The sequence below is a fragment of the Cebidichthys violaceus genome, unplaced genomic scaffold, assembly GCF_023349555.1.
Source record: "Cebidichthys violaceus isolate CVI_PGR_0920_01 unplaced genomic scaffold, fCebVio1.0.p SCAF_3, whole genome shotgun sequence".
NCBI classification, from domain to species: domain Eukaryota; kingdom Metazoa; phylum Chordata; class Actinopteri; order Perciformes; family Stichaeidae; genus Cebidichthys; species Cebidichthys violaceus.
This window is the reverse complement of record NW_027176483.1, coordinates 10646876-10791054: the sequence shown is the minus strand read 5'-3', so window position 1 is coordinate 10791054 and position 144179 is coordinate 10646876. Positions and strand designations below refer to the sequence as shown.

At 38.8% G+C, this 144179-nt stretch overlaps 1 long non-coding RNA gene across 1 annotated transcript; it reads left to right on the top strand.

The window, feature by feature from the left end:
* Nucleotides 1–47362: 47362 nt before the first annotated feature.
* Nucleotides 47363–111045, top strand: LOC137881107 (uncharacterized). Its single transcript, XR_011103848.1, has 4 exons — nucleotides 47363–47412; nucleotides 48631–48711; nucleotides 63741–63831; nucleotides 110964–111045. It is a non-coding gene; the product is annotated as an uncharacterized lncRNA (long non-coding RNA).
* The last annotated feature ends 33134 nt before the right edge of the window (nucleotides 111046–144179 follow it).

The window sequence follows — 144179 nt, the reverse complement described above, 5'->3', positions numbered from 1 at the left end:
TCGCTGACACAGGAGTTCAGCCTGCGGTCAAGGGAAGCAGTTGAAGATGAAGCAGACACACAGGCAAGGCTCTGTGTGCAGGTGCCCCCTCGCTGCCCCGCTCGCTTTCATCCCCCATCCACTCCCACATTGCCCCGCCAGCCCCGCCTGCTATCCACCAATCAGGGCACAGGGGGGCGGCGGCACAGTGGGGACACATCAAAGCGTTCTCTCGGTGAGAGGCTCAGGGCTGATGCTGGCACAACACAGAGGAGCACAGAAGAAAGCAGGGACGGCCAGTTAAAAAAAAGGAGTCCAAATGGAATGGAAAAAAGGAGTCTAACCAGAACAAAACATTTCATTCTCTTCACAAACCAGCATTATGCCAGCCGTGCATCCAAAAACCCAGACACATTTTTCTCACTGCCTTGAGCCAATGGCCCCCTTGAGTATGTGAACAAGGGGGATAATTTAATTAAGAAAATCCAATCTTCCAGTTTGAGGGAACAAAGTTAGATTTGAATGAGTGCAATATGTTCCCTCCTTTCTTTTTTCAAATTAAAATTTCATAGCTGAAATCAAAGCGTTGCTGAGGTGCCCCCATCTCTATGCTTTCAGAACAGGCATGATGATGAGAAAAACTGCTTGTTTTTCTGTTTCCTCAAATCTAATTAAAAATATTTATCACATTTTGCGTCTTCAAAAAGAATTCAATGGTCTGTAGGTGAATAAAATACCAAAAACATGTTTCCAGTACTAGAAAGAAGAAATGCAAGGTTATTCCTTCCATCTTTGAACTAAAAAAATGGATAAACACTGAATATAAGTCAAATTAATACTGTCCAGTTTCCCATATTGTCAGTAAAATCATACCAAGGCATGTTAATGTCTTCTCTCTGATGTATGACCCTTCATGTTCAATCACAACTTACAATGACTTTCTTTGTGAAAGCCCTCAGAACGAGGAGAGCTTTCTAAATGAGAAGTACCCCTACAATAATGCTGAGCAGCTCGCACACAAGTACGGGCCTCATAATACGAGTGTGTCAAGTCCCTAAGTGAGTATGATGCACAATCCAGCAAGCTTTTGCATATGTTAAGAAGGATAATAGGTTCCTATGGGAGAAGAGGCTAAGGCCCAAAAGTGAGCATGACTGTAAAAGTGCTGTGGAGGGAATGCACACTACATGGAAAAGTGTAGGAGTTACGCTGAACAAACACCATTTTAAATTATGAAGTACATCGAGGAAATAAAGCAGCACTTGTATGTACAATGATAAAAGTTAAAAGGCTCGGCATCACCTTCCCTAAGGCACTGTCAGCAATTTGAACAAAATGTCACTCAAAATACAAAGAAAGGAAAAAAGAGAAGAAAGCATACGGTACCCTTGTTTAAAAGAAGATTTTTTTGATTTACTAAATGCTCTCTTTACTCATCTTTTCCCCAATGGAGGCTGAACATGAAGTGCAACATTAAGATCAATACTTAACAAAAACAACAGCAACAAAACAACACCCCGGTGACTCTGTTGGATCGAGCTGCAAGGGAGCACTACTGCTGCTGCTATCCCCACGTCCCCCGTGTTCTTAGGCCCGTCAATAAAACGAGCAATGCCTCAAATTCCAAATGTTTGAATTCAACGTTTCTCTGGTTAAAAAAAACAAAACACATTACAGAAAAAACATCAGGTCGTTGGACACGTTACAGCACCTTGATGACTGGAGGCGCGGGATGAAGATGCTTTCATCATCTCCTGCCCTGGGAAGAAACTATCATACTGTATTGACTGAGAGCAACCCCTTGTTGATCATTACAGGAGTGAGGACATACAGGTGTGGAAACATGAAGTCTTATTGATGGAAATATCAAAGCCACAGACAGGCGCTGTTGACCCTTTCATGATGTCAATGCTCAACCCTGGCTGCTGGGCACTGTTTAAGTGATAATATAGACATGGCATCTCAACATAATGAAAACTTATCGATGCCCTGTGCAGCTGTAATGACGAAATTGACTGAATGCACCAAGCTATTATTTGTGTTATTCAGGGCGTTTGACATGTGTCAATGTCCCAGAATAAAAGGGAACGTTTTATCTGACTGATCTCAGTCACTTTAAAGCATGTTGTATGTAGTTTGAAGACAGCAGCGGCATACATGTCTGAACAATGAAAAATGTGGCAGTTGGGACAAATCTCAGGATTTATCACTGAACAATAAAACAGAGCTGCTCAGCAGGAAATAGGACACATTGAACACATGTTCCATGGTGTGTGCAATCTCATGTAAAGACCCAGCTGACATTCTGGCAGCGTCCTCCTTTCTGTTTTCACTTGCCGTTCTCTGCTCTTGTGCCAGCTTATCCTGTGTGTGGTCTTTGCTGTGACTTGGCACTGTACCCCCGCAGCTCAGATTACCACATTCACATTCGTTCCATCCAACGAGCTCCACAGTAGCTTTTTGGGTGGAGAAAGGGCAAACGTAGCGACATGAACGACATGGGCAAGGTCGGATCTAAAAGTGCAGATTTTAGTAAAGTGAAAGGTTTCACTGTGGCGCTGCGGCCACGTGGCTCGCCAGCATGTATTTGGGATGACCTTCCAATTGTTCATGAGCAGAGGCTGGCCTGCCCCTGGTTCGGGCTGGGTCTGTGCCCGCGGCCAACCTCATCAGACACTCAGCTACTACCTATCCATCTTCCCTCATTGTGCACAGAGGTGACAGCTGGCATTCAGCTGTTTGTAAAAGGCCTTTAAAAAACAAGCAGGGCCTCTATACTCGGCTACATTAAAGTAATTAGCTGCCAAGCTAGTAGAAAGCACCCCCACCAAGTGCCAGCAAGACTGCGGATTGAAGTCGGCATCCTGTTTGACACATCTGGGCAAGGGAGAGTAATGAAAACAGCTGCTTCTGCCCATATGGCATCCAAAGGCTGGCAGCGTGGCGGTGTGCTGTGCCAACCTTAGGCAAATTATCCATCATTAATCCCGGGATCTGACCAGCATACGAGTTGCTGCTAATCAAAACATCTGGGGATGGTGGCAGAAGAGGGGGGGAGGTCTCACTTGAAAGGGACGTATCTTGTGAGTGGAGTCAATGCAAGGCAACTGTTCAACAAAGAGCCCTGGGTAGATTACAGGTGTGATGATTGCCAACAAATAGTGCTCAAATAAAGCAACAAGGATCTGAATAATTTTATAATCTCAAAGAAAAGATGCAGCATTATAGGTCCAATGTTTCTCTTCATGTTTCTGCCACATTTTCCTTATAAAGTGTGACCATCAACATTTGGGATTTAACAAGAAACCAACATGACTTTTAAAATGATGTTGTTTTATGAAATCCTTGCAGTACAAACACCCAGAAAAAAATAATCGATTCCCAGCTATTCTTTGATTAGGTGCAAATTGCCCTCACATTTGTTTCTGCGTTTGTCTATTGTGTGTCCTTTCCGTTCATAGGCTGGCCTGTTCAAAACCAGGCTTCAAATTCCCTCAGAAAGTCAGTGACATTAAAATGTCCTTTGATGTGCCTTCCCCAAGCAGGGAGCACAAACAGTAATAGTGATTCTGTCACTTAATGCTTTTCCGGGGATCAATAGCTCTTAAATGCTAAAGTGGGACAATTAAAAATAAATAGGAGGTTGCTCTAGTCTAAATCAGATTATACATTGCTGCCCCTAGCAGGTCCTCAAAAGCACAGTATGCCTCCTCAGTGAGTCATCTGCACAGCACCCTGGTTTGTGACTGATGCATATGTAAGTGAGGATGAATTGGAAACACACAGCTCGTTTTTTTTCTTATCCTGCCCTCGGATCCTTCTGTCAGTCAATACAATACTTTCAGAGGAATCTAAAATAGTATGTGTTAAAAAGGCCACACTACTTATAGGCTGTATACAAAGTGCAACCGGTATCTAATGAAGATTAATAAAATGCAATCAAAATCAGAGAAACCCCCCAAATGGCACAATAATGACATGACTGAGATTTATATTGGCTTTTGAGGATCCATCAGCCTGAGCCACGCAGTGAGGTCGCAGGTTGGGCTCCAACTCCCCTGTGGCTGCTGCTGTAATGTCAACTCTGGCAGTAATACAGCTGTAACTGGAGGCAGAGCGTGATGGGAACCCGCTCCTGACAGACATGACCAAACCCAACACAATTAGCTAGTGACAGCAGGTGCTGCCTAACTCTGTTGCGTTAACACGTCTCAGGTTTCCTTGTAATGGCCACAAAGTGATCCTAACTTTCAATTAACACATCCCCTGCCTCCACTGCCCCGGCCAGCCACTCATTTCCACATCCCCGCCATTAGCTGCGTGGGAAGCACTGCTTTGGCACAGGCGAGCTCTGTGCATGCTGACTGTGAGAGGCAACAGTTCTCACAAACAAAGACCATCATGTACTCACTGTTTCTTCCCTTTCTCCTCTGTCTTTCTCTGTCTCTGTCTCACACAAATGCACACACAATGCAAAAAAATACCACTCCATTCTTCAGAGTTTTAAACAAACACCATTCTTCAGAGTTTTACGCCACAGATTTTGCAGCAAAAGCCACTAAGGCCATAAGAGGCTGAATATCAGTCTCTGTCCAGCACAAAGGGGAAGTACTGATGTTACCACTCCAGACTAAATCAGGATAAATGGCCGGACTCTCCAAGAGAAGACAAGGAGGAGGCAGCACTGCTGAGTGCACAAACACACATAGTGCAGACACCTTCTCATGCACAGGAAGAGGTTCATCTTCATTCAATGGTGCACTATCCATCACATCATGTGACTCCACAACAAAGGCTCTAAAAACCACACAGCTGTCTGGGAAATATCTCTGTGACACAGTGCCAGGGGAATTATATGGCACAAATGATTGCTCAGGCAGGGAGCGAGTTGCTGTCGAACAACAGTCTTGTCTTTAACTTGCTCTCCGCTTTCCATCAGAGCAGAATGAAGAAGTGTTCAGCGCTGTCATTTGAGTCTATTGACCTCTGGCGATTCACCGGTAGGCTGTACCTGAAACAACAGACAAGAGGTGAAGGGTTTGGGCCTAACCTACGCACCAGCATACATCACGCAGCCTGATGAGTGACACAGCTCTATAAAGTGTCATTTACCTTGTCAAATGGCAGATACACCATCCATATGGATGGACATGCATCCTCTCTAGGTCACACATGCTCTGCCTGCAGACGGACTAGCAAATGACCGTTTGGGACGCAAGTTCACTCTCTGTGATGGATATCTCTTGTCCATCATCATCGATAGCAACAGCTTTACACAGTACATGACCTGTGCAAATGGATTCAATGAGGAAATTATGCATGCGATACTTCAAACTGACTTTACCATGTGATGGGTTGGTGTTAAAATCAAGTTAAATCATGTACAGAGACGTGTATAAGATAAACCACTATGCTCATATATTAGAGAAAGCATTTTAACTTGCACTTTAATTGATACACATTGCCATACACAACAGTGGATGAGCCAAGCCTGGTCTCAGAGGTACAGTACCCAGAAGCCTAGCACTTGTCATGCTGGCTCTATCACAGTTTTGACCTTGTTTGAGGGGCAATGAGAGTCGTCAGGAGCTCCCTTAACTTCCCAGGGACTCAGTAAAAATGACAGGTCCCCGTGGAGTCTGAATAAACATGTGCTTTAGTGAAAGTTGTGTGTAATTTGCTCTTTGCCATCTTAACTGTAGTTATTACTATTTTAAATGGATACATCTGTCTATGTGAAGTCTTTCATTACCTCCACTCATTACCAGCACATCACAGTGCTCCCCAAGGACACGCCTTTTACGTGCTCATCCGCTGAAATCCACTTTAATGTTCTGAATTTGATGCTTGTCTCAAAACAAATTTGTCTGAAGCAATTAAAAAGTATCACCTCACAAACAGCCCCTCCTAAATGGTATGTTTTACATCAGCTTTTCTCTTACTGTCAGGTAAACATGTGCAGCGCTACATGTTTGACCTTACTTTAAACTGCATATCTGAAATAAATAGATTAAAAGTAAAGGCTTATTGATTTCATATAGAAAACATGTGAAGCTCAAAAACGTGTTATGATACATTCATTATTTGTGTATTGCCTTGTCATTTACAGGAGTAATATTGGCTCTGTGGGTTTTAACTCTTCATGGAACAAACATATTTTACAATATAGAACTAGATTCCTAACTTGCAACTTGCCAATTTAAAATCCATACTGTTCAAAAACACAAAAGTAAAGATTCCAGAAAAATCTGTGTGCATGCAGAAGGGCTTAAAAGCTGGAACAATAATAATAGTATCTGTACTTGTGTAGCACCTTTAAAAACACAAAAAAGCAAAGCAAAAGCAACATACAAGGCAATATAACAACAGGAAGCCCAACAGTGAGGCCAAACTAAATCAAGACAAATGAAGGTAAAGTTTAAACACTGATAAAACAATACAATAGATGACAAAATATAAATAGTTAACAATAATATGAAAGTCAGAGATACACAGATTGATCCTTTAGTTTCAGGTATCGTGTTTGATTGGTTGTTGTAGGTTTCAGTCAGTGCCACCTGTGGTTATTGGTCATAGGTCAGGAAGAGGCCGGGTGAAAGAGAAGTAAACACGGAGAAGAGATGCGAGGGAAGGTAGATTAGCGACCGCTAAGTAAACAAAAGAAATACGTAACGTACACGTGTGATTTGATCTCAGCAGATACAAGTGAAGAGTCTTGTGGGCAAGAGTCTTTGCCAACTGCTAAGCTAACGTGGGGGAGTCGCTTGATCGAAGGACGCCATCGCTGCCCTGGAGAGGACAGTTTCTCCAGCACTGACGCGGAACTGTGAGTTAGCCTGTCTGTGTTTTTGTTTTCCTGAGGAGCAACACCCAGGCCTGCAATCCCTTGTGTTTGTGGGCCCACTGTGGGCTTTAGGGTAAGGTCAAGTATTTGAGCTCAGTTTACAAAAGGCAAGTAGAGGTTAAAGGGGTGACAAACAGAGCTTTTTGCTAAAGAAACTTGAGAGATTACAATAATAGGCCATGATATTTTGGTATAAACCAATTCCATTTTGCTTATTGTTTTCAGGTGCTCAATTGATCTGCTGATTTCAGTAGAGGTATTTTTGTTTATTATTATTTTAAAGATTACTATTTGTAATTTGAACACAGTTTAATTTGTGTTACTTGTGTTTTTGTTTTCTGACAACCTAAGGTATAAATATTAGGCTATTTCTACATTTCAAAAAGCAGTCATTAAACAGTTATTCCTTTTCATTCAAAATATTTCTCTGGGGTCATTTCTATAAAATAGAGCATAGTCAACTTGATTAGATCCGCTGCCAAGTTTGACAATTTCTTTGTTCAGTTTTATAGTTTTCATTTAATCTCAACTTTATAGTTAGTTACATCAACTTGGGCATTATATTGAGTGTCGCTACACTACATGTCTAAGTTACAGTGGCCATATATATAATATACATACATACATAAAGCAAGAACTATTATTGGTCAGTATGTATCTTCTACAAGTTTTTGATGCTGGTAGGGATATTAGAGAGTGTATATGAAATCAAGGCTATATATTCAACTGTTAGGGTAATAACTTTTATGTTCACTTTTGTTTTCACCTCCAAATAAATGTTTTAAATGAAAAAAATGAATTGGGGGTATTGTTTGTAGAATGTTGAGCTACATGCCTTTACCCCAGTTTTAGGGTATATTTTTGCATTTCTTGATGTTGGAAAGCCGTATACTCTCAATTTGTGTCGTGTTTTAGACTCACAGAAGCGATTAAGGTCTGTGTGACTAACCTTTTTTCAATAAATGTATTATGTAGTTTTTTGTCTTATCTCTATATTAGTTACCAGAACCAAAGTCCAACTTGTGCTGGATGTGCACACCAGTGACCACTCTGTCAAAGTGCTGGGATGTTATATTGGTGAAGATCAAAGGATTTAGAAAAACAGACTCATGAGAACCCAATCTCTGAATGTCGGTGGGCCACATTTAATAGGTGACATTCGCAGACACTGTGTAGGTGCAGATCTTTTGTGGAGATATTCATACTTTTTGCAATCCCAGCTGAAAGTCTTCTAACCTGAACGCTTTACCTCACCATGACATCAGACGTCTAAACAGCGCGCCGCGGACACACTGTCATACTCAATAAAATCCAGGTCAACATAATACCAGTTGAAACTAAAAGTAGCGAGAAAGGTCTTCACTGGTGCAAGTGGACAGAAATATGAGCCTCTTAGGAATGTGAGCATTTTAGAAGTCATGAAAAAGTGCAGCTGTTGCTGATGAAATCAGTTGGTTCCAGACCTCATTTAAAGGTCAGAGTTGGCCAAAATGACAATGCATAGCATAGGCCTGTGATTCAACATATGCCTGCACTTAACATAATTACATTTTGAATGCGGCTTTTAGTTCATATTTACTTTTGAAAGCGTTACTTGAGTACAGTCCAAAGTACCAAATGGCTGAGTTTTGGTGCTATGAGAGCATGTTGGAAATGATTTAGGTCACAGGCTGGAGGTTCAGTTGCAAGCAATTCCCTCCTTGTTTCATCCCCACCTTGCCCTTGATTTCTGGGTGAATTACTGGCTTCCTTTTGAAAATAGCTCCCCAGTTTGTTTAATAATGTTTATATAGCTGTAATACTGAGCTGCACATACCTGCTGGCGAACTGGTTTCCTGTCTCCTCTAATTCAGTATCTCATGGAAGTCATTGGCTGTGACACAGCTTTGATCCAAAAAGTAGGACTGATTGTGCACCATTTTGAGGGTAGAATGGGGTTTGTGTGGTGGATGAAGGCTGAGTATACACAGGAGCCACGCAGTGGTCAACGTGATGGTTGATATAGTAGAATTTGTTACATCATTTGGTAAGAATAAAGTCACTTAAGGGCATTCTTACGACCTGATGTCTAATAACTGCAATATATAACCTGTTAGAATGGCAATTTACTACAATTGGTCTAATTAGTTCAATTCTGGAAAACAAATTGTGTCCAGACTTCAGTATCAATTTCTTATTCTCTTACTTGCACTTTACTCGTTGAAAAAGTAATTACATTAAGGCTGCACAACATCACTAAACATCATTAAAAAATGAACTCAAACATGCTACATGCATTGTGCTACAACTTTTGTGGACCCTGGACGTTCTGAGACAGGGCTCCTGGTGAAACACGGAAACATCTTGTTTACCATGCTTTGTGGGTGTCAATTTTTTGCTGTGTTATTATGATTCATATCTCTACAATGTGTTTTTGTTTAAATTGTTTTATAGAGCACGATATTGTATATCAAACCTTTTTAATTTTACTCTGAAAGTACACCAGATTAATGCATTTAACTTCTGAATGGAGCCTACAACTACATTTTTTTTATATTGCAATATTTATCGCAATATCGTGAGCAGCGTGGCTTGGCTGCGGGCAGCTCATCTAGAGATTCGGTGTGTTGCGCCTATTTTTTCCGCAGCACAATAGATAGTGAAAATGATCTGTTTAGGACGTGCAGTAGCAGCGCTGACCTCAGCAGCAATGCTGTCTGTTTGGACACCACAGCCGTGCTGCGTGTCTGTGGTAACCATAGACAGTGTACTGTCTGTGTGGGAGATGTCAACAATACAGCTTACTTTACTGTTCACTCTGTGAGGATTTAACCTTTTAGAAGCAGCAGTGTGACGTGGAGAAATGTGAATTTGTAGCTGATCTTAATTAAGAGTTTTTCCAGTCCTGGTTGGTTGTGTAATGTGTGAACACACTATGGTACAATAATTCCCTTTTTTATGGCTTCTTTTCACTTCCTCCACCTTGCATTGATGCTTTGTCATCAATTATTCCATTACTTTATGCCATGGTATTGGTTTTGAGATACTTTAAGAAGGTATTGTATCAAAGTCATAATTTTTCTATTGTGAAACTAGTATCCTTTAGACAACATCACCACTTGCACGTAGATTTTACCTCAAAGTATTGGCTTATTGCCCTGCCATTCCTTTGTCTTTCTGGAATACACATTTTCATTAGAAACATATTCATGCAGAATGGGTTTGTGGGTGTTATGACATATCCACCAATAACCTCATGCTGTCAGGCAATTGCACCTCATTGGAAAAAGCCTGATGAAATAAATGCTGGCTGCTGACTCCTCCAATTTTACGGCACTCCTCATTGTCACCCCGAGAGCCTTTCCCAGATTGAGATATTTGCAAACTGTCATCTCCCATAAATAGCTGTCTGGTCTTATCCTGCCGGTGCTGCTCTGACTCTGATTCTGAGAAGCTTTGGTGCATCATTTCCACATTCTTGACGTTTACTCTATTAAAAGTCAGAACTGCTCCTGCAAAACAATACTGTGACAGTGGCTGACGAGTGATGGAGCAAAAAACCCTTTTAAACAATACACAAGCACTCGCATAGCTATGTACATACTCTTCCCTACTTCATACCTAGTGCTGTCACTCACTTTCCATGACTCCTTATCTGACATGCTGCAATCTTTGAACTCCATTAGTGGAGGCAAATCCCTCTCCCTGTCTTCGGGATAAAATGGGCTTTGGCATAGTTCCATGCTGAGATTAAAAGTTGTCATGTCTTGTGTGGCCACAGAGGTTTTCATGGCTTTTTAGGATGTTATCTGGCAGCTCATTATTTCATGCACATTCCCATTGGTATCAGATATAAAAGAGATAAGAATTAACTAATTTTATATATTTTTTTCTGGATTACAATGTCATAAAAACTTAAACATGATACATTTTTAAATCGATTTTCTCCAATCTTCCATTCCTTATTGTCAGGTAGTTTTTGCTTCCACTCTTCAAATGACAAATGGTAATATTTTTGATAAGGCCAATGCTGGGATTTTATTACTCTATGAAAGAGAACGTAGACATAGTACTGCCGCAATGAGGCTTAGTTTGTACTCGGCGTAGTGAAGACGGCACGAAGCACGTGTGCCAGAAAATGATGTGCTCACGGTTGGTGCGCTTGTTCGCCCACCTCTGAATTTTTGTAACTTGCCGCGTGTGACGCGATCACGTGACTGTCACAAATAGATCACTGACAAAAGCACTGTTTACATGTCTAGGGATTATGAAAAGAAGGCCAATTCATTTTTTCAATGCTTTAGAAACAGGAGGTCTTTAAAATTTTAATTTTAATATATATTCTGCAGCTAAAACAAATTGTTTACTGGATATTTTGTTTCTTTATAATGAATGTAATACTTGACTTGTTTCTTTACAAGGCTTGCACAAAGGCAATAAAGAATCCCATGAATATGAGATATGGAATTGCAATCCCTCCTTGGCATTGTGGTTTGCGGCTTTTTGCCGGTTACACCGGGTTACACTTGCTGTCTTTTTGATTCTTCTTTGTTAATTTTGTTTGTATGCCCTCTGCCGTTTCAAGGAAAAATGCAACAAACAGCGTATAGAGCATAAACGTCAGAGCTCGCACGCCATCTGCGGATGCAAGTGCGAGTATAAACAAAGCTTCAGTTGACAACATCAATGACGTTGATGTTGAAAATGCAATGTTCAATATTCTATTTTCTCACATTTTTTTTTATTTTAGCTGTTAAATACACTCAGAAAACCATAAAGTAATCTACTTGCTACATTATAAATTACATTGAAACTGTGTTTGAAGGGAATTCAAACCAATTTCAACTGACTCTAGAAATTCTTTTCATGTGCAGAACCTAGTAGTAGCTCATCTCGATAGCATATGTAACCTAAAAGATTGCACTTTAATATGAAAACCTTTGTTTTATATTTTTTCTTGTGCTGCATTATACAATGGCAGTTTGCCAAAATAACTGAAATGTTTTTTTGACCTTTAGGGGGATAGATTAATCATATGAAAACTAGTCGTTAGTGGCAGCCCTATAGACCACATATGTTAAACAGCTTGATTTGTTGTCATATGCCTGAGTAAATGATATATTGTACTGTTTATCCTCTGATAGTAACACCTCAGCTTTTTAACAACTGTTCTGGAACATAAAAGCCCATATGCAACTAGTGAGAAGACATGGCAAGGTACATATACTGCTAATAACAAATAGACTCAATTTGCCAAAGGAATCCATACGTGCAAACAGTGTGAGGCTAATTGAACATTACAAAAGGCTGGAAGAGTGTGAACCCTAAAACACATTTATTTTGGCATACGCTATTTTTCTGAGGGCCTCATTAGTAATGGCACTATTGAAGCTGAGCAGAAATACAATACTGTTTCAAATATGGCAGAGGAAGTTAAAACAAGGTTAATGAGAGGTTTAACAAAGCACCATAGAGCCATTAAAAATAAACTGTAAAAAGCTGCTTTTGCAACCATTAAAATGGTTGTGCTTTCCTGCTTTTCCAGCCAGTATCTCACTGTTACAACAGGAAATGCAGACAGGCTGTTAGGCAGCAACACAGTCCTTTATGAGCTTAGTTATTACCACTGCTGGCCCACTCTTAATAGCCATACGATCCACCCAGCACACAATGGGCTGTGCCTGATAATATCATAACCAAGTATTTACCATGGAGCCGTTTAAGATTTCCAGATAAAGCTGAAACACTAGAGCTGCAAATTTGTTAATATCATTAAAAGATGTTACCAGTAACTGAAGCTGAGAGAATATGATCCCTCAAGGCCTCAGTCTGTGGAAATAATTTATAATGTAACAGCTATAAAACATGTACAAGTTATCAGGTTCAAGACCTGTCCCAGTATCTGAAGACTCCTGTTACACATGGCACTGCCTTTGATACAAGTGGTAAAACAATTAAGGGAAATGGATTTTCCACTGTCTGCATGTCAAATAGCAGCCTAGCAAGTCTGTCATAAAAGCTCCAAGTTCCAGTTTTAGAGTTATGGTACTGGTGTCATAACAAATCCTAATTAATACATTTTTTACCAACAATGTCATGCTAGCTTATTTGGAAGGAGGCTAAATAACGCTCTGATGTTAGGCTACATTTTTGTGAGTGAAAAATGGGCATGGTCATATTCACAGAATCCGTTGACCTCTCATCTCAAGATGTCAGAATGAAAATGGGTTCTGTGGGTATCTGCAAGTCTCCCCTTTAAAGACATACCCACCATTCAGTTTGGGGAAAAAACAATGCAGTTTTTTTAAATGTAGTATAAATGTGCTAATTTCACCTATTTTAATTAATATTCAAAATGTATTTGAATATTAATGCATACTGGTGTCCCTAAACAGTGTTGGAATCGCATAACTTGGGTATGACTTGAAAGCTGAGATGCTTGAGCCAAATTGTATCCAAGTGGGACGATGTCAGTCCTCATAGTAGCCATTTCACATAGTGAGACCATTGTTTTTTAAACTTGACCTCAGTGTGTAGCATGACCTGTTGTGACCTCTAGGTTAATTGCAGCCTCATGCAACTTTACAACCACAAACTAGAGTTAAAGGAACTTCAAATCAATGAGAGGGTTTCTTAGCAGTTTCTAGAACAGAAGTGCTTACCAGCTAATTGCCAAAAAAATGCCCTTCTTGCTGAAATAGTAAAATGTTGAAAGGTTTTGATACCAAATCACTTCATGATTTTTTTCTGTGGTGTTCCTCAAGGGCTTAATGTCTTAATGTGGTATTTTGGAGGGATTTCTGATTATTTTTTATTAATTCTCGAGTGGTAAAAAATGCTTAAATTTAGCGCCTGTGAAACAAATGGTATTAACCCCAAAACTGCTGCAACAATTTATGAGACATAAGTGATCATATACTGCTGATCACATAATCTTCATATCCCTATACGTTTTCACAAAGTTTTTTAACCAATTCATTGATAATTTTTTACTAGTACACCACCTCTATGTGGCATCTATTGTTGACCTGCTATCTACCCCTGAAGATCCCCTGTCCCCCCTAAAAAGACAAAAATGGTCAAAAGTAAAGGGGGGTGGAATGGAAAAGGGTTCAACCCTGCCATAATTGAACTGCATATCTCCACTGTCACCATGCTGTATGTATCATATCCATGTACTTTGTCTAAGGTGTCAGTTTTGTGCAACAAATTATAGGGCATAATGGCACCATGGAAGAAAGAAGAAATGGATGGTCATTGAAGCTGCCATAGTGTTTAGTATCCCCTTTATTGTATTCACAGTGGTAATGTGATATGTCACACTGCTGCTAATACACTTCTGTATGCTGTCATCTGGCTGTAATGCTTATCAGGCCTGTGTTGATGATTCGCCCTCTTGTCAGGGCCAATTATGCTTGGATGTGTCATGGTAGCAGGCTGTGTGACTGCTATTACTGGTCCAGTGGGATGACGTGAGGCAGTCACAAACTGCCCCCCCCCACCCACCCACCACCAAACCCCAGGTTTAGCAGGTGCTGCACTCAGTCTTCCTCACTGGAGGTCGATGTAGGGCGACAACCCATCTTCAGGTTACACTTAGCATGGATTGTTGAATGAGTAAAAATTCCACCTATTTTTCACGCGATTGGTTGAGTTCTTGTGTTTGATCCATCTATCTATCCATCTGTTTATTTTTCTTTCATGTCTTTACCTTTGAGGCAAGGCCATGTGGACAAAGAACAGGCATTCTTGACAAGATAAATAAGCCGATTTGGTTATTTAAAGCTTGTGAATAATTGTTTGTAAAAGCATACGTTTCCATTAAGCTCTGAATGGAATTACACAGCTCATATCCAGACCTTGAAAAGCTCAATAATAACATGAATTAAACCATATTTGACACGACTGAAATGTTCTCTTTTATTCCATGTTTTATTGAAGTTACCGGTATGCGTTTGCTCTGGATTTAAATACCTAAATACATCCAGTGCAATGCATGCATTTCATAAAGTAAAAAAATCTGTTACTAAATTCTATTGCTGACTGTAATAAATCTTGCCATCAGGACAAGGATATAGAATATAAGCTGTCAAGTCGTAGGAACTTTCGAAGGTGTTGAGTTGCTGCCTTTAGACTATGATAGTCAATCCCTGGACTAGGACTTTGTAGTGTTTCCCTTTAAGCTTTGTTTGGTTCAGAAACAAGACAGTTTCCCAAAATAAAACTCCTCTCAGTGACCTTCCCTTTCCACTGAGTAGTGCAAATCCCCATTCTCTCTGCCAACAAGGACTCATTACTCCCTGTTTTAAAGAGAGCTTTCTGGTCCAGGAGGCCTCATTACAGCTGAGAAAGACACCCATGGGACATGCAAGGAAAACAGTGAAGACCCCCCCTTGAGTAATAAGCCTGCAAACTTCTCAGTGAAGAACTTACAAACTGTAAAGCGAGCAGCCCCCTGCTGTTCCATAGGAAAGGTGTCTTTGAGGTGTGCAGATTGTATGGCTCAGTAGTCAGGAGAAGTTCCAAATGCTCACAAACTGATTAGCGCTGCACAACGGTTCAAGACAGCAAAGCAGATACTTTGACACAACTGATACCTTCACTGTCAAACACCGCTAAGGAGAACATACTTTGAAGCTTCCCTTTTAGTCAAATGTCACAGCTAATATGCTGTTTCTGTCCCGTGCAATTGTCAGAATAGATTAAGAATCCACTCATTAAATTAGATTAATTAGTCAAAGTGAAAACAAAGACTGATTTCTTTGATAACAAATAACTATACGTGAAACGAGCACCGTCCCTGCATCTGAATCTACAACAATTGTTGAAACAAGGAATTTTAGAAGCGGTTATTTTTAGTTGGTGTCTATTGAGTGACCTTGTGGGGAGGACTGAAAACACAGCTGCTCATTTCTTTGGACAAAAATGTTATCTGAACTAATAAACTTTGGACGGTAGTTTACTTTAAGAGAAACATTAAGGGACCAAAAAACTCACAATTGAATTTTCCCACAAAGTCTTGCAGACGTTTTTGTTTCAGCATTGCTGCAAGCTGTGATTCCCACGTGAAAGGCATCAGCAGGCTGCCTCCTCCTGTCACTCACTGCTCAGGACAGAGAGCCTGGTACGTCAATGTCATGACCCCACGCTCCAGGCAAGTGTATCCACCCACAACCAACTCCACAGTGTCAGTTACACAGTCTGGACTTGATCACCATGCTCAATCCAACTCTTCTACTTTGGGCCACTGAACAAAATAAACATGTAAAATGTACTTGCAGCGTAAGGAAGGAAGTTGCTAATTTTTTTCCCCATGTTTCTTACAGATAACTTCAGCTGCAGAAAGAAAAACGCTACATGCGTACACAGAGACATGCTGTCATATAGTAGTACTATGTTTTATACCTGGCATTTTTTCCATTTGTGTCCAGAGAAAAATTAAGATTTCCAAAATTTCCAAAAAGAAGGGACCGTCAACCTGTTTAGAACCGTAAGTCTGTGAGTCTGCCTCTCAGGATCTGATCAGTTTTGGATGACTTCAGTGTCTGCAGAGGTCAGCATTTCCCAACAGTTAGCTCAGTGGCAGATGGCATCTCCATAAGATTTAGTAACACATGTCAACCGAGGCTCCCTTAAGGGAGTTAACCGGCCCATTTATAACATCAACTTCAATCTCATCTGTAACAACGGAGAGGTGACTACAGCTCGTGCTCCTCATGCAAATCCAAGGTTTCTTTTTGTTTTTTCTCTTAACTTTAATTACACCTGGTATTTCTATACTTTCCATAATTTAATCTATTCATTTAGTGATGAGTCTTTTGTACCATATATAAGTATGGAAATAAAGGAGGGATGGATGTCTTGTTCTGTTTTCCCACCAATACACGTTTTAGCTTCTGTCCTTAATAAAAGAGGACAAATTAGTACAGAAGGGTAGAAGGAGATGAACTAATGACTCAGGATTGATGCTGGTGTACAGAGGGTAAATACAACAACAGCGATGGAAAGCACAGTCCTCTACATGCCGATCTATAGTAGACCATCCTCCGAGAACAACATGGCAGTTTATTTAGATTTTAGGTTGTTATCTGCATTATTGGATAATCTACAACATATTCCAACAACAGCTAAATGGCTACAAACTTTGAAATAATTAATTATTCTTGGTTGGTACTTTTCTAATGATTTCAATTGAAATGATCTCAGTATAATTTCTAACAAATATACATATGCAATTAATTTAACCACTGTTTTACATTTTTACACTTAAACTGATCTGACAGTAAATCTGGTTTATTTACGCTGGCTAATAATTAGTTGTGTTTATGACATTGAGGTGCAATGACTGGAAGAAGTAACTCTGCACATGATCCAAATGCACACACTTCAACAGGTAGTGTTGATTCATAGGGGACTGTTTATTGACGGGCCTTTAAATGTTCAAGTCGTTTTAATTGATCAGCCCCGGAGCTTGCAGGCTGCTAGTCAGAGGGTGCAGAGGAGTTGTAGGGCGGGGGAACTTAAGAACCATTAGGCACAAGTGAGTGCACAATCGTTGATGTGAACAGATTATTGTGGCTGGTCAAGCCTTAAAGAACACTGATCGCAGTGATTATCTTTTCACCGGGAGCACTCAAAGTGCACTGACACTACCAAAACATTTAAGAGATGTCCAGGATGAAGTGCGACTGGAGAGGGTTCCTTTCACCACTAGATCAATATGCCACGGCCTACCAAGATAAGTGGCTTGTTGTTGACAGAAGGTCATCTTAATTTTTCTAAACTTATTAACCCCTGGGTTGTGATGCCTACTGATGGCATTATATAAACAATATTGAACTGCTTTTATTTCTGAAACCAGGTAATCTTCAAATGCTCCAATAACCCATCTTGTATAAGAAGGTTCATCAGATAGATTCCTGCAGCATATAGTACTTCCTATCTGTAATCACACTTCTGATACGTTGTATATTTTATTATGATGCCAAACTCCTATCTACTCACTCAGTGTAAGGCAGTAAAGATAAGAATGCTACTTAAAGGCAAAAAGTAAAGTAAGAATTTCTGCAGCCGGCCATCCTTTAAGCGAGAACTTTTCTTTTTTTTTTAACAGCGTAGGATATTAACACGGTCAAATGCACACTATTGCAAGGTGAATCTAAAATACTATATGTTGATTCATGTAATGCATTGCTTTTTACTGCACCTATCAAGTTTAAGTCCAGATGCTGTGATGGAAGGCACTGAGAGTTATTTCTGTAATAAAAAAACAGCTCTTTGTTTGCTGTGCTGTCAGACTTTTTGTTTATCGATACCCATAGCAAATACTGTTTGAGTGACAGAACATTGCAAAATGCCAAAGTTGGAGAGAGCTTTCAAGTGGAGGGAAATTGAGTATGCAAGACTGATGCTGACTGATTTAGCAAATGTCAAGCAGTTATCTTGAGCAACAAGAGCCACAATCATAATCGGAGAGGCTCACTTTCAAGTAGCTGTTGAAAGAGGAGATATTTAAAAAAAAAAAAGAAAAAAAAAAGAAAGATGTTTCATCTACTCTCCTGTTCTGCTCGAGTCCATAATTCTGAAGATTTCTGCACCTCTGTTTTTTATAATGATAGATATAACCTTGATATTCGAGATTCCTTGAATCACATGACTGGGAAAAATATCTGCACTAACTTTGGATGCAGCTGAGAAAAATGTGCACAACACCATTCTCGGTGTATTCGAGCTGTCACGGAGTTGTCAGAGTACAGTGATGCTGACAATTGATTCATGTGCAAATGTCTCTGCTCCCTGGATGGCAGTCAGAGTATATAAAACTCACTTTTCCCTCTCTGAGAATGACAGGATGCAGTGAGTCAAGACAACAAAGCTGTCACAAACAGCTGTCTGCACTGACAATTATCAGATTTATTTATTGACAACGATCGGGCAGAACCACTTCATGAAAAGCATCGTCTGAAGACAGGGACATCCTCTGCTGTTAGACAGGATGGACAACTATGATAATACACTGCACACTTACACTGATGGGATGTTGTCAATCACCTCCTCTTTGAAAGGCTGCAGACTGATGGATGAAAAATTCTTTGAGGCACTCGTTCATTACCTTTCACCATCCTCTAAGAGGAAAGAGCTCCCAGTCAAGTTAGCGTGAAGTACCAGATATTGAACTGGGTCATGGAAAAATAATGTTCAACTAAGTGAATTCAGTGAAAAATAGCCCCGATAATGAAGATCTACCGTGTTAAGCACATAATGATCAAAAGGCTAACCCTATTAAAGACCTAGGCTCACCTCAGTGTCATACCGGCTCTCTGAGGACAGCTATACGTGCATCTCAAGCAACACGGGGTGCAGGCCACCACCCTCGAGTGGCTTATGTACTTCTGGTCACAAATGCAGTGCCCTGCGGTTAATTTAATGATCTCTCTATCCAAAACCCCCTCTGAAAGGTGAGAGTAATAACACTTGTAACCCTACTTGTTTGGTGGAGAGCAGGGCAGGCATGTGACTCGGCTGTGGGGGACATATTTTAATCCTTGCAGCCCGATAGCACCAGAGGCAATGGCCCTTCATGTCTCATCATTTCTTTGCTGTGCCCCACTGCTACCCATTACATAAAGAGGCTGTACTGTTTGTTCACTGCTGTAAGTGTCAGACCTATCTGAAGAAGTTCATTTGTATTAGTGGATGCACACAGCATGCTCTGGCACTCACTCCTTATGGGATGGATGTATACTGAGGGCCTCCAGCTGATTTGGGTAACAAGGTTTTCCAAAGAGCAAATATTTGGATTGAGGTAGCTTCCAAGTGGTGCTGAATAAAAAGTATGTAATGAGTAGTATGGTATTAGATTTTTGGCTTTGTGTCATGCTACTCCTGGTGGCAAATCCTACTTGTCCAGATGTCAAACATTGTAATATATCCAATAATTCCCTGAATATTTGCAGCTTCAGACAGAACTTACCATCGCTCATTATTCTTTTTTTAATAATAATATTTTAATCATGTTTTTGCTGTTCAAAGTACCACTCCCTTCATAATTTACTCTCATTTGCCAATTGTTCCTTGGTAATGTAGTACAAATACCTTCTAAAATTAGAGGTCAAATTATTCAAATTATTGTCATCATATCCTGTCCCAGACTAAATGCTAGTCAAACAAATGGGGAAAAGAGATATAGATGTGGGATTTAATTTCATTATTCAAACCAGAAGACTGCAGTGTAGTCGACATGACTGTTCTTTCCCTGAAAACACTCTTCTTTCAAAAGGAGTAATTATTACTCAGAATACTAGGAACACCCTCACATGGACATGAACTCTTTTCTAAAAATAATATTTCTTCATAACTGAGGGAATTAAGGCATTGGCAGATAGCCCAACATGTTTTATCCTACTGTCTTACAGAGAGAAGAGTGAATTGCTTGAGTAAATGTCAGGAATTATGTGTGCAATAATTTAGAACACCAGCCACAGATATGATGTCTGCCCCCTGGATGTCATTTGTCCATAGAGTATCTACTAGGTTACATTTTCACTTGTGTCTTAAGGCTGTTATTCTCACATAGAGGGGCAGATAACTTCCCACCAAGCTGATACTGCTTGCTGGCAAACTTTTGAATGTTTTGCTGCATCTCTTGCTCAGCTGAAGTGCACCAATGAGGTCTAAATGGCCTGTGAGGATGCATTAACACTTTGAAGCCCACACAGCGGGCATTATGCCTGTGGTCTGTACAGTATATGGGGCATTCTGTGTCGGAAAAATCTTGGGTGCTCTGAATGCTAATTTATAGTGTTGAAAATTGAACTGACATTCCGAATGCATATTACTACAAGCAACTAATCCATCCTTACTGTCAACCACATATTCATCTCAACACAACTGTTTTGAAACTCTCTGTTCCAACATTCATAGTCTGAGAGCAAAAGAGCTTTTCTTCAATCTCACATGTGCATGCTGTCAAGGCAGGCATTTTTGTTCTTCATTAACCAATGTAAGAAATAAAAAAAGAAGTAAATGTCACTTTTTTCTTTTAAATCACTTGATGTGATGTAAGAGTTGCAGCCATGGATGGCCCCATTTCTGTTTAGTTAAGTTTAGTTTTGCTTAATTGGTCTCAAACGACCAGTGGAAAGGGAAAGACATGTAACTGAATTACATGAGTTAGTCTTCTCTACTTGTTCTTCTGTGCTAGACTATATGTTAGCACGTCACAAATACAATTGATAATAACAATTACATTTTTATGGTAGATTGTGGTTTGATTCCCGGCTCCTCATATTGAAATGTCCTTGGGCAAGATACTGAACCTGAAATTGCACCTGAAGGCTGTGTTATCAGTGTGTGAATGTGTCACAATGAATGTTTAGATTAGATCCTGATGGGCAAGTTGGTGTTTTTGCCATCAGTGTATGAATGTGTGTGAACGGGTGAATGTTGACGTGTAGTGTTCAGCTCTTTCAGTGGTCGGAAGACTAGAATAGCAATATACAAAATCAAGTTTTATTCCATTTAAGGGGCCACAATGTACAGGCAGTAAGCGCTATTTCACACAAGGGAATGCTGAGATCAATGCATCAGATCAATCAACTGGTAGTACCTGCCCTTTTACTGTTGACAGTCACGTTTGTATTTTGTTAACTTTGCAAAAGCCCTCAATGATTGACGGTTGATTGCTCACTGTGATAGAAGTTTTGGTCCGGCTGCTCTATGTGGATGGAGTCGGTAGCAGACTTGCGTATTGTGTTGGTTCGTTTTAAAATGGGAGTGGAGATTTGTGGGGTGTCCATCTTTAGTCCTGACTTGTTTATTACACAGCTTACAAATCACTGTACAGAATCCCTGGCTCTCCTTTTTCATTTGGTGTAAAACCAAATAGGTGCATTTGCATTCTTTCTGCTAACAAGAGCAGACGTCTTACTGGAGTTAGAGCTACATGGTATTTACTATTGAAGCTTCATTCATAATGTTGACATTCAAATCATTATTATTAACCACCTTCCCCTCTCTTTATCACTTTATCTCAGTCTCTTTATCTCTCTATCTCAGCCCTTAGTCCAAAAGTACATAATTATTGATGAAAAGATCAATGTAATAATTTCTAGAATTCACAACGTGTTAGTATCTAAAAAGAAATCTGCTTCATTCACTTCGGTCAAAAACTGTTTACTCTCATGCATCCTCTGTATTAACGGGGCAGTCTAGCAACTTTTTTGTTACAACAATCTGTTGAAGCAAGAGGACAAAGAGAAAGAAAGAGACTGAATTCATAACTGGCTTTGCATAATTGAATATAGTTCTGTTATCGTGGACACTTGAGGACCGTTATTGTGGACATGTGAGGACCATTATCGAGGCCAACCAATATTGTGTTGAATGATCATCTCGTCGCATCGCACCCACTTAGCCAGCATACACAATACCAGGACCCTGAAACTAAAGCAGCTGAACGGAATTCAGCCATTATTCATTTTATTATTTACATCTGTGCTTTTTTCACTGTGACATATCAAAATGTCTTTCGTGGAGAAAGGCATATTCTGAAGAGTAGCATCTCTGCTGTTCAACACATTATTTTTCCTTTCAACATCATTGCATGATGATTTTCAGTGTTCTCTGACAGCTTTGCATTTGAGGGTGACATAGTCAGGATAAAGGATGCTTGGTTAAGTCTGAGACTACAATTCTCTCCCTTGGTTGATGACTTTCACATAATGTGGATGGAAAGTACTAAAGATATACACCTCCAGGCCATACAGTACCTACAGTGTCCAACTGCACAGTAGTCCATACACTACTTAAGAAAGTTTGTCGTGACAAAGAAAAGGACTTAGTACATTTAATACAATGCACTTCAGTGACTTTCGTCTACAGCTATATGGATTGGTAAACAAATCATTCTCAAATTATGCCGGGATGGCTCATTTTCTTATTGAGTCCCAGGTGCCGCTATTTTAATCATTACCTAATTGTCTGGCTGCTCAATCGACAGCATAGAGACCTCCCACTCTGATTCTGCTGACTCTGGCAGGGCCTCCAAGATCTGGGTTAACCTTTCGATGTCCATTGACGCTCCACAGGCTGATGATGATTGATCGAGGTGGCCCTTTCTGTTAGATAATACCTAATCAGCGTTCAGAGTAATTTGTGTAAATGAGACCTCATTATTGATGGTAGGCAACTTTAGGAGCTTTCATGCACGTTGAATCTAAACAGGGATTGGATCAGCAATAAAACTTTGTTTTGCGCCTCCTGCATCTCCTGCTTGAGATTGAGGGCAGGCAGGCTGGTTGAACTGTTGAATGGCAAGTAAGTGGGAGAAGATGAGTTGACAGAGTGCACATAGAGAAAGAGAATACCTGCACACAATACCGTGGACCTACTAAAAGGTTATTAGCCTAAATGTTGAATGGCTTGACTATCCTCACTATTTAATTTTGTCAAAAAGAGTACCAATGCAAAACAAAAATAACAATATCCTAATTAGGCCAATATTGCTACTCCGTGCTGCCTCAAGCTTTCTTACCATTTACATAGTCCTCATAATGTGACTTAAATGTGTTCCTTCTTATCTTAATTGAGCTATCTGTGATGAACCAGGCGGAAATAATTTTCCTCCTCCATAAGACGACTTACTCTCAAACCATTCTGTCAGCACCCTGGTGAAATAAGTCCAAGCAGGGTATTTAAATGATAATAGAGCGTGTGGGTGCTTGACAAGCCGTCCATGGATTATTATGAAAAGTAACTATTATATTCAGCTCTTTACAAATTTCAACTCTAGTGGAAATGACTGCCAAAAGACAGACAAAAGTCAGCATCTGGATAGCAGTGCCCATGGAAAATAAGCCTGCATTGGACATACACCATTATAATCATATACAGTACTTTAACAGTACAATTACCTTCCTGTCATCTGGTTGATGTAGCTCTAAGTTTATCATTAGGTGTTGGTCATAGCAATATTTTACTGTAAAATCAAAGTGAACGCTTCAGGTGCTGCTGTTTCCGAGATGTTGATGTTGGAGGATGGATGGATGCCCCAAGGACATGGCCCAGTCCTGGCCCCTGTAGATGACGCTCTGCCCCACCAGTAACAGCACAAGGCCCGAGCTCTGACATGACGACATCAAGCCTTGATGATGATTGATCATGTTGTTTTCTTCATTACTTTAAACCCAATCAGTGCTTGCTGTAATTTGAGTGATGATGGCTCATTATTGGCAATTGCAGAGTTTAAGGGCTTCTTTATTTTACCCCACCACTGGACCCTTTGGGACAGCATTAAAGGATCAATAATTTTCCTCTTTTTTAGCATACACAGTGCTGGCTTTGAAATCCTATCTGAACAGTGAAGTTCAAATGAATGGCCTGTAACGTGTACTAAGGGTGGTTTGTCATTGCAAAACACTTGTGAAACACACTGGTGTTATTTTGAAACTTGAAAATCCTGTGATTCCTGAAAATAAAACATAATTTACTGCAGTCAAATGAGAGACCAGAGGACCACTTTGATAATCTTCTATTTGGTTTGATCAATACATTATAAATTAAATAAAATGGTGCAAACATACCAGTAGATAATATGCATATGTCTAATCTCATTGCAATATAATTAAGGTAAATGGACACTAACTAAATATAAAAAATACAAAATTGGAAGTGGTGTGGGGCACTTTATATCAGACCCCTTAGTGAGCAACTCATTAAGCATACAACACTTCAATTATACTGATTACTGCAGCAGATGTACTTACTTTTGATAATTCAATTAATTAAAGACTTGTGTACGATCATGGTTGAAACCTAATTTCATAATTTTCTTCAAACCTGAGGCAGGTGTTTTACCTTTACTGCATATTTGAACATGAATGATACAACATTAAACTGAACTAAACTCGTGCATGCCTTGTTTAATGTGGATTAGTGTTTTATATGCACACTTTCATTTGCGGCAGACCTTAACTTCTTCAGGTAGTTTACGTATTGTGTATATTGTAATGCTTGCAATCAATACTGAAATTGAAAATTTGACAGCTTCAGTAAATCACTAAACTACTGTACGATACTGCCTATCATTCTACTATAATAGACTATGAGTCTATAATTGTGTGTATTAACTCTATACTTTGATTCAAGTCAAAAATATTTTGAGAACATAAATGTATTTATAAAACCACTCTGAACAAATAGGATAAATGTAGGATAAAGGTCAGGCATATTATGTTACATTTTGATAATCAAATATTCCAAATCATTACATTACTATATACAGTAAATTAATATAGAAGTTTCTGATTGAAGACACTAGTCACACTCATGTTGTAAATCTGTGTGTTCTAGTACACAACTTTGTCATTAACTGTTTGCCTGCAGGTCTGACTGTGGAAATGAAAACATAATTCGTTCACTGAGCTCCATGTCTTTTAAGCTCCAGCTGGATGCTTATAAGCTTTGACACACATTTTGCGTCGCTGATAATCAGCTATTGATCTCAACCATACAGATGTGGCTGTAAAAGACAAATAATCAAATAGCGCAGCTATTAAAAAGAATATGCAAAATATGACAGCTTAATTAAAACAAGTGTGCTGATCACAAAGCAAAATGACATTGAGCTATGATAGAGACAGACATCTGAATATCACCACTGTTAATATCTGCAGAAAATAAAAAGATGCATTACCATTTCTAAAGCTGAATGCTGCAGTGGAACACTCCATCTATAGAAGCAGTGAAGTATAAAGGTATATCTAAATGAAACTGTTTTGTGAGGTAGATTGGGATCATATGTTCTTAGATTAGGGAACCAATGCGATCTGACCTTTGTAATAAATACTGTGCCGGTGTTTAACAAAACAATCACAGCAAAGAGCATTTCCAATTTCACTCGATGCCAACAATCAATCATAGGTCCAAAGATGGGACATAGTAATAAAGGCACCTGCAAAAGCATTAATGAGCCTTTCTAGTGCTGAGAGACACAGATGCTGAGAGAGACCCAAGCAGGGGAATTGTAAAGAAAGGTCATGCCACAACTTTACACAGTCTGATCAGAATCAATACAAAATTTGGAGATAGAATATCAGCAGTCCTCAAAGATTCAGTGGCAGATGGGGTGATTAATCATGCTAACACTTTATTATTACTCATTTTACTCTTAAGGTCACAGCATATGTGCACAGGACACATTCTCAGTGTTGTGTGTACAACAGGGACGTGTGGTCAGGGGAGGCAGGTGAGCATCATGAAAAGTAAAAAACAAATAATGATAAAATACAATTTAAATTAATATTTCTCTACTGATCTGTGCTATAAATGTAATTTCTGTATGATTCCAATTATTTCAATAATTTTTATAATCAAAATCACTGAATTAGCGCATGTCCTGTTCAAACAGAGGAGACACGTGAGGTGAGGCAGCGACGAGCTGTTCTTCACCTCAGACTGTGAATCCCTCACTAACTGGGTTGAGCGCGTGTCTTTTGCTTTCTCATTGTTTGTCACCGCTGTAATATTTGTAGACACTTTTATTATATGTACTTTCTCTACATAGAATAGATAATGTATTTCACGTCTGTGTAGAACATATTTATTCCTGCTGATCTGACAGAAACCAAAGTGAAAAAGCACAGAGAGGCAAACACTACTCTGCCTCAAAGAAGAGGGCGTGCGAGAGCCCACGGGTCGGGTTTCTGCTTGTTCTGTCGTTGCTCTTCTTCTACACTTTTCTTCTTCTTATATTTTGCTTTGACCACAAAAATGTAAGATTCTATATCCAAGCTTAAAAATGTCTCAAAAAACAAGGAAATATGACCAAATCAACAGCAATTCAACGTCGAACAGTAAAGTAACCTTTTATGTGTTTGTTGTTCTCTTTATACATCCGTGTTGTTACACAGATTATCGCGGGATCTCACGATTTTCGCGGGTGGAGAGCGCTCCGCATCTGAAACGCTCCCGGTGGAATCAAATATGTACCTTACCTATGTGTGTGTAAATAATGCTGATATGAAATATGAAAAACAACCAGTAGTCAATGTGCAAGCTGCCAATTGAATGGTGATTTAAGCTACTCTGTTGGGTTCATATATTTGTAAATCTAACTCGAGTCAGTGCCTTAACAGCCACGAACCTCACCGCACGTCACTGGTGTACTAAACTATTTTCATGTTGTGTTTCTTTAAAGTGTTGCACTTCACATTGATGCCACCGTAATGACCCTACTATCAGACACTTATGAAATCTACTGCATAAAAGAATGCCGCGAGACACATGAAAGAATCGACACCAGTGAAGTCTATAACAATTCTTGTTTGTAGCCTTGACAATGTTGATCCTGTGAGGCACTAATGCCCTGAAATAGAGCAGATGAATGGGCCACTCTGCTGGTCATGACAGGGTTTCACTAGCCATCTAGTCTTTCCCTTTTCATCTTATTCCCTTTGGTGAATCCCTGGTCCAAATGCTGTCGCCTTTCTTCTGGTCTCAATTTCTGTTCATCAAAAGAAAGGTGAACATATGTTGAAATCCTGTGGCCTCAGCCACAACATACTGTGTCATTAGAGCTGAAATGGGGGGGGGGGGGTTGCTGCACAAATACACACGTAAAAACACACATACACGTATCAAACATATCATAATGGCGGATAAAACACAAAAATGCACAGCAAGCATGTTCACACACACACACACACACACACACACACACACCTACATGCAATAAAACGCACACACACACACCGTGGACATTGGCACACACACACACACCGAGATATTTGATGTTCTCTCTGTTTGAAGCCAAATTCTTGTTATCACTGCTAGCTATATACCCTGCTCCATTTCCAAGGTTTTTGAGGAGAGTCCAAGGCTTTCATCTGAGAGCCATCGTCTATACAGAAGCCAACAGTCTCAGAACCATTGACATACTGACTGATGGTTAACATTCCAAAACCCTTCCCTTATATTAATACATGAAGACACACTCCCTCTCACAGACAATTTAAGACCTATGCAAATCTGACTTCCCCTGTCTTCCATCATTCGCTATATTTAACTTTTAGATGCCATATCATCACTTTATTAAGTCTCTCTGCCCCCTACAGCGCACCTCAACCAACAGCACCCCTCTCCTCTCTGCACTAACATTCAGTCCTTGTAGCTCTTTAGAGAACCACTTTACAGACAAAGTAGGTAGACATTAGCCATTAAGCCTTGTTGCAGCCATTTCCTGTCTCACATTAGCAGAAGCTTGGACATTGAGCAGCAGGAACTTGAGGAGGGCGACGGTTCCACTTGTATAAAACATCTGGGATGTGGGAGTGGGCTTCAAACATGTTCCAGCCGCTGAATGTTTTTCATTTTTCACTTCAGTGAGGGGCCCTTTTCGAAGTCCTACATTTAGACAACCTAAAAAAAAGGAACCACAAAATGACTAACCATACTTACGGTAATGATCTAGTCAGTGAGAAAATCAATACAATCTCAAATACGATGATGTAATCAACAAATGTTATAAATTGGCCATCTGTTTCCTCTGGAAGAAGTAAAGAAATATACAGTAGTTACTATAAGGGATGGAACACAACGTTATTTTTTAAACTTAAAATTAAAGTGCATTTTTTACCATTATTTTTGTGGTGGATCAACTTTGAACACTATTTAAAAAGGCAAAACAGTCTGTAATACAGCTGAAATATATTTTGCTGATAACCAACTTCAGAATGACACTGAATTTGAGCTTCAATATTTTTCTAATGCTTGAATTAAATATGTCTTCTGGTGAATAATGCCAATCAGAATACTTGTTAACATCCACCCCTAGCAACTGCAAACTATGCCATTTATTTTTCTTCTTGCAGAGGAGGTTTATGTAAAAAAAAACGGATGATGACACACAGCTATTTTTCTCCATTATGGACTCTGGCTCTCCATTCCTTCAAACAAGTGCTGTCAAGATGCTGTGTGATTAGTAAACAGTGTGAATTTGTGTTAAAGTTGAACCCTATGCAAATTGACTTCATCTTGGCAAGCAAATCCACTGATTGCGACAATTCCATTGAAATTAATTTATTGTGGTGCGAAATTTTGCAGGTCTCTGAAGCTAAAGCCAGCAGTTTACACCTCTCTATGACAAGTTAGTTTCAAATATTTGGAAGTTCACAAGATGGCAAATCAATTTTTCTGCTGTTTGTATTTAGAGAGGCCTGTATTTCTCTTGAAATAAATCTAAACATGATGAATATAGACTCCAATGCGGTTTGCATCCTACAGAGGACAGAAGAAGTAGGGTCAGATATATGCCACCATTATATGGATGGGCAAAGGGTTGCTTTGAAACCCACTGCTGACCCCTAAACATTACGTAATCATACAAGCGGAAGAGGTAGCAAGACCCATAAATGTTTTTTAACATTCCTTTAGACACCAGCCAAAATTGTGCAATAACAGCTATTAATATCCTAAATTTGCATCTTGTCTTCAACACACAAATGACTAATAACTTACCTTTTATATGCAGCCTATTAATGTGTGAATGATTGAAGGAGAAAAAGGTTGAGACAGAAAAATGGAGCGCTAAAAGCAAATAGAGAGAGAGAGAGAGAGAGAGAGAGAGAGAGAGAGAGAGAGAGAGAGAGAGAGAGAGAGAGAGAGAGAGGACAGGGTGGGGGTTGAGGGTGTACTTAACTCTATTGTTCTAAAAATGTTCACTTCCTTTTTGAACACATATTTGATTTACTATTTGGCAGGATTTCAATGCACTTTTACCCTCCATTTTCAGCAGAGGAGGAGTTAGTTGACACTCTCGATTCAGAACTCCACCAAAAGCGGAGGGGATCCCAGGAGAATCACTCATTCATTCAGCATTTCCATCAGCCCATTAGACTGGCCATCAGCCAACATAACTGCTTCCTGGTTCTCTAAGACACCTTTTTCATCCTCAGTATAATTCAGTTGTTTGAGAAACTTCCAACGGGTAGATTTAGTAGATTACTTTAGCCCGAGGAGTCTTATACATTTAACAAACTGAAACTGAACCAAATATCAGGAGAATGGTGGTGCATTCATTCCTGCAATTCATCGCCTACTCAAAAGCACGAGGATTGGATTTAGATTTGAATCTATCACAAGAGATGTACTGAGTTGTTGTAGAAGTGCCTCAATGTGGATCATAAGGGAAAAAGTAAAGGGTCAACACGTGTAATTGGATTTCACAGATGCAACCATTTCCACTGACTTTCTCTTTGAAAGCTGAATACAGTGTGAGTGCATCACTGACTGAAAGTAGACACCTTCTTTATTATATACAGAAATAATAGTTATGCTCATAGTAATGCAAATGCTGGACTATTCCTAGTGACTGTGAGTAAAATATCACACATATAAGTCCTGTTAATAGGAAAAAGTCTGAATCATTTGCCTTTAGTCATATTTTACACTTAAAATAATTTGCATGAATGGAACATTTAGAAAAATAATTTTGGAAAGTTCTGTCAGAATGTGTATTAAATTGATTTTGCAGTAGTAGTGTTATTACTTCATGATACTACATCACATACAGTATGTGCTGTTAATGGAAACCAATAGATGATTGCTATTACATGTATACATGCTGCACATTAGCCAAATTGAAGTATAGAGGGTGAAAACAGAAAAACAGAATAGTGTTTTTTTATACATGTAGGGCATAAATTATGTCCGCTCGTGCAAGCTTGATGCCACCGTCGAACAGCTAGTCAATGGAGAGGGCAGGGAGAAGCAATGGAGCGAAGTAATGTGTAATCTTACTACTCAATGGGCTGTGCCCAGCAACGGGCCTCTGAATGCTGGAAGTGTCAGAGAGATAAATAGCAGAGTGTCCCCCTCGAAAAACATGATTAATACCCCGCCTGGTGACGCTGCTGAAGATGAAGTGGGAGCAGCTGGCTCAGGCAGCGTAGGCACGCAGGGAGAGGTGGGAGGGGGGACGGGAGCGGGCGCAGCGGAGCAGAGAGGGCAAAGAGTAGGACACACTGGCAGCTAGGGGAAAGAAGGCAAGGCAAGGGCAATCCAGGCCACCATAGGCACAGGGAACCCTACCTCCCCTTATCTCCCTGTGTATGCAGCTTTATTCATTTCCCCCGCCTTTTCACCGTCATGGTTTAGCACTTAAATAATCTGCAGCTACTCAATTACCTTCGGTTGTGTGCTGTTTGTGAACAAACACATGCAGGACTTCAGTGACATCACTTTGTTTCCGCATGGAGGCATGAAAGTTGAAGGCTGTGTCCTTTAATTATAGAAATGTTAAACAAATCCAACATGAAATCAAGGCTACCAGGAAATTCATCTCAAGGCATTCCAACAGTTCATACCCTTGCCATTTATGCCATCCAGAATATTACGAAATGTCCCACTAATATATTGCATTTAACCATTTTCATGAGCGTTATCATCATAAGTGTGCAGAGGTTAGAGCTACACGTGGTGATGTACTGCAGAGCCTTCTGCACTTTCCCCCCTAAAAGTGCATTTTGCATTGTTTAACACCATTTGTCGATATGTTTTTTATAGCTTTGTAACCACTCATTTATCAGCCTACACCTCTCAATTGTTACTCAACAGACAAAGTTTTGTCTGTCAGTAAAAAAGACAGTTACTCTACAGTGTCCCCTGCTGAATGCGACCTGTTTTAGTGGAAACAGTTAAAACTCAAAATACAGTACCCAACACATAGACTTATTGTGTCTGTTCTGTTGTGTAAGTAAACATGTCGAGGGGTGGGCTACTTTTTCATGGTTCAGGGGCCCCAACCCTCCCCTCACACAATTAACTTTTCCAGTGTAATGAGATGATTGATATGCTGGAAGTGTGTGCTTTAAGGAGATATTAATCATTCCCTCTGGTAATTTTAATCATGCGTTCCATCATCCCCAGCTGCTGAGGATCACCTTCCTAGCAAACAAAGGGCGGCCACGCCACTTGCATAGTCATTCTGTTCTAGTTTAACTTTATTTTATGCTGGTTCCTCCCATCTGTTCGCACAAGCCTCCACAGCCCACGTTGCACGTTGACAAGCTGGGGAAGCAGTGTGTGGGTGGGTGATTGTATATGTGTGTGTGTGTGTGTGCATGTATGTGTGTAAACTTTAGAAACACAGGCATCTTTGAAATGGTAAATCTAATCCTCCAGGTCCGTGACTAGCTGGTACACAGCCACCAGCCACCTCCACCAACACGTACAGTAATGCATACAAACAGCGGGCACACACACACACACAAACACACACACATACACACACAGTCATTATGACACACATACTGTACTAATGCACATACACAGAGATGTATACACAAGCACATATACAAACACACACATGCACCACATGGTGTGGGCAATATGTCAGAGCAAAGCATAATTTGGCATTTGAACCAGTCACTATTATTGGAAGTATGAAGAAATGCTGCAGGGAAGATTTGTTTAAATGACAAACAACTTGGAAACTCTTTCTCTCCCATGACTGCTTTGAAAGTCAAAGAGACTTCTATATTCCCAAAACACTGATTAGTTCATGTTGAGTGCCTCCATTGTGCTGTACTGTACCTCTGCGTTGTTGTTCCATGTTTTTACCCAAGGCTATGTAAGATTTGGAAGGGTATTCCACAATCAAAGGCATTTCTCCTATGACTTTTATTCAGCTGCTGTGCTGTCACAGTCAAGGCCACGGGGAAGCTAGTGGTGACCCAGCAGTGCTTTAAAACACAAAACAGTACAACTCTTACTATGTAAAAGCAGAAAGTGTGCATCTCTCTGTGGGACATACGGAATCTGAGCCGGGAGGCAGGAATCTGTAATATAAACCATACAGAGAATAAGCTGATCTAGTAACAGAAATGTTAAACAATAATACAAAAAATGTATAATGTAAGGACTGTCAGTGAAAAATCATGCTGAGTCAGTCAAGGATTTATTCTTTTTGACTTACCAAAAAGTAAATCTCCTCGTGGAGCGCATGTCTGAAAAGGGGCTTCATAATAAATTAAAAGCCTCACCAGCCTCAGTTTGGTACAAGAAATAGACGCTCCAAAAAGTTGTAACAAAAATGCTGCTCAAACCAGCGACGGCTCAAAACTTCCTCCTGACAAGTGTCGTAAATGCACGCTTAATCATGTACAAAATTAATGACAACCAGCTGACAGATATTCCATCATCAATGCAGAAGTTTTTGAAAGTTATTGAAGGGGGCTTGTCTGGTTGTGCACAGATTAGCATTGCTTGCATGCGCTCAGAGGCCAATGCAAAGTAGATAGGTTAATCCCCAGGACGAGTTGATAGGACACATCCCTAAATGCTCTGAGCTTCGTTGCTTCTAAAACCCATTAATTGTGCCCAATATGAAAAAAGTAATTTAATTTTACACGAAGTCCAGCCTCATCTGTTATCTGTGGCACACTTCTGCAGAGTACATAAAGGTAATAGAGGGGCTATTCCCCACTTATCATCTAATAATGATGAATGAATAGGCCGGGAAGTGACAGGTGTTTAGACGTTTTGTCGCTAGAACGGCATCTATTTGCAACTTTCCTGGAAAACAGTTTTTGCTTACTCTGAGGATGTATAGCAAACTTTAGTGTGCTGTCTGTGTCAGTAAGAAATATTGTACAGTAGCTTTATACCTCAAGTCTAAAGAAAACACCAAGATATCCAAAGGAGATGGGAGAGAAAGCTAAACATGAAAAAGTATGTTTGTCTGTACTCTTAGATTTTTTTATTTTTTATTATTTGACCAAAGTCTTTCTCTACTTATAAGCACTTTGGAAGGCCTTTTTGGGGTCTAAAATACTTCAGGTGCTTTGACGGAGGCTTAAACAAATGTGTGATAAATGTTTGATGAAAAATAAGTTCAAACATGTTTTTAGTTTAACTTGGTAACAACAAGGTCATTGGTAGAGTCACCATGTGTGAAGATCAATACTAGGGATTTATGAGGCCAAAATTAATTCTAATTATCTAAGACACCTTGAAACCTTGCAGGCGTGTTTTCACAGGCCACACTACACCAGTGTTATTTTCAGTGCAGTATTTAATTTTAAACCAGTAAAAATGTAACAAAAAAAAAAATTTAACAAATCTCCTTTCAAAATGTTACATGTTATTATGACTTCCTTCTTATCACCAATGTGAATTGCGTTGATAGAGCGAAGCACCTTATAGAAATGGTTTTGTAAAGGGTGCGTGTAAAGAAAACATGATGACTGCTGGCTGGCCCTCATTATTTCCACCTTGCTTTATCCTGGCACTCCTGCTCCACTGCATGACTAAAAGACAATTAATCCTAATAATCAGGGCCTCAACCATCATTCCTCATTCTGGCAGGCCTCTTTTTCCATAGGGGCACAGAGGGAGTGCTCGAGCCATGGATCTCTGCTGCACAGATGAACCTCTTACAGATGTTGAGTGAGCAGCACGGTTAATCGCTTAGCCATCTTATGGCCCTCAAACACGTACACAAATGAAAAACTGAAGGTGGCATTTCATCATGTCATGTCTACTGCTGAATACATGACTGGCTGGACGTGGTATATATTTGGTTTGGTGTTCTAAGCAATGTCATGCTAATTGCAAAAAAAGAAACTTAATAATAGAAAGATAGGAATGTGGGCGCCTGTTAAAGCTTGTTGTAAGGCATCGGTCCAACATGTTTGCAATGGTTGTTTTAGCCTCAGTAAACAAGATATATGTTTAAATATATTTCATTGAACCCTCTCTGCTGAGGCAACAACTCTTAAAATAAGCAGGATTGCATGCTGGCACTCATGCCGCAAATGTGCACATCCTTTTGTCAGCAGTGCCAGAGCATAGTGACACCCTTTCATATCACAGCAGAAAGGCTGTGATGCAATGTTTGACTTATCAGCATGGGGACCTAATCTTCTCAAATTAGAGCCCAAATGTTTGGTGAGTGATACAGGCCCAGTGTGTGGAAGCAGAGGGAGTGCTATGACCGCCACAGACAGGAGGCCCAGGCAAACAAGCAGATGCTAAGGGGCTGCTTTAGATGCGGAAGAGCAAAAATCACCATCACAATGCAGCAATTATGGCTGTCTCAAATTCACTAAGCTGGAGCACAGTATGTTCTCACAGAGTCTCAGCAGCACTCACAGCATCCCACACAACAAGCTCATTAGGACAGCACATCCTCCCTCTGATTTAGGATGGAGGAATTAATGCAACAGCACCTGGTCTCTTAGAGCCATCCATCCTGCCATATACAGCCGGCCACGCTCAGGTTATGCATTATCTTCTTTAAAAGCGTGAAATGTGGCCACCCCTGTTCAGTTTTAAGCTACACCTCTCTTTTTCCAGAGTGCAATGTGAGGGGCAGGCATATTAATCACACTCACAGCCACTAATGCTAACAATCAGTCAACACAGTTGGCCAGGCTCTCCATCTCTGGTGACAGGGAGGTTTGTCCTGAGGCCTGCTGATTCGTCCTGCTATGTCTGCCTTTAGGACAAAATACACAACACAGGCAGACATTTCTTCCTGCAATACCCCAACATCATATAATTTAGTAAATTAGGGAAATGCTGAAAATGTACATAAACTGTGGTTTGCTAGAATAGTTGTATCTGGAAAGAGAACATTCATTCTAATAATAATAATAATGACACCTTTTAATGCTTAAAAAATATCCATTAATGTACAAATGAAAGACAGCACATTCCAAGGACAGATACAGTTTGGGAAAACCAATTTTTTACTGATTTTCTACTACATGGATATAACATATGTCAAACAGTCAAGTTTTGATAAACTAACAGCTGGCTAGTTCAACTGAGAGGAAACTTCCTACTGAGCAAGAATGATCTCTCCCTGAGTGTCATCCGCCAGCAGCATGAGGCAGAACCAGCATGTTTGGATTCCTACTGTACAAGAATGTGGCTCGTCTTGTCAACTTCAAGCTGACAAGTGTAACATTGACACAAATTAATACAAAACCTGCACAATTAATTTCATCCTGTGCTGCAGCTTACAAAAAACAAATAAATTAACACTAAATTCTATGAATGTGCTGAGTGCAGTAATTGTGTGCGTGGTGCGTCTGTTTGTGTGGATGTACATGTGTGTGCGCAGTTGCTTATGCAAGTCTGGGGGTGCATGTTCTATTTGTTATTTTTTTTCCATTGCTCAAAAAGAAATGCTAATTATTGGGCTTCAGGTAGCGTAAAATGTACAGCTGTGGTGACTGTCAGTGCTCGATGGACTATTGAGCTGGTGTACAATTTGACAGTGGGTGGTGTCTCTCGCGCTCATCCCAGGAATCACCCAGTGGCATTGCCATCTTCTGCCAACGTCAATCACCAGGTTGCTTTTAAAGCACAAGGGAATAAAGCTAAACCTGCCTTTCTGTACTTAAACCCTTTCCCCCATCTTTGCTGTCTGTAAAACAAAGCTAAAACGTCACTGCAAGTTGACCTGAACTGAATTCAAGGTTTCTGTGTCCTAAAAAATGCCTCACGGTGTCAAGGATAGGTTAGTTGGTAGCTAGAATCAGTTTGATCCTTAACTTGTTTAAACACTAAGGGTGAGCCTTAATGTTTGAATTTTAGATCACCTCACCTTCACTGGTAATAGCCAGATGGCAGCGACAGTCCGTGCACAACACTTATAAGTGGGGTCTGCTAGCAACAGCTGCCTGCTATGTTCCACTGCTCTACATGACTGTATACTACAAGTCACTGCTATTTGTTAATAAGAATGTTTACTCTCAATACCGATGTTGAGCCAGATTGTTGGATCTTGGAAACAAACTTTATAGACCAGCTTGATGTCAACTTTGATTACTTCATTTCTGAAGAATTCCAGATGTTTGAGTCTTCACTCGAGGGGATTGCCAGTACCTGCAATGACAGAATTTGGACCCATGTGCTGTCGCAAGGTAGAGTAAATATGCACTCAGGGTAACATTAGAAAGATGATTGAAGATGTGCATTTTATCAATTAATTATTATAATATTTCATAATAATCACTTGTATGTTTTTCCAGAGAAAAGAAATGGCCACTTGGCTACTTTTTGATGATATACGTTTGATGCTGTTTGATAGAACTGAAGTCAAGCTGTTTCCTTGACTGCTGAGAAAGTGTCTTTCCGGCCTCTACTTTTGATGAGAAAAGACTTCCATTTTTTAGACATTTTCAGAGGGAAAGAATGATGTGGTGAACATTCCCCAAGTTAAGGATCCATTGGCTCCCCAATTTGGCCCAGACTCTGCTAACTATTAAGGAATAGTAGCAGGGTGGATCAACAAACTGCCATGGGTCTAGGTACAGTACGAGGCAGTCATTGTCTGTGATGCATGACCACCTCCAAGCTCAGGGACAAGGAATATCTCCTGCGTGATTCACTGTTTCCATAGAGAATCATCAACGTTAGACAATGACCCATGTGACTCCAGAGTCTAGAGTCTTTGCTAGCTTTACGCGTGGTCAACCCTCAGCTTGACCACTGAGGTTTGAAGAGACCAGTCACACAGCCATACGAAACTCTATAATATCAGGTGTGATATTATACTGTGACTTGAGGTGGTGAGGATTGCTATCTTGCTAACCTTTGTGGCTTATGTGTGAGGTAGCAAGTCATACTGCTCGCCATCTCATTATGTAGCCACCCTGCCATTACTTTAGTAATTTACCCTTTTGCTAAGGCAGCATGTGTCTACATTCATCATATCTTCAGCAGTGAATGATGTGCCTAAGCACTCTGCTAATGTTGGCTCCACAGGATTTTATGTTGAAACGTAAAGTTTTAGAAACGTAAATCTCCTCCTAACCTCTCCAGGTAACGGGTTTTACTGTTACATAACCTTTAAACATGTCTAGCTCAAAATCAACAAAACTGGCCTGAAAATAAATAAAATCTAAAATGATTGCATGAGTTTAAGGAGCAGAGCCAATTAGTTGTCAGACCCTGGTCAAAGCTGGTTGATCCTTTGCTATGATTGGCCAGTCTCTGCTCGAGCGCCATGGCGAAGGGTCAATCTGCTCGTTAAGTTTGGACTATTGCACATGAGACGTTACAGAGAAGACCATCCTGTGATTTTGGGATGCCAAAATTCTACTTGTTACCATTTTAAGTTAGCAGTGATGAACCTGAACCCTCACGTCCTGTTTTTGTAGATGATAACCTACCAACTTCCCAACTATGTGATCACAGCCTCCTTATGCATTGCCCTGTCTTTCCAACCACTGCTGAATACTTACTGAATAAAGAGTTGAACAGGGTTGAAAAGGTTCATCCTGATAGCATGACAATTGTATTGGGCAGTGATGCACATAGGAGTAAGTCTATTGAGCCCCATTAGTGGTTTCAGCCAATAGTCATAAAACTACAGTTACAATAGACAACTGTTCTCAACATTAGAATACATTTGGCCATCACGTAATGTCTGTGAATCATCTTATAGATACAGTGATCTCTTCAGTCCTTTCTGTGGTGGTGAGGTTGTAAAGCTCATTCTCTGAACGCTCTCAACATTATGTCATGGTATTACTGTAAATGCATTAAGTATGTGTTGCACAGTTCTTTGTTTGTACAGTTCACAGTTCACTGCAGACATGCATGCCATCGATCATGTACAGTTGAGTTACACTGAGTCACACTTGCCGAGTCAAAGTGCACAACAGGGAGATGTTAAAAATAAGCTGAAAAAAGGGAAAATGTAAAACATAGCATATGTAGTGGAGCAGGATTGAAACTCACTTGGCTGATTCCGTCGCCCGAGGGAGAGCTAACACTAAAATGCTCTTTGACCATGAAATGGCCCTGCCTGGTAATGGTGGTTAATGGCTGTACGGTGCAGTGGTGCCGCGACTAGGCAGGAGGGAGACCTAACAGGGACATCCTGCCTGCTCCAGTAGGCCCCATCCAATGAAGGAAAAGGGGAAGGTTGGGATAGTAGTGATGTTTTGCTTGAAATTATAAATGTCAGTGTGCCGTAGTCATGAGACTCTATGTGTGATGGGTAAATTTAGAACATCAATAAAAATAAGGGACATTTATTGGGTCAATAAGCAAGAAACAACAAATAGTACAGTCTCCTTTTACACAAAGAAGCATTAATGAAGACAATGTGAAACCAAGCTGCATAATGGAAATATATGACTTATTTAGAAAAGAAGATATGCAATACATACTTTGCATCCTGAAGCACTGCTACAGAATAAATTTCATGGTTTGCTAAAGAAGCCTTCCCATGTAAAAGTTCAGAACATTACCATTACCAAATTCACTATCATAATTCAGTCTCTGAACCCATCAGCTATAGATCTGAATAAGCCTCAGGGGCGATAATTCTGGGGTTCTGGAGTAGCCAGCAGCTATCCGGGCAAAGACTTATTTTTTCATGTGCTGCTCATTGTTTACAGTGCGATTAGCAACTAGACTAGAATTGGAGTTGAGAAAAGACATGTTTGACCGATTGTTTCACAAGTATCCAGTTTAAATCTACATTTAATCCAATACATATCTAAATCATCATCAGACAATAGCTGGTGGGTTCTGAGCTTGCCAATGCGGTTTGCCTCTTTTGCTCTCCACACAGACTGTTAACATGCATTAAACCAAAACCTGCTTGAATGTGATTGGTCAATACTAATCAGACCAATAAATCTTCTGATACCAAAATCTTGTCCCATTGAGTACACATTTTTTCATATAGAGATCAATCATTATTGGTAATTTTCTAAATTCATTTGACTCTTAAAGGAAACACAAAGCCAAGCAAACAGTACTAACATTATGTGATCATGATTGATATCGATACAGATATTATGGAGAAATTTAAGTTCAGAATACTTTTATTTAAGTTCATTTAAAAACAAGGGTTCTACATAGACAGTATTTATAGTTACTTATTTTTCCAGAAACTACATTATTATAAATGACTAATACTGACCCCAAACTTCTGTGCACACTTGTATCAGATTAAGTTTGATTCAGTTGACCTTTTCAGATTAGACCATATGTTTTACCCTTTGTCCTTTGACTCATTGACTAGTGAACTACAGTTTATGCAACTGATTACTTGTGTCCAGCTTTGCCATGACTTGAAGGCCCTCTGACTGCTGACATATTCCCCTTATCACTGCAAGGTTTCACCAATGTGTCCTCCAGCTGAAATCCTGAAAGAGCAAAACCCAGGGGCAAGACATGGGTGTCAAGACCTCAACAAAGCAACGGCATATTATGGGCCTACCACGGGCAGATGAGGTTAGTATTTGAAAGCCATCTGGTAATATAGCATGTGACAGTACAGAGGTAATGCATGCATTGTAGCCTCAAAGTGTCTTTCTCTATAGGTCATTATTAAGAGACAAGACATTACACCAACAGATGTTGCAAATAGCATTGCCTTTAAAAGGTGGATGTTTTTTTCAGGTGCTTTATAGTATATTTGTTAATTATTTTCAAAGCAAATAACATTTAGATTTGAGGAAAAAGAAAATACATGAAACCCACATGGGTTGGTTAAAGTCTTGAATTCAAACTGAAGGACAGTCCAATACCTTGTTTTGAAACATCTAATGATTCAACTAATTATGATATAATTTTTCAGCAATGATATCGATGACTGGGCAATACAAAACCTGCAATATTATCACCTTTTTTATTGATTTGGCAAACTAATTAGCAAATGATTGCCTACATTTAGCAGATACAGAGCAACATAAGCATTCAAGCATGGGGTTGTGTTTCTGGCCACCAAATGAATGTGTAATATTCACTCTACTATTAGCTCTTTGTTAGGTCTCCACAGGTGGGAAATACCCATTTAGCAAATAGCTGCTAAATGCTGAAATATGTTTACCAGTTAGTCGCTTAGCTAACAGCTAAACAGCCGTTTGGTGCTTGTCAGAAAAACAATAATCTGAAAGACACTATAGAGCATCATGTGTATGAAGGAAAGAGCAGTTAATTAATAGGCTCAGCGCTACAGACGGACCCTTTACATACAAACCATCAATTGTATTAGTAAAAGTATTGGTTATAACAGCTTGAAAGAACCAATATGCATTTGCATTTTTGCCTGATGAAATAAAAATGGTTTAAACATGTAGGCTTGAGTACTGTTTGTTGACACTTTACAGTTTCTTTACACATTTAAACAGTTAAACAGTCCTGTATTTGCATAAGCTGGTAATTATATGTGGCCAAAAAAAATTCTTTCAATAACTCTTCTGTAGTATGTGAAAAGTGTCCTCAAAATGGAAGATAGAGTAGTTGGATGAATGTTAATGCTTTTTAGGTTTTTTACTTACATTTAATCTTGCTGCAAATCTTTACAAAATAAAGAGAGAAGCATTAGAATACCTTGATAATGGTAATTTATGGCCACCAATTTTGATCTTGCAATTCAGTATTCGCCTAATTTTTGAGTTACCAAACATGCACTTACAGTATGTACATGTACAAAGACATATCTTATGTTCTAAACAGACACATTTATAGAAATCTAAGTGCACAGACATACACTTACATATGTCATAAATTAAGACACATTAAGACTGTAGAGCAAAACCAGTTTTAATCTGATTTGACGATGAGTCGTGATGAGGGACTGAATCATCAGCTGTGGTGCAGACAGTGAGGGGAGACGGAGACAACTGAGGGTTAAGCTGCAAACCTCTTCTGACAAACCTTGTCTGAGAAAGCTTTAGTGGACAAAATGACAAGTGAAATATGGGGTCAACTATCAGTCATTCATCAATGAACCCATCCTGTCATCATTTGAATTTGGAGCACTAGGCAATATTAACCTTCTTAACCCCGAGTCGCATAGGACAGCTTGGCGATGCCTAAGACTGACAGGCACAGTATCAAAGTAACTGTTGGGTGTCACTGTTATAAATGCTTTCAGTCACATAAAGCCATGGATGAAATGGTACCAGCATGATGATAGGCACTTGAAGAGCTCTTCATAAAAGTCTTATCCTAAATGCTTTACACTGAGGCTTTTGGCAACCCTATGTGGACTCCTTAGACTTAAAAAGTAGGTGCTATTCTTTGTGAAGATATTCTAAAACAAATATTAACTTTTGTCTCATACAGTACTTGTCCTTTGTGCTCTAATAGATAGTTTTGCCAAGTAAAGCTGCCAAGTGCCATGCCAAGGCTCAAGGGTATTTAATTTAATCGTTGTGATCTACATGAGTGGACAGAGCAATGTGGCCTCAATGTAAAGAGGGTACTTCTGTGACCTCTGCTGACCTAAAGGTTCACTGGCCTTAAGTTAGCCTGAGATAAAGTTACATCCAGTGGGAGCTGGGTGATATCCACTTACTGCCATCGCCTTGTGGGAAATGTGGTTGACACAAGGAACCGTGACTTCTAACACTATACAATATTAACCATGATACATGATCAGCAGGCTCCAAATGTAAGCGATAGTTTTATCACGTTTGCTATCTTTGTAAAATAATAACTGGAGATAAGTCTTGCCACGCTGAAGATGCATTTTGCTTCCTGTCCTGCATTTAGCTGGATTATATTCTCTGTTGGTAAATTACTCCCTTTGTTGAGAGAAATTAACCTCAGATTTCCATATCAAAGCATTATGAATTGAGCCATTTTCTCTGCCCTCCCGTTCTGGTGAAAAGAGAGCGTGGAAGGAGTCTGTAGAAGTAGCCTGCAGTGATATGCAGGCCATACAGGGCTCCTTTCTTACAGGAGTAACACTCTAACAGAGAGAATCAGCAGCTTTCTACTGAAGCGAAGAATGAGATCACTGGGCTTTTTGTGCAAGGTCAACTTCGAGGCAAGACACATCGTGTTTAAAATTCAGTCCTATCCTCACCGAGCACTTGAAACACACTGTGCCAGCCGGGGAACCTGCTTGCCATTATGCAAAGAGGCGGCGGGCTTAAAGTAAATACGTAATCTTAATGAATGCCGAGATCTGTGGAGGTGGGAGTGGGGGGGAGACCAAGTCAAGTAGAGAAGGGTCAGAAACACAGAGTGAATAATCCTGTGTGTCAACAAGACACAACTAGCTCTCTATCCCAATATGTAGCCATGTTTACAGTAAACAGAATTCAAAAGTTTTCTGACATATGACATTGTTTGTGTATCACAACATATGCAAGAGACTTCAGAAAGAATCTGACTTTTTTAATGTAAGAAAGTGTTGTTGAATACATGGTATTATGTGGAGGTCGGACAAAAAGAAAAACTAAGTAATTACTGATGGAGATAAGAGAGATTTATGATAAATGAACAGATGCTAATGGATACTAATAGGCAAAGGCAATTATGTTTGTAGCTGCTCACAAAATGTTACTACTGCTAAACATTAAAACAAATACTGTAAACTGAATGTTCATTTCTTGCTTACATTTGCCTATTTGTCTTATATATTGTGACCTATGTCATTGGCCCCAACTTGTCTCAGATGTATAAATTTAAAACAAAAGGACATCCATTAGATGACATGTCACACAATATAGGGGTCTTGTTCTGGCCCCGTGCCTGCTGGCTGTGTCCTTTGCTTTGCCCACTTTGCTCTGCGAGACTGCCAGGACATTGAGCCTGACACATCAGAACTGCTGCTCTCTTGGTGCCCTCTTTCATTCGCACTATCACAGAGTCAAACCCTGCAGAGACGAAGCTGTCCAGAGACTGAGCCCTGCTGGGTTTGACTGGGCCAAGATCCGATCAAGCCTCGAGGAGAGGGTCATCCTCTTCCCTGACTTCTACTTGCTATGATCTCTGAACCGATTCTAAAAGGCCTCTGACTTGATTTGAGCAGACAGTCCCCCTTGAAAGCAGCCTTTGGTTTGGCTTCTGTAGCCTGGAACGGGAAGAGCAGGGTCAGGCTACACACAGGCAGGAGAAAGCTCAAGCAAAGGCAGTGTGTGATGGGGGAGTGGGGGGAAATAGAGCTGATAGCCATGCTCCAGGTGCAGATGGCACACTGTTTTATGTGTGGCCTCAATGGATTATGTCAGCCAAGCTACTGGAGGCATATAATATGGAGAGATCACACAAAAACATTGTCAACCAAAATTCAAAGATTCATTAACAAAGGTCATCTCCATGACAGCAAATGCCTAATAGATGGCCAAGACTCTTGAAGTCACTGTGAGGATAAAAGCAGGCTGGATAAAGGAGCCTTGAAATGAGGACAGGAATTGTAATTTTACAATATCACAAAAGGTTTGTATAGTAAATTGTATTGCATTCATACAGGATTTTGTTGATAGCGTCTCATGTCATTTTAAATAACAATTTTTAAATTAAATGCTTTACCCGAAGCTTCACATCACAACAAAATTTAGGATTTTTTTTTATACATGTACACATTCTAAACAAAAGGAATAAGACTGTGCAAACTGAGTGAGGATAGTTTATTCAAGGGTCCAATTATTAGCTAAGTAATGCTACTTCTACACATTGTGATGGCACTGCCCCTAAGGAGCCAGGGCTGCAGCAACCCTGAAAACCAATAATGGTCAGAGGTCAGAAAAGGGGAAGCAAAGATCCAAGTCCCATCCTATTGTGTGACATGTTTCCTTCGCCTGCTCGCCCCAAAGGCTTAGTGTCAGTGTTAACACTTCAAACACTCAATATCTTCACAAAACACAAAGGACACCACTGCTTGCCATCCACATCATTTCTTGCAGGAACAGAGATATGGATCCTTCCCAAAGGTCACTGCCAGCTGAAGTTTCAATGATTAAGCAAAGCTTTGTTGTTTGACTTTTTTCTGGTAGCAAAATCTACTTTTAGGTGCAAATTGAGTAGTTTGTTCAATATTATAAAATAAAATTGGACCACATTTTATATGTCAACTTTAGATTGTAATGGGTGGTTAGTTTTGTTGGATAACACTTATATAATTTAAGGTTGGATAATCAAAATGAAATGTCAATGAGGGGAAAAAAGTTAGATAAAGGAATCCGAATTGCCTTTTTTACCATAATGCATATCTTTGAAGTTGTATTATTGTTGCTTGCCATATAGAATAATGCTGCAACAATGATTCAAACAGTGATAATGTATAAATATGCAGAGGGCAGTTTGAGTGGGTGACTATAACACACCTACATATGTTCTTTACTATAAATATTTTTTTTCTAGCACAAGGGTGATATCTTTCTTGGTAACTTTCCTTGTAGTGCCACTCTGAACCCATGAATACTGTGCCTGTGAGCTGTGCTGCCGCTGAAGCTCCTGCAACAGCACGCTCCTGAATCAGTCAAAAGACAGCATTGTTACCAGACAACTGAGTCCACCGTCTACTCTGTTACACATTTATGGAATCATGCACCAGAACACAGACAATGTCGTTGGCTAATCTCACAAGACCGGGATCCAATTTCAAGCAGGCACGGGTGATTCAAGAATCAATCTGGTTAGCTTCCTGTTTTTAGCCTGCTGCTGTTATACTCTGGGTGTAACTCAAAGGGATCTCCAGTTACCCTGGAATGTGTTCCTGCACCTAAGGTGGTGATAAAACACCTTATTTTATGGGTCGCTGATTACTCACTGTACCCTGATGTGTGTGCTGAAACCAATCTTAGCAAGCACAAAACTAGTGGACTCTCCATATTTACAGTATCCTCCAATTTTGTGTTTCTTTTCCATTTTTCCTGTACAACTACACACATAAAAAAAGAAAAATCTGTGGCAGTTAAATATATAATTGTTTGTTCAAGTGTGTTTTGCACAGTATGAGACCTTCCGATTGCTGCACCAAGTAGAATGCACTGCAGGCAGTCTCTTGAGGGAAGGTCTCATTTTCTGCCTCCCGCCGTGAAATATTCAGTCCGGCCTGAAATAATATGGGACTAGTTTCAAGGCTTAGCACTTTTCAAATATGCTGGCAATAATGGACAGGGCATCAAATGAAGCACAGCCTCTCAAAGCAAGGGGAGCAGAGGTTTTGAATCCACAGCCAGGGTTTCACATAACACCACAGACAGTTGAAGTGCTGTCTACATTTATAGTGTAGTGATTAGTTATTGGAGGGATGAGCCTGTGAATTCTTGCCAACATTGATTCAGTCATACTGTACAAGGTCTATTTGGTTTGGGCATGTTTAATACAAATTCATATCCCAGTATTATATCTAAATACCTAAGTTGGATACTGTAGAGTGCCAAATTATATTTCCATATTTCACTGTTTTTTGCATATCATCAGGGAATCTGAATTTCATTCAGTCTTAAAAAGAAAAGAGAGGAAAATCAAGGGTGCACCATAAATGCACAGAGGAGTGCAGAAGAATGTTATAGATGGGGCTTTGGTGAAAGGATTCAAGGATTTAACAATCCCACATCCTCTCAGCCTGTCCTTCATCTCTAATAATCAAGCTTGGCCACAGAATATCCCTCTGGATGGGAAAAAAACATGTTGCCTGTCCGCCTCTCACTCATCTTTAGACTGCCAGTCTTGGGTCTTCCTCTTGAAGTCTTCTGTCACATTTATGGCTTCAAACACTAAGCACAGCCTTTTTTAACTGACTGCCATGTCTTTAAAGCTAGATATCTTTTTTGTACTACATTAGCATGAGATGAAGGGCAGCGCGTCTGATGCAAAGGAAGCCCTGAGAAGGCTGGACCACAGACACTATGAACTTGTTTGTTGCTGTACACCAAAGGCCAGAAAAACAAGCCAACGGTTTCAGCTCAGGTAAAGTAAAATTGTGTAAGTCCATAGTATTCCTGCATATTCATTGGTACTCTTGAGACAAAACTAAAGTTATTGAATTGGATGTATATTTGGTTCACAGACCGAAGTCAAATTTAAATTGGATTTTCCAGAAATGGTGCGTGCAGGGAGATCCAATTTACATCACATAATATTCACCAGCAATACAGCACACTGTATAGACCAAGTTTTGTTCTGGAGTGCAAAGGTATGTCAAACCATTCTTCTCATTTACAAGTGAGGAGGAAACCCATGACATCTCAGCATATGCTTGATTATCAATTATCTATTAATCTAACAAAGCTAATAAACCTACATATCTTACCATCATATTTACACAGTAATAGATTATATCTATCTATCTATCTATCTATCTATCTATCTATCTATCTATCTATCTATCTATCTATCTATAAAATGATACTCACCTAAAGCAGTGTGGATGAAAAATGACTCTACTCTATTGTGCCTACTGCACAATCAGAAACATTAATATAAATACGATGTTTTATTTAGTAATATGTCGTAGAGGAAAAGTTTTTTTCTTCACTCTCAAACACAATCAACCCTCAAAACAACTAATGCGAATAATTATAATAATAGTAATAGTAATGATAATAACCAACCAGATATATTGTAAAAAAGTTTAGGATTTGAAAAGTAAAAAAAAAAAAAGAGTTTATGTATTTCTTGCATGCCCGGAAGGCTGCCGTGACTGAAAGCTAGACGAAGGAGCGCCTGAAACCGGAGCGTCCACTGAGCGGCGCCGCAGCCCGCAACTTCCACACGACAGCCAGCCGGCGTTTCCTCCCTGCAACACGCTGCAGGCCAATCCGCTCACTCACTCCGTGTTGGGTTACAATGACAAGGGCCCTGTCTGAACCACGACTTTTAGAAAGATAATATTACAGGTAGGTGCAAGCCACGGACCGTGTCACTATCGATAGACAAATTAAGCATTGAAAAACAAGACCGTGACCCAGAATTTCTCGCTTTAATCGGGTCACCGTGCTTGTTTTCAGCTCTGAGTGATAATGGCACCTCTCACTGTCCTTAGCATTTGAAGTCCCCTTACTGCAACCTGTAGCTTTTGGGGCAGTGAAAATTGTCCAGCTGGACGCCTTGTATTTTCCAATATTGATGCCTTTGTATGGTTTGAGCCATGTACACCTGCCTGCTGATAGCTTTCAACGTTTTTTTTTTTTTTTTAGCTAGTTGAAGGTCAGTTCTCCTCTAATGAGCTGCTGTGAGGATTTGTATCAGCAGGGCTAAAACCAAGGATGTAGATAATGTATAGGCTACAGCTTTAATTCACTTGTAACTCTACTGTTAGTAAGATGAAAGTGTAGGATACATTTAAAAGAAACAAGAATGGAGTTATTTTCTGCATATTTAATCACTTGTGTTTTTATTGGTGTGTGTTTTCCTTAGCAGTCTCACTATATGGCGGTCATGGCTTACCTTTTTAAACACTTACCGTTTAATACAGAATTGACCACAACCTTCTAACCATTTAGTGCACCCTACAACATGCGGGAGGACTGAACTGATTCAAGTCAAGTGAAAAGCTGCAGTAAAAGAAGGGTAAATCTCTTTTCCTTTTGTTGCACATGGGAGAAACAGCCTGAAAAGTCCAAGTAGGCTTGTCGGTTGTCGAAAGTAATGCAGAGATGCAAGCTGAAATTTCTCTGAAATAGGCCGAACAGAGAGTCTTTTGCTCCTACAGGGTTTTGTTCAGGGTTCCACTGAGAAAGCCCAATGCAAAGTGGGCCTACAGCCAACTGGGATGGATTCTAGGGTGGAACCTTAACAGATGGGAAATAGGATGAAGGTGAACACAAGGTCAATCTGAGCTTCAGTGATAAAGCTGTGGGCACCGCTCATAGCAGTGTTTTAAAAGTTGACTTAAGAAAACAGATTGTGTGGTCAGAATAAACTCTTAAGACCATATTGGGCCTTTCTTTTGTCTAGATTGCCACAGGCGGAAGCAGCAGACACCAAATGGTCAAAAAAATGTTATCATTATGTTTGTCTGGAAATCAGCAGAATGGGGGTGTTGATTTCCAGCGGGTGGGTTTTCCTTTGTCCCTATCTTTTTTTGTTCTAACCCAGATTTTCATGTTTAACAGGTCCACAGCTGATCCATCTCCCTGTACACAATTGAGACGGAGGAGGTTAAAGCACTCTGAACGCAAGGGACAATATTGCAGGTAATTAATATGTCAGCTCAATGATGAACTTCGTCAATACATCTATCACCACACTTACTTGTAACTGGAGTAGCTCGTGGGATGCTGTAGAGAGCGCAGACGGAGAGTACATTTGTCCATTAGTAAACACTTCATAGTGTGTGTTGTGATTGGGGAGGTAGCAGGGCTCCTCTCTGTCCAGTTGCAGTCATTTTCGCCCGTCACCTCCTCATCGCTGTAAAAACACTTGCTGTGGTTTGGTAGATTAACAGAGAACCCCCTAATGGAGTAATTACACCGAGCCAAACATCTATTTTTCACCTGTGCTCTGCCATTATTCTCTGTCCCCTATCCACTCCATTGGAAGTCACTTACTCTCCTTACAATGAGTTATCATTGACTGCCATTTAGACGTTCTGGAGCAATTTGTCTTACTGCAGCCACGCGCTGGCCTCATTGCAAAGAACAATCATTCTCCCTCCAATATATAAAACATTCATGGGGAAAAGGAAGAGAAAATGCCCCACAAACAGATAGTAGAGAGTGGCTAATAGATACTATAGAGGTGACAGACAAGGAAAATAATGTAGGAGATTACTGGAGCAGGAACAAGCCTGCACAACCAGTACAAAAGCTTCAGGGACTGTACCGCTGAAAAAAAATCCTTCACAAGACAAATGTGTTAAATGGGTAGTATGGCAGCAATTGGTGGTGGTAATTGCTGTTGTTGCAAACATACTATAAGTCTCAATTTAAATTTAAAATCAAAATATTTATTTTGTCATTGTAATTTATTATATCTTTCTGTTATTTATTGTCATGTTTAGCTACCAGTTAGGTCCAATTTGTTTCCTCATTTTGGTTCGATATTCTACGACTCCATACCTGTTATTGATTGGCTTTAGGTCCTTGATTAGTCTGTTTTTAATTTTTAGTAGTAGTAGTAGTATAGCTTTCGAAAGATTATTCAACTATGAATCAGTTTAGCACACTTTATTTGAAGACCAGCATTCATTTTAGACAGTGGCTTGACTGCTGTGCACAGTCCAGCACACATTCCATTCAGTCTCCCCAGACAGGGTTAATCACATTCGTAACTGAGTGTTGTGTTAGATTAGTCTCTCTCACTGCTTAACACAATGACAAACAACCATTATTCTTTTTTCTTGCACTGATAATCGGGACAACTTAAACATTTCTTACTAGCACAAGTGGAACCATTAATCCTCAGTGATACTGCTGATAAGTGGTGACTTTGGAGTAATGGCCCTGTCACCTTAAAAAGAGAGAGACAATTTTAACAATTAAAACAAGATGGCCATTATATTTTGTGCATCCCATCTCTGTGTGTCATCAGGAGGGATCCATCAGTGGTAATAGACTAAATAATGGAATGGGTTTTTGTTGATTATGGATTTTAAGGAAGGATGTCTTCCATACAAAGATGATCAGTTTAAACACTTTATGGCAAACTTGCTTATGTAATATCTCAGTGTTATGAATATTAATATCGAATAAAAGTTGATTTTGCCTCTAGAGCAGCAGCGATAGTCAAATAATCAATCAACAGATATCAATCAACACAATTTTGATAGTCAAAGTCTATTCCATGCTGAACAAATGTATGGTTTCACCTTCTCAAATCTGAGAATTTGCTGCCTTTTCTTGTCTTTACTAAATGAATCCCTTTAGGTTTTTGACTGTTTGTCGGACAGGCATTTTATGACATCACCTTGAGTACCAATTCAATGAATGAAAATAATCATCGGCAACAAACTATATTGTATTGCATTTTGGCCCCATGAATTGTCTTGTGATGAGTTGTTTTTCTACAGCTGGTTGATGGTTTTATAGTCAAAGAGGCAGTAAACATGAACAGCCAGAGAAAGCATTAATGGTTAGTGTTCAAATGAATGAACCACATCTGAAAATCTTTATAGAATTCTAGTGCTGCATGCAGGTACATACCAAGTAGTACCATGTCTCATACCAAACTAATCTTAATGGCAATATAAGAAGGCAAAGATTAATTTTTATTCAGACTGTAGTATTATCTTTAACAAAAGAATGACACTCATGGAATTACAACTAAGCACGTTATTCTGCGTTCCAGTTGTGCCATATACAACACTTGTATGTTCTTCAGTTGTACTTGCAGACAGTCCAACTTGACTACAGTGTGTGTTCTTGTAGTTGTTGTTGTGATGCACCAGTCACACTGTTTGGCTCGCCCTCCACCATTTGAACACTTTTAATGTGACCTGGAAACATGATAATGGTTTAAGAATGAGCTTACCACCATTACCACAAGGAGATGTTCAAGATTTCACATAGGCTAATTGAAATTCTCTCAATTTAATCATTTTCTCCATCATATGTTCTACCTGTCATTATGGCTGTCTCCAGCACTAATCAGTTGTTGATGTAGCTCCTAGAGGTGTGGCACTATAACTGACAGGATAATAATAAACATGCATAATTGAGTTTTAGATTGATTATGATTTTAGATTATTTTCCCATTTTCATTGAAAGACTTCAGCTATCTTGACATTAAGGAAAAAGATGTATAAATCACACCATACATTTGGTTTAGGTTATATTGTTAGCCTTATTGCCAATTTGGTAATAATAACTTTGAACACAGCTGAGTTATTATAGAGAATTATTAGAATAAGACGAAAACATGTCCACATAATTGCTCATGGCTGTTCGAGATGGGAAAATTTGTTCATGTTTGAATCATTTTTGTTCTTGTTTGTTTCATCAAGCACACTGACTCTCAGCGACTGTCCTGTTTTAGTCAAAGTAGAACTAACTAGCCAGTTGAATATGAGTTAGCATATATCATCCTTTAAAGGAGATGTTGAAGAAAAACACTTTTACCACCTCGTTTAGTCTTACATTTTGATTGGAAATTGAAACATCTAAATAACTAAAGGTTCCGCTCACATACTTGTGTGTCTTTAGGCTGTGCTGCTCAAAATGGTATAGAATGTCAACATATGTTATGGTTTAGGAATGTTAAGGTTGTTGTAGGCGTCCATAATTGCTGAGGGCCATTTGGCTCCATCGGAAGAATCAGTTTTGAAAAGTATTATAATAAGATAGTGTTTTCATACCTCATAGATTCCTGCTATACTACACTATTATTTGTTAGTGTCTCATCCTACATGCCAAACTCGCCATTCCTTGGCAGCGACACCCAGGCACTTGATACTTAGTATTTCTATGGCCGTAGCTCTGTTTTGATCAAAGGGGTTCAGGGGCCTAAGTTTCAAATCCCCCAAAGCCCATTTTGGCTGCTCTTTGTTTAGCCCATTGGCATTCTGACCCCATGCTTCTCAGACTTTGAACTCTAAGCTTGGAAAAGCCGTATCGCTTCTTTAAACACATTATCAGTGGGCTAGGTTTTAAGAATATCACTAATCATCTTAAGGTTTTAGTGCACTGTGGCAGTATATTTCAGCCTCAAGGCCTATTTACTGGCAAGGGCTCTGTAAAAAAATTTCTGTGAATTATATGATAACGTAATGGCAGCAGTATTGGTGCTTTGTAAGTATATGCATTTCATATTAGAACAACTGCTACAGTAATTCAAATTCTTTAAATTTAACATTACTTTTGAGTTATACCAGGGATGGTACAGTTTTGTGGAACATATGGCACTTCAGAGAAGTGTGATGTTTTTCAGTTGGGGTTCGGCATGACTGCTTGTAGCATCATCTATGTCCATCCAAATACAGTATTTTTTAAAATTTTCATTTCACTTATTTAGCTCTGACGACCATAGTTTTCTTTGTCAGGTTATAACTTGTGCCTACATATCAGAGAACTTGACTTGAAGTTTAATTTGAAATGTTAATGCTGCAGTTTAATAAAATATTTATGTATTACTGTCAAGAAATTGGCATGGCCTGCATGATTTTTAAAAGGATGATACAGCTCATGCATATTATTCAACGATAAAAAGTGGCATTATAAAGGAACGTGTGCAAAACCTGATTGGTACATAAGTTTTGCTTCCAAACATGTTCAGCTATGTTGGTGCTACGTGATTTGTTTTTTTAATTTTGAAGAATAATTTTCTAAAATGTATAGTTTGTTAGTCTGAATAGAAACAGTAGATTATGTTTTTGTCTCAGTACTAGTAATTGTTGGCACTTTTTCTTTTGCAGTATCACTCCATAGCAGTGGCGTTGAATGTAAAAAGACACCCTACCACACATTTTACATTGAAATAGAGAGTTTAAAGTAATTAGTTAGTTTATTCAAATAGCCATATGTTGTGTTGTTGATCATGCTCTTTGTCGAAACTAAATAGTTGTAAATTGCATAGAGAGTGTTTAGTTAGTCGTTAAAAAGACGGACCAATCAGGTATATTTGTGAACACATTGAACACTACCTGGATGAACAATTATCCATATGTCAGCCACATCTGCTTCGTCTTATTGAACACTTTTCATTACCTGCAGCACAACATCTAATAGTTGTTGATGATGCAGATGAATTTAAACTTATAGCATTCTAGACTGGTTTAAATACAAGTGTGTGTGTGTGTGTGTGTGTGTGTGTGTGTGTGTGTGTGTGTGTGTGTGTGTGTGTGTGTGTGTGTGTGTGTGTGGTTGCATCCAAGTCTGTTTGTGCCCATCTCACACCTCCTCAATCTCATCAGCCCCCATGCATAAGAGTTGGCACCTTGAATCACATTGTCTTCATCTGGAAATATTTCAGCTGCATTTGTGCCACTCTAAAGGGAGATGAAGATAAAGGAGAAGAAGGTAAAAACACACCCTGTTGTGTGAATCCTAGAGAAGGCCTTGAACCCTGCCATTCATCCCTTTCACTTCATCAGCTGAGTCTAATTGCCAGAGAGGACAGGATACCCAGGGCCCAATTGTTCCTTATCCTCTTTGGAGCCTCTGAGGCATGAAAAGCGAAAGGCCTGCTTTTGATCTTTTTTTTTTTCTTTTTTTTTAGGTTTTTTTTCTTTTTTTCTGTCGTCCCCTACTATCCTTTCCCTTAGAGTGAGACACTCCTTTCACACTGTGCCCCCTTCTTCAACCACGCAAAATAATTATCAAGCTCTGCTTCATCAAATAATGGTAGATATTGGAGGTCATGATGGGGAGGGCCAGAGGTCTGCAGGGGTGGCCCCAGGACGTGGTGGAGCTCCCAACTCATCTTAGAGGCATGCTCCTTAGCTGTGGCTACCTTTATATACCTTGACCCCGGTTTTCGTTTGTCTGTCCTAATGAGACCCTCTCATGCAGCCAATGCAATAGAGGTCTTGCAATGGCAGGGTTGGGAGGCCAAAGTACAATGAGACACAGGGCTGTGCTCAGACAAGGGCGCATCTGTGCTATCTTATTAGGCCTTGGAAAAGAGCTCATGCGTCTCAACGTCCTATAGGGGCTGAGAGCAGATCTATTGACACTTACTTGTCCTTTGCGGTCAACACCTTTTCTGTGAAGAAGCAGGCACACCCAAGTTCTTGTTAGAAGTAATTCTTGGCAGAGTATTTAGCGAGGCAAAGTGCTTAACTCGGTTTGGGTGGCCATGTGGCGTAAGGATAAAGAATGCAGCTTTGTAATGATGAAAAATTCCTTGGAACTAGAGACATGACAAGGGATGTCAAAGACTAATTTGTCAAAAGCAAACAGTGCTCATAGTTAAAGAACCAAGGGCACTAAAATCTCTCTTAATGCTCAATTCCACACTCGATTTGTTTTTGTTTTTTTATATAGGTTCAAAAGCATGCTTTAGGTTATTGTTAATCATCATTTTTTAGAACGTGTTTATTTAGAACATTTAGCTTTGTAGCCCTTAGTTATGGTCTTTGCCATTATCCATGCCCAGAAATTTGTCAGAATTTGAAAGTGTAAAATTCAAGTTAAAACCCCTACTGATTTAAAAAATGAATAATATTAAATCCCTGTGTTAGAAACAATGAGACCAAAGATAACCAAGCTAACCACGTATCTAACTTGACAAAAGGGACAGCAGGATATAATATAAGTAGAGCAAAATGAAAAACAAAAACACAAGTAGTCAAACAAAAACCTTTAAGCAATCATGTTAAGCACGCCTAACATCTGAGCACTGTGCAAGAACAAAGCAGGACTCCTGTCAGTGCATCGATCCACTCCTGAAGGCACACACATCCATAGCTCTCTGATTGCTCCCTGCCTCTCGCGCCTTCTCTCCCCCGCGCCTCTTACTCTCTCTGCTCTGGCTCCTTTCTGAGAATGTGCTTATCGATCTGGCCTACTTCGTTGGAGTTAACTCGTTGATAAACCTGACCAAGGGCTTCCAATGGCCTGAAAGAGTTTGGAGAGCTGGTGAGAAGGCAAAGGTGATGAGGGAAAAAACGTAGTCGCGAAAATCACAAAATTATTTTGTTGTAATATAACAACTGTCAAGTTGATTAAATGTGAAGACATATAATGAGTTGTTTTCTGGACATGGAATGAGTTGGGGTTTTTTGTTTTTGTTTTTTTACTGCAGGCAACTTGGCGAGAAGATTAAATGAGATAAGATAGTTGCTCAACTTAAAGTATTAACCCTTTTCTGATTTGAGTCACAGTATCCAACAGCTTTATAGTTTTTAAAGTGCTAATAACCTGCTGATTAGGAGACTGTTGTAAGACCAACTAGACTGGTTACAACCTTAAAAATATTGAATGACTGTGGGACTCTTATATTTAATAAATAGATGAATTAATACATTTGAAAACATGTTTTATCTTTTGTTCAAGCCCTTGGTATTTATATTTTTCCACATGGTTGTGTTGGTTTTTGATGTTTTTAAATTGCATCTAGTTGTGAGCGTGGCATCTCAAGTCAAGTGCTTAAAGCCACTTTTGTTTTGTATGTTTTGGTAGAGCTTCACAGAGGCTCCAACATAGATCAGGCTTGTATATTCAGCAAAACTGGGATGGCAGGGATGTATAAAGTAGCCTTAGTCCTTCACTCATGTGAAATTGCAGTTGAGATAGATGCACTTTATCTACTGTGTTACGATCCTGCAGCGTTTGATATCAAACTAGTGGAATGTTGTGATTAAAGACTGTCCATTGACTTGACTAAATGGGTTAAAATTCCAGTTGCATCTGAATTAGTGAGGATTATCATTTATTTTATTATGTTATAGACCATCTGTGATAAAAATAACAGCCCTGTCGTCAATGAAGCAGTAAGACATAGTAACTGTTGTAATACTATTGGTGTGCAGTGTATTCTAGATCTCAAACAACCAATAGTTCAATGCACAAAGATATGAAAAAAGCAATGTTTCTTTAAAAAAAAAAGTGACTCATGTTTTGTGTGACAGTGTGTGTAATCGCGTCTCCAGAGTGTGATTACATTGTATGTCGGTTTGTGTATATTTTTGCAAGTGTGTTGTGCTGTCATGGTTGTAACATTCCATGTGGGAGGGTCTGTTGATAAGTAAGCCATCTGTAGTGTTCTGCCGAACGACATGTTGTAAAGCGAGATTTGAGAGTGTGGAGAGACTTGACTTGACAAATCTTGGCACATAATGAGACAGAAGGGAGTAAAGGCAGAAGTCTGTCCAGAGATAAACAATTAGATTTGTCCCTGAGGTAAAGGCCAGGCAATGCAAGGACTCCCAGACTAACAAAATCAATATAGCTTCCAGTAAGAACACTCAGGGGGTAGAGTGATGAAGAGGTTATCATTCATTTCTCAGATTAGGACACACATACACAATGAGGAACAGTAACGCTTTAAAAATCAATATGATCACCAACATGAACACTGCTTGTCAGTGATGCATACATTTGAAAGTATGCATCTGATATTCAGCTATCCATCACACATCATCGGTCTAATAAGACATGATGACAGATCAACAGGGACGCTGAACTGAGCCGATCGCGCCAGTTTTCTTCAGCAGCCAATTGTGTGAGCGGATCTTAAAGGAGACGGCATTTGGGAATGATTCTTTCACACCCTCAGATAAAACCATAATGGAGCATGAGCCATAGATGGAGTGGGCAGTCCCTTTGCGTTGCATCCCCTCTTAGGTCCTGCCCAGACATGAACGTCTAATATAACATCTCACCACAGTTCCCAGCAGGCCTCACAAGGGTACCACTGCCAGGGCAAGGAGGGTTGGACTGTTAGGGGGCGGGGGCCCGTCCTGCACTGTGCTTGTACTTGCTGTAAAGCAGACAACAAAAAGAGAGCGTGAATGGTTTTGGGGTGGGAGTGGGGAGCGATCACAACTTCTGTTAGGCAGGGAAGTCTCCTCAGAGACACCGAGTCGCTGACCATAAAGGTGTGAGCCTGTGCCGGGGCCAGCCTGTCACCTCATGTCTCCATGGAGACGCCGACGTGGCACCCCAGTGGGCTTGTCTCTGCTGTGGCCTGGAGCAGCAAGAGCACTTGGGGATGTGGCCCCGGCCATCACATGGACTCCAGGGGACCAGGAGCCACTGCTCTGGTGACCTTCAACAACCTGCCAGTCTGTCATCTCGGTTTGGGGAATAACAAGAAAAAAATCAGCTAGGGATTTGTGAGGAGACATTGTTTACTGGGCCATTGTATCTTTTGAGGAGGCTCTTTGTTCCAGTGGGAAGGAACTATAGAGAGACTTACCCCACTTGACATTCAAACATTTGCCTGTTTTACCCTTTCATTTCAAGACAATATAGGGGATATTAGACTATACTGTAATTTTTCTTATTTTGTTATTCTCTGATTAGGTACTCATCTGGCTGCGGAGCAAGTGATTATACAGGGAAAACATTCTTTGGACATGCTCCGATTCACCACTTTAGTCTGGATAATTTTCATTCTTTAAGAAATGTGTTGAACTTAAACATGTTGAACCTGTTTTGATTACAGACAATAAAGCTTCACAAAATAAAATGTTAAAAAGTAACATCTGAAATGGTCAAAATAAATTAGTGTTTCCTGAGCTACAACTATTGATGATTTTAATTATTGATTCATCTGTCTTTGGTCTAAAAGTTGTAAAAAAAAAAAAAAAAAAAAGCTCATTGCCAGTTTCTAAAGCCCAAATTTACAAATTTGAATTCCTCGTTTTTTGCGCCCAACACTCCACAACCCAATAATATTGGGGAAAAGGGAAAATATCCACATCCTTACATTGGAAATGTTTGAAGTTTTTTACCTGGAAAAAATACTTTAACTATTAAGCAATTATAAAAACAGTTCCTGATTCATTTTCTTGTCAATGGACTATTTGAATAGATTTAAATTTAATTTCAGCTCTTGTGGACACCATCATCTCACATTGCTAACCACATCAAGCATATGCTACTTTAAATATCAGTGTTATTTCACAAACAATGTTTTAATACTTAAGTCACCATCATTTGAAATGTGTGCATTGTTATGCATTGATTGTGCTTCTACAACTCATTTTAGGTCTCAGTCTCAGCTCTACTATAAGCCAAAAATATATTTTCTGTTGAAAGCTTGTGATATTCTAAAGTAAAAAAACAATCAGCAAACTTCAGTATTTAGCTTATTTTGATGTCTTATGTTTCAGGGGTGTCAACACCACATTAGCAGAAAACCCAACATGATTAGATACATAATCAGGCACATCAGAGTAATTTTCTATAATGCTACGGACTGTTGTTGGTATCTCTGGGATAAATTATTGCCAAATGGGATCTCAAATCTTCAGGTTTGAGTGTAAAGCAGCACCATCCAAACCATTCCCTGGAGACACTTGTGTTGCATTATCTGACAAACCAATACAGAAGATTGTGTGGAAAAATCTGTGCTTTCTTCCTTTCAGCCAAAAAGAAAGAGGATTTTGAATGGAGTGGTGATTCTTTATGCAGAGCTGAGACGCGACACCTTCCAGACAGTGAGAGATGGCGAGCCCCAATAATACAGAGCTGTACAATGGTTCTGACAGGCGAGCAATAAAGCAATCAGGGTCCCAGGCATCCAAATCTCTTTACCGCCCACCCTCTAACAGACTGAGAGATGGGCGGCTGACCTGTGAGCTGTCAATCATGGGGGATACCTGCTGGAGCCTGATCAGGGAGAGCTGAGGGCACTAGTCCATCAGATCTGTTTTCACACTCCAGACACTAACATTGCAAGCATAACCACAGACACAAAAAGCCCCACCGCCTCACTCTTAATTAGGAGATGTGGGTGCTTTGTTTGGGGGGGGGGGGGTTGGACTTGTTTGGTTTAAATGGGTATGGGAGTGTCTTAGATATAGGGGGATAGTAAGTGGAATCCCAGTGAGACAGAGAATAACCTTTCCCTTGATTTAGGAATCAGGCATTGATCTGTCACGCTGTTTTGTACAAGCAAGAGCTCTTTCAGCATTGCTTATCTGTGTGTGTGTGTGTGTGTGTGTGTGTGTGTGTGTGTGTGTGTGTGTGTGTGTGTGTGTGCGTGTGCGTGTGCGCAAAATACGTGTGTGATGGGTGGTGGGTTGAGAGGGAGGGGGTAAGGCTTGTTCATTAGCTGTCTGTAGCCCATTCCAGCAAATAGATCACCATAATACTGTGGTTAGTTAATGGCTTTCTGGTGTTTCCTCTAGAGTCTTCCTGTCTGAGGGCTGACTGCTAAAACTCCTCCACTGTTTTCTCCTCCTCTTTCCAAGTGGGGAGTCTCATGTTCTGCTGCCTAATTCAGACAATTGGCTTCAGCCAGCGGTCAAGTCTGGGAGCAGTCTGGCCGCATGGACTCGCATTAGAGAACTAAAAGCAACATCAACAAAAACATGACTCGACTGGAATCGCATGACTGGAATCGTACTGGTTCTCCACAATTAAAACGCCCAGTCTGTGACAGCCGGAAAGGTCGGCACAATAAGGAGTTATGTTATGTTTTTTGTGTTGCTTTTCTCATATATTAGACCTAATTTATGAAATGTGACATATGTAATGTTTAAATAAATACAAGACACAGTAAGGTGGACATAAATGGATGATGCTGTTCAGTAGATAATTAAATAATTCCCTAAGATATCACACATGCAATAAAAATGACCTTTAAGTGCAGCATATGAAACACATTAGACAACATCATTACTAAATGGTCTGTAAAATACTCATCAGAAGAAATATCAGGATAGTGTCTGTTTAAAGTTCCATCCAGCACTGTGGTCCAGAGAAGATATCTCAACAATATGTGGGATTGCCATGAAATTTGGTATGTTTTATTCATAAATCAGTACATTTTAATGTTTTTGCGACAATTGGGCTCCCCATAGGAGAAGAATCTTTTCATTTTGGACAGTGTAAGCCAAGTTCAAGTCAAAATGTCATGTCAAATCATATATTGTGCCCAAAATACAGTATCATGTAGTCTACAGAATGTTGTGCACATTCATACTCTTAAGGTGATTTGAATGACTGACTCGATTGAGACTGTCTTCAGTAAATCAGCGTGTATTTTGGTAGCTAGCTTTCCTATTTGTTTTTTTGTGTTTTCCAAACAAAGTGAAGCTCAAATATCTTTATATTAAATCAACTCTACATGTAATGTGAACGAGTTGCTATTACTAAACCCACTGAGAATCATCACCTAACTTTATAGATCCCTGCATTATGAGGCGTTTTAGGTCTGTATTTACTCTATCGTTGCTTATCACCAACTCTCCCATACGAAACCATTCTGGCAAAGGCAACTGCAAATTACCTGCCCAAAGTGAAACATCATAGGGCTTTTTCCTCATCCGAATCAAGGCTTAAGGATGGAGGGTGTCGTATGTGGTGTAGATTGTATGAAGCAAATGTGTGATTTGTGATATAGGCTATATAAATAATGACTTGACATTCACTCTTTGCCTATGGTCCAATGAACACATTTGGCTTTGCATTATTCAGAAGCATAAGGACGAATGCCTAATTTGTAGATTTACTGTATATAATTTGCTGTATCATTTCTGAGGAATTAAATAAAAAATAAAAATTGAATGTGAAATATCTAATATCAAATGGCAAAATATCAGTATTAAAATCTCGAGTAACACCTGTATTGGGACCATAATCACTTTCCTATAGTAAGTTTGTTAGTGGAACTTCACTTCACTCTTGCACACAATAAGTTATTTAAAGTGTGTGTCTAGCCGATGAATATCGAGATTTAACTGTTGATGTGTTTTTCTTGTGTTGTTCATCATATATATATATATATTTTTCCTAATGCATCCCCCCATAATTGTTTCTTATTGAGCAGTTTGCCTCAGACATTTAGCAAATGGAGAACACTCAGAAGGGTGTTTTTCCAGACGTTGCATGATGCTGTTTTGAGCTTTACAGGAAGCAAACGTGTAAACCTCATCACTCAGTTGCTGTCATGTGATAGAATTTTTTTATAAATGTAATTTCTATCTGAGGGTTAGGGTCTTTGCTGTGTGAAATAGTGCATCTTCTCAAAAGAAGGGAGTTTATCTCATGGTTAATACTGAATGTGTGTCTTGGGAGCTATGTATAGAAATGATTAAATCTGATTCCATCATGAAATTCGGGATGTAGCTATGACATTTGTGAGTTATTTTGTTTTTGTTGCTAGGCAACTGATAACAAAAAAAATGTATTTTGTTTGCTTTGTGTTTTGGAAGAAGGTGATATTAGTGCTACTGGGCGTGCAACGGAATGCTCTGAGTGTAAAGATGCATATAAATAAATGTGTATGTATGTATAGATCCCTGGCTAACTGAGTGAAGAGTAAGAGGCGACTGATGCTTGTAAAGAAGGAGGTTCTCCATTGACACAACAGTCATTAAATTGAACTGCAGTCATAAGTGATTGTTGATGCGTTATTGAATGCAAATTGAACGAGGCTGATGTTTGTGCAAGTTGGACGGGGTAACAGTTAAGTTGTGATGTGTTTGCGGGGGGGCTTTTAAAAAGCCTTGGAAAAAGTCATAGCCCTTTTTATTCTTTAAAAATATGAATTTTTAAACAATGCATTTTTTATATTTTCTATTGGGTTTTATAATTGTTTATTCAGTGGGATTAATATCAGCATTTTCTCAACTCATAAAGGAAATCTTGGAAATGCATAATTTTTACTGTATTGTACTAGGTGACTACTGTGTACTTTGTGAAAGGCTTATTCTTTGAGCCACTGCTTTAGAAGTTGTTTGCTCTGAGTTCATATTTTTTTAAATGTTGAATTTTCTATCTTTATTTGTTTGAGACCTTCTTCCGAAGAGCATCTGTGTAATTGTATCTGACTATATTCAAGGATGGTTGTGTGTGTGTATGTGTGTGTGAGGAGGTGACTCCTTCTGACCGGTTTTAACAAGAACCCTGAAATGTTGGAATTTTGCCCCTTTTTTTGCAAGCTCATGGGATAGCTGTCTTATGCGCGGAAAAGGAAAAGTTCAATGATGAAAAAAAAGATGAAAGGGGTGGATGTTTGAGGGTGGATTTTCACCTCAACCATATTTGACAATGAGTGATGAGTTTTGCAGCAGTCTTGACTTAAACTGTCCCTCAGTGGTACTCTGTAGATCTCCCCCCCACATCTGGGAAAGTAGCTCTCTTCTGGGGTCTGCAGCATGAAGTCTCCAGTCCAAAGAAAGGCTTGTTTTGTTCCTTCCAGATCTCTGATGTCATTGATTGCTGAGGACATGTATGTGATCTTCTGCAGCTGAAAGAGCAGCCCTTATGCATTTTACATCACCCTTAGATATTTTTGGGTCAAAGAGAAGCAGGGTTTACTGGACCATTCCGAATCTGACATCACACTGAAGTCTGGTTGAGACTGGATTTTTCTTCCCATGCTCCTGTTCACTGACCGCAATATCCCCAAAACGCATCATGCTTTTACATTTTTTTTATAGCATGCTGTTCAACCAAACTTAGATGTCTGACTCTGCATTTAATGTGTTAACCTGCTGTCAAAACTCTTGGTTTGGTTTTCTGCCATGGTATATAGTTCATTACATGAACACATTGATCACTACTTGTATAGTTAAGTAATTCAGCAAATAACTAAACAGTGTTCCTAGTTCATGTACACCCTGTAGTTGCATTGGAATAGTTTCAGTAATTATTGGATATAGCGATCAGCACTGTTCCTGTGGAATGAGCTATACTCAACAACTTTGACTGAAGCATCAAGTAAGCATGTAAAGAGGATTTCTCAATAGTCAAATGAGACCCCATGTTCAAAAATGAGTCTTGTTTGAGAGTGGAAAGGAAGTATGTATAAATGTAAATAATACTGGCTGCCACCTTGGTAAAGTCTTTATGGAAGTTTTGTTAATTTTCCCATTTCTCAACTTCAACAGGAACACACACACAGCAAAACAAACAAACCTGAAAGCCTGCCCCGACAACTTCTTCCCTTTATTGGCAGCTGAAAAAAGCAACTGTTAAGGCGTTGCTGGACCAGACCTTTGTGACCAATGGCGTGTCATCCCTCACTTTGTCATGGTTAACTAAAACCAATCCCCATTCAAAGCAGCATCCATCAGTGTTAGTTGAGAACAATGACAGATTGCCTTTCTGCAGCACTCAAAGCATCTGGATCCTTTCTCTAGTCCCTGTCTTTTATTTATGGTAAACAGCCTGAATAACAGCTGGGCAATGGGAATTTACAAGTTAATCAATTGTTTGTAAGGAGCCACAGCAATGCCCCATACCCAACCATCTGCGAGTTAATGATCATTTACCATGCTAATTTTCCCATAAGCAACAGCATATCTATTTTTTTTTCTCCTAAAAGATTCATCCACACATAGAATTATGAAATGTTTAATGTATAAAATGCCATCTATATTGACGATGTGGGAGTCAATTTAGTCTGTGAGCAATAAAATGTTACGCCTGTGCTATATTTTACTGAAATTGAAACAAATAAATAAATAGGCTGGTGCTGATAAACTTGTGCCAAACAAGCACAAACCTATAGGAGCAGTAACACTGTGGTCCCATGGACTTTTATTTTTCCAGGGGGATGTCCTGGAAGTCATATTAAGTTTCACACACTGTTGATGCACCTTGGTGAGCACTGTTTATCCTGGCCACTGTGTTTCCTGTTAAAGTGAAGTTGCCTTTGTCTCTCCTCCCAGGTGTTTGTGCCTGTGGCAGAGTCTGAATCTTTTGTTCCTCCTGCACCTCCTCTGTACCGCAAGATGACCGGCGCACACACAAGCATCACAGGTCAGTCACAAGTATCCCTCAACACGCAGTCAGCAGTCCACATGGTTGACTCTTGTACAATATCAGAACATTCACAAATTAAAAAGACTAATATTACATCTGGAGATATATATATATATATATATATATATATATATATATATATATATATATATATATATATATATATATATATATATATATTAAAATATGTATCTGTTTTTTATTAGTTTTTTTTAAATGTGCTTTTTCTAAATCTAATAAAGAAACAGACACAAACAAAAGAACACAAACAGCAAAAAATCAAGCATGTACTTCCTTTCGCTCATGACTCAATAAACCCCAGAAATATGGAACATTATTTAATGAGATGGCAGAAATTTATAATAGCAATCATTAATCCAACAATAGAATATTTAGAAAACTCACAAATACAGAATGGAACAGAAAAAATTCAGAACATGCAGAAATTGGGATTTTTTTTCTTTTGTTAAATCTGCTTTATTTGTGCTATTGTGGCAGCCTTGAACCAGTGTTAGTATAGGGCACCATTTACAGCTGCGCTGTGAGCACTGGCATTCACCTTTTCCTATTTCCCGGCTGCAGCACAGAAACCGCACGCTACTTTATTTATAATCCAACCAACCTCAGTGTGTAACTCTTACCCCGTACTCTTGCTCGCATCACACAGTGAGGTCACTTCCCTCTGCACCTCCACCACTGCTCTTGCATTCCAACATGGCTCTAGGACAGCAGCCCAGCAAAGCTCTATACTCCTCAAATCACAAAGAGGCCCAGATCAGTGCCGAGCTGGACGTGAGCCAGGATCCAGGCCCTCACAGCCCAGGCAGCTGAGGGCAGCCTATAATAAGTGGGAGACAATGAGAACTAGCACACCTCCCACGCTTTGCATGTGGATGTCGATTCAGAATTGAAATTAAATGGTTTCATAGGTTTCAATAGACCACCCTAATTATACAAAGATGTAACCACTGGTGGGTTTAAATTATATATACATTAAGGGTATATGTTTAACATAACGGACCTCAAAGTAAGACAATCTGTATTATTCAGTTCACTATAGTGAGTTTTGAAAGTCCAAAGATGTAAAGGACAAAGATTAATACAATCCACATGAAGGTATAAAAAGAGGCTTTCTAGAGCTTTTGATTTTGCTGAAACTTTTAAAAGTGCTGAACTATTTATTCTTTTCTTATGAATTCATAGGCCAGCTTACTTTTTTATGTGATGCATACACTTTTTAAAATCCAAATTTAATTGCACCAGACTGTAAAAACTGGGCAACAAAGCAGTTTTTCCAACAGTCATCAAAAACATGTATGTACATTTTTTTTTTTCACACGGGGGAAACTAGACATATTAAAGGCATTCTATTTTAATGAATAATAATGAACAGTTCACTGTGATGTAGACAGCGGTGGTGCTTTAATGGTCCCTTGTAGCCTCTTAAGCCTCTGGTGATAAATCTCACACAGGCTCACTCGTATAACTAAAACCCAAACCTCATTCAACTTCACATCCATCAGTGTTTGGCTGAAAGCGATGACAAAGCACTTTCAATTACACCAGTAACTGACTCTGGAAACAGTTCATAGCAGGGTCCAGGCTCTAAGACTAGGGGAAACGCACAAGGGGGAGGGCCGAATGGCTTGTGGGGCATCCGTTTGACTCGCTCCCAAATAATAAAAAGGGTGGTGTGACTCTGGGACACAAGGGATGTCGCCAGCATCGCGAACCCAAGGACAATTCACCTATTTTGTGTGCTGTCACCCCTGTAGTCTGATTTATGGTTTGGACATCCCTTCTATGACCCATTCGTCCATCAACTTGGCGGTATAAGGATACTCTGGTGATCAGAGGCTGAAGTATCAGAGCGTCCTCAGTCAGGGCTCTTGTCTAGTACCAGAGGGCCTTGCGCTACTGAATGGGGAGCGGTGCGGTTGGGAGGGAGAGCGTTGCAGCAGCAGAAGAGTGCCATTCTTAACCCTGAGCACCAGAGGATAGAGGAGCTTTTTGAGAATCCATCAACTGTAAATGCTTCATTCTATAATGTTGGTGTTTTCTTTGCCATTTTTCATCCCAATTTGTAATTATATTATGTGGAGTGTGTGCTCTCTAAAAGTTAACATGCCAGTGTTTAATTGGAGTGATTTTACTCATAATTGCATGATCCTCTCTACCACTTTTGGCTTCCACTTTATTTGAATAAGCATGCTAATTTCGGAATCCATCCTCAAAATTAATCAGTATAGCACACTTAGTATTGAAGATTAAAAAAATGAAATAATTTGGGAAATGTAAATCTTTAACAATGACATCAGTCAGGGAAACATGTAATGCAACAGCAGATAGGTGATTTTAAAATGCCTTTATTACATAAATACAAAAAAGAGTCTGATCCTCCAGAGGGCATGATCTTTTAAAACAGCTCTGACTCCAAACCCCCCTGATGAAAGGCCCACACTAACATCAGGAGTCCAGAGCCTTTACTCTCTAACTTCAGGCAATTATGACACAGAGGAGATCTTTGCCTTCTGCACTCAAACAGAAGAATAAAAAAGGCATCTCTTTTTTCCAAGCTTAGTTGTAAAAATAAGCTTGCTCTCCTCAATTGCAGTCACCCTGTGCCCTTTGCAATAGCAGCAAGGATGTATCAGAACAAGCCACGGGGCAAAACAAATCACTTGTGATTTACAGAATTATAAAGATTTTAATAGCTGCAATGTTTCTCTCTCAGATTGGTCTTTATTTCCAGGAGTCAAAGTTTCCTGGGTGCCCTAGGCTTTTTAAAAACAGTAATTGGCCAACAGAGAGACTTAGGATCTCCCTGAGTGATTGAGTGTATTTGTTGCTATGAACTTGAGGGTATCACTGTAAAGATCACAGGTCCAGGTTGTGTGAGCCTGCAACTTATCAAGCACAATTCTGTTTGCAGCAGCCATGGAAGTCAGACTACTTTTCCATACAGTTTTGTTTAAAGTTGTAACCTTTTTGTGGAAGTTGATGCTTTTTTTGCTGATTAGAGATGTTTCCAAATAATTCAGCGTAAACTAAGGGGTTCTGGTTTGTGAACTGAAGACAGCCTTGAATTAATGCAGAATTATTATTTTGATGAAAAGCGTGACTGTTATTCTGGCATGTAAGAGAGTAGCACACAAAATACATCTTTGAGAAATTACAATGATTTTTTTAAGTGGAAGTGATTTTTTTATTTTTATTTGACTCTTTGTTTTCACCTCTCAATGAATCAGCACACCATCTTTTATCATCAATATACGTTATATCCAGTTTTATTTATAACAGTGCAGAGATGGCAAAGACTTAAAATAAATTAAAGCTTTGCAGGACTATGTAGCATGAGAACACCACTGTGCCTCATAATGAATAACAGAATTACACTACACAAAAATAATAATGTAATAACATGTATTTACTGCTTAACAGCTTCTTATCTTGACTGAAGCTTAATACCTAACTGTCCCCTAAATCATCAATCCTGTCACTCCTGTTTTTTAGAAAGTCAGGCAGTAAACGGTAAAGAAATGTCAGCATAATTAGCTTCCCTTTATCAATATTAACTACGCGATGCTGACAGCTTATGACTTATTTTAAAATGCATTAAGTGACATTTTATATATCACTGTGCAGTAGAGTTTCATATAGATTGTTTTTACTTGTTGTATTTGTTATATTAATTAATGGGTCAAATATATTTAGTTTAAACTCTTTAGATAGAGCAGTACATTTTACTCCACATAGCTTCAGAAGAACTCTCATAATGTTGAATGCATGTGCTTTCTGACTGTTAGAAAAACAAGCCTGGCAGTAGGTAAGCTATATTAAGGAAATCCACCAGGGAGGCATAATCGAGTTTGACTCTCTACCGGTGGTCTCCTTGTTAGTGTTGTGAGTGTCAGAACTGACAGTGCAGGTAGCTCAAATGCCACTTAAGGTTTTAGCTTCAGTGGCTTTTGGAAAGAAATGACCGTGACCTGTGTAGCTTGAGCCCACATCCCACACCCTTTCTGCCTGACAGCTGCTCAATGGCAAGTGTCTGCCAGCATGCCGAGGGGAACGCTGCCAAGCAGCCGGAGATAGAGATGATTACCACATCCCTCTCTCCCTCTCAGCCCGCTCACTGAAAACTGATACCTCCTAACAAACTGCTGTCGACATGTTAGCGAGGCAGAGAGAGTGAGAGCAGTAGTATGTGTTGAGAGAAAAAAGGGAGAAAAAGAGATGTGTGGGAGAGCCAACATGAGGAGTCCAAACAAGTTAGGATTAATGACATTGAAACAAGTTCTTGTTCCACTGTTTTTAGAGGTAACACTATTGTGATAGTGACAGACTTGAAGAATGCAGTCAACGCTATAAGGAAGTACCTATTAGGCAGGCACTCACCTACAGAATAACGATCAGATGAAAAATGTCAGACAATGTAGTCACAAGGTGACTAGTTCTCCGCCAACTGCAGCTCATCATGCAAAATAATGTGTATCCATGTGCAGTCATCAATGTGGCTGTAAGAGAAAGGATTTCTTGTGTAGCAGTTTTAGTTTTTGTGCTGTAACAATTATAATTTGTGCACAGTGAATGCTACATTGTCAAGGGAAACTTTTTATGGTGTTGTGCAGATATGCAAATTGCTTCAGACCTTTACTCCAGCCACTTAAAACTTAGGTTTTTCCTGCTGAGGAGAGAATGAATGTCCTTCCGGAGAAGAGTTATAAATGCCATTATTTTTGAATAAATCCCCCACAGCGCCACTTTAAAGTGAAATAAAGGAAAAAATCACAGCTGACATATACTTTTCTAATTGTTGCAGAGGGGGGACAGAAAGCAGCATGGAGTAACTTGAATTATCTGTAATTAGAATATCGCTGTGCTTAATTACAAATGATTTTGATTGTCTGATTTTCAGCAGAAGGACTATTTTAGCTACTGTCTTAATACACATTTGTTTTTGAAGATTGGAAATGACAATTATGATAATGTACGTCCCAGCATGAAATATGTTTGTCAAAGACAGGAAAACAGGACATGTTAAGTAGACATAATGCAGATTATTTGAAAAATGCTAATTAAAGATATTGTTACTGTCTATTTTATGTTTTTTTGTAATTTGAAAATTAAGCTATTTCATTCTAAGATTATTTTGTGGGCACTGCAGCTTTATTAGAGAGTAGTGTGACAGGCTACATATTGAGGATAAAAAAAAAAAAATCTAAATCAATCATTGTTCAATTTCATTTCATAATCGCCCTGCCAGAAAGTTGGTTAAAAATACTCAATCATGTATTGATTTACCTAGCTTGAGGTTATAGCAAAGGGAAAAGTTTTATGCTAATACAAAAAAAGGTAATTGCTTCCAGAGCATCACATGGTTCAGCACAAATTAAAAAATAAATAAATAAATCTGGGACAAAATAAAACTGTCTACAGTAATTCATTGTGGAACTTTATTGAGCAACAAGATAAGTATTTTTCTAAAAATCAATTTTCGAGAAGAGACAATGGAAACAAACCTAAGTGCTAGTTTGAACCAACCCCACAAGGCTTCCAGGGAAACCACCAAGCCTAAGAAGCACTTTATTAGCCAGCAGGGGGGTGGGTCAGGAGGACCAGCCCTATCATTGATTGAGGTTGGAGGATGCATCCACAGCTGCACTTTCTCTAAATTTCTAAGAGTAAATATGCACCTTTGAAGTGGGGGGTGCCTAGGAGCACTCCTCTGCACAGATTGTGTGGGTTTCTGTGGGGAGCTGTAGTTACGGGAAAGATCAATGGACAGGGCATTAGGGGGAAGAGTACACTACACTGTCCAGCCCTCCAGCCTGCAGAACAACTCAGCAGCTCCTACATGGCCAGTATTATTGAGCTCAAGGCAGTTTAATTCTCCATGCTGTTTTCACAGACTGATAAAAATTTCAACCTTTCCGGCTGCAAAATGTAATGGAGAAAAAGATGAAATATACTGTGAACTTTATGTACAACTAGAGTTTGGTATGTATTGCTCTCCTACCACTTTTCTTAACACGCATCAACTTCTGTTGTAGTCATGATCTTTAGACATTTTCTACAGGTTTAGACAATAAATACTTTTTGAAATGTAGTTTCTGTTTATATATGTAGTTTTGGACAATGCTTTTTTTATATATTGAGACGCATATAATTCTCTCTCAACATTTTAGTTTGTTTCTGAAGATAATCTACATGTACATTTTCAAGTTAAAAAAATTATGTAAAGTAATAATATAATAATAAAATATTTTTGACTGGAATACCCCTGTCTGCATAATTACTGACTGGAAAACCCCTCTGTCCACTAGTGAAAGCATGGAAAAACCCATATCCTGCTCATTGTGTGGCTGGATATGTGTACTTGTGGCAAGCTTTAAGTGCATTAGACTTGTGCTGAACACACAGCTTCCATATTGTGGTTTGTAAAGACTACGGAAAAGCCTTTTGGGGTAGCAAGATGAGGCTAATCTGCTCGTGGTTGGTACAGAGTGATAAGTGAGCAAAGATTTTTAAGCCTTTTGTCCCCTACTTATGCCTTATAATATGTCTCAAACTCTGTGTTTATTAAATTCAAATAAATCAAATACTGATGAGGCTTTTAAATGGTAAAAAAATAGCAGCAATTATATACTGAAATTTATTTGATGGATTTTAATGAGTCTGAATTAAATTGGTTTGGTACAGTAAATGCTGGGCTGTCCCCGAGATGAGGACGAGAGGACAACATGTATCGTCTCCACGGAGTGTCAGAGTTTAGTGCCTCTGCGCTCCCAGGTGTTGCCAGGGTTTGGCTCCACCAGGCTCGGGAGATGCAGCCAGAGAGTGTTAGCATTTACAACCCCTGTCACACTCCACAAAACACTGTGTCACTCAAGCACAGCCTGTGTGGCAGCTCCGGCATTAATGGAGACGTTGACATCTTCCGACAGAGTGTTTATCTAATACTAATGCTAAGCAACCAGAGCCAGTCGCCCCCACACAGAGCCATCGAACCCCGCCACAGACCTCGGTGTCTGGCAATCGCACTAGTTTTCCCATTCATCCCTCAAGACTTATAGAATTCATAACAATGGCTTTGCTGCTGCTCCTTGTGATGTCTCTTTTTTTTATCATTCGGCCACATACTTCTTGCCACCATTCACCAGACAGCCCAACTGCTTCACATGAGCTTAAGACAAAGTTGGATAAAATGATGACAAATTGCAGGAAGCATCACCTGTGTATGTTGGCATGAATCTTCAGCTCAGGACCTCCAACAAATGTTTACATATTTCTGCCGCAGTGTTATTCTCAGACTTGAAGGGAGATTCAAGTTTGTGTTTCAGCATCAGTTTTTGAACACCTTCCCAACACTTTTTAACACTTGAGGCATCTTTAATGAATATATAGTTTTAGAATTCTTTCATAAACATCAGGTACATACATATTATCTTACAATACTATATATTAGTACATTCTTTTCAAAATGAACATGTGAAGAAAACACAAGTTGAAAATATAGAACAGAACAAAAGTAGTTGTTTTGAGACTACTGTGTAGAATACATTACAATGCACAAAAGGCTTCAAAAATTCCTATATGTTACTATATGTATCAGAGACTGATGATGGGTTCATGAAGTGTATGGAGCTATCTTTAGAGGATTGATTTCCCATACTGCCACGCAGTTGGCTGCATTTATATTCCATGCCTGTGGCTCTGTGACCCCTGGTTCTCCTTTGATGTGGCAGGCAGAAGCACAAACTAGGATGAGGCAGAAAGAGAGAAGGCTGAGGGATAGCAAAAGGTGAAACAGTCTACAATGGGAGGGGGATAGAGATTTTTCTTGTGGTGCAGCTTTCTAGGAGGGATGAGAGGATGGGATGAGGGAGTGTAAAAAAAAACTGGTTCGAGTTTGCAGGGAGAAGCGCGAACCAATGAAGCCATCATCTGACAGATCTGTGAGGGTTTGCACTGAGGGCGGGTTGGTGGTGGGTGGGCAGAAAGGAAGCTAGGCCGAGGGAAAGGGATCGAGTGTTGGTGGGGGGTTGGGAGAGGGCATGACGGTGGCGCGAGCTGATAGAGACGTCAGCGCCGCTTCAGTAATCTCACGACGGCTGGCCGCAGCGAGGGGCCATTGGGGGGCCCACGAGAGCAGAGGCATGATAGAGCAGACCACCCCGCAACACTAGCAGGGGGCCAGGCAGTATGGACAAATCAAAGCGGGAAGAAGCAATTTTTGAGAAATTACAGAAATCTCCATGGAAATTAGCATGAAACACTTTCTAATCTCTTGCTTTTCACCATGGACGATAGGGGTCAGTGCTTCAAGTTCTCCAGCCCTTGGTTTCTCTTTCTCTCTCGCCCCATCCCTAATTTCATTATTCCTTCTTGATTTTTTTTCTCCCTCCTGCTTTTTATGTATACTCATTTTACAGCCCCTCCCTCCACTCATATTCTTCAACCATTCATTTGCTTGAACCCTTTTCATTGACCACAATTAAACGTTTAGATTTCAAAGGCAAATCAAGGGAGAGCCAAGCCATGCCCTCAGAGTGACACAGGATCAAGCTGCTGGGTGCTTTGGAGTCTCAGATGGGGTGAATCCCCCAAGATTTGTCCTCTGCACCCTTCCTTTCGTTCCTGTGTCTGTCAGAGCTCAGAACACTGTTCAAATGAATGGGAGGAGTGGGGCACCCCTAGTTGTGACCATGTGGTTATTGGTAATCAGCAGCAATACAATGACACTTTAAGCCATAATTCTTTTCATCACAATTGCGTGCGGTCTCAACAATACAGGACAAAATGTGCTTTGAGAAAATGGTTGTGAAACAGTATTGTAGATGTGCATAGCAGAATTTTAAATTGTTCTGCAGTTTGTTTGGGTCTTTTCATACTTTTGTTGGTGTTTAATTAGTTTTGGTTTGATTTGCATTCAGCTTTTGCATTATAAATTAGATCAATACAGAGTACAAGTACTTTAACGCTGTCAACTTTTTAAAATTATGGACAAGACCTGTGTTTTTAGTCTGCAGTGTAATTGAGCTTGGACCCTATATTTTAGAATTACACATTATTTTCCTTCATGTTATTAACATCAAGAGGAAAATGTATTTTTATACTGTTATCTACCTAGCTTACACAAAACAACCAAAAGCTCTTTTTTCCATTCTGCACCCATGTCCTCTTTCATGGTCGTGGTCCTATCATCAAATATTGTACTAAACAGAGCCGCTGCTGCCTCACTGAAGCACATACACAGAGAGCGAGACTTTGTTATTGTGCTGCATGTAAATTGTTCCTCTTGTGTACGCTTCATGGCCCGTGATAATATAAAACTTATTTGGGTAAAAAAAAAAAAGAGAAACATCACATTCTAAAAACGGAATTGTGTAATATAACATACTCTGCCCTAAAACTGGATAATAAATGCATGCAATTTTGCTACTTATCAAAATCAGTATAAAAAGTTGTTTTTAGATAAATTAGATAAAATCTTTTTTTTTTCTTTCTCTTACTTCACTATTAGGAGACAGCAAAGAGAATAAGTTGCCAGGAAATTCAATCGAGGCATATCCAAAAGAGACCAGGGTCTCTTGAAGCCTCAGTACAAACAAGAGCAAATGGAAAAAAGAATTGGGTCATTTTTCTGTCCTGTTGTACTTCAATATAGATAAATTGTTGCATTCAGTCACAGCAGTAGCAATTTATCTGAAGTTAACTGGTTTTATAATTTTATCAAGGATTTGCGGTGTTCATACACTTTTATTTAAATTCGACGAGGGATATGGTTGTACTCAGAATATGAAATTCTGCTTCTCTTGTACTTGTCATCCTGATATGTTGGTGAAGGATTTTTCCTGAACTTACAATTTCAAATCACTTCCACACATCTCTGCCTTATTAAATACAGATGCACAGAGGTACAGTAGACAAAAGATAGAAATAATGGCCATTAGGTCTGAAAGTAAAATAGTGGCATTTGATTAGCATTACACTGTATGCTGATTCATGGAGAATGGCTATAGAGTAACGGTGGTGGAGGCTTAATTAGAGTGCTTGCAGATGTGGCACATTGCAGTGACAAGCAGTAGAAATGTGTGTAAGATATAGAAACCCTTCTAACCTCTAGTTAAACCCTCTCTTTCTTTCTAACAGTTTGCCCTCTAATTAAGCTCCAGAAGTGGATTGTCTTTTTTTAACTGTTCACATGCAATTTTACTAATTGCAACCATGGAAAATGACAGTATTGTCCAAAATCATGATCTATGGTATTGTCTTAACATATGTCAAAAAGAAGCCTCAGAAATTATCAATAAAAAATATGTGGAAAAGTTGCACTTTTTCTGAATGCGGGTTAGGAACATGTCAAACTCACAATACAATTAGTCTTTTAAAACTTTTAAATTATAATTGTTTATTATTTCTAGAATTAAATTAGTTGACGATGATATTTCAATTCAGAATCAGATTTTAAAATGCCTCCTGAAATATTATCCACCATAGTTATTTTTTAACAGATCTACAAGCCATGGTGCAAATTGAATAAAGTCTTAATTTCTGTGGAACTGCGGTTATTGTGTCTGAAGGAATATAACGAGTCTTTACACATATGAAGCTTGAGACCTCATTTAACCTAGATGGTACAAACATTTGGCAGGGCCTGAGTGTACCTGCTCTGAGTTGCGGTTCTGCCAGTAATAGATAGATGGCACTGCATCCAAGGTAGAGCAAAGGGCCAGAGACTTCTCTCTACCATCTTTCAGGGTCTTACTCTCATTATCCATCCGAAAATTAACCTGTCAATTTATCAATCAACACCATCTTGAGTTTTCTGCCTCCTGTTTGGCGACTAGCATTGCAACGACGCCGACGCACTGATAACCAGGAGGAATGCGTTTGTTAGTGTAGTGAATGAGTGCATTATCACTTAAATGACTGCTATGAATCACAATTGCTGCCAGGCGGTTGATAAGAGGTAAATACACAAGCATTTTGATTTGAAAGTATATATCTGTTTATGTATTCTTTTATGTGTCAAGAAATAAGGTCAGGGCAAGGCGCACAGTATTTTGGCTTTGTTGCACACCGTTTTCTTTAAATCCCATACAGTGTAAGGCCAGGTTGTATTGTGAAGAGTGAATTCTCCATTTTGCCACCAATGCCACTGAAAAGAGAGAGGTTTAGACTAAATAACAAGCTTGCATTTACTTTAAAAATTGTAAATGTACACCGTATGTTAAAGTAGAATAATTATTTTATACCCACAATAATGACTTGAAATGCAAAGCAATACACAATTTAAATCTAAACAGAATGTCATCGCTAATAATAATTTCCATAAATTAGACATTTTAAATATTGTTGTTATTGTAGAAATATAATAATAATGTTAACTTCCATACAATTCTTCCACAATTAGTGAACAATTATGACAGTATATACTATATGATTATATTTGTTTAAACATAATCTATACTAGCAGTATCTTGGCCACTTTGATCTTCCATTGATTATTTGAAGAACCTAGCACTAGCATTAGATGTCTTTTGTACTCTGAATATTCAATCCAAATTTTATTAGTAATTTACTAAAGCAATATTATTTATTTATTGATAATTTTAGAAATAAAACAGAATTGCAAAAATATATATCAATATTATCATTTAAATGTGTTTCAAGGACATAGCACACATTGTCTAATACTTCTGTATTGACTTTGGGGTTACCGTTATATCTGCTCTTAAAAATATCTAGAAGGGAGGCGGGTTGAAATGTGTTTGCATGCTCAGCATGCTACAGAGTTATAATAAGCACTGGGACATGTCTTTATCTCTAAATGGGTTATAATGTGATAAGCTAAACTAGACCCTCAAAAATCCCTACCAAGTGCAACCGCGGGTGGGGGACCTCAATTGCTTCAGTTCATTCTCCCTTTTTCCTGGTATTTTCTTCTTCTCTGTTCAGGTTATTAGCCGCTACATTACTGGATTGGCCGAAAATGAACCGAACAGAACCAGATAGGGGCTGTGAATAGCGGGAGGGACTTTTCTTTTTCCAATTGTTGTTATTTGCAAATGGTCTTATTGTGTAGAGGTGTTGGAGAGGAGGGGGCGCTAGTGAGGAAAAATGGCAGAGGGTATTTTAAAATGCTGACAAAAAGACGAGAGAAAAAAGAACACAACATCTGGTAATTTGTTTCAGCAAGCTTAGCCTAATGATGTAAGCAGATTACTTTCCAACAGAGTGGGAGAGGGACATAGAGGTTTTTTTTTTTTTTCCTTATGGGTCTGCCCTGTTAAAGATTGAGACAGAAGCCACCACCATATACGCCATTAGTTCATATTGGTGACTCTTTGTGTGCTTTCCAGTGCCTTTTGATAATTCACATGCTCAAGAAGTGGATTTCGGATCAGATCAGAAAATCGCTGCTTATTTTGCACGCTATTTTAGCACCTTTAAAAGGGGAACCTCCCTGACTATCTGAGGTGGGATGTAAGCCACTCCATGCCGTGGGTGCCCCCGGCCCGATTTGCTCCCTCTCCTCAGAGAGCAGGGATCAGTGGTATGCCCAGATTGAAAGGGAGGGCAGGAACCCGGCGTGATGAAGGACACTGGCTCCCTGTCAATGTGTGGAGGAGACTGGAGGATGAAACACACCATTAAGACCAATTTAGAGTGTTGCTCTAAATTTCAGCAGGACTGATCGATCCTGACAGGAGGGCATCGTACCGCCTGCCAGATCACTTAAACCACTGCCCCTTGTCTCACGTTGCTTAATGTCATGTCATTGGCTATCATTCCCAGTCGAACACTGAGCTGCTGGATTTCGTTTCAATTACTACTTGTAGGATTACCTTTTTATTTTTACACATCAGTAATCAATGAGGATTTTGATAATAATGTCATAATGCAATCTCTGTATTGCATTCTGTCCTTTTTTCTCTATTCTTAATCCAAAGTGAAATCCTCTGAGACTCGTTGTCCTGTTGGTTTATTGATTTTTTTCCTTGCTCAGTAAACATTGGACAGAAACTTGAGAACCAAGGTACAGAAAAAAAGCTATACTTACTCAAGGGTTTAACCATGATCAGACAGGTATTCACATGATAATAACAATAACAAATGATAATGCAATTTAATTATAGAACTCAAAGTGCTTCAAAGAGTAAAACAAGAAAGATATCTCAAAATATGCCAAAAAATGAAATAAAAAAGCTAAACCAATTTATAATAACTAAACAGTCTCGGTAACAAAGGAGGAATAAAACCTATTAAGATTAATGATGAAACATAAAACTAATTAGACAACATAAATAACAAAGTAAGATGAGAATAAATAACTCCTCAAAATCAGTGTTAATTGTGTACCAGTAATGTATTTTATGCACATATACTGTATAAGGAAACATATAGATTGTGAATGTTGTGATATGCAGAGTCCTAGCATACGCGGTGTGTTATTATTGTTGTGCTACTATATGCCGGTGCTGTGCTGACATTTTATATGCCATCTATTTATTAGTTGGGATGTTCATTGAGGCAGCTCAGGTTAAGTATCTTGCTCAGTGTCTGACTGGAGATATTGAACCTGCAGCCCTCTTGTACCAAGTTCAGTTCCCTAACCACAACCAGTTTGCCCCTTTGAAGGATGAGGTCTCAGCAAGAGTGGTGCTATGTATACCACACAGACAGTGATCTATTCCGTGTCTGATATCATGTTGCTCCATGTCACTGACTGATGTTACCTGCATCCCCCCGTGATGATTAGATCCATGACTGCGCCTACAGTTCCCTTATAAAATCAGTTCCTTTCTTTTAACCCACAAGACGCCGAGTCCCCTATCAGAGAGAAAAGAGCGAGTGAGTGAATGAGTGAGGGGGAAAGAAAAGGTAAAGTTTTTTTAAAGGCTGATATTGCTTCATTGTGTGCTGTCATTCCATCTTTGACAAATGTTCCTCATCTGAGTTGGTGTCATGCTCCACTGTATAAATGGGTTATGAGCGAGAATATAAGATATGTAAGTTGCAATGCTTTGAGACATCTGCTAAGCACATTCATATGTAATGGCACATAATGTAATAAAAATAATGGAGGAAACATAGAAGATTTATCTCCCATTATAAGCAGCCATGCTCTGCTTTATTGCAACCTTCCACCTGCACCCTGAAAACACTTTTTGAAGTAGAGAGCTTTCCTTGGCTGCAAAATTATCAAACTCAACTTATTCACACCATGAAGGGTCTGCACACTTGTTACCCTTAAAAATATTTTCAATAATTTGTTCTTCATGATGGTTTAAATGACACGATTAATGCTGTCAGAAATAGACAAATATTTTTAGAATCTAAAGTAAATGTTAATCAATCAAAACGCATCAAAAGGTATGTATCAAGTAGTTTAGTGTAAAAATATTCAGATATTGAGCCTGAAATTTGATCTGGTCTACGATGAGGGGAGTGAACTAGGAGAAGATTGTTCCTTTAATGATTTGCCTGGTGCGTATCTTCAGGGGCTTTCTGTGCCACCAGCTGAGGCGTTAATACAAATATAGCAGATCATTTGTGAACTAACCTGTTTTTTAAGTGGCTTTCTCCAAAAGTGTGACAGGCAGGTGGGGAAACATGGCAGAAGTAATTAGATATTTGCTGTTATTGAACCATCCTGAGAATTCAGATTTTTCAGGTGACACAACTTTTAAAATCGGAAGATTCTGATGTTGGTTCATCTATCTAGCCATCCATTTGTGTCTTACAATTGCTATAAAATTAAAACAACTCACTCTACAAAAAGAACATCTCGTTAAATAATCTCATTAGCTTTAGCTGCTTTCTTTTAAAAAAGAAATAGTAGGGCAATTGATAAAGTCTAAGCTCCACCTTCGCCGCCTCTCCATTTTGTAATCACAGGCAGTTTGGCAGCACAACGTAATTAGTTTGCACGCCAGATTTCCCATGAGTCCCAACCTAGCTCAAAGCCAATCCCTTCCTCATCAGCAGCCCAGAGACTAAACACCTACTTTATCTGGTTCCCCCAAGGCTGTCCATCCATGGGGAGTCAGGGTGCCCTCAAAAACATTGCCAATGAGGGCTCCAATGCCTCAGGCTGATATGGGTGAAACTTCAGATGGCAGATGGCACAAGGAAGGAAAAGGACCATATCTTTGAGGTAGAACTGCCAAACAAAAGTGGAACATCATATCCTAGAGCCTTACGTCCCAGGGCTGAGATTAAAGCATGAAATATATGTTTAGAGGAGCCACAAATGTCTTCATATCAAAAACTGTAAGTGATCAAAGTGTCTGATGTGTGGAGGCATGCTGCAGGGTATTTTTTATGTATTCACCAGTTGACAGTAACTGAGGAAATGTTTCACAGCTTGTTCAAATGTCATCATTGATAAACAGGACAGCTGAAGTTGAGTGTAATTTATTACAGCTGCTATCTGTTGTTGAAGAATACGGTAGTGCTATGCTGTATGTGCTTTGCTTTATATCATACGTGTATCAGTATCACACTAGATCTCTACATCTTATAATCTTTGTGACTGAGTGCTGTGTTTGAAAGAAATAGTGAAGGACAGTATTATTTTTTTTCAATCTTATCCAGTTCACTCTTTTCATTTGAAGTATTTGTAGATGTGCACACATCTGAATTACCTCTGCCAGTCAACAGCAAGAAGTGATCGGGCAGTTTTTAATACCACTAGGCCCATCTGGGAGAAGGACCCTTTTCATTCGACATACTTGGCTGCTTGTCGCCTCACCATAATGGGCACGTTGAACGAGCTCTGAAGCAATAGCCAATTAAATGCCTTGAAGGGGATGCCTCGAGGCCCTGCATGAAAGGCTTCAGGTGTGAAATGCTTGTTTTTCAAGAGTGCTGCAAATGTTGGCTGCTTTCAAGTTTGCTATTGCCCTGCTGGCTTCCCCTTCCAGCCCACCCCAGCAGCCCTTCTCATGTGGAGGAGGGTAGAGGGTAGAGGTGATGGGCAAGAGAAGACCACTTAAGTACAATTTTCTATTCAGTGTTCCAAACCTGTGCACTCTCGTGTTTTTCACCGCTGCCTCGTAACAGCGAACAGAGTTTCAGATGATGCAGACAATAGCTTTTTAGCGTACAATAGAGAGAAGAGGAGAAGCTGAAGGGCAGACAGGGGGATATACGGATGAGACAGAAAGTCTGTGCGTGAATCCAAACCAGAGGCTGTGGTGATTGGGTGATGGCCGTGGTTTGCTGGGAGGGGGCTTAAAAGGAGATGGATTGTTTGCTAATTGTGGTCATTGCTGACCAGAACATGACAGGTTCAATGACTACTTTTAATGTGTTATTGAATACAACAGAAACTTGAAACGCAATTGCGAGAAAAGCTTCTGTTTTAGAAATTTGTTTTCAGCCCCTCCATGGGAGGGAAGAATGTTAATAGTTCAAGTGTAAGAACAGGCTGCCTTGTCTCTGTGCAATAAAACATCCATGTCTGAAGTGTTAAATCCACTGTGGATTGAAGTATTTATTTAAACCGCTTTATTTCTACTCTCAATTCTTACAACATAGAAGTTGAGAAACAGTCTTAGATCATTGAGGAGTAACATTAAAATATGCCTGTGGGGACTAAGGGGGAATAAATCCAGGGGATATTAATCTTATTAGGATCATACATCACTGTGGTGTCTGGTGAGGAGACAAATGAATAGGCGCCTGTTTATCTGAGCTAAGCTATGTGGTTTACCTAACCATCGCTCAGGGCACATATTGCCACTAATAAATTGGTTAAGTCTGAGCAGAGTGATTGTAATGAAGTTAAGGGACTGGCTTGTCTGAGCTCTCGCCACTACAGCCAGCAATTCTCGCATCCCCCTTTTTATCTGTCCAGATTGGGAGAGCCCTTTCGATAAGATGAAGAGAGGAGGAATCAAAATAAATGGAGTCCATTAAAAGAAGCAATGCATCAACTGCTTGATAAAGTGATTAATAAACAGGCTGGGATTGTGATTGATTAAAGCATTTAATCAAACTGTTAAAAAGCCCTATTGGCAATGGTGCATAAATGCCCTGCATGGTTTAAATGTATAAAACGCCACATAACCATTGTTTTTTCTTTCAGAAATATTACAAACCTGTTTATCTAAGGCATTCGAAACCATGTGTTATATGGTTCAGAAAAGCAGTCATTTCTCTTTTTTACACAATTAATGATAAGTGTGCACTTATATGTAGACACTGTGTTTCTCTCAAATCTTAGCCCATTTTTTTCTAATTTAAACAAAAGACCAGTGATTGACTTAAGTGGTAACATGTACTCATTAAAGATGTTTTAAAAAGGGCTAGATACACTTGCATTAGAAATCCAAACAGTGAGTAATCAATGACAAAATCACTTGCAATTCCAAGGCAGTGGATGAGTGGGCAGTGACAGGCTGGTAATGTTTGTGAGACTTAAATGTCATTCAAATTCGCTAATGCAAAGGGAAATACATAGAGCAGATTGACACGTCGAGCGTGGTAAAGTTCAACCTTGATGTATAGCGCATTAAGATAGGAAATTACAGATGTTGTAATTATCAGAAAGACTGACCCTGTGCAAAAGAGTGTTAGGTTAAAGTACTTTGCTTTTAAAATGTGTAGCACAAGAAAAGATTGGTGAGTATCTGTAAATGGCATGCTTTTATTGAAATTCATGGGGCAAATGGGGAGAAAGTAATGTTCAGAATAATTTTTACATTCAGAAGAAATGTATGATGAGCTGCAGAGTTGGAAAGAGAGTGCATTCAGTCTGCTTGTGATTTTCATATTTGGAAATGATCAGTTTACATTTACGACATGAATTCACATGGGAGCATTGTTTCAATATATGTCGATATATAAAACACAGATAAATAAATGCACTATGCCCCATTTTTGAGGCATGCCTGAGCTTTTTCAATAATAACCTACAAGTATAACAACAGTGTGAAAGAGGTAAAATACCAGAGTTGCCTATAGGAGTCTATGGCAAGAGTTTGTTGTCAGGGAAAGTCTAGAGGCTAAATCGCTGGTGGAAATAATGCATACACAATTTCAGAGGTTTGAATCCAGCTCACAACAGTCATTGACTCTTTATCATGTCACTGTAAAAGTACCAGCAGTAGTAGAAAGTAATTAAGTACATTTTTCTGATTTGTAAGTAGGTACATTTTGAGGTACTTGTAGATTACTTGAGTATTTCCATTCTATGCTAGTGTATACATCTACTACACTACATTTCAGAGGGAAATATTGTACTTTAATTAACTTATAAATAGAATGCGTTGATGATGTATTACTTTACATGAAACTACTTAACAATCTAAGTTTTTTTTTTTTTTTTTTTTATTGTTGTACTTCATCCAGCTAAAGCATTACAGTAGTTATGTGTTGTTACATTAGCAATTATAATCAAATTGTTTAATATTAAAAAATACAACATTATGGACCATTCTGTGTCCATAATGTTGTTTTTGATAGCTGAAGTATGTTTTGCTGACTTCTGTTTAAGTAACTTTTTTGAATGTAGAACTTTTACAGTGTGATATTTCTACGGAATGAATAATTTGAATACCTCTTCCAACACTGAGTACCAGTATATCAAATTGTCTTTGTCTGTACTGTACTATATTGAGCCAACAACTTCACTAAAGCAAGGAAAGGGCCAGTTCTGCCAGTGGGCATTTTGGAAGTCCACTGACTGCTACAGTAAAGCCAACATTGTTAAACCTGCATTCCCATATCTGTGTCAACCTGAAGCTATAAAGGCAAACACCAGACATGCAAGCGTCCACAATGCAATGTTTTGTGCAAATGATTGCATGTGTTTCTTTATTCTTTGTCTTGGGAAGATCCATTAGTAATAGTCTTTTGTGTTTTTAGAGTAATAATCATTTGACACTTAGTTGAAATGACTAGATACAGTATGTGCTATTTAATCTGAAGTCTCTTTCAAATGAATAGAAGTCAAATTAATGACACATGAATGACTTGTTAATTATGCAAATGGGGTGCTGCAGGAACCTGGTAAGTTGCGGGAACTCTGTCATCTAAAAGGGTATGGTGAGTGTGATAATGTTGTGGCTTGGCACAGCTCACTTGATGTAATGACAGGTCAATTTGACTGGCTTTATGCTCTGCACCCTGGTTCCTTTCTCTGGCTCTGGTGTGGCTGCCCCAGCCGCCTCCCCCACCCCCCTTTCTCGTGTCCCTTGGACTTTGATTTCTCCTTTGTTCCATTGGCTCCTCTACTGACACTTCCCAAGAATAAGAGATGCCACACAACCATGGCTCTTTCACACCAGACCGATGACCTCTGTCTCTTCCATGCATGACCTCTCACCTAGAAGCTGACAGCTTGATTAATTGAAGAATGTTATGATTTATGAGTATCTTCTCAGCATGATTAACAAGGCAACAGGTGGCACAACCAAACAGCTAGCAAGAACATTTCTTAGACGGGAGAAAACAATGGAGGATTATATTTAGAAACCATGTTTTGTCCAACAGTGAACGTCAATGTGGTTAAGCCATATATCATTTTGACTTTTTTGTCTACCACTGCAGTTAGAATATCTTCACATAGAGGTTTCTTTTGTGTCTAACTTGTCAGCCCAGTCAGACTCGCAGGAAGATGTCAGATCACAACAATGTGGTTAAGTATAAAGCTCATCCAGTGTTCCGATTATCAACTCACCATGTATTCAGTCCAAAGTTTGCAGTTGTATATGAAGAGGGGAAGTCTAAAAATCCAGCAAAAGAAAGTAGGTTGTATTTCTTTAACACAAAGAAATCATTTTCAAGTTGATGTCTATACTGTATCTGTGAATGGCTCTTTCTGCATGTGATTACTGATGACTCTGTGTTAATGCTTGACTCTGCACAGCGATGAGTGTCATTTGGAGAGCAGCATGTAAGAGGAAACGGTGTCAGTCGTGACACAGGGCCACATCCAATTGTCTACCCAAAGCTTTGCGAGTTAGCTCACCTGACAGCTCCCTCGATAAGTCTGTCTTGTAGTTGAGACACTTAACTGCGTAATGGAAGTTGGTGGTCTAACTCAGGTGACAAGGGGATGGGGGTGTTGAAGAGGTCATATGAGACCTTCTCATCGACTAAGTCAGTCACTGAGAAGAACTATAGAGTGGGATAGCAGTCTCTTGACACAGTGTCATCAGCAGACTGTCCAACTGAGCAAAAGCGCATGGTAAGATGTGGCCTTTTCTTTTGACATGGATTTGTTTTGACCTCAGCTTCAGGCTGTGACAACTGATGGATGATTGATGGTGCTGTTTCAGCAGTGTCAGTGGAAAAGCCAGGCTCCTCAGAGAACATTTCTCTGACCCACAGTGACCTGACTCTAACTTGAGTTGGACAACAAAAGATGGTCACCTATAGTTAGTGCCTGTCGTCTTTCCCTTGCCTGATTATTTTTCAAGAAAGTCTTTGGTTTTTTGCAATAGTGGCTGTTTTATATTTCCAGATTAACTTTACTCTTTGCAGGCTTGTTGTCCTGCGTGTTGCTATTCACTAAATATTATAGTAAGACTCTGATACATGTTATACTTGTAATGCTCAAAAAACTCCTGCACCATGTGAAGTTGCAGTGGCTGATAGCTACTTGGTAAAGAAATGTTGGAGTGCTGTGTTTACAAAGAATTGCCATCAATGAAAAATTAATTATCTGAGAGTCAGCAAAGGTTAATTTTGGTCAGAAACCTTTCGATCCGGAGGAGCTGACCCCAGCAGTGCTGGTCGACGCACTTGTGCATAGCTGAGGTGACACATGCAGTGACCTGTGACATGGGCAGTGACAGCAGAGTAAACTGGGCTGTGCTCCCCTGCCTCACTGTGCCTGGAGAGCTTAGAGGGCTCCCAGCTGAGCGGAGCAGGTTAAAGCACAGTGCTGCTCCCGTGTCACCAGACCAGCCCGTGATCAGTAGCTCCGTCTTCAACAAACACTCCCCAGTCCTGCCACCCACCTCTGTTGTCTCCTAGAGACAGTGCTACCCACCGCTGGTTGCCCCATATGTTTGGGCTGCACACAAGGTGGTTTCTCGGATACTGTGGTTGCTAATTATAAATTTAATTTGCATTTTAATTAGAATGGTGGAAAATTAAAGCCTGCCAGCTGGAGAATTTCAAAACGCTTTCCCTCCCTCCTTTTTTGTCTCTCCCTCTTCCCTCCTAGTTTAAACTGAGCATGACTCTGTCCTGTGTTTATTTGTATGAGAACAGCAGTAGCACCTCCTCAGTGTGGGACAGTGTGGTGTATCTTCTGAATCATTCTTTCTTTTGAGTATTGTTTGATACGTTTTGTGTGTGGTCTCCCATGTTCATCAACCACATCTTTTCTAATGAAATCATTTATGGTTAATTTGACACCTCCCATAATGTAGTTAAGCTCATAAAACTCATTGATATTTTATGGGAATCCTAATAAGTCATTGAATGTCTTCTTCTTCTGTGGTTTGATTAGTTAAACAAGGCCCAATTCCCTGTCATGTGCTCAATTGACACACTTTACACATGCTGGGAAGTAAGTGATCTGTATGTGTGGGCTGGTAATATCATTCAGTTTTGGTTATTATTTTCCAATCTCCATAATTCGTCCCGTTCCCCATGTTGTTCCCCCATGGTCATTCTCATTCCCTCTACTACCACCCACGGGCGTCCTTGCTCAATAATTGTCATTAATTGATTGACAGCTCTGATAGACCCAACTAACCCCAGTTCTGCTCTCATGTCCATGTTTTAAATGAGAGCTTGTACATCCAGTGACCTTGTCTGCCCATCAACTGTCAGCGAATGTGAAGCCAATCCAGAGAATGTCTCACCTTAGCAAAGTAGACCGTCCTAAATGATTGTAATTGGTTTGTGAATCTATCTTATGTTGTACTGCGTTGTGCATGGTAAAATCTGGTTAAAGTTTAGTTTAGTTTAAACTGAATGTTTTATCTAAAGCATGCATTTTTCATTACAATCCCAGTCATGCTTGTCCCTTTTAATCTTATTTCGATCACACCAGGTTGTTATTGTGCTTGAGCAAATCTTACCCAAGACTGCCATTCAATTTAACAGAATTCAAAGATGTGCTTTTAATCCTGGAAACCCATCACAGCAAGACGTCCTCTCATTGTGTAATTTCTCTAAATTCATGTCAAATTATGTTAATAAGAATGTAGTTACTTTCAACTAAAAAACATCCTATTTTTCTTTGACAGGAATCCAAAAAATATCAATGCGTTGTGTTAACTGGATATCATTGCCATGGTCCTGGTTATTTCCATAATTTCTTTTTTTTTATATTTGGCTTTAAAAATGTAAAGAGTTAAGCATTTTCTAACACAAACATTAACAGTTTTCTAGGAGTCCGCTCCACCTTTTTGTGGCAGCTGAACTATTGTTAATATGGGCTCTATCATAATGTTTTCTCTACAATAGTCCATGCGTAAACTGTGTCCTAGGCACATGTAATGTCTGACATTCTTCCAGGTTGTTTTGGTTTGGGAGGCTGCCAGCCCCAGTTTTGCACCTCTTTGCAGGCCCAGTTTGATGTGGTGTGAATAACATTCAGACATACACACACGCCCTCATTAGCATTCATTCAGGGAAGTAATGCAGGACACCCTCTCTGCTCTGAGGGTGGCATTTGGCAAGGGCCAAATACACCTGGCAAAAAACCTCTATCTTACTCCATCCCATCATGTTCATTACATTTTTCATCATGCACTCAAAAACAGTCCTGAACATCTTTAATCGAAGCTGATTACTTGACAAAAGAGGAAACACAATTATTTATATCATGCTATAGTAAGCAACGATTGCTTTTTTATATTGTCATATTGCATATAAATGCCATAGACAATACAATTCATATCAAAGTCTTTGAAGTGATGCATTTGGGGAAATCTGTGTAAAGCTGCAATTAGACTACTGATTAAATTAAAAGAATGAAAGCACAAGAGAACAGTCCATTCAGTGACCCTCAGAAGTCTGGCATGCAGCAGCTTCTCCCTCTAAGGCATGGATCCATCAGCCTTAGTCTGGAGCAACAGTGGCTATCTAAAAAAGGCTTGGCAGGAGGAAGGCAGGCATTCTCCAGATCTGAATCTGTGGACTGCTGTGTCTGTTACTCTGTAAAACAATTTCTCTGTCTAGCCATGTAAGACACATCCATTCTGCTGCTTGAACTTTAGCGTTATTGTTCAGATATGTTGTAGTATCATTGATGGTAAAACTCCATGTTGATCTTTAGATCTTCAAAGGTGCTTTCACTAGTTTGCTAAGTTTGGTAAGCAAGAGTAAGCAGAGAAGCTCTGGCAATTAAAGTTTTAGAAAAAGTTGGTAAAAAAAACCCTGTTTTAAATGCGTATAGAAATCTAGTGAATAATATTCCCTTTAGCTGAAAAAATTGTCTTGGCAGCTGGCTATTGAAGACCCCTTTTAGATTTATCTTTGTCAATTGTCAAACATTTGAGTGTATGAAGTGGTGTGATGAGGTGCAGAGACAGATATTTGAAGGGATTTTAACTCATTTGAGCAATTACATGCTTAACTGGCCCAAGATAATCTGTCATCCAAAGCTTCTGTCTCGGGCTCTCCCTCTCTTTTCCAATCCTCCACTCTCTCATACCCTCCTACGTGGCACAAGAGAAGCTCAGAATAGTGGGATTTAGAGCACAAAAGCTTATCCTGAATGGAATGAAGGCCTCGGAGAAATTAATTGCTTCTAACAAACAGCATGACTGCTAGCATGTTTTGTGTCCCATTCTTATCAGCCTCCAGAGGTAGAGGGGTGGGCGACTGGTCTGGAAAGGGTGAACCTACAAACGGGGGAAGTGGGCTACAGGAATTTGTGTTTACATTATTTGAATGTTATTCAAGGATGGATGGCAGCAAAGGCTTAATGCAGGGTATTTGTATAGGCATGTGTCATGTAGAGCATGTGATCTCCCCAGTTGCTGCATCTGAATGAAGCATTACATTTGACAGAAAGCAACACAGGTGATCAGAACAAACATTGGAGAAGTTAATGAATACATGTTGCTAAATATACTGTATATGTAAATGTCCATATAGTGTGACTGAAATAGAAAAACATGTCTTTGCATGGCTACAAGTTGTCTTATAGGAGAAACAGGATATTATTTCCATTTTCAGCATATTCAGTTCATGCACTGCATCAGGACAATAACTTTGTTTAAAGGTGAAATGTCCAAGAATCATTACAGAAATTAAGTATATATGTTTTAAAAAAAGTATGTATCTGAATATCCTTGTATTGAAAAACAGCCATAAACAGCCTGTACATCATGTACTTACCCATTAATTTAAAGGAAAACATCTCTAGTAATGAATTAACTATACATATTTGGAGAGCATTCAGGGAAGCATTAGCTCAGGCAGTTATGGGATTTACTTGTGAGGGTGTATGGCATATTTGCCCCAGTTCTGTTCTCCGCTTGCTCCCACTCCCACATGTCACCATTCTGTCCACCACCACCAGCGTGGCATCTATCATCCACCACAGACGCCGCGGCACCCCACAAAAGGAGGCTGGAGCATGCACAAAGACATTTGCATTTTTGCATCTCATTATGGTTATAATTGCATGCCAGTTTAAGCAGCTCGCTCTCCATTATCTCGCGTAATTTTATCAGTGACGTTTGAAACGTGTGTTTAAATGTCAATTATTGACTACAAAAAAGGAGTGACCTTCTTGGAGTCATCTCTCTCCCTCTCTCCCACTCCACTCCTCCATCCCCTGTTTATTCCCCTCTCTCTCTCTCTCTCTCTCTCTCTCTCTCTCGTTCTCTCTCTCTCTCTCTCTCTCTCTCTCTCTTGTTCTCTCTCGTTCTCTGTCTCGTTCTTTCTCTCTCTCTCTCTCTCTCTCTCTCGTTCTCTCTCTCTCTTTCTCTCTCTCTCTCTGTGTGTGTGTGTGTGTCCATGGTCTTATTTTATCCTTATGTCTTATTTGGGTTCTCTCACTGTTATGCTAGCTATATGTTGAAGAACTTGGCTTATCACATTTAATGACAACTGTCAGTTGACATGCATGCTGTTAATATTGTTAATATACTCACTGTCAACAGCTTTTCTTAAGATCTCATTAAAACAACAGCTATAATTAAGAAAGTGTCTCAAACAATGACACAATGCAACACATCATCAATGATAAGTAATGAACTTGGTACAAGCTTCACTTGTATTAAATGTATATGGGGATATGTTATATATATTGGATCCATGCACCATGGCATTGCTGTCATCCAGTCACTGATAAGTAAAGGCGATCAATGAAAGTGATGGGTTAATATGCCTAACTTTGAGTACCAGTGTTTAGTAATGAATATTTACAATATTTAGCTATATGGCAATAATTTGACATATTTGCCATTAGTAATTCATATGAATTCTCCATAGATCTTTTTAGAATATCAAACTGCACATTACATCGTGCTGTACACAGAACAACGATTGTTATAAAAACTTTTTTAAAACCTAAAATATATAAATATAAATCTCAAATATATTTATAGTCAGAAAACTATCTTGTAATAGTAATAGTTTTATTGATATAGTAAAAGAATGTACAAGCCGTGTTGCCTTACACCACAACACTAAAGAAATTGATGGGTGTGAACATTAGAAAGAACTGATAATGTGTAAATAAATTCCTTTTAGGACATAAAAATGTCACATTAAGAAACAGAAAAGAGTGGTGTTTTTCTACAAATGCTAATGTGCACGATATCTAATCTGCTGCTCTTTTGAGAAAGAATTCCTTCTCCATTAGAGCCCTTTTGGTTGTGATATTCAGGATGTTGCATTGTTACTCAATGGACAGCATGTTCTGTCATCCGCCTAACCTTCAGCCATCAGTGTAATTTCTGAAATCCTGTTTAACAATGGATAAATTCTCACAAAATTGCATCTTATTATATTTAGGAAACTTACTTGTTAAAGTCAGCAGCCCTTCCTGCTTTGACAACTTTATACTTTCTAGTTATAAAAAGAGAACTTTTCCTCATAATGTGAAAGTGTTTCTCAGACGCTGTATACAATACAGTTTAGTGTTATTGATGTAGTTCTAGTGCAGATATGGCATCAAGGGAGAGACAGGTTTTCTATATTAATGAATAATAGAATATTTATTTGTTTTAAAAGATGTTGTTTTCCTTGCATACATAATGATATGAAAAATAGTTTTCCAAACTTCAGTTCAAGCAAAGATGTCCTAAATATATTTTTTTCAAAAGCTTTTGAAGATTGTAATTGATTTTGTTTTGTGTCCTTCTCTTTAATCTCCTCATTATATGAAAGGCCAGCCTTTGTTTTTCACCTGAAAATGAATAATAAATGAATAGAGGCTCAAAAGTCTTCATTACTTATGAATTCTTATTTGAGTCATAATTGATGAATAGAGACATTGGAGGATATTCCACTTATAATAACTACGCACTGCACAGTATAATGTATGGATAAGCTGCATCGTGCTGCAGCAGAATGAACATGTAATGAGATGACAACCGGAGGAACCACAATCCTTAGGAGTTTATCAAACTACTTGCACCTTCTAATTAAAGGAAGCACAACCCACCAGTATACATTTACATTTGATTTGATTTGAAGCAGAAAATGTCCCCATTAGAACCCTCCTCCCCATGAATATGACAGTAATTGCAGTCTCATTCTGTTTCTGTTGTACTTCTCTAGTTGAACACATTTAGCAAATTTACCTCGTACTGTAGGTTATTATTGTGCCATACAGTCTGGGGAATCAAATAAATCACTTAGGTTATCTTATTAATTAAGTCAAAATAAATTTGCTAGAGCCAATTTATTCTCTCCAAATACCATGGGATCCCTCACTGCAACTAATGGCATAGTCTGACATTTCAGTCTTAACAAATAACCTGAAGTAATTCATTTAGAATGTTCCAATTAGAGATCATTTCTTGTGGCTGTAACATAGTACATACACACATGAATTTGCATTGTAAGTTGAGCAGATGGTGTCAGACTTTTGTTGTGTTTTCTTTAAAAATCCTACTAGCGGTCTTAATTATAAACTGGGGCTTTTTAAAGAAATTGTATCTCACATATAGAATTTTTAACTCTATCTATAACTGCATCAAAGTATCAGGCAGAAGTAACAGCTACTTTTTTTAATGAGCTGAATAGTTATTATATTGTTCCATACCACACGTTTACTCTGAGAGGATTTGTCACTTTCTTCACTGATAAACACATTAGTAATTTAGCAAGTGTTCTACTAGTAACAGCCTAAAGCAGGCGACGAGACTTCGAGCAAGTGTATAACCCAGGCATATGACAGTGCTGAACCTCAGTCCCTCTGCCCTCACCCGCCCCTCAGGCCCTCAGTGGAATAACACTTGATCCATAGCTCTTGAGTCTCTGTCCACGCCTCCCTTTTATGGCCCGTGGGCATGTGAAGACCCCGAGCCAGCCGTGCTTATCTGACCCTAACCTTGGCGTATGGTGACCTTGACCTGCACCTCACCCCTTCCTCATCCTCAGGGCTACATCTGTTCCTTTCCCTAGGACACCCAAGTAGTTAGTGATATTGAAACATCACCTTGGGGCTCCATTTGTTTTCTCTGGAGAGGTCAGTGAGGGGTTGTCATTAGGACTGAACTTGATCCCCTGCTTCCCCATAAATTGGTCTGTCCGTGCAAGGAGTGAGCACACTGTAAATAATGAGCGTATAATGCTGAACATGAAACAGTATCTCAAAACTGACACTCTATACTTTTCCTTTTTATATTGCATAGATGCATTTGTGTTCATGGTGCCAGAGCAGAACTACAATCCACAAACACATGTAGAGCACAAATGTAGCTTCTGAGGCAAACAGTGTTTCTTGGTGTAACAATTGATTGCGGAACAAAAGAAGCCTGCATTTGAAACTTTTTTTATATGGTTAAATCTAACAAAAAAAAACACAACAGTTGTCACTTTTCTCATTAAGTAATTATAGCCACTTAAAATGTAACCTCACCTAAAATGAAGCATACATTGTGTCAGCCTCACAATTGTTTTAGGTGTTTTCAACTCATTGGTTTGTCCCAGGATGCTATCTTGATTGTGATGCCCTTCATTATTTTGATTAGTGTTTCAGCAGTTCTGTGAATTGGCTGACCTTTTTGAGAGTATTACCTTTATTCTCTCCTGCAGAAAAAGCGTCATTGCCATGCGGCTCTGCCATAGAAGATGGAGTTGGTATTAATATTAATGAAGATGCACTGACAATGTCAGGTTTTAATGGATAATAAATTAAAGGATTCTCATTGATAATTAACTTTGTGTGGGCAATAAACAACCAAGGCAGGATGCTGTCTTTGGTAGCAAAGATATTTTAATAAATCATAAGAGGGAGATAAAATGGTTTATTCTTTCCTGTCGTGGAGATCAAATTCATGCCACACAACCCGTAAAGGAAAGATGCATTTGGGAAATTAAGGGGAAGAAAGAAGGCCACATAACGTATCATATCGTGTTCGCTAAGTACGTGAAAATGTATTTTCCTTCTCTATCAGTCTCATGGTATCATATCACACTGGAGTCAAGGGGGAGGCTAAAGGTTACAACTCTGAAACATGGCATTGATCCTAACACCTGACAGCATCCCTCTCTTTGTTTCTCACTGTCTCATTCTGGTCTTTGTAATTATAACACACGTCATTTTCCACTTTTGTTACTCCTCTTTTTATTGTTAGATAAAACAAACCAAGAAACCAAGACAAAATAAAAATAATAACATGATTGTTACCTAGATTTAATGTATCTCTGTGGTGTTATCTAAGACAGTAGTTTAGGACAAATTATTCTCTTATCTTATTCTCTCTATATATCGGCCGAGACTTTAGTCTGAAACCAAAGGTGTTGTCGAGCCTGGTGTGCTCTGCATGTCATAAATCAGACCTAACTGACATTTTTTTAAAGAAAATGAATATCCACCCACTCTCTGTGGAAGGGCCATGGTATTTGTATGGTCAATGTGACCTTTCTCCATACCCTCTCAGATTAGGTGTACGACATAGAAAATTGCGCTCTTGCTGCAGTCCATAAATCATACGAGGCCATTTTTTTCTTTAAAGAGGTATGTAAATACCAGTGTACTAGCTAGGTAAACAACACTAACCCTGATACAAATGGCTTGAAAATTGAAGAAAAGCACCTTATTTTTCAGCTGAAATTGCTTTTGAAACCCAGTCCTGGCACATGGGATGAAGGAGCCATGAAATGATTTGCTGGGGAATAGAAATGGGTTGATGATAACCACACTCGACACAGTTCCTGTGTTGGGGAGTTCGAGCAATGATCAAAGATATCATTGTTGCACATTATTTCCCCCCATGCAGACCCCAAATGCATCAGTATCTGAAGTGACATCCACCCCCATGCACTCAGAGTATATTTTTCGTTTTAGGGGACAAAGGCCCTCCACCACAGTACAGTGAGGGCCGAGCATAACCAGTCAGTCCTGCTGCTGCCATACAAGCCCTCAGAGAACTTGTATAAAACACTGGTTCACATAGTGAAAACATGCAGTATCTTTCATTTACAGTAAGTTAAGAGGTAAATGTTTACATTCAATATTATTTCTATAATGTGAATTATTACACTATCATATGATGCATAAAATAGAGAAAAGGAGAGAGAGCGCTTGTTTCTAAATAAAATAGAAGCCACCTGACCAAAGTTTTTGAACTCAGGCAATATATATAATTATAGTCCATGTCAGAATAACAGGATGCAATTTTGTTTAGCAACTGAAATTGAAGAGAAATCTTATGCCAAAGAAAGAGGCTTTGTCGTAATCTACAACAACAACGGAACCGTTAAGTCTTTGGGGTTTATTTGCAACATAATTGCTGTGGGATAGAAACAGAAATGGAAAAAAATGGGTCCTGTCTGTTGCCGAGTTTATACACTAGATTTCTGGGTTTGCAGCAAATGTGAAGCTTCAGTCTGTCCCCTCAGAGTCTTCCGCCATGTAGAGTTTGACTTCTCTTAGTATCAAGTGTAGACAAAAAGGTATTTATCTGGTCAGCGTGTAAACCAAGCATAATGAGCCAGTCTGCTTCTTTGGTTACACTGTTAGTTGTGTTATAGTTACCATTCCTTTTAAACCTAAGTAGTTTCTATGGCCTTTTTGGCATCTCATCAACACCTGCAATCCTGCATAGTGAGTCTCAAGGAGAGCTGCAGGGCACAACCCATGATAGCTAGAGGGACAGCTAATTCCCAACATCTGGTACAAGCTGGTGCTGTCCGTAGTATCGCCATGATCGTGGTATCGCTGCGGCGGACGCTGCTTGGCAGCTTGTGGCATCAGACTGTTGAAGAATCACCCCCATCGTGTTCTAAGCAGAATGGGCGGAGAGCAAACTGTTTCATTTCAGCACGGTGGACCATTGATGCCTGCAGTAGATCCCCTGTTATCTAATCAAACAGCACTGGTCAGTTATGATGCCAACTCCTAAATCCACAGCCGTCTGTAAAGCCGTAGGGGGAGATTAACCGCTACAGCGCCAATGTCCTACATTCAAAGACTTCCTCTTAAGATCTCTTTTTCTGGAAAGTACAGTTATCCATACAAGCAAACACAGACAGACACACACAGACATACAGCCTAAAGTAAGAGTCCTTCATGCTGTAATGGGGCTATCACAAAGACCACACAGCTTGCATTTTGGAAGAAGACTTGATGCTTTCTAAACCCTCTTTGTCTGCGACCACTAGAATATCTCGAAGAGGCTTGAGCCGTTGTGGAGCATTGGAGAATGTGTTGTTTTGCCATGTAGGTGCTACCTCCTGCCTAAGATCCCCCATGAGTAGAAGACAATAAGAACTTACAAAGAAAAGTGGCCCAAGACATTTATCCTTTCTCTCTTACAGTGTGCCAGAGCCCTAATAAGAACACGTTTTCTACGTTTACCCTCTTATGTAGGTGCACTTCATTATAACCCACTGAGCAGAAGCTCTCACATATAGCCACCAAAGAGCTCTGGGCACTTTTTTAATATTTATATCACAACCCGGTGTGGCAGTAATGATATTAGGGAGCTGACGAAATTCTCCACCCAGCTGGACATGTTAATTGAGAAGCCACGATTTAAAGGCAAAGTTCACATTTGTGCAGATGGTGGGACAATGCAAGATGGCAAACCTAGGTCAGTGTCATTTTCAAGCTATACCTTAATGGCAGCAATTTTTTTTCTCTCGCTCCTTTTTTCCCTCAAGTTTGACACATACTAGTCCCCGAGGTCCATAGCAGTCTTTGGGGCTGGTCCCTGTACCTTAGTGCCCTTGACGGTGGACTATATTTTACAGTTGATATAATGGCAACATTCTCTGTCCCACCTCCACTTTCAGGGTTAGTGTGTGCATTTGTGTGGCATGAAGATGTGAGAGAGGAAAAGGAGTACTAGAAAAATGACATGGTTAGAATTTGAATGAAAGAAAGATCCTTTTTTTTCTTTTTCTTTTTTGAATGTACAAATGATCAAAGAGGCTGTTGCACCTTGATAGTAATGAGTTGTGAGGTACATAAATTAAAAAATAAGTTGGATTGAGCTTCTCATTTGTTATTTAAAAACTGGTAATTGCTGTAGGTTACTGCCCTGGAGAACTGTACCTGAAAGTTATAGGACATTGTACAAATGTCACAAGAAACTTCACGTTATTTTCACCAACTGCTGTAGGGCCCAAGTTCATCTCCTACAAATACATGCCTCCTCACTCAGGGACCTGTCCTTACAAATAATATGCAGAAGTATGGGGATAATGTGGCCATAAATCAATGGTATTTGTTGGATTTCAAACGATAATGTTAGATTTAGATTAGATTATCAAGGCTAATGAAATTATAAAGTTATATTACACCAGTGTAAACAGTAAAATGATTACACGGCATGCAGGCATCAGTGAAAGTCACACTGCTGGGAAGTCTAACAGATGGGTTTATCCTTAGTGAGATGGATACTGTCGCACCACACATCTACATCAAATTAGAGTACCCACAGTGAGTCCTCCCCCCACTCTGACCATACACCGGAAAGCAGGTGTCTGCTTAATAATTTGGTCAAAGATCAGTGAGTTAAAGGTTGAGGCCAGGGGCAGAGAGGGCCGGGGTCATCCTGGTGGTAGGGAGGTGGTGAGACATGATCTCCTCAAGTCTGGAACAGCCAAACCCCAAGGTCATCCATTAGTGCTCTGTCCCATTGGTGCAGGAAGACCCACAATAAATTTACTGTGCACCCTTAACCCTTTTAATACTCGCCATGACCCAGATGAGGAGATCAGCTCCCTTAGGGAGGGGCACATTACATTATTAGCACTGTGCATTCATCCATTGACAGCTATTATATTCTAACAATGTATTATGGGTGACTTCATACTGTAAATGCTTCAACACAAATACTAGACAATAATGTGCAATACAATCATTCTTTTAACATTTTTGTTTAGCGGTGAGTTCAGTATATTTTAATCAATGAAATTGCCTGAATATGTCTGCCCTGAGTCATGCTATTAATACAGTGAGTGAGATTGCATCTTTAATTTAAATTACTGCAAGTTATTTTAATATCCAGAATCCCTCCCCTGGCCATCTGTGATCAGTTTCAAACGTGCAGATGATAGTGTCCGTGTCTTGCCAAATTTTTAGAGAACATCTCAGTTATGACTGATCATTATCTGGTCTTTCAAACAATGAACAACTTATCTACCTTTTTAATGCGATGCATTTTTCTATTCTTACAAGAAAAGGTGAGGCTGCAAGGAAGAAGGAGAATGAAATGTCAACAGTGTCAACCACTCGCTTTAAATAGGACTCTCCTATGATCCCTTGCTACCATGCTCGGTCAAACCTTTCCAGGTGTCAAGACTGGGCGTCAGTAAAAGAAATTAAAGTGACATAGTGTTGACAGGAAGAAAAGACATTCCAGTTTTCACCCCTCTCAGGACAATGAGAGAGCCATCACCTCGGCTCAGACACAGGCACTAATGAATCAAGCAACACCTTAAGTTCTGCAGTACAGGGGACTTTTGGCCGGGGGCACCCATATAGTGTCATTGATAATGGGATCCTGTATTGGACTGCTGTTGATTTGATGTCTACCGCAACCTCTCCCATGGCCTGCCATTTTGACACAGCTTAATTTTGCTCCTTGCTCATGAAGACATCCTGTTAGATGGTGTTGCACAAGTGTTAAGTCTCCATCTTTCCTGGTTATATCTCCCCTCTCAGAGCCTGAAGACCTGCAGTGTTTTATTAAGCAAAGATCGCTTTGTTAAATATATATTACCCACAAGGCACATGGTAATAATGCAGGTGTGGGGGGAAGCAGTGTGTTGAAGTAAGGTGAAGTTATTTGACTTTACTATATAGAATATACAAGGATGGAAAGCTTCCTTAAATATGTCACTAAAGTAAAAGTACCGTTATTTGTGTAAAAATGTACTCTGATAAAAAAAAAGTAGGTCAGTTAAAATGTTTATTATATTTTAAAAGGTGGTCATTAAAACAGAATTGTATATGATATATGAAAGAACAATTACATTTACAAAAAAATCTTTAGGCTACAAAATATATTGCATTAACATTCAACATATGGCTGGTGGTAGTACATCACACCACAAGGGCCTAATGTCCAAACCAACAATACATTCCTTTCTGTCTGAACCTGGGATCTGAGCCTTGTGCACTACAAAGGTTCAATCGCTCATTCATTCCCAATGCATAATATGACCAGTCCACTTCTCTGTCCCACTGTGCTTCTCAAATGTTTTCATGTTTTCAACATTTTGAGCTGATTGACTGCTCTTCAGTTACAACTGTGACAGAGATTTTCAAAAACATTAGAAAAGCTGTGTATTGACGGTAAAAACAAAAAAAAGATACAATACATTTTACTATATACATGACCTATAATAATGTCCTTAATTTTATTGCATTGTTGGAGCATCTTCTGTACTGTTCACAAACTGCTAGGCTTGGCCCAAATGCACCCTTTGCACCCACCCCACTCTGTTAGTGCACATACACATTCAACATGTATCTTTTAAAGAAGCGGCGCCTCTCCGGGCATGGAGCTCTGTCCTCCTGCAGCTGCAGATACACCAGCAGCTTCTTTTTTGCTGCTGATTTGGCAACATTCTTTAGTTTCTGTCTCACACGGTTTATCATGTCTTTCAAAAAAATACTTGAGTAAAAGCAAAATTACAGATTTTTTTAAAAGTAGACGCACACTCATACAAAAAACACTTTTTTTACAGTAACAAGAATGCATTTAATTTGTTACTCCCACTCCTGCGAATACAAGTTTAACAGTACGCAAAGTGATTCACTGTGTACAGTTTTGTGGTCAACATTTGGTGTGTTTTTTGTACATTTTATATTCTCTCACAGTTTTCCTCCAATCCACAGCTTCTTGTTCAAAACTGTTTAAATGCTTACAGCTCTGGCTTCTCACTTGCATTCACCATATGATGCTAGCTAGTTTATCCTGTATGCAAATACTGTAAGCTATTCTGACTAGCATTGGTGTCGTTACTGAGAGATTCAACAACTGGCACCTTTCTGAGTGGAACTTTTGTATATTGATGATCTGCATGTTACAAGATGAAGACTGCAATTGAACTCTTTTACACTATTAGTGCTTTGAATTATTTGGTTTATAGCCTGTATTAAACAAAAAAAAAAGGTGTTTATTGAAAGAACTTCCTATACTAAAGTGTTTAGGATGAATATGCACAATTACACTCCTAATAGTAATTATTTGTTGTGGAACATTTTATGTATAGTACAGATTATTTATTTGTAGGCAATAATATAAATAATTGTCAGGAAGTGGTGATAGTGGCATTAAGGGGACAATGATTTTGACATTGATGCACATAAGTAGTTATTAGACAGTTATTAGACAGTAACAGAAGACTACCAGTATTATTGTTGATAAATTAGTGTTCCCCAGGACAGGGTGTCAGATCAACTGAATTTCAGGTTATCAGAGGTTGTTTGTTGACAGTAGTTCATATTTTCTTTCTTAGATGAAGTGTTGAATATGAATACTGGGCATGAGCAGCATTAAAGTACATGAGAGAATAGTCACTGGATAAAAACGATGACTTTCTCACTCTCAGTAGATTTTCTGTATTTCCACCCTCCCTTACATGCCTCCACTTTTCCTTCTTAAGCTATCTTTCGTTTCCCCCCCAACAGACAAACACCACTCACCCCCAACATCCCCCCGCGTGCAAGGCTGGTGGCTCCATTGTGTGACCTGTTCTCACACTGTTCCATCTCCACATCACGCAGCCAGCCTTTCACAGCAGCAATTCAGCAGCAACAATCACACACTCACGCCTCAAAAAAAGACCTCTTGCTCCCTTTGCCAACCAATTAAGAGCCATCTGGGCTTGGATGCAGTAAGAAAGCTCTTACAAAATCACAACTGTTTTCATATTTTCATGATAAGTTTTCAATGTGGAGACTCAAATGTAAAAAAAACAACAAAGCTTTGTTTCCATGATACGTCTTTGCTTTCTGGAAAATAAATTATTGGTAATATTTTGTCAATATGCACAGAGCCAGTGGAGGGCACAACACAGTTTAAAAACATGACAGAGCAAGTCATTGCTTTTGAAGTTGCCATGCAAGTGTGTGATTCCCGATGAACTTGAGGTCATAGATTCCCAGTGGCTGCGTAGGGCAGGGAATGGAGAGCAGCAGGGTTCAAGCCTTGGGTCACTGGAGCTTCAGAAGTGGCCAGCCAGCTTTGTCCCAGGAGGGATGATGGTGACGGATTCACTGGTGTTTTCTCAAGGTCCACTGAACCCTACAGCGAAGACTCCAACTTAGAGCCTGCAGAAAGAGGGAGCACTCCTCTCATCTCCAGTTCACAGAACTCCAAAAGAGGGGCCGTCTGGATGGGCTCCAGGATGCCTCGAGATACACGAAATCCAGCCGCAACCTCACGGTGGCACTGCCAAACCTCATTTCAATCTTTTCCTCCATGTATAATCTGCAGTACACATTAGGCCTCTGACATGCACCGTAATGGTTCATTTCCCCATTGTAGGGAAGTGTTGAACCACTGTGTTGTCAAGTAGGCTTTATAAGGCAAAAAGATATGAATAGAAACTCCACCCTGTCTTTTTTCTTTTCAATCTAACTAAGTTAAAAGGCTTACTTACCCCTAATCAAAATGGCAAGCCCACTGGCATGGTATGTCCCAGCTGTGGCCCTGGCGCAGCATTTCCCTTCTCCCCGTACATTGTTCTGGGCAGCACATCCAAGAGCTCTTGCTGTGTTATGTACTTAACTGAGGTCAGAGTTGTCATTATCTGGGTCTTGTTGGCACTAAGGCCTCCTCTGATGATGGGACTCCTTTCAGACCTTCAGCTTTTAGCACTCCCTAAGAGCTAACCTCTGTGAAGACCAGGCAATCGACCACCTGCAAATCTAGCCCAGGGCTTGGACTGTGTTTAAATGAGTATGCTTTATGACATCCTGTCACATGTGTGCTGTTTGCCCTGACCTGGTGTAAGTTTAGCACAGATGCTCCAAGATTTACCTCTGATCTTTTTTTTTTCTCTCTTTTTTTTGCGGGGATTAGTAAAGTTTATATGTACAGACAGGAGACTTATGTTCAGTCGTTAATTAGGTGGCCCAAAATGACTGCAGGCCAGAGCCCTGTCATCCTAAAACTAATCAAAATCTAGTCCCTGGATTGAAGCACCATGACAAACTCAGAATACATTGCAGGTGTATTTTCTTTTTTCAACATTTTAAAGCTTGCTCAACATACATATTGTGAAATTGATCTATAGAAGCATTTTGGCATGGATTGAGGGAAAAACACAGCAGGAGATGAGTGTTTGTGGAGGCTTAGGTTTTATTTCCTGATCTAAGCACTGTCGTAGCCATTCTAGCAACACTTCCTCATTCATGTCAGCCCCATGGTGTTACTCTGTTAGGAATTATTTTTCAGAATATACTGCATTTTGAAAAGATTCATGTCCCCCATGCATCTCTTGTTCTTTCATTATCTTGCTCTCCCTCTCTGTTTCTCTCGGTCTTACAAACACACACACACACACACACACACACACACACACACACACACACTTAAACACACACACACACACACACACACACACACACACACAGCAACATGCACACAACCAGACATGCACCACTCCTCTTAAAACCGGTTCTCATCCCAATAGCAATTTTGTCAGAAGTTGACAATGTCTTGATTTAGTTGTCTGGCTGTTCCGGCCAGTTTTCCCTGCTGCGCTAATGTGAACAGGACATCCTGCTGGGCACCAAAGAATACCACTTCATGGCAGCCGCGTAGCTGGCAGCTTTTATTTATGGTGCTACCGAAATGAATGGGTATTAGTGTCCAAACATTTCACCATGCTCCTGCAGCCACACACAAAAGCCACTGATTTCCAGCAAATCTGCACTTATTTTATTCAAGAAGACCAAAGCTAGGGAGAGGGAGAGAGAGAGACAGACAGAGAGAGGGGGAGAGAGAAAACATTTATAATGACTTAAAAGACCTCAAAAGAAGAATAGGAATTGCGTTTGAAAAGGATTTACCAGACAGAAATCGAAAAGGAAAAAATGGTCCCTCCATTTCACTGCATTTTTGTCAGAGTTGAAAATGGAAAATATCTATATCTCTAAAATTACTCAACTTAAGTGCTTATATTCACAGAAACTGCACTTCCTTCACAATCACCCAGTTGCTCTGTTTTGTCTGTCAGTACAAAGCATTGTATTTTATAGGACTGTACCAGGAAGGAAAAGGTAATTTTATCATTGCTAAAATTGTTGATTTAAAGTGTCTTCAAAAAAATCACTCTTGCTACCATTTTGCAATCCAGGCTGCCTACTGTCTTGTTAACCTATGAATTTTAAGTGGACTGTTCCCATTAGATAGCAGTAGTACTGCTGACTCCTCTTGGCTTTTCTGTAGGGAGCAGGCTGAGGCAGAGTACTCTCCTGGCCCGGCGCTGCACTTTGCCTGGTCTCTGTGTCCAGGACCTCATCAGCACAGAGTCCGCCTGTCCTCGTGTCCCTGCCACTCACCTCCCTGCTCTTCATCTGTCATTCCTGCCCTTCTGCAAACACACTCCACTGACATTTTGAAAAACTCTGGCATTCACCCTCAATATGGATCTTTGTTGATTATAGCTTTCTGTCTGTGAAGATTGCACGTATTATTGACTTTGCAATCCCATGACTATTTGCACAGCTTTTTCCTCCTCTCTGCATCTCGGTGAAGTCCAGCAATAATATTCCCCCTGGTTTCTCATAACCTCTTTTCATTATCCTTTCTTTTTTCATATTTTTCTTTTTTTCTCCATATATTTTACTAATCCCCTCTGGCTGTGACCCTTTCTTTATGCCACCAGAGATCAGAGTTTCTGCAAAGCTTCGGTCACTGATGTCATTAAGATTGGGATCTGATACACTAGATGTCCATTGGTTAAATGCCCCTGGCCTGAACTCCCTATTGTCCCCTAATTCCAAGCGGCAGCTCTGTTTCACTTGCTGCATAATAGCCCATAGGTTAGAGTTCTGCTGCTTTTGCTTTGAATTTACATCTTTCACAGGCTCCAGTCTCTTGTTCTAAGCTGGCGTTTTCTTTTTTTTTTCCTTCTTTCATTTCTAGTGAGCCTCATTGCCTGCAGGCAGCTCGGCTGTTTGTGCTGTAGCTTTCCTGACAATCTCCCACATCCAGGCATCTTTTGGAGGGTCAGAGGAGAGCAACTTGACTTAACAGGTCAAAGTAAGTGGGCTCCGCCCTTCTCCAGAGGGGGAGCCATGGAGCCCTCCATTAGGAGCTGACCTCCACGTTGCACTGGTCTGGCCCTAGCCAGGGAATCACATGGCTCTGCCTGAGACAGGCTGCTCATTAAAGCCCACTGCCCATAGCAGGATTAGGACTTTTCATGGTTTATCCTCTACTCTGACAACTGACAATGGGCGAGGATAGCTGCTTCAAATGGAGTGTGCATATGAATCATGGAATTATAATTGCTCTTTCATGATGAGAATATTGGAAAATCTATCCACATGCACAATGCAAAGAATTAATTGGGGTCTGTTTTCAAGGGCACATTGTTACACTATATGAGCCCAAGAAAACGGATAGGGTGGTAATGAGGCATTCTCAATACAGCACAGCATCTTTTTCACAGCACCTGTACACAGACTGCTGTTTGCAGACAGACACACACACGCACACACACACTTGAATATCTTCTGACTGTAACCTTTACCCACCATGATACTTTTACTCCAAGTTTCACTGCGCTTAATACACAATGGAGTGCCCTGTTTACTTGTGTTGTGATGCTTTCAAAGAGCAACCCCATTAACAGTGGTGGCCCATTCCCCATGACCCAGTGGTAGCTACCTAAGGGTGTGCGGGTTACGGAGGGCCGTAGCTTGGGCTCCGAGTAGGAAACTAAGATGACACTACCTCTTGAGCTGTGTGGGAGGGAGAAAGCTGGTAATAGCGAGGCAACAGAGCCGCTATCTGCAACACCAAGCCCCAGTCATGCTTCCTATTTACACCACAACTTTGTCTGTTTTCATTATTCATATTTCATGTGGTATCATGGCATGAAAGAGAGTTATTTCCTTGATGGCGGAGGGCAGGTTACAGTTAGCTCTCAGGCCGCACGGCTCACAACAAGTTGGGGCGGGAGGGTGGCTTCTCTGGGTTCAAAGCATCAAAACAGCCTGCAGAAATAGAAAAGAAACATTTCCTCTGAGACGGAATGCCCAATCCTCTTTAGTTATCCAGAACATGTGGCTTTACATAAATGAGTGTAAACCTCAGTATAAAAATCTGAAGGTAAAATTGTGACTTTCAAATCCTTGCTTATAACTGTGGATTGAAGTAAAAAAAATGAATTAAAATCATTACCTAATTAAAAGTGTGAACAACACCATCATCATTTACATATGTAATGAAGCTTTTTCACACCCATCTGTAATAAATACAATGTGATATGGTCCAGGTATATTTAAAAGGTGTTAATGAGCTGCTGGTTTAATACTCTTTTCTATTTCAAATTATTCCGCTATCAATAACCACATGTCATTTTTAGAAAAACAATATGTTTAAGTTGTTGTTTAGTTTACATTTTTTCTGGAATTTTGGAATTTTGTTTCCGACTCTAAGTGGCGTATGTGCTTTCACACCATGTATAAATAAATAAATCACATGAGTAGATTTTTCCAGTATTTAACTGATTTAAAATTGAAAGAAAAATCATATTTTACCTGTTTGGCCAAGACTCAATATTATTCATTTAAATTTTAATGACCACATAATAAACAGGAAAAAACTTAGAGAAAATGTATTTAGTTTTGTGAGCAACAGAGACATTCTTCTGGAGTGCTATCAAAAACAGAAAGAGGCCAGAGAAAAGAAGAACTGAAAGTCTGTTAGCAACGCAATTAAACTCTGGTAATGAGGTCAGACATCAGATCCAGTGCAAGTGATATCATTACGCAGGCTGAACAGAACGGGCCGCTCCAGCTGCCATGGTCTTGCTGTGGGATTAGACTCACTGTCCTGAGTGCTGCACTTTTACTAGGCTGACCCCTGCCTGCCACTGGGGCACCAGCCACCCCCTGGGCTCCTGGGGGGCTTTGGACCCCAGTCCTGGTGGCTATGGCACCAACAGGACTGCGGAGAAGTGAACTGTGCTGCCACGTGGGATGACAGGACTCGCCACTCCATTAGAAAGCACAGAGACAGACAGGCACCAGCACACAATCCACCCTGTGTTGCCAACTACAAATTACTGGGTTCCTCTATTTCAGTCAGCTCATTTGTAAAAAACCAACGAACAATGACTAGGTGATAAAAGGACATTGTATCAGTGATTAGAGTGCTGCGTTTGAACCTGTTGATGATTAAGATATGGCTCACAAATATAACAACTTTATGCAGTTTTTTTTGGAGAAGGAATCCTCTTTGTTTAGTTAAATTTGTGGTTCATACTTGCAAACGAGATTGAAATAATGAAACTTACAGATTGGTAGCAGTCTAATTTTCCTTCCCCATTGTTTAAAGCCTCGTTTGCAAAGTCCCTAGCAGGAGTCGGCTTAATTTGTCTTTTCTTATTTGGTCTGCTTGTGTGTTTTGTGCTGTTCTCTTTTTGTCTCCCATGATTACTTTGAGGATATCGTTATGACATTCAGCAGCAACAATAATTCTTCTGTTCTAATTCATATCAATTAGTAGGGGACGGTAATTCAAACTGACGGCACAGTGCATCTTGAAAGGCTTGTGAGGATGTTGTGGCGGCAGCATCCCTGTGCAGCCAAAAGCCACCCTCCTTTCCCCTTTCTTCCCCCTTTCTGTCTTTCAGTCCACAACAAGGGGCTCCAAGCAAAGAGGACAATACAAGTCGGAGCCAGTACTTTGATAATTAGTTATTGATTGAGAACAATGGCACGGCGTACACTGTCGTATTAGCTAGACGCCAGTAGGTCGCGACACCAAGAGCAGCCATCAAGAGACGAGGGCCAAAACATGCCTGACTCCCCTAATAAGATATTCCTTCATGTTTTTCTCTTTCATTTCACTCCTCTTTTTCCTTCCTCAGGCATGTTAGCGTTCAGGCTACATGGGGTCAAAAGTATTAATGCTTGTGCACAAACGAGCCTCTGATGAAGGAGAATTTAATTAGAGAATGCCCACTCAGGCTTCTCATACCATGTTGCCCTGTTTTTTCTTTATTTTGCCTTTGTTTGTAGGACAAGTGTCCAGAAAAGAAAAAAAAAGTTGTTTTTTTGTTTGTTTTTTTATTTTGTTTTTAAACATTGTGAATTTTCTGGCACTGCTAGCATTGTTTTCATAACATACAGGAATAGTGATTGCCAAATGAAACACGCATACAAATAATGTGAAGCAGTGTTATATATCAAAGTCACATATTCCTGTATGAATTATATTTCATGGCAAGAGTCTGTTGGATTGGTTTAAACTTGGCCAGCATTTAAATAGAAAAATTAAACACTGTCTGGCTATTATTTTACACACATGATTGAGCCGAACAGTAAGTATCACATTCTATCTGACAATACGGTTGTCTAGAATAAAAACAGATGCATTTCACCACACATATTGATGTTTACGGTGGCTGATGCATGTCAGAGATGGTGTCATTCGGTGAAAGTTTGGCTTTCAACCAAGCTGTGTTTACATATAATAGAATATCCTGAAATAATTGGTAGGTGTCCTTGCTAAAGAGGGATATGTCAGGTTCGGTATTATTGTGAAAGAAGCTCCCTAACTCACTTCACCTGATCCGTGGCCTGTAAAGATGCACCTGGCATTAAACAGACAGGGCAGGAGCGTCAACTGAACAATGGAGGACTGTCAGGACCGACAGCAGGGCACGGCTCTGCCATCACTGCTCTGACAGGGAGGGCCTCAGAGGGTAAACTGCTTTGCTGGAACTAATTAAACAGATGAAGTTATGACATGAATATGCAGATGTTGTTTACATTTTACCATATGGTATTATTTCAGGTATTAAAGCACAGGAGAGCCTTCCCACTCATTAATGTGAAGGGATGGAGTGAAAACACTGTCTATCAAGAGACACTGAGCGTGTTTCGAGAGATATGATCAGACTGACACTCGGGTGTTGAAATCTATTTCAAGCCACCCAATTAACATACATGTTGATAGCTATTACATTTTATTTAAATTATTGGTATACTGGAAGTTGGATTAGCTATTCCTCATTGAAAGTAGAATTTATTCTTCAAATGTACCTAAATGTTTCAGATTTCCTCTAATTTAAAGTGTAACATTAATTATCACAACATTTTAGCAGTGTTTATTACATTATTTTACTCTAATCCACAGCCTCCTATTTGCATTTGAATGTGATAGTTATACAGTTAAATCATTTTTCAGTACTGCTATATGTCTGTAGGTTCCTGCTCAGAGATGCCTCAGTACAGCTATCACAAAGCCAGTTTAATTCTCAATACACAACCTGCATTTAACTCAACTTCTCTATTTTTGTTCTGTTTTTTGCAAAGTATTAAAAGAAGTAGAACTGCCTGAGTTCTTTTTCCCCCAGTTTTGTGTGCAGCCTTACCATTCCCCGGGAGCGGGTGCTGAGAGGTTAAGAGGAAAAGGGCCGATGGAGTCGCGTTTAGTAAGAAGTGTGGGATCACGGGGGCCAGCTGGTGGGGTGATGGGGAGCGTAATTGTGCCCGCTGTGTGGATAGGGTGGGGGGTGAAAGGATGGGGTGAGAAGCCCTGGAAAAAAGGGAGGGGAGGGGACACCTCAATTACCTGTGCTCCCTCTGACCCCTCTCTCCCTCTGTCTCTCCACGGACAGACGCACTGTCTGAGAGGCGGGGCGCGTTTCCACAGGCAGATGCACATCCCCCTCCTTTGTTCAAGATAGCATTCGCTCCTTTTTCCTGAACTGCAGAAACTTAATTGCAACAACCTCCCCTCTAATGCGTTTCTCCTTTATTTGTCACTGTCAAAAAAAAAATTATTTTCTTTTTTTAGAAGAAAAAAAAAATCTAAACATATTTTTTTGTTGTGTATTTATGTTTGATCACGGAACTTGGTCAGGTGATATTTGATTAAAGATGTACAACAAAATAAAAAACACATTTACCTGAACTGAGCAGTTCGCTCAAACATATTCAGCAGGTTACATGCAGCTGTCATAGTTTATTTTGGAGCTCCAGCTTGGGCTGATACAGTAAGTGACAGAGACTGGTGTAAAATCAATACTTCACAGGAGTGTGATGTCTTAATAAACTCTCTGTGTTGTTCAGACAGGAAAGCTAGACATGTACGAGAAGGACTACAGCGCAGGCCATTGTGAAGCTGTCAAGTCTAGCCCTCAAAAGCAGATGAAGCTGTCAGATTATTAATATATTTATACTGACAGGCCCCAAGTCCACCCCTAAAACCCTCCCCTCTTTCAATGTCTCTCAAAAAATATGCTCAGCTTCAAAGACAGAGGCCACAGGGTTGGATGCAAGGTCAAAGGCCAAATACATTTTGAAAGCAAATTCTCTTCCTTTTGCAACCTGTTTTTATTGCTGTCGCTCCCCTTCTCTGTGGCGACCATTCAGCTGAAACTTAGGCTGAATTGGCAGCAGCTTTCAAAGCGCTTGGCAGCCTGGTGATCCTCAGGAGCTCTCAGCTGACATCTCTCTGGGCTTGTCTATGCTCAGGGGTCAGCCCGAGCCCTGACTCCCAGGACCCACTCACTCAGGCGCTACCATGAGTCAGTCCCGCAGACTGAAATTAAAATGTGAAAAGCGGTGCGACTGAAGGCATTCCTCGCCCCCCATGGCATTCTCCTTTCTCTGTGACAGTTCCTCTGAGACTGCTTTTTCTTTCATGTTTCTTTTTTCCCTTTAGATTATTTAACAACATGCGAACAGAGCTGTCAAGGAGAGACATGCTTGATCGACAGAGCAAGGGAGTGTCTTAGTCAACACGGGGTTAAATTCGATTTTCTGCATGTTCACTACGCTAGTCTCAAGCCAGTTATTGCCTTAGCTTGATGTTTTTTGATGGATCAATTATCCATTATAACATGTTGTGAAGCCAAACATAACGGCAACTATGACACCTGTCACAATCTTCTATTAGGGTACGGAAATTGAAATAATTTAATGACAGCTAATTTAGTCTTTGTTTTGAATCTCATTATGGCCGCAGTAATTGTGTTCTATAAAAAAACTGAAAGTGAAATATGACTGCACACTCAAAGTAAAGTCCCCCGACTAGAGCTATTAATTTGATATCTCTCAATGAAAACAGAAGATAAATAATGAATACATTTTGCTTTATCAGATTCAGACAAACACAAGTTTGAAAAGACTATGAGATCGTGGAGATTTTTTTTCTACTTTTAATGTCCAGTTTAGATTAAGTTAAAGTTTGAGATAATGTTGCAGAAAACAGAGGCAAGAAAAACACAACAAAGCCTCCATATTAAACAGTTATACCGATAAGTGCTGTTAGTGAACATATAGAATAATTTAGGAATCAACAAAAAATGTACAATGAATATTTTCTTGTAAAGAAATCTTTAAAAAAAATATATATAAACGTTCTGGTTAACATAAAATACAACAGTACAGTTTGTCTGACGCCGCAACGGTTTCGAACCCGCCCAGCAGTCTGAAATGTTGATGAGAATTTACAATTATCTCCACATCATATTTAGCTCCGCACCCTGTAATAAGTCAAAGATATTACTTCAGATAGGGACAAAAGCGCAGAGAGCTGAATAGATGTGATATGCTTGTCAATAACACGTATGTGAGAAAGCTGCGTGGGAGCGTCTTATCGGTACATGTGTGCATATACTTGAATTTGCAAGTAAAGAGCCTTATTGGGATTACCCACGGTACATTCTAGTTGGTATCATAAAGAGAATAAGGGACTAGATGTGTCTCCCTTTTTTTTCAGGGATTCGGTAAGCTCTCTGTCAATGGTTTGGAGTTGAATTGCCCCGGATAGCTCCCCTCATTCCATGGAATGATCTCAGACCTAATTTACTGGGCAGCTCAGGATCCAAAGCATACAAGGCTCTCCTCTGCATAGAATGTGTGAAATAGATAGAGCAGCCATCCCTCAGATGTGCTGAAGTAATCTTCAGCCAGAGCTGGTCCAGCAGGCCTCACCCCTAAAGGGATTGATGCAGTGTCAAAACCTTTGGCTCAGGGGTCATCCTCTCTTCTTGCCTCTCCAATCCGACAAAAGCTGAATTTCTTTCCCTCACTATTCGTTTCTCTTTTTTCTTCTATTGAATTCATCAGCGAGGGAGGCATGAGATGTGAGATGTGAATGAAACATTTTCATTAGAAGGGAGGAGAATCCCCGGTCAGAGACTAGGCCGGAGCTGATCTGAGCCAATGACATCCCCACCAATTCTTTCCTTTTTTTTTGTCCTTCTTACTTTACCCAGCTGTCATTCTCTGCGGTATGTGGCAAGCTGATTGAAATCAGCACTGTGTCAGGGCCGTCATATCTCAGGGAGACATAAAACATGCAGAAACATCAATAAGCAACAGGCCGCTGACAGCTTTCAGGCACCGATGGTGGCGAGGAGAGATGAGGGGAAGGTTAGGACTCTGGGGGGATGCTGTGCAGTTGAAGTGTCTTCTTCAGGCTTCACTGAGACCCAGGGAAGACAAGATAAAGTCTATCAGGTTATCGCCTAGTTCAAGTTGCTTCTCGGACAGCAAGGCCACTGGGACACTGGATGTCAGAAGATCTGTGCGTGTGTGTGCAAGCGTATGTGTGTGTTTCTGTGGGTCTGTGTATGTGCTCATGCAGGTGTACGGTATTAGGGGGAAAGAACTGAGAGAGAGACGTTGCTTCTAACTATAAATCTAGTGCACTGCAATTTCATTTTTCACTGCATGATGAGCATTGTGTCGTACACTAAATGTAATGTATGTGCTCAAGCTGTCAAATGAATATTTTCAATTATATTTCTTGGTATTTGTATTGCAAAATACCTGAAAAATATGTTCCACTACAAACATTGCAAATATGCCATTTTTGTCATATGTGCTCGTAAAGTAAGATTGATAATGCACTAGTTATACCTGGTAGTGAGGGCCAAGAGATGCTTTGGGATTTTCAGTGTGTATTTAATTCACTAATGGGAGGTAAAGGTGATAGTCTGTTAGATCGCAGCCTGACACTGCCTCTTACCACTGCTAATTAGGCAAGTTTTTTGCCCAGAAGAAAATGCTGAATCTGTCGTTTCTCATGCCTTATAATGGTCATCACGGTGCCCTAACCTACCTGTTTGGAATTATGATACGGGACAAATAATCAGCTTTACAGGATCCTGACTTTGACAAGGTATATTCACCAGTAATTAGGATGACATAGAAGTCTATGAAGTGAGCTGAGTTTTGGCTGAAGTGGAAGTTTCCCCAAAGTTGAAGCCTATTATTTTTGTGTTGATGGGTTAACATTGTGGACAGGCGCCCATCTACATATCAAATGTGACTCCCATTATTTTATGTTTCTCTCTGCTAACAGCGCCTCCCAGCACTCCTCCATGTTCTCCTCCATCTGCCTCCTGTCCATTGATCAGCCTTCCGGGGCATCAGTCTGTTTAACATCTGCTACAAGTTCTAGCAGCTCAGGTAACTATCTAGCTGCTCTCCACTGCCTATTGATCTTCATGTCCACCTGCAGGAACATCTGTTTCAGCATGTCGTTTGTCAACACAACCAGCTACCTTGTTTCGCTTCACGTCTTGTCCACTTTCACTCACTCCCACAAAGAAAATTTACTCCTAAATGCTTGTTAAATTTTTGTTTGCATTGTTCTAATAATGAATTTTAAATTAGTCCCTCATAGTTATTGTATCTTGGCAAATAGTGGGAGTAGTACTTGTACTTGGAAAATTAATTTTTAAAGAAAAAAATTAACTTCCCAGTACAACTAAATACAGCTTTAAATTTTATTCAACAAAAATCTTAATAACGGTTTATTTTATTTACCAAGACTGTACATTTGGAGAAGCTGCCTAATTTACTGAACCTATAAAGTTTAGTTCGTGCACCTAAAATATGTACTCTTTCTGCTGATTGTTTATATTATATTTGTATTGATTAAATATGAATTCTTATTATTTTTAAATAATTGTAAAGAGTTAAATCTGCAGAAACAATTTAAGGAGGATGGCAAGCACAAAGCAAACTACATAACAAAATGATTTTCATAAAAAAGTTGTGCTGTTAAATATGCTGTAAATTATATATTAAAAAATAGCAGTAGTTAAACAGTTTACAGTACACATTATTATAAGACAACAGACCACATTTCATTTATTGCTTTTAATATTATACTGGGCTGAAAGTGTGAGAGTCACAGGATGGGGAGAGCTTGCATCTTTCTCTCCTTCACAGGCTTCCAGAGCTTGGAGGAACTGCTGCTGCACGGTTTAATTTGCTCTTTTGTAATGATGGGGCGTAGGTTAGTTAATTTCAATTTTTGATTTCAAAAGCTATCAAATACAGCTCAGATGAGAAATCAATTTTCCCAGCTGCCCTGGCTTTGTGGTGAAAAGAGCTCCCGCCATTGGTGCACAGCCCGTCACATGACCGAGTCAGGGATTAGTTCAGTAGGCCCATGTTGCCACCAGCTCAATTACATACTGCCTCTTGTCATTTACCTCTATAACATCTCATTCTCAGACACAACTCATATTTAATTCATGAAAGCCTGCACAAGAGTAATTGTAATATAGATTGTTGTAGAAAATTTGACCAAATTTAGACCGCAACTTTTAGTTTTGCATGCCAACGTCATTGATTGTGTCATTTGCTGTAATATGGGATAAACAAAGATGGAACAGTGAGTTTCCACTGTTGGTCTGATAAAGTCCAAATATTATAAAAAATTTACTGAAAAGTATATTATTTAAAAACTGTGCAACTCTATTAAAAGCAAGATGTAAATATTTTTTTTCAACAACGGCATTATTAGAACTGTCATGTGATCAGCCGTCTGAAAAGGTTAGTTGTCAATGCCACTGACAATAACCGCTCACCTAAATAATAATGTTCCATTTTTTGTGTAAAAGTCTCTTTGATCCACAGTTCCCTATAACCTATTGTGTGTTAATAAATCAAATATATATATAATGTTATTTAAGACATAGACTTCACAATAGAAACAGATTTGTGTGCTGAATGAGTACAATAGAAAATATCTTCCCTCACATAGACAACATTTTGACACTATAAAAAGCTCAAAGAATTTTGGACTGTGTGCGAGCATATTTTACATACAGACTTTGGTTTGGAAATTTGAGTCATTCCAACATTTCCTTGAGTCAAACGAACCCTCTTTTCCTTTGCACAACACAAATTGACAATTTGTTAAGTAATCAAAGAATCTCCTTTTTTCATATGGATCAGTTCATGAAACAAAAAGTAGAGCAGAGGCAATTTCTGGACATATCATGAGATTATATCCGCTTGACAGTTGTGTTATTCTATGTGGTTTCCATGGCAACTGTTTGGGTGAGGCCTCCAATAAAACCAACCTCAGCTGTCATCTCTTCACCTAAAAGCTTTGTAATTGCTCTCATTTGCATACTACAATTAAGTGTGTTAGCTCACAGCAAGAACAATCAACCTCCACTAAAGACTGGGAATAGTATAATTATTATATCAGTGGATTTGTATAAAATATCACTGAAGAGCCTTTGTTTGACGTCGGCGTTGCACTGGCTAGATTTACCACTTATTTTCATAAATATACATATTTCACAGACCGAGATCGGTAATGCATAGGCATGCTGGTTAAAATGTTGTGATTACCATTTTCAATCAGAATTTTAATATCGCCTTATGATCACATAAAAATGGCAGCTTTATTCCAGAAATTATCATTTAGGTTCCTGTCTGTTGGTCAATACAGTAAAAGATATTTTCATCTATTTTGGATGGGAGGCTTTTTGACTCAGCGGTGCACTTGACTAGCTAGAAACAGAATGATTTGCAGTAGAGGGAGACAGTTTGAACTGCTGATTGAATGGAAAGGTTATGTGCATTGAGCTCTAAGCATTGTTTCTCTTTCCCTCAGATGCGCAGAGGCTGTAATGAAGAGCTCTTGAACTCGCAGTCAGAGAAGCTGTGACAGGAGTTCAGAAGGATGCCTCTTTGGCTCAGCTGGACGTACGACACACACCAGAACACACTCAGGCGCACATACACCCAGAGACAGCAACAAACAGCTAATACAGAAATCAAAATGAAGCTGTCACTCACACGTTGTTTCACAAATCACTAGCTTTTCATTTAAAGTGTCCAATGTCCAATCTTTATTCTGATATTGAAAAAATATCAAAAATCTACCTCTGCGCTTCTTTTATTTTCTGTTTTTGTCAATATTATTTACTTTTGGGAATCGCTTTGACATGAACTTAGAGGTTGCAAACTTAATATGATCATGGAGGCATAACTCGAGTTTGTGAGCTATAAAAGCAGCCGTAGCAGAGCTGTATTATCAAGCCTGTGATACTGCAGCACATCTTTGGGCAGGTACATTATATTTGGAGTTTTTGCCTTCAGGCTCTGAATTGAAATGGAAGACCAAATGGCACAAATGGCAAGTGCACCATTCCTAGCTCTCTGCAGCTTCCCAACACAAACTGGTCAAGCAGAAATGAGACCTGCATCAATTTTAATTTGTATTTATCCTGCTGATGACCCGCTCCTTTCACTCTACCGTTGGAGGCACAAATTACACCCATCATAACTCTGATTCCAACGGCCCACGGTGTGCTATCAGAAAATGAGCATGGTTATATACCACCGGCAGGTTCAAGGTGTCACAACACAATTATACAATCATGCAACCTGACGAGCTCTGACTGGTCGCCGTTGTATGACAACTAAGCTGGAGGGCCACGCTGTCTGTCACATCCAGGCGGGTAAGATAAGTTCACTGAAGAGTAGACTGTGCCTCAGAGACTGCTTCGCTCTATCTAAATCAGTTAAATATCACACAGCTGCTGCAGTCTGGGGTGATTTTTTTGGGGGGTGGAAATATAAAGACCCACATCTGAACTTATCTTTGACTTGTCAGATTTTTATTCAGCACAGCAAATTGAGCCTGCAGAATTTGTAAAAAAAAAGAAAAAACATAAATCAAAGTGATATAACATTGGCAGCCTGTGTATCATTAATAGAATTAAGTTATCAATAAGGAAAGTTCAAAATCGTATACGTACTGCTGTGCAGCAGCTCACTGTGACTTTCAATCAACCCTAATCCTTGTGTCTCATAAAACTTGGACCAAAAAAATGAAGGGAAGCTCCCCTGCCTGGATCCCCAGTGTGATCTCAGTGTCAAGCCATTAGGCTGTGTGAAATGAGGTGCCACTCATGAGTTATAATGCTGCACATCTATAGATGCAATGGCAAAATATAGCCCTCCAATGCTCAGTCCTCTGTTGGAGTTGGGAAAATAATTCTGCTCTGATAGCGGTCCATCTCCCAATATCCCAATTCAAAGTCACACAGATATGAAGAGGGCTGTTGGATAAATTCAAAATAATCCACTTCAGGATAGCTGTGAGATTAATGGAAAAATGTGTGTTTGCTGGTGTGTCTTTCTGCACAGGCAAACGTGTATGTGTGAGAATGCAGACTGATGAATACAATACATCAACAACACTTTTACATACTGCAGGATGATATTCCTAATAAGATTATCAACCTTAGCCATGAAAAAAAATGACACACGTATAAGAAAAATGACAGCGATGTTTGCTCTCAGAAGGATGAAAATGCCCAAACTATTCCTTTAGAGCCAACAGAGACGTTGGATATGAGCTTTCAAAAAATCTATTTATGGGGTAAAGTACTTCATTGTATTCAGTTTGAAAGCACATCAACAGAAGACACGCATCTCTTTAACCAGTTGTTACAGAATTGCAATAAATTAAACTTATACTGACTACTTCTATACTTGAAGGCACATAACAAAAGCATGCTAGCAGCAGTCTGATCTACTAAAATATTTACCCAGAGGTACTGTAGATGTAACAATGATAAGGAAATAAAGCTAATAAGTGTCACTTTGATATGACAACAAATTATACATGGCTCTATCAGATCTCATTTCCATTCCACAACACAGAGACAGAGAATACCCTGAAGCATGGCTGTTAATGGGAGCCTCTATCAGCCATCGTGGAAAGCCTGCCTCATTACTCACTCCAGCACAACTGTGCCCAGGGTGGTTGATTTCCCCAACGGACACTGGTTCACAGACCAGAGAGGCACTGCGAGGCATATGACTTGTTTTTCAATGTGCAGGGCACAGATGCCGTCATGCTGCAAGTGTGTGAAATTGTTTTATCAGGAAATTAATTTAAGCAAAAAACATTTCTGAATTAAAGAGAATCCCAAAAATGCTTAAATTATTTTGTTTCTAACTGAGAATTGTTGGGTCAATACATTTATATTTTATTCTTTTCCGGGCTACAGAAAATTGCCCTATGTAGCTATAACCAGCTACCACTCATCTTCGTTTTCATTATACGTCTCATGCTATGCAACCTGATTGTTATTCAGAGAGAGTTTTTCATTCGGGAGGACGCCAAATACTCGCATAACCTTCTATCCCTTCCAACCTGTGCAATGAATATTTTAAAACCTTAATGTGTATTGGCCATCTGAATTTTTAGTCCGAGTCTTTTCTTTGTCCATATAATCTCAGGGACCCCTTTCCTACCATTGTGGTTGTAAGAATGCTGTCACTCTGGTTATTTTTCTTCACAATTTGCAATCACCGCTGCTCTCTGGTTTTGCTCTCTCTACCCCTGGTTCTAGCTTCCCTGACAAAGTCAACAGGGGGCATCCCTCATCTGTCAAAGGCAAACATCAGTATACTTCTCCTGCTATTTTCTTCTTTTCTCATTCCCTCTCTTTGTGCAGTCTCTCACGCTGCCTGTTAGACATACTGTAGATCCTCAGTTCGTCACTCAGTTCAGATTATGAGATTATTAGTCGGGTTGCTTGGTGACCCTAATCATCATAAGTAAGTAAGAGCAGTCAAAACATATAAGGGAGAAAGTCCTGAAGAGGTAGCTGACCCTCTGGTGACTCTCTCACCCAGAGGGGCGGCAGCAGCACTTGCTGTGTGTGTTTCAGTGCAATCTGTGGAGCAGATGGCTGGAGTCCTGGGCAGAGACCAGCAGGTCTCAGCCTGCATGTCAGCAAGATGATGTGAGCTGGCTCCCTCCGAGCTTTAGTTAATACCTTCCTGTATCACAGACTTGTTAAGAGTGTGGGCAAAACTCACCGACTCTTTACAAAAGACTGTCTCTCTCTCGCTCTCTCTCCCTGGGTTATCTCTCCTGTGTGGCAGTAAATGTTTACTGGTAAGTATAGCCTTTAACCTTATATATATATATATATATATATATATATATATATATATATATATATATATATATATATATATATTTTATATATATATATATATATATTTTATATATATATATATATATATATATATTTTATATATATATATATATATATATATATATATATATATATATATATATATATATATATATATATTATATATATATATATATATATATATATATATATATATATATTTTATATGTATATATGGATAAAATAAATCAGATGGTAAAATCTGTTTTTGGTAAATTCAGCTAATTAAATATAAATACTTTGTCAGGAAAGCATTTCATTGCATTAATACAAAAATTATATAAAAACTACCTCAAAACATCCCTACTCATTGATTTCCAACAATGGCCAGGGATAGGACAGTGATTGATTAATGTGACACAGACATAAGGGCAAAAGCATGTAAAGCAATTTTAATTGACTGAATGACATACTCTCAAACTGCGATGTCAAAGAGTGATCATGGACTTTGGTGTTTCTCTATTATAATGTAATGCCCCTTGCTAAGTGATTTTACATTGACTTTTATTGTGAAGTTTCTGGTTATGATGAAATCGTTAAAACAAAATCACCAGCAAGGTAAATAAATATTTACTTGACTTCTGGTCCCCCGCTCTTTCTCTGCCACTTGGGCTTTAATCTTGGTTACTGGCAGGTAGAGAAGGCTAGGCTGTGCTTTGTGAGGTGCAAGTGTGTGCTGCCTCTCCTCCTATCTCTCTGTGTCTCTCCTCATATTATATAAAGAGTGGCAGCAGGCAGAGTGACAGACTGCCCCAAGAGATGACACCTGTCACATAGGGGAGTGCTGCTAATCTACAAGCCTCATTTTGTTTGAACTCTTTGTCACCTTGCCGTCAAATCCTCATCTTCTCAGTCACTGCCAGCTTCACTCCGCTCTGCTTCTCTGCTTTGCCCAATCCCTCCACAATATACACTGCCTCCACCATCACCACACACATAGCACCCTCTTCCAGATAAACCACTGTTATCTGGTGTAACATACTCCTGCCTACAAACATGTAGTGATTGAATGAGTATTGTACATGCTTGCATTTTTTGTTTGGTATTTTGGATTTATTATAATTGAATACATAGTGAGTACTTTTTGACAAAGTCAAAAAAGTAAAACATTGACAGCTAAATGTCTCTTCTAGATATGTAAAATTGCTTATGTACCCTTAGCATATGAGACGATGATGCGTCCTTGTTCAAACATTTTTATTTTCCAAACAAAGCCCCATTCATTCATATTGAGATTTGTCTAAGTTAGAGTGATCTGAATAGAAATGCAGTCTGGAGTGGCCCAGTCTCTATGGAGCAGCACACTCCACCCCCTGGCCAAATATCTATATTGTCCACTTCTACAGACTGTGCTTTGTAATTATAATATAATTCATTATGTCTATGCTGCATGTGTGACAAAGGAGGAGTCCTCCCCAAAATCCTCCTGCGCTGTTCAGGCTGACCGAACACATTCTTGTTCCCATTTTAAAGCCTGCGGCTTGGAAATACCCTTTCACACCCCCATAAACAATAGATTTTCCTATTTTGCTTAATTGAGATATCACCCGCAAATCTGACAGCTCACACCAGCCCCAGCCTCAGACTGAAGGAACTCTATAGAGTGACAGGAAGAGGAATGGAAAGAGAGCCAAATAAGATTAAATGACAGAAATTATAATGTTATTATGCAGTATTATTATGAAAGTAATTATCACAATAACAATTATATTTGCTGTCAATATCATATACCTCTCAGATTTAATAAAAACCTGACTATTTACTGTGTCTATCAAAATTATGAAATTGAGGGACGACCTGATAGCCGAGTGGCCCGTACCACATGCGCTCAAAAGGCCCTGAGCATCGAGTCCACAGTTCGATTCCCGGACCCCGTTTGCTGCATGTCATACCATTTCTCTCTTTTCCTGCCCCCCACACCAAAAAATGAAATCATTAATGTAGAAGCTGTGCTAACATTCATGTTAATCTTGAGTTTCCCCCTTAACGGCAGAAAGGGAAAGAAAACACATGATATAATCCAAGTTGTAGCAGAAGCATCAGCCAACTTCTTTAAATGCCTCCATTAAGTGAAATTATCTTTTCCAGACACATTTTGTTTGAATGCTTCCAAAAATCCCCATTTCATTTGGATTGCATGGGGTTTAATTTAATCCTTTTGCTTATTAAAAATAAGATGCAGCATCTTTAACAATAGAAAGGCTAGTCTGCATCGAACACAATGGCTAAGGTTAAATTGAAGGTTGTCCATACCCTTTGCTGTGTTAGAAAAACATTCATATTCAAATAAAAGCTGAAAACCCTGGTTCATATTGCATAGCAATGTGCAATTGTGCATTTGTACGCACAATGCAGTTAGTTTTTTAATATTCAAAATGAACAACACTCTCTACCCGTGTTTTCATTTTGCATTTGCTTAAACATTGAGGGAGCAATCATTTACTCCTATCCAAGTCCTTAATGCCTTTATGAGTCCCTACTTTAATACCTACTACTATACTAACATAGAGAAAAAACTTAACTCCGGAAAATATTGTGTTAGTCATTTATTGAGTAAATACAGCGTTAATAATACAGCTAACGCATATCCTGGTTTAAGGACTCATTCCTGCAGCAATCTATAAATATGAGTTTTCCGAAGCTGCTTAAAATAGTCCAAAGATTCAGCAAATCTGATAGAATGGGGAAGACGATTCTAGAGGGTTGGGGCTAAAACAGCAAAGACGCGATAACCTTTTGCTTTGTAGTTTGAACGGGGGATGGAAAAAAAGTCATAATTCTTCACACATTTTCTCTCTGAGAACATATCCACACCACTAGTACAGTCTTAAAGTCACTCTTCCCACAATGTACATTTTGTTAAGGAGGTCATGTTGAAAACAAGATCAACTGTGTTTATCCAAAGAATCTTAACGTCATCCAGTAGAATTAGAGCCTGATTTTTGTCAGATGAGTTCCCTGATATTTAAGGAAGTAAGATAGTTATGTGAAAGCAGAACCTCTATTTGAACTGCTACTTCATCGTCAACATATCAATTCATGAGAAAATGACAGAAACGTCTGCAAAAGTACTCATTTTATGACCAAGAATATCATTGACATCATTTTTGGATAAGACTTGTCTTTAAATTGTTACTTTATTATATGTACAGCATACTTATAGCTTTAATCAATTTCAACACTAGTTTTTCATAGTAATGATATGACATTATCAATCAATATGAATCATGGTTAACAAATGCAATCTGTGAATACTGACGGTGATCACTCGCATTTATAATTTCAAACATGTTTGCCCATCAAACAGGAGAATGGAAAGTGTTTGTAGCCAGTGTGCAAAGCACAATTTAGGATCAAACATTTTCCATCAGTTTTCTCAGTTACATAGAAAGAATGACTTCAAAGTAAAAAAAAGTACTGGCATGATGCTTTAGAAGAGTGCAAAGATTGTACAAAGATAGTTTTGACATCTGGTTGTCTCAAGCAACATGTGGAAATGCCAATTAAAATGATATCGTCAGACCAGGCTTGTCTGGGACTCTTTTTGACATAATTCATTCCCCCGTTGTAGTTACAAAGCCAACAGGATCACAGAGCTAGTTACTCAAATAACCAGCAACAAAACTTCAACTTACGATAGAAATGGCTGTGAAAAGTGCCAGTGTCAATATTCAGAGTCAAGCTTCAGCCCATCACTAGTAACCTTAAGACATTTTGTGTCATTGACACAAGTTTAGGAGCTTAGCTTCTTCTATACTCTGTTCAGCTATATGATGCCATGAATAGTTACAGAGATAGTTACTCACCTATAGACTGAATTATCACAAAGGGAAAGTATCTTGATTGGCTTAAACCAGTTTACTGACACGAGACATGACACATTTGACTCAAGACAGTGATACAAAGTAAATGTATTACAACCATAGCCTTTTAAAGCTTCTGCATACATGTTTATATCTGTTGTACTTTGTTGTCCTTGTTTTTATTTTTATTTTTGTTGTTTATTTGTCATTTCTGTGTATGTATGTTGAGAGCAACCAGAGTCAAATTCCTTGTATGCGTACGCATACAGGGCCAATAAAGCTAATTCTGATTCTGATGTGCAGGTCATATTCAGCACAGTGGTTCAAAATTTAGGTTAAAACACCAAACAAATGCAAATTAACAAAATTTGCTTTGGGTCAATCACGCCACCAAGACAACTAAAGGGCATGACAGCTATGGAAATTTGTCTCTTCCTATAATAGCTGATAAACTTCAGATCTAACTGAACAAATCTGTACCTTTAGAACATCTTTGACTTTGTGTCCTAACTTTGAATCCTACTTGGGTCCAGCTGCTAGAACTCACTTCATAAAAAATGTTTTCTTGTTGATACAGTATTATAAACACACTGAATTCTTACCAGTCCAAATAACCTCCATTTTAGCCTGGACAGGCTCTACCTTGTGACGCATTGTCTTTCCCATCCCCCTGTCTTTGTGTCTGGGGAAAGTCACGTGGCTATTGAGAAACAAATAATTTCATTGGCTATATTCAGAGCATGTCTACGAAGAGCACAGCAGCTTGTCTTGGGAGTCAAGAACTCGGTACAATGTCTTCTGTGATGGGATGGCCAACACAAATGGGCTGGCGCACCTATCCAATTAACACCCTGCCTGCCAATCCCTGTCAGGTCACACGCTTACTCCCATGACATGCTCTACCTGTCTCTGCTGCTCTCAACACATGCCCAGCTCCAATATAGAATTAACGCCACTTTTCACCTGGTCACGTTGACATGCCATAGATTAGACTGGTGCAGCATGGAGATATGCCAGGCACTCCAAATGAGGGCACCTAGGGTTAAGATTTCAAATGCAGTGGGGCTATTGTTTTGCCACTTCTTTAATATTAATTAAACTCTGAGGTGAAAATGTTCTTTACCAAACTACTGCTTAATTTCTCCACAAGTGAACACCTGATAAGAGATTTTATTTAATGAACACCTGGATGTTACAATTTATCACACCAGTTAAGACTTTAATAAGACAAATACGCTACTGGGGCTAAGAGATTCTATTGTATTGCACAATTTATTGGACATATTAATATTTATACAATACCACAAAGGCTAAGATAAAAAAAAAATTCTATCCTTTACTTCTGCCCTAATTCTCAAACAATGCATGATACAAATGATTAGTAGTCCTGCCAATGTTCTGCAATAATCTGCGATCTATAAATTATCAAAGATGTACAACATACTTGTTGCATATATTTCTATATCTGTAGATTTGTAAATAGTTCAGCATGGTGAGTTTAACATATAGTTTAAGAAGTTATTGATACGTAATTCTCAGTTAAATTGTCATGTTCTTTATAACTTCTGAACGTCCTTTCATTGTTGAGCCATCAATCAAAATGATCCATTCAATTATCAAACTCTGTCAGACATACGTGTGTATTTCATAATTATCTATGACATGGTGTTACGTACCATGAGAAGGTAGAATTTGTTTTAGTTTTTACTGAATTACTGCATGTTTAGCTTTCATCAGGGGTTTGTTTGGCTTGGATGTGATTTTGTAGCACATTTTGTGTTCACTGTCTGACTTTAGATGAAAGATCAAATGTGACTTTTCTGTTTACAGTTTGTGTAACATATTGCTACACAAATACATTCACTGTATACATACAAATGTGCATGCAATTGTATTTTCTGTGTATTGTACAGTATTGATTTTTCTCAATAAACTTCTACCTACTGTTGAAAATGGGATCTAAAAAGCACAGTGCAATACACAATAGCATGCGTCAAGACAAAACTGACATTCTTGTATAGTACAGTAAGCAGTCAGAGTAAAACAAAAAAAGTGAAGCAACACAAACATTGACTGCAATGATGGAAAAACATCTAAACATGTTGACCAGTATGGCTAACTACATGACAAAACAACTTTTCAATTGATGGCACTGACACATTTACTGACAGTAACTAGGATTTGAAGCATCAATGGAATGTTTTGTGTGAGTTACTAACTTTTACAGACATGCAATAGTGTTATGTCCCATGAAACAATTGCAACAGTTGCACTTATATTTTTAAGAATGTTAAGACTGTTTAAAAAAAAATTAGCCAAAGCAATAATATTGACTACTGCAAGTTAAAATATTTTTTTTCGTACCATACAAATACTTTTTTTAAACTGTTTGACATACTATACTATGACTTTTTAAAAAAAAAATTTTTACAAATTAATATGACTTCTTTATGACTTTTTTCAATACTATACTATGACTTTTTATGACTTTGATCAACATACTATACAATTCCTTTTTTATACTGTTGACTCTGACTTTTTATGACTTTTTCCGACGTACTATACTATGACTTTTTTACATACTATACTATTATTTAAATATTTTTGACATACTTTACTATGAGTTTTTTAACATACTATACTATGACTTTACTCTGACATTTTTCAGCATACTATAACTTTCTTTTGGCATACTATACTATGACATTTGTCGGCATACTGTACTATGACCTTTTAAAAAAAATACTATACTGACTTTTTTATGACTTTTTCAATACTATACTATACTATGACTTTCATCAACATACTATATAATTTTCGTTTTCAACTTCTTTCGACGTACTATACAATTACTTTTTTTAAATTGTTCAATAATTATCTACTATGACTTTTTTCAACCGACTATACTATGACTTTTTTGGACATTACTGTGTACACTGTGATTTTTTTAGACATACTATACTATGACTTTTTTCAATACTATACTATGACCTTTTATAACTTTGATCAACATACTATACAATTCCTTTTTTGTGACAATTTTCAACGTATTATACAATGACTTTTTTAAAACTGTTTGACATACTCTACTATGATTTTTTTCAACATACAATATTGTGACTTTTTTTGGTCATACTATACGATGACTATTTCATGAAAAATTTTCTAAAACATATTATACGATGACTTTTATGACTTTTCGGCATACTATACAGACTTTTTTATGATATTTTTTTTTTTACATACTATACCATGACTTTATTTTATGACTTTTGTTCAATATACTTTACCCTTGTAATGTCCTGGGTCTAATTTGACCCTATTCAATGTTTAACGTCTCTAAATAAATGAGACATAATTTTCTTTGCTTCATATTTAATGACTTTTCCTAATTTAATGGGGACAACTGGGTAAACATAAACTCAACATGTTGATATGTAATGTGATAAGTAAAGTCATTAAAAGACCCACATATTATCTCTTTCCAATTTTAGGTCAATCAGTGAGATTTTATGGTGATCTGCATATTTCTCCATAGTCGTGTAACAGGTATTCTGGATGTATAAGGGGTTGGGTGGTGGAGGGGTTGTTTTATTTAAAGGGCTGTTTAGGTAGTCAACAAAAACCACCTGACACATAAACTTGGGTAGCAATTTGAATTATATAATATAATTTTCTGGAGGTTCACATTGCTGGGGTCAAATTGACCCCAGGATAAAAGATGTTTGTAAATTTGAAGGTAACTGGAGGGTTAAATGTTTCAGAAATTAATGTTGACATGTTTTATATGTAAGTAATGAGTTGGAATAAAGTTGACTAAAGAGTTGAAACACAGAGGTGGGTGATAATTTATACTTTATGCTTTATAAACAGTCAAACCAGACGGGGTCAATTTTGACCCCAAAGGACAACAGGTGTGATTATGTGCTGCCATTAGAAAAATTCAAATTAATCAAAAACAGCATCCTCAATACATTTTTATATATACCTCTCTGTGATAAGTCAAATAGTCAAAATAATATAAAGTCAAAATAATTAATTTTTTCATTTATTTTCCCTCAATAACAGGGTATACTTTTATGTAAACAAGGTCTATTGGCCCTAAATTCCAAAACAAGGGGAAAAATGATGTGGTAATGGGTTGGACTGAAGTAAGACTAAAGGTGTAAAAAAGAATTGATTGACAATTTATACTATACGCTTTAAATAACAGTCAAACGAGTGGAGTCATTTTTTACCCCAGAGGACAAAAGGTGTATGGCAATCGGGAGGACATTACAAGGGTTTACTTTGACTTTTATTTCTATGACATCTTATACTATGACTTTTTAATTACATACTGTGCTATGACTTTTATTTAAATTTTCACTGACTTACTACCCTATTACCTTTCAAGATTGTTTTAATGTCATATTATAGGGTGAATTTTGCATAATATTTTTAATGACATAGTATTTTTTTAAATACTACACTGTCTTTTTTATAAAAATGTTTTAATTGCTATATTACTATACTATGACACTTTTTATTACATTTTTATGGTCTATTAAAATTACTTTTAATTAACTATTTTCATGACACAATTTACTATGCCTTTTATAATGTAATTTTTATGGCATACTCCAAACTAGGGTTTCAGAGTGCAACATAGGGACAAGAGACTCCGCTTATATGAATGCAACAATGAGTCATTTATTGCTGCAATCAGTGACACAGTGACTTTGAAGTCCAAAGCAATGAAAACACAAATTTTGTTCATTCCAAAAATCCGCTTAAACCTTAGCGAACAAAAAAAAAAGAAACAAAAAGACATTTTCTTTGCCATATTCCCAAAACTAAACATTAACAGGAGAAAACTGTGTTTAAACTATGATGGCGATTCACCTTTACTGCCCTATAGTGCTCTATAGTGTCCGAGTTACTTACAACTATACAAACAAACAAACAAACAAAAGTTTACTCTAATGCTCAAGTTTACCTTTGACTAAAACAAGGGTAGATTGTCTAAGCAAGTGGGAATGTCAGCACTAACGCCAAAGCTAGCAGTAGTTTTAAACAAGCAAAGGTTTTCAATTCACTTCTTTTAAAACATCATTCACAGATTTTCACAAAGTTTGGAGATGCAAGGAGGAACGAAGCTTTGCTGCCAGCATTGACCGTTGCATCGGCGTTGACAACGGTTGGCCTGTGGATCAGCCAAGCTGCAGCGGCCTTGTCATTGGAGGTCAACCAAGCGCACTGGAACTGTCATCTGTTAGACACACAGATCCTCATCAATACAAGAGAGCTCTCACTGTACATTAATGATGCAACACAACAATATACAATGTTACATTACATTACATTACAGTCATTTAGCAGACGCTTTTATACAAAGCAACTTACAATTCAGTATCTATCTATGCACCGTAGGGAGCAATTTTGGGGTTAAGTGTCTTGCTCAAGGACACATTGACATGAGACTAGCGGAGCAGGAGCCGGAGATTGAACCGCCGACCCTCTGATTGAAAGGCGGCCCTGATCTCCACAAGACAGCTTGGGTTTTAAAAAGTATTTTAGGACTTTTTCATGAAATTTTGTGCGTCACATTATTATAACATATTATATTATAACCAAGAATGAACAGACTCATATAGGTTAATTCTTCCCACGGGCGGTTCAAAATCAGTATGTCTCATACTGTATGTTCTCATACTGTAAAAGTGGCAATGTGAAGCGGTGCTACGTGACAAAGAACAACTCTTTTGAGCAAACTTACACACTCAATATGATCAGAATCCTAATACAGTAATTCATTGTCCAACAATGATGTTAACAGAGAGGAATAGAGCTGAAACAAGTGGTTTAATAACCACAGATAAAGTCCATGCACACAAATTTCTCTTTTTAGAAGATAAGAATATAATATCGTGGAAGTTTTGGTTGACATCACTTTACACCTGAATGAACTAAATTTAAAGCTGCAGGTCAATTCAGTTTTTTAATTTTTAATCCTTATTTTACTTGAAATGAGAGAATATTTTTGGTATATTATTAGAGTATGTACTGTATATGTATGTATGTATTATAATTCATCCAGTTCAATTTTAAAACTGACAATAAATATTGTTGAGATATTATTCAATTGAAGTTTCTTTAGTTCATCTTACAGTCAGTTGTTGACTAAATCATAGCGCAAGTTAGTCATTACTGTGATGTTCCGGACCTTTGCGTGAGGAAATTCTCTCTAAATAGACCTTCAGTGAATTTTAATTGAATACCCCTATAATACACTATGACTTTTTCATGACATTTTACGGCATACTTTACAATGACTTTTTAAAAAAATACTGTATTGTGAGTTTTATGAGTTTTATTGACATACTGTACTATGACTTTTTTCAGAACGTTTTTTGACATATACTATACTGTTAGTTTTGTATGACTCTTTTCTCCATACTCCATATTTTGATATACAATGCTCTGACTTTTTCCACATACTATTCTATGAGGGTTTTTTTACATAGTATACTATTGCATTTTAATAACATACTATACTATGACTTTTTTATAACAGACTTTTTTGCGTACTATACTATGACTTTTTGTATGGCATAGTACATGATTTTTTAATGCATTTTTTATGTCATACTGTACTATGATCTTTAATGGCATTCATTTTTATAATATCTTTTATATCACGTTTTTATGACATACTATACTGGACATTCTTTTGACATTTTTTGGCATACTATATTTCTTTAGAATACATCTTGTATGGTCTACTATACTGTGATTTTTTTTGTCATAGTTTTTATGACGTACTTTACTATTCCTGCACATGATTGTAAGAGCAGATTAACCCAAGCGCGACATTTCTGTTTTTTATTGTTTGTATGTTCTTACTCCAGGACATGTCAGTGCACCCTAGCAACCCATTCTCGATCCCAACTCATCAAATACCGCCGCTTGGTCAGTGCCCCTCGGCATTTGATATTGACTCATGGATGCCCTCTTTAGCAATTGTATGTCATGCACTAAGCTTTCAACTAACTCCAACGCAAACCCTCCCGTGCCAATAGTGGACAGTAGAGCAAGAGGCGCAGTATACAGTGTGTGGGGTCTGCTCAAGGCAGGTGGAAGCGGTGATGGATGGGTCAAACAAACACAGCAGTCTTGTCCAGGAGTCTGGTGTTGGTGTTCCAGGCAAAACTTAAACTGAGTCGTTAGTGTTGTTAGGCATGTGAGTCACTCAACAGTGCTGTGTCAGCACAACAGAAAATTCTGGCCATACCCATTACTATTCTAGTAAAGGGGAACAAGCACTCTGGCTTGTTTATATATCTCGAAATCAGTCATAATCGTCTTTGGCAGTCCTAAGCACAGGGTGCAGTGATGGTGTCCTTGCAAAAAAGAAAGCGGAGATAGTGGAAGGCTTATACCCACAGTCAGGCAGGCAGGTAGGTAGGCAGGAAGCTCGTCCAATCATTAAATTGTGGTTGAATTAAATGATTGGACGGGCTTACTACAGTCCTGGGACACATCAGATTTTTTTCTCTTTTTTTAATCAGAGCATTTGCTGTAAGGGTGTAGTAAGAATTTAAAAAAAATATATAAAAATTTTTGGAAACTATTGCTAGACTTAATCAATCGGTTGTTTAACGAATTTGCAGTTATGTAAAAAAACGTATAGAATAATCTGAAATATGATTTGAGTTTGAGTTTGAGCTTAGTAACTAAAAGCACATGGTTATTGTTATGTAGCATTCACCGCCCACACCTTCAGTTTGAATTTTTGGTTTTGTTTTATGTTTTCTGATATCACAACTGTCTTGACCAAAAAAAAAATCTTTTTAATAGTCAATTTCATATTGGCAGATGAAAAACAAACAGTTTGACATCAAGTCATCATCAGTGTATTAGTTGTTACTCAATTAATTAGATGATGTTACAGTTACGTGAGATTTCCCTGATGTAGGCTACCCAAACTCAGCACTGGTCACAGATGTCACAACTATCCTAAAACAGTGATAATAACAATAACCCCAAAATACAAACATATACAATACATACAAGCAGATAATCAAGTTAAGTTCCTTACCACAGTACTTGGTTGTGCACATTTCAACAAACACACTTGGCCATGTTTATAGGCGGGATTCTGGTGAGGGATCATATCTTTACATTAGTGACTCGTTTGTGTTGGTATTAGTGACTTCACAGTTTTTATCTTTTGACTGTAAAAAGTGGTATAATTTGTATCATTCACTAATACAGCTTTCTGAAAAAAAATGGAGGTCGTCTCTAAGAAACTTTAAAAACTATATTTTATAATTTCTAACTTTCAAGACAAGTGCCACACTTTCAATCTCATGAAACTCCTTAATGAAACATAATTGTTCTGTAGCCAGAAGAGGATCAGAAATAGTTGACACCAAAAAATGTGTCCACTACAACTTTACTAAAAGCTTACACAGTGTTTATCAGTATCTTAGTGGGTTCACTACATTCAAAGCCAGATGAATGAGTTTGCAGAGTAACAGACAGTATTCAGATGAATAGATATTGGTAAAGTGAATTGGGACACCCTGAAGACGATTCTACTGCCAGATTCTTCCGCCAGGACATTTTCTGTGGGGAAACTCACAACATGTTGGTTGCAAAGATCATTTTCACACAACCCACTCACCAGACAGGCCGCTGATACTGGACGATTTCTGAAAAATGTAGATTACGTTCCATGACAACAGTTGTTCACCGCCAACGTTTTTGAAAATATTTCTATAATATCTGCTCATGACAAATCAGTGTGGTTGGGTTTGGTTAGGTTTAGGCAACTAAAGCTACTTGGTTTAGGTCATGCAAAGACAGTGGTCTTGGCAAATGAAGTAACGTTTTAAGGCTCTGCAACATTAACACATAGTTATGGTCATCACTTTCTGATATTCCCACATTTGGACCATAGTGTTTTTAACGCTGTATCACCACTGTGTCCATTGTTTTTCATATACAGCAAATAGGATTATGTTGCAGTTGAGAGGAGCTAAATATACTAGATTTGAATCAGATTAGTTGCAGTTTCATATAGACATCATTTGTATGTTCTCTGCTTTTTATAATACTTCAATTTGAGATTTTAGGTTTTGAGCATTATTGGTCATGAAAATATATATCAATTCGACAGCTGTTGCTTGTAGACTGCTTTTGTATATAAGTAACGTGTTGCAGAATTTGCAATGTAAGCATTACACTTTAACAGTTTCTATTTTGTATAGCACTACTATGAAACATATAGTTTGATATATAATTTGTTTATATTTAGCAAGCAAATCTATGTTTTGTTTTTTGTTTCATTTTTAAAATGTTGTTTCATTAATATTCATTTTAAAGCCAAGTAATTCCCTCCCCCAACCTCACCCCAATAAAGGTGGTCCTCTCTGATACAGTGAGAGTTGGTAGAATTTGATACATGACTCCTTGTATGCATGTGTAAAGATTCAATAATACTTTAACATAGTTTTTTTTCTCTGTCAACTTGAGCAAGGCAAATATCATTAGGCCAGGTTTGCCAGAGATAAATGTTGCTATCTTGGGATGTTACAAACTATTAGCATCAAGCACCGACGTATCCCTTTTCCTGGGCTGACTATAGTATGTGAATGGCTACACTCACCTCAGTAGATCCCGGTGGATATTAAGCTAACAATTCTAGATTCCAGTGGGTATTTTAGAAAAGAGATCCTCTTTATTACACTGTAAGTCAAAGGCACAAATATGATCTGGGTGATGTGAAGCTTTTTAGAGGATTCAACCCAGAAGCTTTGTAGGAAGGGGTACAGCTTGTCCACACCGCATGTAATTTGCAGATTCTTTACACTGTATTGTGTACACTGACAGGTTTGTGATTTGTTTGCACTTCATGGGTGTCTAATTGATTAAGATTAAAAGAGGACGGTTTGTCTGGCTGTTGAAGAAAATTCCTGGCTGATTTGTATTTGCTGTGCCCCTCCTTTTTAAGTGCAAGTAGACCCTCTAACTACACACCTAACATGAGCCAACACAGGCCACATGCTGCTCTGCATGCTGGTTCACATGCACCGCATGACACAGCAGCTGAATAAAGCCATCACTTACTCACTGAACAACTGGGCTTGTGGCGTTGCTGTCTGTTCCAGGGAACCTCATCATTTCCGTACACACTCAAGAACTCAAGTAACATATCCGCTCATACCGTTCTTAACTGAATTAAATTTAATATAAAAAATTCTTTATGCATGGAATATTTAACATTCATCCTTAATATAATTCCTTTAAGAGGAAATCCAATCAGTCGCAGAGTTAATAATCGTTGGTTGGTGCATTATAATTAAATGACACACCTGTTTTATTTTTATCGTTTAAAACATGTATTCACTGGATTTACATTTGTAGTTGGGATTCTGTGATGGCATTATAATTGAATGGACGAAATCCCTGAAACTGTTACTTGTTTTAATTAAACTATAAATTTGAAAGGTAGAAATGAAGTGGGCTGAATAACAAAGGGAAATATTATGTCAAAGTCAGAGAAGTGGTTTTATTTTCCGCTGCAAGCTAAAGCTAAACTACAAAGTACAAGAACTGAATCCTGTCCTACTTCACTTGCTTTGATAGTGGACCACCATGTTATAAATAATGTATTAAAGGATTTACAATGCAGAGAAAGAGAGCTGCTTTCAGAAGAATGAAAGTTCCTTTACTAGTACATGAAAAAAACATGTTAACTCTTTGCAGTCCAGACCCAATCTGAGTTATAAAAGACTTCATATATTTTCTTTTGTATTGTCCAGGTTAAGAGAGTGTTTGGTTTCCTTTTTACAGTTTGTGGTAGCTTATTTTTTCTGCCAAAAGGTGTTTGAGGCCTACTGGGACCACTTAAAAGTTTATGCAGAGCACTAGCCAAGTTGGACAAAAAAGCCTTGAAGTATACACACACTGGCCCCTTTCTCAGAACCTCTCAGCTCTGGCTAGGGGGAGTGTTGTTGGTTTATGAGAGGGAAAATAGCCCCAGTCTTCTGCAAAAGTGAAATGGGATTAAGCCCTTTGTTAGGCCCACAATGGTGAGGGGAATTAGCAATAGTTGTAGGCACTTAGAAGAGCTCTCACACAGAAGCTTATCCCAGATTTTGCACAATAATCATTTGAATATCAACAGTGTTTTGCAACTACAGCGCTAATGTATAAACCTCTCTCTTTTAGATATCAAAATCCTGAAAAAAGGATTTTTTACCAATGGCCACATCACAAATATTTACGCTCTTTATGAAGAATCCTATTTTTATGAATCATTGCGCTCTGTGTAGCAGAAAACCACAATCGCACTTTAAAGGTGGTGTTTGGTACAGAAGTTTTAAACATTTGTATAAGTTGTGATGCAAGCTTCCTATATTTGTTTATTGACTGAAAATGTAATTAAATCACATATGTTATTAAAAAGTTAAAGGACTATGTCATGTGTCCACTAGATGTAATGTTAAACCTAATATGACTGTCCATTTTACAATTTCAGCATTGCAATATGTCTTACAACCCAATTTTGCAACATTTCATAGCAATATTCAATATAATTTACACTATCATGTCAATTGTATAATATACTTTGAATTCATTGACGTTATTGCTGACATTCTAATCATAACATGAAAATAAACAGCTTTAGAATGAATTTGAATGTATAATCAATATGAAAAAGCAAAAAGTCGGAGGTACAACATAATGCATAAATTGAAGTGTAGGTTGTATGACAAAAAAACGTTCATGTACATTCACACTACTTTTACTGCTTCAGTGTGAGCTGTATATGAAATAGTGTTTTGATCATATTAGTATAGAAACACAGGATCCCATACTCTGACTGCCGACTTATCTGGGATCAGACGGATCGACTGACAAGCATAACTCTCACGGTGAAGGAATAATTCAGAGCTTCTGCCTCAGTTGAGCCTCACAAGACTGGCTTCAAGAAGTGTGATGGCCTCAGCATTTTTGCCCACACAGTGAAAACGTATTGTCCAAATCACAAAACATTGAGTGAGATCAGCAGACTTGTCAAGAGGCCCTGGCTTGAATATGAATGATGAGAGAAGAGCAGGGTGGTCCTGGTGCTATTTTGGTGTTAGGCAGGTGAAAATAAGCTCAACTGTCCCTGCCAGCTGCCCATCGCTAAATCAGAAAAAGGAGAGCAGGGAATTTACCAATTTTCTTTTAAAAGAGCTGTTTAGCACTTTCATGTAAATTTACACCAGAAATGTGCTGAATTTATCTGCAGACATGGGTGTGATTGTCAAAATGTATTGAATTTCTCTGGCACGATTACAATATTTTAATCCCCAACATGTAATCATAACACCTTTTTCTCAATTTTCATACTTTAGGTAAGTACTCACACTGAAATGAAAAAGGCTCAAGGTGGTTTTTCAAAGTGAAAGCATGCATACATTTTCTGTCAAAATGAAGAAATTAAGACATAACACCTCCCCTTATTTCCTGTCCTTAACACATGCACGCACGCTAGTTCAATTCACTCGAGTGTCTGCATAGTTTCTGCATTCAACTGGATACAATGATGCACAAGATGAATAAAGTTATCTCTGCAACTGAATGGGATGTTGCTGGTGGGAGGGAACAGGGAGGTTCCCTATACGCCTGAGCTGAAAAGAGCTCAGCTCTGAGGACCAGTGCTGCAAGGGTCAGGGCCCAGCTGCTTTTAGGGGTGAAAGGGACACCAGCGGGCTGGACTGACTCAAGAAACCTAACAAAACCAATTGTGTCAAATAAAGACATCCCAGATTGGACATTGACAGATCCCTTCCCGAAGTTGCTGAACACACTTCACACATTCAAACTCTGGTTTGTATCATGTGTCACAGTCAGAGTTCCATTTCACAGTGTATTACATATAAATCTTTATTTTTTTATATATATATATTTTTTTTGTTTTGCTTAATTTGTTTTGGGGTCAACATTTCTACACAGGTAGGAGATTTTTTTTTAATTAACTTCATGGTGCCAGGATTTTATAGTTTTATAGATTTAACTTATAGTCATGTCATCCTTTATTATTTGTTAGTCACTTTTACTCTCCTAACAATTTATACAAGATTTTGTCTCAGATTTAGACCGTTATTATCAGATGGATATGATGGTTCTTCATATATTGGATATTGTGTTATGTGTTCAAATGTGTTGGTAAAACCACTGCTCTATAAGTGGTTTGTTGATAGGTTTTACTTACTTCGGAATTGCTGTGTTGGTGGTGCTTCTATTTGACTGTCATTTGAAAAAAGATATTAGGCCTTCCCTCATTTCATAGGGTGCAGCACTTTTGAATTTGAGGGGGGTAAGTAGGATAATAATCAGGCCACATTATAAGGAATTGATGGTTCATTTTCCCTGTCAGCAGTAACAGAGCTTTGCCCAAAGATGTGCCGACCTGTGCAGATAGGGTTCAAAGCCAATTTCCATGTTAAAAACTCCACATGGTCCAGAAATCCCTCTGACTGACTCTTGTTGATCAGAGTATGTGACAAGCCTGTCTTCTAAAACAGCTCTGCTCGTGTTAGTAGATGGAAGTTTTCAAATGTACAACAAACAGTCTGGCCAGGTTTGAGTGTAGTAATAGTGTTGTTTTCATGCATAGCCAGAGGCAATGACATAAAGACAAAAGATAGCTCTGGACTGTGCTGTCATAATAGAAGATATGTCACATTATATGTGTCATACAGTAATTACACAAACTGTAAAAAAGCAGTCCTTTCCATTTTTTCTTGTTGTTTTATTCTCCCTTTCATCAAATACGTGTCAAGTGTCGTTACAAAGCTTTAGTTCTTGCCAGAAAATCAGTTCAACCATTCATCATCAGCTCACATTTAAATTTTCCTTCAGGCTGTTTTTCTTTTTTTTATGCCGAGTCTACTCACAGACAGAAAATCTGTGAGAAGAATAAAGAGATCACCGGGATGGCGGGAATTTGTTTGATGGGATATAAGATGAACTGTTTTTTAAAAAAGGAGAAAAATACGGCGGCCAAGTATCATCCTCTGTGCTTCGAGGACCACAGCGTTTACGTCACTCTTTATCTAGCTGTCGACTGCTGCCTGAATACTGGTGTTTGCACGCATGCACGGACACATTACTTGTAGTGGGCAATGCTCAGGGAGGGACAATTTTACTCGTAAGTTGTGCACATAATTACCATGTACCAGAATAGTTTTCTTTTTTTTCTTTTGGTAAAGCCATCTATCTTAATTGCAATCACATATACTTCAAGAAGAGAGGCAACTGGAGAACAGTCTCATTTTTTAGACTTTGTTCTTTGTTCACTGTTATCACACGACTCTGTGTAATGGTGTCTGTGCTATAAGCTGCTAGCCTGCTCCACCGTGCTGGATATATTATATCCATTGAAATGCCTGCTGGCTGCAGAGTATTAAGTATGGTGAAAACACAATCTTGGTGGGGTCCGTGTGACTAACAATAGATAGAGGCATGATGACTTATTAAACACAGCCAACCGGCAGCATGGCTTTTCTCATTACCTTTTCAATTCCCAGCCTATAAAGCCTATGGGTCTGGTGACAAAACTCTTGCCATGTAATTCTCTCTCAGGCTGCTTTCATCAGCCGATTTCGTGGAGAAATATGAAGCTGATTTTATCGTACTCTATAAATTCACAAAAGGGCCTCAAGTTGCCCCCATGGAAGACATACCTCATCTCCGCGATGTGCCACCACTATTGCTGATCCCAGGCATTTGATAACAGTACCTCTTCTTTTTTTAATGATTTGACAGGCGTCAGACATGAGCCCTATAGACACAACATTTTTAATACACTTTTCTTTGCTTGTTTACACCAACCTTCTCAGATGAAAGAACATATCTACCATCTTTTTCTCTCTCAATATGTGATATATATTAAAACCTACAGCAGCTTTCCGATTATATCAATTGTGCACCGTTGCTGCAGACAAAAAGGTTTTGCAGTTGTCAAAATATTCTACACTTAAATTCTATACCTTCAAGTACATTTATTTTTATTGACAATTGTTTTAAATCTTGGCCATCATGTATGTTTTATTTCGTCAACACACATATACATCTCAGAGTTACAGAGTGTTCCAAAAGCCTTTGTTCCTGCAGAAATTGTTTCATTAATACAAAAAACAGGTAAATAATAATAACTCACAGCCATCAAGTCACTTGAAAATAATAAAGTGACATATTACACAAACTACAAATTAGTTATTGGGGAACCAGAAGAAAATAAGCAATAATAAGACAGTTGCTGTCATATATTGTTAGATTTTATGTGTTTGAATTTGCTTCTGTTTTGCCCAGTTGTGTTCACTTTCCTCTAATCTAATTCTCTCATGTGGTTTCTGGCACATTTGCGGTATCCTGGCATACAGCAGGGATTGTTTCCTTTGAAATGTTTTGACTATGGTGTCATTTAAAAAAACTTTCATCATGCATGGGTACCTAATCAATTGAAATTCAGCTGCCTTAGCCCCAAGCTTGGGTGTAACTTAGACCAGCTTTCATCAGCTCAACCCTTTTAAAAATAGAAATCCTGCTATGATGAAATTTTCAGCTTGAAATGGATATTCAGCTTCTCTGCTGTGTTGTAACTGTATTTAAAATGAGAGTGCTACAAACAAAACTTTCTATCCGTAGCTTTTATTTACACAATTTAAATGATTAGCACAATATGAGGACTTGATTGTCAGGATGGTTAAAATGAGTGGAGATGTTTGTGGTTCAAAATATTTCTGTATACAAGCATTAATGCTCCATGTGTCAGTTAGCAGTTACAGAGTCTGGTTTTGATCAGTGCATCTTGGGGTAACATCCCCCCTCAGTCCTAATTAGATTTCCTACATTATAATGTGTGATAATGCCTCAAGGTTTGGTATCAAAACATTTCTGCAAATATTCCCTCCTGTTAACTCTTTGTGGGCCCACGTTACATAATTATTTCATATTTGCTATCTTCACCTCCATAGGGAAAATATTATCTGCAATAATCATTGTCATCATCATGATTCTCTTCGAGGTCTGTTGGCTCCAAATAAGTAATTTAGTTGTAAAGCAGCTTCATTTATTTTGCCTATTCATTTTTCTTCCTATCATATATCTAAATACAAATCTTCATTTTATAACTGACAGCTTATTACCTCTGAGCACATGCTGATAAATTTAATTCCAATGAGTTAGCTTCCATTTTCGGATCCCATTATCCACTAATGTGGCAGCAGCGTGTGGGAGGAAAAAAGTTACAGGACCAGAACTCAGGAAATAAGATGTATGTCTTTACATATAAATATAAATGAATTTAGATTATGATTATTATTATTATTATTATTATTATGATAATAATTATTATAGTAGTAGTAGAAGTAGTAGTAGTAGTATTATAAGTTGTTGCTATATTTTACATGTATTTTTTAAATTTCCTTCATAACATTAATGTAATTTGTCAGGATTTATTTAATATCATTAGGTAATAAATAATAGATTTAAACAGGTTTAAACACAAAAGGCTGCGATTTCTGAATTGATTGGATTATTATTCACTCATGTTTTTAGGGAAAGGAAAGTTTAAGTTGCTTTTTTTCAACCACATTGCAGCAGTGCATTCCCCAAATAAAGCAGAACGGTGAGTGTGAAGGGTGAAGTGAGACTTTTTGTGATGAGAGTGTTTTTCGTTGTTTGTATTTCAGTCCATTCATAATCATAGGTCCCTTTATAAACATATACCTTCTAAGAGAGCAGCATTATGCCACAGTTGGGTCTATTTTGGCGAAGTAAGGAAGTAAGTAAACAATTATTATTAGCTTTGATGTTGGCCTGAATAGCACTCAATTAACAATGTGGCTAATGAGCCCATTAAGGATGAAAGTGTTCTCAACAGGTATGAGAGGATACTGCTGTTTTTGGAGTCTCAGTTCTAAGCATTGAATGCAGCATGAATAACGGTGCTCTTTCTCAATCGCTTCAAAGGCCAAACCTCTACAGCCCAGAGAGCAGAGTTAAATAAAGGTTTGCTTGCAATTGAAGAAAATATTCTTCAAGCAAAACAAATTTCAGAACAACAACAAATATCCCATATAAGTCATGCTAATATTGTGAGTAGAAAAAAATCTCCCCCCATCTCTTTTGATTCTTTAAAATGCCTCATGCAACAAGAGAAAGCCCCAAAAATAAATGTGTGTTTTTCAAAATATTAACTAATTTAGCTTTAATTACATTTTAGTTTAAGTAAATATGAGCTTGCCTCTGTCTAATAGTAATTACTCCGCAGTACAAACAAGGCTTGTCTGTTGCAAAGAAAGAAAACTGAAAGAAAGACAGACTGTGAGCCTTTCTGCAGCTCCAGCGTTTCCTCTGAAGGACTTCCCACTGAAATGCACTGAAAGCCTCACGCGTGGATTATTTCCACATTATTTGCTGCTGAATTCCAAAAGTTCTTGTTAACTAGCAACAACAAATCTTTTATACTGACCTTCTTGTTTGCTTTATATACAGGGAACTTTTTCTTTCAAATTAATTTTATGAAACAAAATTGCAATTAAATGAAAAATATGTCATATATGATCATTTCCCTTCTTCAACAGTAAAAATGTGACCTTACGAAAATTATTTTCCATGTTGTGGCAACATTGTGAGATGTTATTTAATGTATGTGTGATGAAGGCTGCTGTCAAGCAATAAACACCCTCGTTCTGCTAAATGTTGAAATCAGGTTTTATTTATATGCAGGTGGAAATTATTTCTTAAAGGAAAAGAAAGAAACAAATGCTGAAAAAAAAGGGCCAAAATGGTATTTAAAAACTATGCACCAAAAATGACAACAAGTAAAGCAAATGATACAACAGTATGTTGAATGAATTTATCTATTTGTAAAACCTGCTTGTCTGCAGAAGTTTCAGAATGTTATCAGTAGTTTCAGCTCAAGAATAGCTCGAGGTGTTTTGAGTGTAAATCCGACTAAAGCTGCCAGCACTGACATACACAGCATATGCTAAATACAGATAAGAGTATTTTTAATAGATCTGCAAAAAGTCTCCCCACATAGCTCAATGGATGTGCTTTGAATGTAGTTGATAAGTTGGCTTAAGCTGAATGCTGTATCCCAACGCAACATTGTGCTACTGGGTGAGCCCATCACAAACTAGCCTTCCAGTAAAGACCACTTCCAGGGGAGGGATTATAGAAAAGCCTTCGAGATCAGCTTCATGTCTTACTAGAGTTTCTGATTATAAATTATGCTATGCTACAGAAAAAACTAGGCATTGCAAAGGATCATATGGAAAAATATCTTCAAGCCATTTATTTACCTACAATGTCAAACTAAAGAAAGGAGTGGTGCGAGTGACTTTCTTCTAAATTTCCTTAAAAAAACATTTTATTCTTTTTAATTCAAAATTTCTCAAGTTTTGATTGTTTACAATATAATTTTCTTTATTGAAATACATTTAAAAAGCAGCTAAATTAAAAAAGAACATATTTTTAAAAGCAGCGTTAAAGTATGAAAAAGAAACCAGCAGAAATAAGTACTTACATATTAACACCATCATACTTACATAGTTACTATGTTGTCAAACTACTGTGTATTAATTTGCCTCCTATTATTTGTAATGTGAGGAAATAATTCTGTTCTTTACCAACTTTAAACTGTTAGATAGATAGATAGATAGATAGATAGATAGATAGATAGATAGATAGATAGATAGATAGATAGATAGATAGATACATAGATAGATACATAGATGGTCTTTGTTTCTCTTTAGCTCTCCTCAGGTCATCTGATTGTGTGGCTGAAGAAATGAGAGGGGCAGATAAGCCTCTTTTATGCTTCCATGCCACTTAAATAGCTGAAGCACCAGCTTCTGTTGCTACACTGTGAGGGAAGAAAACAAGTCATTTGTGTACTACAAAATGGCTTCTCTCTAAAATGTGTTCCCTCAAATCCTTAATATACTGTGAGCTCTGGCATCACTGCTAAAATGTAGTTTACAAATAAGGTTCACACCAGTTTCATGACTTAAAAATGTTTTTTTTAAACGACACAGTAATATTTATTAATACTAAATACTCACAGGGCATGCTTGGTTAAATTTGCATTAAATATTTCCTTTTTACTATAAAGTATTTTGATGCTATGTTGATTTCATTACAATTAAATTATTTTGTTTTTCTTGTATTATTTCTAATTTATGAACATTTGAGTAAATGTTTGTTCATGCAAACATTTTATTGGATTGACTTTTGAATAGTATATTGTATTTTATTCAGTGATATGGAAATGTCCTCAGTTCTTGCTTTATGTCATGAGGGCATCTCTTCTCTGCCTTCTTAATAAGGTAGTTCTGCAGCCTCTACTGTAATATATTTCACCAATAAAGCAATTCCAAAGCCAGCCTGGCCTTTTGACCACCACTGAGAATGTGGAAAGCAGCAGGCCGCCTTTGCTAACTAGGCTTACTCTCTAATATTAGATACCTGTCCCCTGGCTTTTCAGAGGGGGGCTTAGCAGTTGATATTTTCATTTGGTCCTGCCAAGATGCGACACCCCCGCTTTAATCTTGTGTTTGACGTTAAGCGCTCTGTTCATGAAAAGTCTCGATGAACTTCAACCTTAGGGTGGTGCTGTCATACAAAAGTGATGTGGTGGGGGAGTGAAACAGGCTGGTCTATCCTTGACCTCTCCCATTGGCCTGCCAAAGTCTTTCCCCTGCCCTTCTTAATCAGGTGGGACCCTTCCCTTTTAGAGTGGAGGATAGTATATTCTCAGCATCCAGCTGCGTCTTTTATACTAACTGGCACATATGTCCACAGATGAAGACATAGCAGAGAAATTGTGATGGAAGAGAGTGATGCTGGTCTATGCCTTTTTTTTTTTTTTTCTTTTTTTTTTTTATAAAGAAAACTGTGGATTTGTGTACATTTAAAAGGCCGATGATACAAATTCAATATCATGAAACACATTTTGAAAATAATACATGATTCTCTTTGACACTTTAATTGTTCCCATTAACGAAAATCTCTGTGGCATCATTCATTAACAAGGATAGCTAAATCCAACGTCTCGATCCAAATACTGGATATCATGTGCAAGATTAATGGTCTGAATGGAAAACAGAGTTCACTCTTGTGAACTTGTTTGTTGAGTGGCAATTACTTTTCACCATTTCATCTGAGCTGGAGAGCATCGGTATACATTTGCAGATATTAAACATGCCAGAAATTATCAGAGGGAAGACAAAGTAGGAGTAGACTAATGAATTTCTTGGGTAACTACCCCTTCATTCAGCTGCAGGTATTGTGCTCTGCTTCCATGTTGGTATTTATCGTGATGTTGAGGACAAACAAGCCACTTCTTTGCAATCGTTAAGATGAGTTTCCCTACTGATTGATGTGTGGAATCAATTGCTCCCCATAGCATCCATGTCAGTCTATTACCACACAGCCTGGTAATGATAGGCTGTTCCCCACAAGATTATAGAGCTCTGTCACAAAGACTTGCTTCCATGTCTGACCTGGTCTGCTATAATTGAGAGTAGCTTCATTTTTACTCTGTAGGTAAACAAAAAAATGTCTTTATCATATTTAAAGTAGTGATTTATTTACGCTGTAACATGATGAATTATTAATATGATTGAATTACTGAATAAAAACTGCCTTTTGTAGCGTTGTGAGCCTGAAAAAAAAGTATGTATTTTCAATTTTACCTTCAAGAGTTTTGCTGGAAACGTAATCTTAAATTTAAAAAAATGTTCAGAAAGATTGTTGTATTTGCCTTAATGGTAAATAAATACAATTTCATCAGTCAGTACCAAATTCAAAGCATATATCTGATCAGAATTGAAGTCAGTGTCTACGCTTTCCAATGCATACATATTTGAAGTAATCAAAACAACAGGTGTTTTCTACTCGAAGTACCCCTCTGAGTAACTGTCCTTTTCTTGTCATGTGAATACACCACAGCTCTCTTACTGCCAAGCTGACTACCATCCAACCCAGTTAGTGCCAGCAGCATTGCAACTCATTTAGTTTGTGGCCCAGGGATGTACCACACAGCCCTGATCCTGATTACACATGATCAAAGATGGGTTCTTCAACAGTGTGATTACATATTTGAGCTTGAATAAAATCCACATGCCTGTGTTCCTCTGAAACGACTAATTGAATAGAATTATGACTTTTATGATGATTTAATACAACAATTGGAATTTTCTTCAGGTTGACCTCAATCATTGGAGTAGGACTACAGTATGTGCTGCATTTAATTATCTACAGTGAAAGTTGATTATCAGAAAATATGGTGCATATCAAGTGATTTCCTGCCCTAAGTAATATTATTCTGTATAGTTAGAGTTGGAAAAAGATGACATAGGAACTTCACTCAAGACAAAAGGCATGAGCTAATGAGACTGGTTAGTGATTCAAATTTATGGAAATTGTATTAATTACAGACACCTATCTTTCATCCGTACCATTTAGTGGTGAAGTAATTAAAACCAACAATGACAGTCCCAGCAGTGGAAAAAGCAAACAAGATCAAAGAAAGCGGAGTCTTCACGAGAAAGTCCCATACATACTGAACTGGGCCTGGCCATGGGCAACAGGGTCTCATTAAAGTCACACTGTGTTGATCTTCAATTAACCTGCTTTGTGTTGCTTCTGATTTTAAACTTGCATAACACCACTTTAAGGTTTGTGCACAATGTCTGTCTGGAGGTGACCAAGAAAAAGTGCTGCCTTGTGTCATTGAGGAACATCCTTTGATTGGTTGATTGGAAAGGACGATTGCGGAGTTAAGTGGCCTCAACACATAATGAATACTACAATTTTTACATGAAAACATCTTAAGTCTGCATCATCAAGACCACAATCTGATGTTGATAATATTCTCCAAGACTATGTAAAACAATGTGTATATATGAGGAAAGAAATAATTTTTTTTGCCTTTTTTCCTTAATTAGCGGGTTTTGCTCATCTCTACTCCAATTAAGTGAAAATAAAAGCAAAGGATGTTTGAGCCAAATTAAATTGTTACAGCCATTTATCAACAGCATCGCCTTTGCAAGTTGTGTGGGCAAAGAACGCAAATACGTAGATACATTATGATGGTTGATTAAATCAGTTGCTAATTTGATTTCTGAGTTAGAAAGAAGTAATCTTACATTTAGTGGTGGGAATTATTTCAAACTGATGATCCTGAATGTTTAACAAAGCTTTAATGTGTCTAATGTAATGTAGCTGCATAAACTGCTTTTTTGCAATAGCGAAGTGTACAAAAGATCACATTTTCTTTTACATTGTTGTTTCTGTATGACATGTTTTTATTTAAGGAATGCCACGTCATGAATTTAAACCTTATAATGGATGATCTTTCTGTGTTAAAGTATGCAAAGCAGAGCAAATATATGTTTGAAAATAAGGTTTTTGAAATCAACCAGTGATCAAGATATTTAATTGACTCAAACTCTGAAGTGAAGATTAGCACTCAAAGCAGAGGAATAATCTCACTGCTGACAAAGAACCACCAGAGACCCTTCGCTATGTGGACAACAAATGGATGGCCAGTCTTAACTTTTATTATGAGCAGTGGAGGTAATATTTAAAATGAGAGATTAGCCGCTCATCACAATATTGTTGGATTATCAACTACCTGCAATGAAAGCAACCCCTGGCTCTGGGTCGATAAGAGTTTGACTGCATTTCGAATTAATTTTCCTCAGCTTAGAGAGCTGGACTCCTATCTTGTTATTGATCACAGCGTTAATCCATAACCAAGCACATCCTTTCCCCACGGAATGAGCAGTATAATATAAAACGATCACTCTTGACAGTGTACATAAAAACTGGAACAGACTTAGAAGTGATTAGAGCTCATTATTAAAGAATATGTTTCCAGACTATTTTTTCACGTCAGTTCATATTACAATTTTACACCAACACGTCTTCTGCTCTGTATTCCTTTTGGTCTGGGTTGTGATTGATTGATTTCCCCGACAGCAGGAACACTTCACACCTCGGCTGCTTTCTCTGTTTGTCTTTTCCAACAGAGGGACCTCCACAGTGGATGAAATTTAGCCCCGACCTCTGACCTTTGGGTCCAGTGTTTGTCTCCAGTCCAGTGACCACAAACAACTCCTGGATTGCTGTAAATGTCAGTGCAGCGGCGTCTCCACCCTCTCCCCTGTGAACCATAGTGCTGCACTCAACCTGCACTGATAGGACACTTTCATGAGAGCTCCATTATCGGTTTATGCTGAATTGATATCTCAGATTTTCTCCTTATGATGCCTCTGTAAACATCATCAAGCAAAAACAGCAATGAGGGGCTGTTTTTACACTCTTTTTTAAACTTCCTTTTATTCAGCACTTAAAACCTTAAATTTAGTAGTTTACGGCACTTCATATAAAACAAAAATATGAATTGTT